The following is a 143,087-nucleotide window of genomic DNA, read 5'->3' as shown; positions in this document are numbered from 1 at the left end:
GGATCCTCCACCTGCCCTTTTTCCTGAGGAAAGTTGCATCCCACCCTCATCTCCTTTTTTACCTCTTCCACTGCTGGCAAGTCTTTCAAACTGAATGTGGGCTCGTGTTCCTAGAGCAGGTCTCCAGGGCCAGGGGGGCAGCACTCCTGGGCTCCTGCTCCGTCCCTGTTCCATTTCTCATTCTCCCGCCAGTAGGCTGGAGTGAGGGGAGACCTTGGGGCCCACTTGATGATGGCTTTGCTGCCTCACCCTTTTCTGTGTGGTCCTCTCTTCTTCCTCAGGTGTAGTGGGTCTGTTCTGCAGTCTTCAGGTCATTTTTATGTCATTTGTTTTTTAGAGAAGGTTTCTGTCTTGCTTTCCTATTCCGCCAACATTAATCCTTCCTCTACAGTTGAATATTTGTCAAGGGGGCGGCGCTCATGTTGTGTTGTTACCTCGGTATATTCTGTTCCCCCACTGCAAATTTCTAGATACAGATGGTGACACTAGATAATTCAAACATATCGATAATAATAGCAATTACATACAACGTCTTCCAGAATATACTAGAGAAAGGAATAGTTTTTGGCTCAATTTATGAGACCAGTATTACATAGTAAGAAAAATGGACAAAGGCATTAGAAGAAAAAAATGTTAACTACCAATTAAATCCCACATGAAAAAAAGATGCCAAGATGCTTAACAAAATGTTAAATGATACAGTAAAGAACACCCACAAAACCTACCTTACAGCAAACATACCTCATGGTGAAAGACTGAATGCCTCCTCCACAGAAGCTGGGGATAAGGAGGGATGGCTTCTCTCACTGCTGCTAGTCAGCACGCCGCCAGATGTCATAGTCACCGAAACACGGGGAAGAAAGGAAGCAGGAGCGACAGGACGAGGAAGTGCGATACGCACCCGTTAACAGAAGGCACTGCGGTGCTCACGGGCAGCCACGGTCTCGTCCTTGTAACCGGCAAGTGTTACATGTCAAAAGGCAGTGTGCAAATGTGATCCAGTTAAGGATCTTGACACGGGAGATTATTCCGGATGAACAGGTGAGCATGTGGTGATCACAAGGCTCTGAAGAAGAATGCAGGTGGAGTTACAGTCACAAGGATGGTTTTGCTGTGATGGGACCAGCATAGAGACAAAGAGAGATTAAGATGCATGTAAGCAGTCTCTAGGACTTGGAAAATGCAAGGAAAAGAATTCCTACCCTGGAGTATCCAGAAGGTTAACAACACTGTGGATTCATTTTAGACATCTTATCTTGAGAATTGAAAGATAATGAATTTATTGTCTCAATCCACTTGGTGTGTGTTAATTTCATACAGCCTCATTAAAACACCAAAGAAATAGCCTAGGGAATCCACAAAAAGCTCTAGTGCATGAGATCAGCAAATTCTGAGGATACAAAATCAACACTTAAAAGAACCTTTGCTTTTATGCATAGTAGCAATTGCAACATGGAAACTGATATTAAAAATATAATAAATGTAGGATTGCTCAAGAGAAAAATGTTAATCTAACAAAACACTGGCAGGATTTTGCTGCTGAAATCTATAATATGCGGGTGAAAGAAACCAGACCACTCAAAAAGTAGAGGTATACTACCGCCATTTATTAGAGGGCAACATAGAAATAAAGGCAAGTGATTGTGAATTCATAGGTTTAATGCATTTTCTCTCAAGATCTTTTACAGACACAAACAAGATTATCCTAAAACTTAGATGGAAAGGCAAAAAACTAGAATAGCCAAAGCATCCGAAAAAGAAGGACAGGTGGTTAGAATCACTCTCATTCATTCTAAGAGTCCTAATACAATAAAATGTAATGGAGATACGTATTTGTGGAGAGACATACCAACAGAATAGAAGAAAACCAAAAAAAGAGCCCCACATGAGTACTTCCAGCTGAGTTTTGAAAGGTACTGGAGACTTAGTTATTTCTCATATAAATTCTCTGATGTGGATTCTGTTGTGAAATGTCACGAAATTTAATTCACTACATTTCTTTCTATTATGAATCATTTGGTGAATTCTGAGGACACTGTTGCTTAAAGGCCTTTCCATGTTCAGTAAATTTCTCTCTAGTATAAATACTCTCATGACATCAAAGCTATGAATGTCTGACAAAAAGCGTTCTCACATTCATATTTGTAAAGTTGCGTTCCAACATGAGTCCTGTGATACCCTGCAGAACTGAACTATGGGTAAAAGCCTTCACACACACACACACATTATGCTCATGTGGCTTCATCAAGCATGTATGTCTTGATGTCTAGAAAAGCATGTATAAATCCTCTGCCATATTCATTACATTTATGTGATTCCTCAGTATGGACTCTCTGATATCAACTCATGGTTGAAATTATAACACTTATTCACACTCATTACATGTGTAAGGTTACATTCTAGGATGAATTCTCTGATGACTTACAATGCTTGCATTCTCCCTAAAGACTTTGCTATATTCAACATTCGTAAGGTTTCTCTCCAATAAGGGTTATCTGGTGTCTAGTGCGGTTTGAGTGTTGAATAAAGGATGTTTCACATTGACTACATTTGTAAGGTTTCTGTCCAGCCTTAGCTCTCCAATGACTAGGAATGCTTGAACTCTGATCAAAGGCTCTGCCCCATTCATCACGTTTGTAAGGTTTCTCCCCACTGTGGATCATCCCGTGACATGTAAGACTTGGAGACACACTAAAGGCTCTGCCCCATTCCTTGCGCTGGTACAGTTTCTCTACAGTAGAAATTCGCCTATGAAGTGCAAGGTGTGAACCATAACTGAAGACTTTACCACATCCATCACACTTGTAACATCTATTGTATAGGTTAGTCAGTGTCTACTGACATGAGCACTGATCGAAGGCTCTGCCACGCTTGTTACATTTGTAAGGTTTTGCACCAGTATGAATTCCTCGATGACTTGCAAGGGTTGAATCTGTGTGAAGACCTTACAACATTCATTACATTACTAAGGTTTCTCTGTCGTATGGATTCCATGATGGGTAGTAAGGCTTGGATACTCAGTAAAGGCTTGGCCACACTCATCACTTTGGTGAGGCTTCTCTCCAGGATGAATTCTGTGACGACCTACAAGGTGTGCATCACAACAACAGATCTTGACACATTGCATGCATTTGTAAGATTTCTCTCCACTCTGGATTCTTTGATGATTTGCAAGGTGGGAATGGTTCCTGAAGGCCTTGCCAAACACACTGTATTTATACAGCTGCTGTCCAGGATGGATTACCTGATGTATATATAGTGAGGTGTGAGCCCAGATAAACGCCTTTGTCACACTCATCACACTGGTAAGGGTTCCCCTGATGTGTGCTTCTGGTCTTGCGTGAGTAATGGAGGCAAGAAATCATTCCCATATTCATTGGAAACGTTGGTTGGGACGGTAGGAGGGATTCTTCGAAGCAGTGGAACTGCACTGCTGATGGACTTGTCAACGCGATTACATTCATAAATCTTTCCTTCCGTTCGAAATACCTGCAGTGCAGCCAGATCTGACTGGAAATGAAGGCCAGGCCTGTTTTCATCAGGCTTGTTTCCTGTATCTCTTATACCAGTGAAATCGTTTATACGGGTCTCAAACACTCGTTTGTCATTTCTTCTTCATCTCCTGACGCCAGAGTCATGCACATTTTTTCTGGATTTTCCTGGCGTCACAGTGCTCAATGTCACACCTTTCTTGTCGTTCCAACGTCCCTGTTGGTAATGCTTCCCTCCTATTGTTCTCTTTTTGTGGTAATTCCTTGATCAGACATGTGGGAGACATATCTATAAGATATAAGGAACCATATATTTCCTATTAATTACAGTTGGTAACTTAAGCATTTTATATTGAAAAATATAGTGTTACATCAAAACTACTACATATTTCAAACAGTTTTGAGCTGCTCCAACTGTGGTCTTCAATTTTGGGGAACACAGAGAAGTTTAGGATTCTTTAGTAAAGAAAGGGTAACTACAGGTAATTGAAATTAATTTCAGAGGAGCCTCCTTTAAACAGTCAACAGCCAGAACACTCACAGTGTGCAAATTTGTTTTTCCTGAAAAGGGATCTTTTTCCACCATGACCCAAAATCACACATCACTTCACAGAAAACATATGGCTATTTCATATTAAGAGGGATAAATTATTAGATATACTTAGTGCACACTTGTGTGCTAATAAACCCTAAAGCACAGCATGATAGCAAATAATCTGTAAAATGCTTATCTAATGAGTGATCTAAATAAGTGGCCATTTAGAATTGCCAAACCATTATAGGACTGGGCAAATGAGGAAGAATCAAATCAACCTTATAAAAATGAAATCTTTTCCTGAATACTGGAAATAAAACTATGTGCTCTCAGAATGGCCGTTTTGCAACATTCACAAGGGGTCTGAGCCAGTTCTGTTGCATAATGCATACTAGGAAACCACCATTTGTACATCCTCATGGAAATTCACAAATTAATACATTTTACTAACCCATGATACAACCAGCATTTAAATAAGTAACTGCACTCACACAAAATTATAGTTTGTGGAATTTTCAAACAAATCCTTCTTAAGAGGAAAGCGAAGCAAGGCTTCTGTTCCAGAACCAGCACAGCACACGAGAGTGGGTCATGTTGGGACTTTTGAATTATCAAGTAAATATAAAACAATGTCAAGAATGACAACTGGGGAAGAAGGCAGAAATCACAATTCGAATTTCATGCCTGCAGTTAGGTAACAATCAAGCAATGGAGAGATTCCCTGTCCATGCAGGAGACAATCAGGTCATGAGGGTCGAGTATCGTGAATAGGATTAGAGCCTTTGTAAGAGGAGATACGAATATCCAACCAAGTGGCAAATTGCTTCCTTTCATTCTTGCCATCCTGCGAGGACACAGCAAGGAGATGGCATAAGCCAATTACTCACCAGGGGTCAAAGTGGCCGGCACCGTGATCTCGGACTTGCTGGCCTCCAGAACCAGGACGAATCAATCTCCATGATTTAAGCCCCCAGTTGACAGTATGTGTTACTGGCAGCCGAGCTAAGACCCGGGCAAAGGAACGTCTGTAAGAACAGGACAGAAGGTTGCCATATCTTACTAAACCACGGAATTTTTGAGACCCTCCTGTTTTTTAAGTCCTCTAACTTGTTCAAAAGCCTTGAGGTAAATTATCACTACTTTGATACACAAACAGGCTTTGTGTATCTAACAATAATGTACAGAGAAGGTAAGTTAAAGAGACAGGATTTGACCTGGGCCCACAGGTTCAGACCATGTGTTCTTCAATAGGACTGTCTACCCCAAATCACAAGCCACAGCCAATATCAGGAGCTTAGAAATAAATTCTTTGATGGAGGCACCATAGCTGGGCTGTGCTGACAGCAGTGTCACTGAGCCACCCTGCACAGGTAATGGTATCTGAGTCCTCACCCCGTCCACACTGGTTTAAGCAGGGTTCGGGGAAAGCTATGCAGGGGATGAGGAGGGGGTCTTTCCTTACACAGTGGGAGCAGTATGGCAGGGGAGCCCCATGGAAACAAGGGTGTTCAAGTGTCCAAAATTCATCTGCTAGGAGGTAAAGCTCAGGAGTGGAGGGCTGGTGGTGATGGGCACACAGGAGAGGCATCTGTCCACGCCAGTGGGACATAAATGTATTGGGGCTGTTAAAATCATGATCTCGGAAGTAAGAGAGGAACTGACTTAGAATTATCACAAGACCGTCTCATTTTTAACCATATCAAATATAGCACGGGCATGGGGCAAAAGTGGCAGAGATTTAAAGTGTGACGATGAGGAAGGAAACCAGGCTCAGAAACACAGTAGGATGGTTACTGCCTGGGCTGGGCAGGGGAGATGCGGATAGGTTGCGGGGGGCACAGCAGTGACACAACACTGAAGGACCTGATGCACCCTAACACAGTGAGTGGAGCTGGCAGGAGTGTGCAGATGAGATCTGCTGAGAGAGTAGAATTTAAGTGTTCTCATCAAAAAGAAAAAGGTTAAACACATGAGTAAATGTATGTATGAACTGATTACAGGAATCCCTTCACAATGTTTATGTATATGAAATCATCAGCCTGTACACTTTAAATACATTAAAATTTTGTTTGCCAATTACACCTTCACAAAGCTGAAAAACAGTGTCAGAAATCCTCCCACTGATGGCCTCCTGACTGCTCAGGAACAGGACAACACAGAGGCGCCCAGCTCTCCTCTAAGGACTGCTGAATCCACAGGACAGGGGTAGAAAGAAGGGACTGGGTGCGTCAGCTCTGTCATGAGGTGCTGCGTGCATACTTGACTTTGGAACCAGCCCTGATGCGCCATGAAGCGGGCAGATTGCCTGAAGAAAGGACAGATCTCAAGTTCAGATGCCGCATCATGAAGGTTTTCCATGTCTGAGTCAACAGGGCTGTGATCTCAGTCAAGCACTGCAGGAAGCCAGGACGCAGACAACAGGAAGTGCAAAGGCACCCACGGCAGGTCCCCACAGGCATGTGCAGGGAAAGGACGCCATCCTCACCCAGGGACACCAGGTTCCCGTAGTTCTCCTGCATCCCGTCCTGGTACGAGGCCCGCTGAGCAGGGTCCAGGCATTCCCACTCCTGGGAGAATTCGATGGCCACGTCCCTGAAGGTCAACCATCCATGAAATGAAACCTCATTTCGCCAAGGGGGCCATGAGGAGAGAACCTCATACAAAACGAGAAGGAGAGCAAGGTGTAAGGACTGATTTGGTTGAAGTGAGCCCATGACATCCACCTGAGATATTCTTGGGGCAGGTTATATACATCCCTACTTTTGGCTTATTACATTTTTCTGTAAGAGGTTACGATGTTCTCAAAATCAATATGGTTTTCTAATTTTTGTGGCATTACAAGAAATATGAAAATAAATCAATACAGGGTTACTTACCTCTAGGAAGTGCTATTTAGTACACTGTGTACATGGAGTGATATTCAGTATCTATAGAGGAGTTCTGAGCAGGGCCTTCAGAGATGACAGTGTCCACAGTGGCTTTCAAGAAAGGTCAGAATCTAAAATGTGTGATAATAACAGCAGTAGCAATGCTGGGAAGTCCATCACTTCTCACGTGCTAGGTGTCACTCTGAATGATGAACGAGGTGACATGTCACACAGTCTCTCACTGGCTAAAGATCTGTGCCCATCTTACTAATGAGAAACTGTCACAGACATTCTCTGAAACTGGTCCAAGATCAAACTCCAGTAACTGGCAGAGCAGGCTCCTCAACCAAGGTGTGCAGACTTCAGAGTTGGACCTAAAGAATGAAAGGTGTGGAGCAGATCGGAGAACACGGACAGAGGATTCACAGAGAAGATCTGAGACAAGTTCAAGGCTGACAAGATGGAACCATATCAAAGGGCAGTATACACACACACACACACACACACACACACACATATGAATATAAACATTTTTATGACAACTCATCAATGTGATAGTGTAAAACAAACTTACGATCAAAAATATTTAAGGTAGAATTCCATCAATTAAGTAACTAATTTATGAAATCATGATTTGTCTTTTATAAAAACTGTGGCTTCCATGTCCATGTACTGATGTGCACACACATACACACACACACCTAAATTTACTGTGACAGGAGTTGTCTCTCCATGACACAATGGAGTGTCCTCAGATGTCCCATGTCACTAGGTCCTGGTGAGACAGAACCCAAGGGGAGGGGAGAGGCACTAAGGGAAGGCCTGGGTGAGCGTGAGCAAGCAGGGCTCAGGCTGGACACTTCCGAGCCCGAGAAGATCAGCGAGTCCCACCATGTGCCTTTCAAGAAGGGGAGAGGACGATCAGCCAAGAACAGGACTGTACCTGCTAAGGAGCCATTCCTGACTCCTCTTTCCTCTTCCTCCTTTTCTGGGCTTCTTCCTCAGGCAACATGAGTCTTTCTTAGAAGTCAATCTTGAATGTCAAGAATATGCCGCTGGATCCTTAGAATCAACACACACCACCATGCAGTGTGACAACCACACACTAAGGAAGACCTAGCTATGTGAATAGATCCCCGCTGCCCACTGCTCAGGAGGGACTCAGGGACGGTCAGCTCCCCACAGAGACCGGCTGAGGTTTCTGACCTCTTTCTGCAGAACTCGCTCCCCTCCTGGTGGAGCACTCACATCTGCTGCAGCAGTGGGGCACTGGGCTGGGCTATGCCTACCCTTCAGGTCACAGACTCTCCTTCCAGCGGAAGCTACAGCCACCGACCTGGGAAGCCCTAAGGCAGCGAGAGTGGGAGGGCCAAGATGGTGGGGCTCATCCCACTGCTAATGGATGTGTGGCTGGTTTGCAGTTTGTGGCTATTCCAAATAGTGCTGCTGTGGGAATTCTAGAACAGGTTTCAAAGTCACGCTTGCACTTTCTGTTGGCGATGCAGAGTAAAGGAACTGTTGGGTAGCACGTTACACCTCTGAGGACAGGGGACGGTGTCAAATAGGCTGGGGAGATGTCTGCTGTACCCGCTTCCCCACCTACGAGCAGCGTCTGAGATTCTCGGCTTCTCCACAACCTAGTAACACTGGGCTTTGGTCTCATCTTCATTTCGGCCTGCTGGTTGGCGCGTCCTGCACCGAGTAGTGATCTGAGCTCCGTCTGTCTGATAACTACGGGCCTGAGCGTATTTCCACACATTTACTAAGCACTGGGGAACTGCTTTGTGAGGCAGGTGTTAGTGCAGTTGGTCCGTTTGCCTATCGTGCTGTCTGCCTTCTCTGTCTTTTTGATGTGTGGGTTGATATCCCTGGAGACATTTTCTCTCCCTTCCCTCTTTCTGGCTGTTCCTTCCTCATTCTGTATAAGTATGTAGCCTTTGATGGAAAGTTCATTTTAATTTAACTGACTGGACATTTCCCTGCTGTGCATGATGATGATTATTCTGTTTAAGACATATTTACCAATTCGAAGACCACACAGAAGTCCTCCTTGGTTTTATTGTAAGTCATTATTTAGCTTTAAGATTTAGCCCAGCAAACCATACAGAATTTATTGATTCTCTATGCAGATATCAAACTATGTATTTTCCCCATCCACAACAAATTTCATTTTATTCGAAAAAGGGGATATTCCTCCTTTCCCTTTGCTCCCCCCCCTCACTGCTCTCCCAGGTGCATCTCCTCTTTCCCAAGGACCGTCTTTCCCTTGGGGGCTCCTCTAAATCTGTGTCTCTTCCAGCCTCCCGTCTTTACCAATCTCACAGCACCACACAACCTAGTTGCCACACCATGAATTATAAGAAATATGTATTTGCTGATTCAGGTGACCTGGTACATATTTCCAGATATATTTGGTCCTCACACAGAGTTGCTGTAAACACTGCGTCTTAAAGGTGAAATGGGTGAATCGTCATGTCACTGAGAGACATTTGGATCCTGGGCAGGGGCTGGAGACTCAATCAGCCAATGGCCAGGGATTTAGTCAGTCATGACCATGCAATGAAACCCTCACGAACAGCCCTGAGAAGAGGTTATCGCTCCCTGGAACCTGCTTCTCTGTCAGAGAGTTTCTGTGCTCGGGGAACCAGAACACCTCCACGTGCCACCAACCCAGACACCAAGCTCCAGGGGGAAAGAAGCTCCTCTATTTAGGACCTTGCCCTATGTATCTCTTCATCTGGCTGTTAACGTGTGTCCTTTATGGAATCCTGTATTAAACTGATAAATATTAAGTATTCTCCTGAGTTCTGTGAGCCACTCTAGCAAACTAATGCAACCTCAGGTTGATGTCGTGGGAACCTACAATCCATAGCTGGTGGGTCAGAAGCACAATTAACAGCCTGAGGCATGCAACTGGCATCTACAGTGACAGGTGGAGAGCGGTCTTGTAGGAGGGAGCCCTTCACCTGGGGAATCTGGTACTGTCTCCGGGCAGATAAAGTCAGAACTCAGTTGGGTTCACAGATACCCTGCTGGTCCTGTGTGTGTTGGAAGGCCCGCACCCACCATCTCCCTACACACACCCTGGAATAGGGTCCAGAAACCCAAAATGAGTTATGCTGTTATAATAGAAGAAAACAACACCAACACAGTAGGTCAGTGTTGAAGTGTTGATGTCTGTCTTGAAAATGGGTTTCAGTCCAGAGCAAGTTCACTGTGGATTCAGTGTGACCAAAGAAATGACAGTAGAATGTTTTGGGGGTGAAAAGGTTATACCTAACTTTATTTCCACAGTGGCAAGTCAGCCACTAAAATCTTTCATCCACTCAGAGCGAGTCTGCATGCAGCAAGCTGGTCTCTGCCTCTGGGACTCTCTGCCCACAAAAGACTTACAAACACTTGGAGGCTAAACAACATGCTTCCAAATAATCAATGGATCAATGAACAAAAACAGAAATCAAGCAATATACATGGAGACAAATGAAAACAAAAACACAAGAGCCCAAAATCTGTGGGATGCAGCAAAGGCAGTTCTCAGAGGAAAGCACATAGCAATACAGGCCTACGTCAAGAAACAACAACAATCCCAAATAGTCTAAAATCAAAATGAAAGAAACTGGAAAAAGAAGACCAAATGAAACCCAAAGTCAGTAAAAGAAGGGACATAATAAAGATCAGAGCAAAAATAAATAAACAAGAGTAAAACAATAGAAAAAAATTGGTGAAACCAGGAGCTGGTTATTTGAGAAAATAAACAAAATAGATAAACCTGTAGCCAAACTTAATCATGAAAAAAAGTGTACACACATAAACAGAATCAGAAACAAAGAAGGAATAATCACAATAGATACTGCAGAAATACAAAAAAATATTAGAGAATATTATGAAAAATCATATGCCAATAAATTGGACAACTAGAAGAAATAGACAACTTCCTAGATAAACACAACCTTCCAGGACTGACCCTGGAAGAAAAAGTTTGAACACACGAATTACCAGCAATAAAATAGACCACAAACCACAAAAGAGAAATTACAGACCAGTACCCCTGATAAACATAGATCAATACCACATCATGCATTTACCTTATATGTACTTTTTAACAGTTACTGCTTTTTTTAAAGCAAGGGCTGACTACCTAAATCGTCACATGCCTTCGCCCTCCTTGCCCTCCTCCTCTGGTCTCCTGCCTAGGAAGTCGTTGAAACACAGCAGAGGGTTGAGTTCTGAGTCCAGGGCGATAGGAGAATAGAAGTGGAGATGCGGTTCCTGGGGTATCAGTGTGAAGCTCCACATTCCACTCGGAGTCTTGCATTTCACATTCTAGTCTGCATAGCGCTCATACAGTTCCAGGTTTTGTTTGATTAAATTGCTTAAGTTACTTTTGTTGGAGGGGTCTTAGTTTATTTTCCTCGGTTCTTGTCCCCACTGTAACAAATAATTGAAGGGCAGAGACCCAGTAGTGAAGCAGAGTAAAAGTTTATTTAAAGGTACAAACGTAAAGAGAGAAAAAGTGCAGGCGTCCTCAGATCTGAGAGGCTTGATCAGCACCCTGAAAGGTTGAGGATTCCTACTTTTAAGGATTTTTCAGGAAGGTGACAAAGACTTGTTAAGTGGTCTCGAGATGTTTATCTTTGGTGAGTCTCCTCTCTTCTATTATCATTCCTCTAGGTAATTCTGCAAAATTAACACAAGAAATTTACTGATCTGGTTCCGTGCCAGGATAGCAAGCAGCTTCCCTGTGGGAACATACCAATCAAGACCGTCTTCCCTGTTTTCCAAAGAATATGTTAGGAATCTTGCTTCCTAACTTCCTGGCTTTTAAAATGCAATCTTAGCTTTCAGATGGTAACTTTCCTGTTCTTACTATACTGTTTGTATATGGGCTTTTTTGGAAAATGAATCATGACACTTGTCTACAGCCCAGATTGTAAATGACTTGATTAGGGGCTGGAAGAGGAAAAAGTAGCACATAGGTTAAGTTAAAGAATAAGATGGGCATTTCAGCAGGCTAAAGTAAATCTTACAATGGCATAATCTAATAGATACAATGAAGACATGGGCTGTGTGTTTGGATACTTTTCTTCATTTGGGAAATATCCAAACATTCCAAGTTACACCTGGACTTTGGAACTTCAACTGATTGACTCATTAACACAGTCTTTTCTGGCTCTCCGGGTTTACCTGGTTAACTCTTTTGAGTCCTTTTTAGTGGTCTTTACTGGCCTTATGCTCTCAGCCCCACTCTTAACCTATTTTTCTGCCTAACATTGCCCCCTCAAGCATTTGGGACCTAAATCATTGGGGTGAGGGGGTGACAACCATTCTGGCTGCTTCTTGCTCACAAGGAACAGTGTGCTTTGGGTCCTCCGGCTTGCTGACTGCTGGGATGGTGGAGATCAGGACAGTAAGGGTGCCTGTCTAGGGTCTCAGGAAGTTGGTTGATTCATCAACTGCTAAGGGCTTGAATCTCCATGACAACAGGACTTTAATCTCCAGGGACTGTAGTCTGGAATAAATGAATCTAAGCATGGTTCACGGAATAGGGCTAGTAAAATTATTAGTAGGAGACCAGCAAAGGGTAGTAGCCAAGATGCCCAGTTCTAAAAGTAGGACTGAATTCCTTATGATTCTGAGAACCGCTGGTGGATCTGAGAGGCTTGATCAGCTACTTTCTTTGCTGTGTGTCAGAGATAGAGGTTGAAATCCTTGTCTGAGCAACATCTGGGGTTGGATTTTCCATTCTGGAAGGAACAAACATGACAAGGAGATTAAGAATGCATGGCCAAATATGAGGACTAGGGATAGAAAGACTACAGTTGAAATGATGCGAGAAAATTGTAAACATTTGGAGAGTTACAGCCAGATATTTAGAGTAAAACAGAATGTAGGCTCTAGTCTATTTCCCAATGACTGGTATTAGAATTACTAGAGATAAGACAGCACTATTAAAACAATACTTTCTAAATTCACCCTTATTTTTATTACAGGTAACCATATTAGGAAAATAAGTTAAGCTTTAGAACACGTGGCTGGATTATTTACATAAGTGCAGCAAGAACAGCAATTGATCACATTATGTTCTTTTAAACGTGTTTGCTGGAACTTCTTTTAACGAATTTCAGATGAAGTTTTAAGGGCCTCTGGAGGCCAGGAAAGACAAGCCAGACTTGCCATCAGGTTTCGCCTGTTGTTCCTATAGCTTTGTGTGAATTCCTCTCTTCTTGAGGTCCCCAAGACATTCGGAGGTTCCTGTACTTGCCAGGACGTCAGCTTCCTTACTCACCTGGTAAGGCTGCTAGGAACCCTGGAAAAAGGTACCAGGCCAATTCCTTTAAGGGGCTTTCTTGGCTCCTTAAGTCAACGTTAGTTCCTTAAAGCTAACTGCTTCACGACTGAGTCGGCCCTTCAATTCTTGTGGCAACGAACAGAATGGAGGAAAATAAACTCAACCCCACTAACACTTTGATTGCAGGGACATTCCTGGATCAAACCACAACCCCACATTGATCTCCCACCCAAGGAGATCCCGGTTCCCAGATTCTCAACTGCTTTACCCTCAGTGGCAGAACGAGCGTCCATCTCCACGGGAAAAAACCTTTTCACTTGAACTGTTATCACTGTGAAGATGAAAACATCTTTCCCAACGTCGGTGGCACTCACAACTCTAGCCTTTTACCTTAACTTTCTGAACCATTAAGCTGGGCAAGAAGCTACCCTCTTCCACAGGATAAGAAATTCTTGCGAAAAAAGGAATCTCCAGCAGCGAGCGGACAGGACCCACGCCGCGCCCCGAGCCCCGCCGCGCGCTGCATCGGACATGCGCAGTCCAGCGGTGCCCACGCGCCGCCCCAGACCCGGAAGCGCATAGCGGAGCGACGGCCGCCGCGGGGAGCGTGAGTTCCGCTGCCCTTCCGCCCCCACACCCGGGTCTGGGGGTCGCTAAGGGCCTTTAAGTCTTGCCGCGACCCCCTGTGTGAATCGCTACGACGCCCCGAGGTCGGCGTGCAGCCCTCCCGGTTCATAATCCCCGTGAGGCTGGGCGCTGCCCTCGGCCTCTCCTGGCCTTTTCCTGCCTAAACCCCTTCACTGGAGTCCCGGGCCTCCCCGCGCCTGGTAAACCCTCCCCGACGGGCTTCGTGGTTCCCGAGGCGCAGCGCCGGCCGCGCTGCTCCAGAAGGAGCGGCGGCGAGTCCCGTCCGGGGATTCGGGTGAGCCCGGGCCGCCCTCGCCCCGCACCCCCGACTCCCCACCCCTCCCCTGGGCCCCTCTCCTCCTGCCTCCCCGGACACCCGGCCCGACACCCCCTCCCTGCGGCCCCGGGCCGGGCCCTCCGCTCCCCAGGCCGCCCCTGCGAGGCGCCTCCTCCCCGGACCGCGGTGCTGGAGGGGGACACCGGATTCCGCCGGCGGTGAACGTGCTCTCCCGGGAGGCCGGCGCCCGGTGCCTCCGCGCCCCTGGGCTCTCGGGCGACGGCGCTGGGGAGAGGCCGGGCCGGAGCGGCGGGGACAGAAGCGGGACGAGTGCGGAGGCCGGGAGGCTGCGGGAGAGCAGGCGCAGGGAGAGGACGGGCGAGCCCGGGAAGGAGCAGGCGGCGGAGCCGGGGAGGCTTAGAGGCCAGCGGGTCCCCCGGGCGGAGGTGAGCCCCCGGGGAGGCAGGCGCTTGGGGGGCGGCGGGGAGGCGCTCGGGGCGGGGGTCCGGGGAGGGTGCGCGCTGGGAGCCGTGGCCGCAGGGCGGCGTGGTGCTGGGCCCGAGAGGACCGGGGCGGCCCGGAGGGCGGAGGAGGGAGGCAGAGCCGCCGGGGTGCCGGAGAGGGGACGGGGGGGCGCGTGACCGGGCGGAGGGCAGGGGAGTGACTGCGCTGGAGAGTGTAAGAGGCGGGCGGAGGGCGGGAATGCGGGGAGAGCGGGGACCGTGAGGAAGGCCGGGGAGAAGGGGCAGCGGGAGGGGGACCAGTTGCAGTGGGCGGAGCAGGGGGGGGAGAGGAGGCCCCGAAGGGAGAGACGGCCGGAGAGGGGAGGGCACCTGAGTGAGCAGCAACCCAGCGGGAAAACACAAAATCAAAGAGAAAAAAATAGGGAGGTGGATATACAAAGTGAGAGATGGAAACACAGCGGTAGAGAGGCAGGGGTGGAGGCTGGCAGGGCGCTGGTGCTGAGGCTCTGGGTCCTGATGAGTGCTCCGTGATTCAGCTGTGATACATCGGTGGCTTTGAAAATACATCTAAAATTTGTTTCAGTGAGAGATGAGATTGAGAATTACAAAGCTTCTAATAGGCTGTGCATTTAAATTTACTGTATGTATCTGAAAATACCTTCCATTTGCAACTCATTTAGCCAGAGGGCAGTGACCTGACTTGGTCAGCCGTGGGTCACCCTCTTCCACTTTCCTGGCGTGGGCTAGAGGTTAGGAAGAGAGAAGCCAGACAAGAAAACTCACTACATGTTCCCCTTCCTAAAGATACATTAAAATGACTTTATTTTTAAGTTCTGTAATGGAATTTTATGTATGTGTATATGTATACACACACACTTAACATTTAATTCAGTTCATTTTGTAGTTTGAGATAAATCTTAGTTCATTCAACTTCTACTTCCCTGTAATTAACTTCTCAAGTTTTGGTGGCCTCCTCTAATTAACTCATGTCATTCTTTTCTAAATATGATATATTCACACATTTACCTTTGATACCAGAGTGACTTATATTTGATAAAAATTGGGTATCATTTCCTCTGTAAATTTGTTTCTGATTTAAGTGAGGCCTGTAGGCTTTGTCCTCTGTATCTTCTGTATTGGTCATGTTCATTGGTGATCAGTTAATAATTTTAGACTGTTTCGTTGGGTAGCTGGTAAGGATGTCAGTGATCTTTTAACAGTCAAAGCCTAACTTAACGAGTCTAATACTCAGTTTTCTTCCCTTTAATGTGATTTCTTAGCATAGTGAGCAGTGACCTAAGAGTAGTTGTTTCCCTCTGGTCTCTCTTGTCTTTTTTCTCCAAATGCTGAAGGTGGCCTGGATTGACTTGGAAGCTTTGTCCAACAGAGTCCAGCTATGTCTAATGAAAAGATTTGCTCAAAAAAAACCAACAAAAACAAAACCAAAAAAAGAAACCCAACCGTCAAAAAAAGGTGAACTTGAAGTTTGTTCAGAGCTTACGTCTGCAAGTGACTCTTTAAACATTTTGCACATCTATAGCTATGTTTTTACAATTTTGTGTTTTTAAAATATATCTAGAATGAGTTTCTAGAAATGGAGTGAAGTGTTGGTAGCAGTGTGAGAACCTGGATTTGTTTTTCTACCTGTGGCTGTTAATTTGGTCATCCGCAAATGGTGGATGTTCGTCTTAAACACCAAAACGATCCCCGCATACACACATGCCTTTTATGCACTGTAGTCTTCTGTCTTTAAAGGCAAACGTTCCCGATTAACTAACTACTACCCCCTCCATTCAGAGCCCCTTTTGTCGTATGCTTCAGGGCACAGTGCACTAGCTTGCCTACAGCCCTCTTCAAATCTTGCCGACAGTTGTTGCTTGATCCCCATCAGACGAGCTTTCACACCTGCTGTGCAGATACTTTTTCCAGTCACTGGTGTCCCCTTTTCCGAGTCCATCCTCTGGTTTCCTCTTCTCATCCACCTTGTCCTGGCAGCAGCAGGTTCCACAGCTGATGGCAGCTGCTTCCTTGAAAGACTGATTTTCTTGTCTCTGAGGACATGCCCTTCTTAATGTTTAAAAATCTGTTGACTTTAATTTTCTTCAACCCCTGTCCCCCAGATCACTTCTCAGATCCCCCTGACAGACTTTAGAGAACTCTCTGGTCTGTGAATGTGCAGTATCCCAAGGTGGAATCCTTGAACATCTCTGTCTTTACCCCCTACCTTGTCTCTTGCTCTCACCTGATGACTTCCACACCACCTTCATTTCTCCCAAATCCCCTGCTAAACCCACATCTCTCCCTTGAAATCCAGAATGCTGTTTCTCACTGTGTCTGCCACACTCTGCTAGGATGTCAAACAGAATACTGTACCTTATTTTGCCCAAAACTGCCATCATAAACTCCCCTAAATGTGTTCCCCCCGCTGTCCTCAGGCAACCCTGAACCGCCTGGGGCTCAGAGGAGGATCTCAGCAGGTATATAAAACAGGATGCTGCATTATTTGTAAGTGTTTTCTGTGTAAGATACAGAAAAAATTGTATGTTAACCTAAAAATGGAAATGCATGATTTGTAAAATTCTTTGGAGATGTTGGGGGAAAGGTTGGGGGACACGTCCCTCCCGGCCTGCTTCTGTCTGGATCCCCTCCTGTGTGTGTCCTCTCCCCGCTCCAGCCACACAGGCCTTTCCTGGGGCCAAGGTGGCTGCTGCCTCAGGGCCCTCGCAGGGCTGACCCTTTGCCTAGAGCCACCTAGCCCCTCAGAGCCGGTGGGCATGTCCTTCCTATCCCGGCCTTAGTTCTGATGCCACTTCCTCACAGATCCTTCTCTGTCCCCCTCCCATTTCCCATGCCAGCCACAGCCTCTGCCCACCTGCGTCATTGTGCCCGCTCTGCTCATTTCTGTCTGCTGCTCGCCCTTCCACTGTCGAGCCTCCTGACAAGGCCCAAGGAGAGCAAATGGGAGGGGCACGTTTGCTGGGATGCTCTGAACGAAAAGCTGAGTAACTAGTGTTGGAGAGCGTGTACAGAAAAGGGGACCCTTGTGCACTGTGTGTGGGAATGGAAATTGGTGCAGCCATTACATAAAATGGCATGTAAGTTCCTCAGACAAGTGAAAAGAGGAGTACCATAGACCCAGCAGTCCCACTTTGGGGTGTCTGTCCAAAGGAAACAAGATCAGTGTCTTGAAGAGACAGATGTCTGCACTGCCATGTGCATGACTGCATTATCAGGCACAGCCACGAGAGGGAAACAAGGTAAATGGGGACAGTTGAGCGGATGAAGAAAAAGCAGTGTGTGTGTGAATGCATGATGGAGTATTATTCAGCCGTGAAAGTGAAAGAAATCCTGCCATTTTCAGCAACATAGGTCGTCACCGTGGTTGAGCGTTATGCTACATGACGTAAGCCAGACAGGGAAGGACAAATACTGTGTGATTTGCTTCTTTGTGGGATGTGGAGAGTCAGGATAGAACCAGGGAGTAGAGTGTGGGTGCGAGAGGCTGGGAGCTGGGGACACGGGGACGTGTTGGTGGAGGGCACAGACTTGCAGTCGTCAAATGGCCGAGTCCTGGGGATCTGATACACGGCCTAGTGCGGGTAGGTAACAGTACCGTATTATTGTGTGTTTGAGGTTTGCTGAGAAATCTTAAGTGTTCTCACCACACCGGCACAGAAGATGGTAACGGGGAGTGAGGAGTGTGTCCGTTAGCGTGATGTGCTGGTTCTGTCACAGTGCGTAGCTGTTGCAAATTAAGACACGTCCACACTTTTGATTTGCCAGGTTTACCTCGGTCAGGCTGGGCAGGGCAGGGCGGTGAGGTGGGGGAGCGCTGGGCCTGCCTCCTAACGGTGCCCGCCACGCTGCCCAGTAGATTTCTGGGGCCTGTTGGAAACACGGGTCTTGTGTCCCCTGACCAGAGCTGCTCCTTCAAGTACCTGAGGTGGGACCAGCCGTGATACACGTCACCTGCGTGCAGCACTGAGCACCGGGGCGCTGAGCCGCCTCTGCTGGGGCCGGGGTCTGGGTGAGGGGAGGGATCAGGGCCGGGGCTGTGACCTGAGGGGAGGTGTGGGGACAGCCGGGATCCCCACTCCTGCAGAGTGTGTCAGGGTTTCCCAGCAGGGGCGGGATCTGAAGAAACGGGGGAGAGACGCGAGTGCCTCCTGAGCAGTGGGCAGCAGGGGACCGTCCTTTCTCGTGGTGAGGGGCCCACCCCCCGTCCCGTGTGGTGTGGCAAGCGAAGGGGATGCAGTGAGTCTCAGCGTTCAACAGCCTGTTTTCCACTTTCAAGATTGGCTTCTAAGAATGACTCCTGTTCCCTGCCGCCGCAGCACAGAAAAAGAGGAGGAGCGGGACGAAGGCACCCCGAATGGCTGTTCCTCAGGTAAATTCCCGTCCTTGGGTGACTTCTCTCTCTCTCCTTCCTGAAAGGCCCTTCCCGGGTTTGTTGTTTTCTGTCTGCTCTTTGTTTCTAGCTTCATTTCACTGTGGTTGTAGGAGACGTTACTATTACAGTTGTCTGAAATTTGTGATTTGTTTTGTATCCTTTCATGGGGTCTCTCATGCAGAATGTACCACGTATGCTTGTAAAGAAGGTGCCGTGCGGTTGCGCGGCGGAGGGCTCTCCCACCACTGTCCACTCGGGCTGTAGAGTTGTTCAAGTCCTGTTTCCTCACTGACCTTCTGTTCAGTGGTTCTGTCCATATTAAAACTGGGGTATTAAATCTCATACTATTTCTGTGATGCTGTTTCTCTGTCCTTTCCTTCGTTGTTTGCTTGTTATGTGTCAGAGTGCAGGTATTTTTATAATGGCCGTGTCTTCCTGGGGAATTGTCCTCCCTATCGTTATGACCTTTCGTCTGCTATAGTGTAGCTGTTGTCCTGAGGATCCGGGTTGCGTGGAATATCTTCTCCCTCCTTCCTTTTGAGCTTCTCCCTGTCCGGAGATTCGTGCGTCTGTAGTTTGCCTGGACAGGGGTGAATGGCAGGAGCCCTGGGCTGCAGCCTTTTCTCCACCATCATTTCAGAATAAATGTAACTCGTGTTGTAGTGATCATAATGTTTGTGGCATTTCTTGTTTAATAATATTTTTTTCCTCTAATAATCCTTTTTTTCATGATTTTTCAATTATCCAATACTTTTTTCAAGTTACTTCCTATTGTGATAAGTCTTTTATCTTAATCTGCTGTAATGTACTGTATAACACTAATAACTTTTCTAATCTTGAGTCATTACTAGTGGAGTGAACAATATATTTGGCTTTGGTTAATCCCTATGTATTTGAATTTGCGTGGTTAAAATTATATTTTTGTGTATGGGTATTTTATAGAGATTGCAGTTAAAGTGGTGTCAATTTTTTTTCCTGTTTCTACCTTTTTATTAGCCCCCTGTTGAATGTGATAGAGAACCTAAATTAAGTACAATTAATATTCTCTTGTTATCCCAAAGATGGTGACATATGCAGAAATAAAAATGATGTGAAAAAATGCAAAAATATGGGGAGAGGCACCTTTTCTCATGGTAGTTAATTTGTGTGTTCATATGTATAGGCACAAGTGCATGGATGTGTGAGCCGATGTCTGTTATAAAAGACATCATTTCATAAACAAGCTTTATATTTTTAACAATCAAAATTACATCTTAGATACATATCCCTTGGCCTTGTCCATATTTCTTAGACTCTCCTGTTAATGATTTACAAGTACTTTGTGCATGCGTGTGTGTGCATGCATAAATTGCTATTATGCAGTTTCATATAGTTAACCTTGAATTGTTTGAAGTTTCCTGGCAGAGGACCCTCTCTCAGTGTATTTAGTGCTCTGTTACTTAGCTATTTGATTCTTTACATTTAATTCTAAAGGTGGATCACCTGAGTTCAGGGGCTTGCTGTGTTGTTTCTTAGCTGTTGGACCAGAGGCCAGTTCCTTACAGTGTCTGTGACACAGTTTTACCTCTGTAACATAAGATGGGCAGAGAACTTCCTCAGATGAGCTATCATGCTGGAAACATGTTAGTACATATAAAGCATTGAGTAACTAACACCCAGCACGTTAGAAGTCTTAAAGCCTTTAAGCCACTGCTGTTACTATCATCACAATGTTTAGGTTCCTACTTTTCTTTAAAGCCTCTGTGGACACTGTCATCTCTGAGGCCACGTCTCCTGCCCTACTTCATCTACATATGGGACATCACACATTATGTAGAACGTAGTATCTGACACTTAGGTATAGAGCACACAGTGCTGAATTTGTATTTGTGTTTCATGTGTTGTCCACCACAGTGAGAAGTGCACAGATTTGGAGGACATTCTACCCTCTTTTGGAAAAGCATGAGATATTAATGCTAGAGACACATAACTTACTCAGATTCCGTTTATTCGGATCTGTCAGAACATGTACTTCACCCACATCACCCCCGACACCTCTCTCGGTCCTGATTTTGTGTGAGGATCTCTCCTCATGCCCCTTCATGAATGTGTTTTCATTTCAAGGACGGCTGACCTTCAGGGACGTGGTCATCAGGTTCTCCCAGGAGGAGTGGGAATGCCTGGACCCTGCTCAGCGGGCCTTGTACCGGGACGTGATGCTGGAGAACTACAGGAACCTGGTGTCCCTGGGTGAGGATGGCGTTCCTGCAGAAGTGGGGATAAATTTTCCATGCCCTTTCTCTTGTTTTACTCCTAGAAACCCTTGCACTGATTGACTGAAACCAAAGCCCCTTTCACTCAGGAATGGAGATCTTCGTAATGTGGCTCCGGACTTTCACTTTACTCCTTTCTCAGATGACACATCTGAGATGAGTGTGTGTGAAGCCCTGTGGTGTGCTTTCAAAATTGCCACTTTCCTGCTTTCTGCCTCTGCTTCTCATTAAGGAGTTCTTGGAAGGGACTAGATATCCCATTATTTTACTGTTCCCTCTGCATTCAGGAGGCTGGAGGAGTATGTGAATAGGTTTCTAGACCTCTCTGTCATGTCCTTTCTCTCCTCAAGTGGACACAGGCAGGATTCTAGACATGCCATAGGACACCCCATCCTTTCTCCTTTATAAACCAAAATTTGCTCTTTGGGGTCTGAATATTATGTCCAGGGAAGAGCCCTGAACAGCGGAGAAATTGCAGTAAAGCAAGTGGGTGGGATTGTATCAGGCTGTGAGACCGGTGAGGGTCAGGAAGGCAGAGGAAAGCCCACTGCTTGAGAGTGTGGGTTGCTCTCCCCGGGAGGAGGGTTTTATGGGAGAACAGACATGTCATCTTGTGAGCCATCAGAGGAAGCTGTGCTCCCCAGTGCATGATTGAAACCTCAACACGTGAACTTTCCCATCTCACCCCCCAGCAGTGTCGCAGTTATTCTAGAGACAGATGCAAAGTCTCCATCTCGATCTGTCATATGCCCTCGGGGTCCTGTGAGGTCCTTGGTCCTTCACCTTGATGTTGCAGGCCGAGGGGCTGGGGGTTTCAAAGGGGTCCCCTTCACCCTGGGTCTGTCATGGGTGGGGTTCCACCGGATGCCCAGACAGTTCTCTCTCGGCATGGATGAGAGCTGAGGCCTCTGGCTTCTCGCCCTGCGTCCTTCCCTCTCCAGCCCCGTCTGCTCTGCTTGGACGCCCTCATGGGGAGGTGGGAGGGCCGTGCCTGCGCCTCCATTCCATCCGGCGCCCAGAACCCAGTGGCACTGCCTCGGTCCCTGTCTGCCTGCTCAGGTCCCTCTGCCACGTCTGCCCTGCTTTAGCCCCGCTGCAGGGGGGTGTGCCGGGGACAGGCAGTCTGATCTCTGTGATTGTTTTGAGCACAACTGTGAACTCAGCAGACAGGGTGGGCCACGCTGGGGTCCCCAGCCCTTCGTGGGGAGCACCTCTGTCAGGCTCTAAGCTTGGTGTCTGTGGGAGAGCACACGGTCCCTCACAGGTCCTGGGACATCGAGCCCCTCAGCTGGCATCCTCTCTCTCCCACTGCTCTGCCTCGTGGGGGGATGTGGAATCTTCCTGATCTCAAGCATTCTTAACTTGGCGTGGTTTTGCCTCTGAACCATGCTTCGGAAGTACGCGTTCCTAGGGTCTGGAATTTCATCCTACTCGTTTTCTGGGGTAATTCACCTCTGCTGGGCCCTCACATGCTGTGGGTTGACCCGGTGGCAGAAGAGCCGTGGCAGGGGCCTCGGGCTGCAGTGTCACCCTGGTCCCTGCAGAAGCGCCCTGGAGGCTGGGCTGGAGGCTGGGGGCGTGTCCCGGATTCCAAGCTGGAAGTCCCAGGAGAGCCTGGCTGACAGGTGTACCCAGGGCTTTCCCAGGGTTTGCGGGGTGTCGCAGGAGGAGCCTGCGGGCTCTGTGATATGGGGTCACACAGGCCACTGGTCACCCTTAGTCCCCTTGAGCCACAATAAGAGGTGGGGAATGTGTCCCCCGGAGAACATGCCCAAGGCTGCGTGCCCCTCCTCCCACTGCTGACCGGGCCGTTGTACCTGTGACAGTTCCGTCCCATGTGCACCGCTGTGCCCTCCACGCAGGAAGCACGGCTGTGGGGCACCTGACGGTGGGAGCTTGCGAGGGGAGGGACGTGCTCTCTGAGGGCTTCTGTCACCCGTTCGGTGTCAGCCACTGCTCGCATAAGATTCATGGCTTTTCTCTGGTTTGTTTTCAGTTCTTTATACATGATTTGTAGGTTTTTTTCAGTTTTTATGTATAGATACAAGTTGGATATTCTAAAAGTTACTCTCCCTGCCTGGAATTACCACATCCATGCTGGTATATTGACTTAGTACTTCAGTATCTCATTGTATTTACAGGAACCTTAGCCCCTTGCTTGCACTTTATCAAGTTCTCCACTTCTGTTTATAGCACCTATGTTTTCTGTGAAATTTCTGAACTTCTCCTGTGCTTCTCCTGGGTGCTCGTGAAGCTGTTAGGTCGCCGTCTTTCCCTCTGAAGGTCGTTTCGGGGGCCCCAGGCCCCTGGTGCCGCAGCTCCTGGTGCTGCCCTGTTGTCCTCTGGCCCTTACTTGCTGTGCGTGTGGCTCACCTCATGTGTGCACATGAGCCTGCTGTGTGGGTCTCCAGGCCGCAGCCCCAACCTGCTCCTGCATGGGTGCTGCCCCGAGGAGCACCCTCAGTGAGCACCCTTCCCCGTGTGGGCCATTCACGTACTCTCTCTGCAGCTGGCTTTTCTCCTGATGATGTTTATAAACGCCAATTGAATAATATGGGGATGAGTGCACATTAGGTGTCTCAGATTTACAGTGGTGACTGCATCTACTAATGCACAGAGTCCGAGCACCCCTGGCGTCATGTCTCTTTTTTCACTCATATCAAATGACTTTTATCACCACTTACATTGTTGGAGCTAAGCAGTTAAAATATGCCATTGTTTTCTTCTTTTCAATACAGATTCCACTGATTACCACGAGTATTAAAGTGCATTTGCTTACTTCCCGTACTCTGTTCTCCCCAGCCCCTGGCAATCACTATACTACCATTTCTATTTCTATGAATTTGACTGTTCTAAATACCTCTCGTAAGTGGATTCATATTTTTTTTTGTGACTGGCTTATTTTACTGAGAATAACATTGTCAAGGTTTATCCTTGTAGCAAAAGACAGGATTTGTATCTTTTTTGAAGCCTGAATAGTATTTCGTCCTTTGTATACACACACACACACACACGCACACAGCCACACACGTATATCCATACATACTTTACACTTTGTCTGTGTGTCCACCCATGAGTGGACGGGTGGCTGCTTTTACCTCGTGACTAATGTGAACGTAGTGCTGTGAATTTGGGGGCCCAGAGAGCTCTGCAGTCCTGCTTCCGTTTCCGTGTCTGTGTGCCGAGAGGCAGAGCTGCTGGGTCCCACAGTGCCTTGGTCCCTCCAGGCTCCTATGACTCAGTAACAGGCTGGATGGCTTATTAACCATAGAAATTTATTCCTCACCGTCTGGGTGCTGGGCAGCTGAGATCAGGGTGCCGGACTTCAGGTTCTAGTAGGACATGTGCTCGGATGCAGATACCCACCCCTTGGCTCGTGTCCTCTCATGGCAGACGGGGCCTGGCTAGCTCCCTGTTCCCCCTCATGAGGGGCTGACCCTGCCCATGAGGACTCTGTCCCCCCAACCTGATTACATCCCGAGTCCCGCCAGTGTATTTTTGAAGGTTTAAATATACAAATTTTAAAGGGACACCAACCTTCAGTCCATAGTTTCGTGCCCCAGGCCTCCGAGATGTCATGTACTTTTCAGATGCCCAGTACGTGCATTCCATCCGGTATCCCTGCAGGGCAGCTCATTCTGGCATCGGCTCCACAGGCTAATTCCAAAGTTGGATGTAATCACCATCTGCATCAGGTAGACGTGCGACCCGACGGAGGATTCTTCCCGAGGCACAGTCCGTCCACTGTGAGCTTGTAAACTGGAACAAACTACCTGCTTTCCAAAGTCCAGGTGTGACAGAGGCATAGGATAGGTGTTCCTGTTGGACAGGGGAGAAGTAGGGAAGAAGGAAGTGTTGATGGACCCCAGACATGTCCAGAACCTGGCACGGCAAACTCCATGAGCTCTTAAGGCTAGAGAACAATCGTCTGTGTCTTCGTGCTCTGCCCTCCAGGCCTGCCCGACAGCAGACTTGCTCCCGGACCCAGTACGTCTGGGGTTTTGCCCCACCCTGAGTTCTCCTGGGCTGGGGCTGTGAGCCCACAGGTTTGGGGCAGGTTCTCTGGCTGTGCCCTGCACTTTGAAATGGACGAGGCAGCCCTGATGGCCTCTGAATTGCCTTTGGGGTCACTCTTTCTTTGTGTTGAAGAACAGCGAGTTTGCAGCCACGTAGCTCCATGGTCCTGTCTTGTAAAATCCGACTGTTCTTTCCTTCGTGTCTCCTTTCCTTTCAGTTCAACTGGCAGTTTTCCTGTGGGCACCGTACCTAAGTCTGCAGCTCACTTGGTACTCACGGAACCGTAGCTCGCCCACACCTCAGTGATCTCCCGCACGCGCTTCCTCATGTCTCTGCAATGTGGTCAGGCTGAGGATTTCCAGATCTTGATGTTCTACTTGCTTTTTACGTAATAACTCGATCTTCAGGTTATTTCTCTCATCACAGTTAACCATAAGGAGCCAGGAGAAACCACGCTGCTACTGAAACCCTTGGCTTAAAAAGCTCCTCAGCTAAATACGCTGTTTCATTGGTTGTAAAAACTGTTTTCTGTAGAACTCTAGAACATTAGCACGAGTCAGCCAAATCTTTTCCACCATCCAGCCAGGCTTGCCCTTTCCACGTTGTACAATAAAGTTCTTCTCATTTCCTTCTGAGACCTTGTCAGAATGGACTTTACCGTATTAGCGCCACCGTTTGATACAGGAATAGGTAAGTATTCTCTAAGAAGAGGGGAGCTTTCTCTACACCCGTCTTTCCTCTCTGAGCCATCACCAGATTTACATTTAACTTTTCCCTCACGGCAGTATCAGCTTAGAGCATGCACCTCAGAACTTCCAGCCTTTACCCATGACCCCGTTCAAAGCAGTGTCCATATTTTCAGTGTTTGTCACAGCAGCACCCCTCTTCTCAGTACCAATTCCCGCCTTAGTCATCAGCCCATTGTAACAAAATAGTGAAAACTGGGTGGCTAATGGTGTTCATTACATCATTTCTTTCTCAGCGTTCTGGAGATGGGAAGTCCAGACCGGGGCCACTGGGTCAGCTGGGGATCCCCCATCCTGGGGGGTGCAGCTGCTGAGGACTCGTGTCTTCTCTTGGCAGAAAGAGAGAGTATTTCTCTGTCCTCTTCCTGTAGTGGTACTACTCCCACCCATGAGGACCCCATCCTTACGCCTCATGGCCTCTCAAGTGGCCCACCTCCAAGTACATGGTTAGATTTCAACGAGTGTATTTTAGTGGGGTACAAATATACTTAGTTCAGGGCGTATTCCAATTCCATTTTTAGTTTCTAAGGAACTGCCCCACTGTTTCCCATTGCAGCTGCTGCCTTTTACTTTTCTACCAGTAGTAAATAAGAATTCCCATTTTTGACCTTCCTGTCAACATCTTTTTCTGCTTTTTGTTTTGATTTTAGTGTAGCCATTCTAATGGGTGTGAAGTGATGCTTCATTGTGGGTTAGATTTGCGTTTCTCTAGTGGCTAGAGATTTTGGACATCTTTTCCTATGTTTATTGGCCATCTGCATGTCAGCTCTAGAGAAATGCCTGTTGGGTCCTTTGTGTGTGTTTTGATTGGGATGTTTGGGGGTTTGGTTTTGATTGCGATGTAGGAGTCTTTGGTATTGTGATTTATAATAAGAAATATATATTCGGTCTCCATTGCTATTTCTGGCACAAAACTCCTCAATCCCTTGGAACTTTGCAGATGGTAAGAGTAGTGGAAATATCTATGCTTAACATATTTGGTCTCTTGTCCTCAGTTGCGAAAATTGTTTCAGGTCATAAAGCTGAAATGGCTCTCTAATCACTTATAACAAGACCCTCTCAAACACGCCTGCTCGTTAATGAGCTGAGTTTTTGGAAACAGCCTGAGGATGGGGGGCTGGTTGCCCGGCGAGCCAACCTACAATCAGAAGGAACTTCTGGTCTCACCCCTGACTTCCTAGAAGGAGAGAGAGGCTGGACATTGAATCTAATGAAGAATGATCAATTATTTTATCAGATATGCATACATTCCCCAAAAGACAGGCGTTTGGAGAGATTGTGGGTTGATGAAAACGTGATGGTTTGGGGAGAGCTGGGTGCTGGGAAAGGTCACGGATGCCCCACCCTCTTTGCCCCTCTCAGGACTTGCATCTCTTAGGTCTGGCCATTCTTGAGATACATCGTTTCCTAAGCAACTGGTAACATAGTAATTGAAATATTTCTCTGAATTCTAAAAATTCACTGAACCTAAGGAGGGGGGTTCATTGGAATGTCTAATGAATAGGTATTTGGTCAGAAATCCAGGAGTGACAACTCAGGTGTGACTGGCATTTGGAGGAGGCCTCGGGCAGGGTCAGTCTTTCACAACTAAGCCCTTAACCTGCAGCATCTGACACTGTCTGCAGGTAGAGTCAGAATTCAGTTTAATGGTCAGAATGTAGTTGAATTGTGGGATACCCAGGTGGTGTCAGAGCATTACCCATGGTGAAGAGAGCGTTTAGAGCTCTTTATGTATTCTCAACAGTAACCTATAGAGGATTTACAAATGTTTCTCTCATCCCACAGATTGCTGTTCACTGTATTGATTGTGCCCTCTGATGTTGAATAATTTCTCATTTTGTTGTAGTTTAATTTTGGTTGAACTTCTTTTGGCTGTGCTTCGGGTGTTGTATCTGACAAATCATTTTTGAGTCTAATATCATGAAGTTTTCCCATTTTCTTCCAGAAAATTTATGTTTGTGTGTCTTACATGTAGGTACTTGACCCATTGGAGTTGATGTCTGTATATAGTGTGAGGCAGCCGTCTGACTTCTTGTGCCTGTGGATACACTGTCTCAACTTGCTTTCTAGGCTAGACTGTTTTTCCCCCATTCAGTGGCCTTCACATCCTTGTGGGACGTCATTTCACCACATACAAGTGTTTATTTCTGATGAGTCTCTTCTGGTCCACTGGTCTCTATCTCTGGTCTTTATGCTAGTAGCAGATTGTTTTGATTACTTTAGCTTTTTAATAAGTTTGGAAAGAAGGAAGTATGAGGCCTCGAACTTTGTTCTTTTCAAGCTTGTTTTTTCTGTACAGTGTTGCTTGAAATTCCATATGAATCTAGATGGATGTGTGTATTTCTTCAAAAGATGCTATAGGGATTTTGTAGGAATTGCACTGAGTCTGTCATTTGCTTTAGGTAATATAATATCTTCGCTATATTAAGTCTTCTGTCCTTCAAATATCTTTATTTGTGTCTTCTCTATTTGCTTACAGTCGTTTCTCGTTCATAGTGTACAACTCTTCCCTTCCTAGGCCAACAATTATGTGAAAGTTATATGCAGATTTGGGAGTTTGGTTTTTTGTCATAGCTTCAGGGTTTTCTATGTACTGTCATGTCAGCTGTGAACAGACTTAATTTGCTTCTCATCTTTCTACTTGGATACCTTTTGTTTATTTTTCTTGATTATTCTGACTAAGACTTCTAGTACTGTGTTTTCTAGAAATAGAGCAGGCATCCTTGTCTTGTTCATGATCTTAGAGAAAAGTTTTCAGTCTGTCATTGTTTAGTATGATGTTAGCTGTGAACTCTTTATTTTCTTTTATCATGTTGAGGTATTTTTTTTCTGTTTTTAGTTGATTGAGTGTTTTTATTGTGAATAAATAGCTGTTGACTTTTTCATGAATTGAAGTGATCATGTGGGTTTTCTTGCTCATTCTATTCATATGGAGTATTATGTGGGATGATTTTCATATGCTGAACCATCTTTGCCTGTCAGGAATATATGCCTTCTGTTCATGGTATATAATCCTTTTTATGTGCAATTGAATAGGCTTTACAGTTGCTCTGTTGTTGATTTTTGCATCATTATTCATTAGATATATGATGTGTAATTTTCTTGCAGTGCTTTTGTCTGACTTTGGTAGTAGAGAACTTCTGGCCTCGTAGAGTGAGTTTGCACATGTTCCCTCGTCTTTACTGTTCTTGTGTGAGCTGGGGGAAGATTGGTGGTCAGTGTTGGCCAGAATTCTGCCGTGAAACTGTCTGGGTGTTCTTTCTTGAATGTTTCTTTATTAGTGATTCAATATCCTTACAAGTTATAGGTCTGTTTAGACTTTTTACATTTTCATGATTCAGTCCAAAGAGGTTCTATTTTTCCAGGAAGTTATCCATTTCTTCTAGGTTCTCCATTTTTTAGGTATAGAATTATTTATTCATAGTATTCTTTTACAATCCGTTTCATTATAAGATTATAATCAGTTGAGTATAATTCAGTTGTAAAGCACCACTGTCCTCTCTGATTTTAGTTATTTGAGTCTTCTGTTTGCATTTTCATATAGTCTTGCTATGGGTTTCCCAATTTTATCAGTCTTTTCAAGGTACCAATACTCTATTTCCTGTTAATTTTGAACTTTGATTCCTTTTTTTGGTTCATTGTTTTGCAGATAGGCATTTGAGTGCTGCAGCTTTTTAACTGGTTTCTAAGTATACGCCCAAAGAATATTTTTTCTGTATATTGTTGTTAATTTGGAGTCTCCATGGAGTAAGGAGACCTGGCGTTTACTGGTCTGCTTTCTTGATAACCATGCCTCTTTTACTGCAGAGATTGTGTTAAGAGATTGAGGGATATGAGTTTAAGTATTTAGAGAAGTATTTTAGAAACACTGTCAGAAACATCCTGTTACCTTTGTTTCCCTAAATAAACTCTGCGCATTAAGCCAAGAGATGATCATCCAGAACTCAGCGTCTCCCAACTTGTTTTACTAGTGATAAGATTTTACTGTTTCTGCATGTGTGTGTACAGAATAAACTCATCTGTCACTGCTCCATGGGCATTTCCTGTTTTTTCCTGTTGGCCCTGCTGAAAACATTGCCCATATCTCCTGGGATAGCTACACATTTCTCTTGAATACATTCCTGGAAATGGAACCCATGGGATATTCAACTTGATGAATTTCATAGCAGGTGTTGTAATAGGCATAACCTTTCTCCATATAACATCACATGCTTTGCCTCTTTATCTCTATTCCATTTTTATTCCAGACCCATAATATTATTTCCAACGTTAAAAATGGCACACTCCTTAGTTCATAATGTGTGATCAGAACCGAAAGTTTCTGTGACGACTGCCCTTGTACTGTTCACCATGTAAGAACTTATTCACTATGTAAGAATTTGTTCACCGTGTAAGAACTTGTTCGTTATGCTTCAGAAGATTGGAGACTGACGAGAATTAGGCTTGGGGTGGATTAATGATTGTACATTGAGCATTGAGTCCCCTATACAGAATTTTATTGTTGTTAACAACCATTTGATCAAAAAAAATAGGAGAGATGCCCTCACAAAAAAAAAAAAAAAAAAATCACAGCCTTAAATATGTTCCTTTGGGCTGTTTTCCAAAATATTTTCTTGGCAAATACATTTCAAAAATGCTAAAAAAAAAAAAAATGGCATACTCTTCCACTAGCTGCTAAAACACTTCTTTTTTACTCTACTTTTTTGAGTTGACCTTGTACAATCACATTCCCACAGGTGTGTAAGCAGAAGCTCTGCTCCCACATGTCCCTTGGCCTTGGTCTTGGCCTCCACTCATGCCATTTGCCTGTGTTGACCCTTCCTCACATGGAGCCTTGATCTGGGTGCAATACACTGTTCTTTCCTAGCATATTTGTATTCCTGAGTTCCCAGTTTCCACCGCACTGTTCACCCTTTCTTCCCTGCAGTGCACTAAACATGCTCTTAAAAAAAAATACCCTCTTTTTCAGGGTATTACCTAATTGGTATGTACAACTGTGATGGCTCAGAAACTATTTCTAGGAGGGACAGCTGAGCAGTACTATTATTGATTGACACAGCTTAACTCTTGTATCTCTTTCCTTCAGGTATTTCTAAACTGGTAATATTTGTTGTAACATTTTGTAGTCTATACTGACTGGGTGAGCAGTCATTTTTAAGAACATTTTTGATTTGGTAGGTCCAGGATCAAACCCCGTTTCTCTCACAATAGTATGTTTACTGCCAGGTGGTATGCCCTTTGGGGTCAGGGTGTTAAGAAAACCTTTCTTTGAGAGCTGAAATGTTTGCACAACATGAGTATTTGTGTTGTAGGGTGTTTGAATCTAGGTTGTCCTCTAAACATTACTTTGAAATTTAGGTGATCACTGTTTAGTGAAGCACTGTATTTTTCTAGGGTTCCCCCAGATTTGAAGATCCTGGTTGGGAAGTTTTACAATCTGTTTAGTATATTACTTTTGGTGTAATTATGCTTTCAGCATGAAAAAGTTATTTACAGACTAATTAATAGGATACCTGTGGTCCTTTATATCTTATAGATGCTTGTTCTTCAGATGTGAACAAGAAGTTACAACCAAAAGATGATGGTAATAGAGAAACATTCCAAACACTGATGTTGTGGAGACATATAAGCCATGAAGTCATAGACTTGTACTTTAGGGAAATCGAGGAAAATCCTCATGATATTGAGTGTCAATGGAAAGATGATAAAAGTAATTACAAAGAAGTGCCTGTAATCCATAAAAATCATCTCACTGTTAGAAAAAATCAACATAGTAGCAGGGATGCAAGAAACAAGCCCCTTGAAAATTGGCTTGGAGTAACCTGTCAGGATCAACTACCTGTATTTCAAAATGATGGGGAAAATCATGATTGTAATGAAGTTAAGAAGTCTCTCTGTAATATTTCATTTTCACAACTTCAAAGAATTCCTTCTAGCCTTGAAGCCAACAATTCTAAAAAATATCAGAATGGTTTTATGCATCCTTCAGTAGAGATTCAAGAACAGAAAACACACAGGGGAGAACATTACAAATGTCTAGACTGTAGCAAAACCTTTAGTCAGGTTTCACACCTGACTAGACATCAGATAATCCATAGGGACAGTAGTAGAGCTGTTAGTTTAGATTTGAGCCTTGATTCCCATGAGGCAGACGACAGTGGAAAGAAACCTTTCAAATGCAAAGACTGTGGAAAAATCTTCAGTCAACACTCAAAACTTAAAAATCACATTAGAACCCATACTGGAGAGAAACCTTTCAAATGTAATGAATGTGGCAAAGCCTTTACTGGGGCTTCAAACCTCAGTATACATCAGAAAATCCATACTGGAGAGAAGCCATATAAATGTGACATATGTGGGAAAGTCTTCAGTCAGCATTCATACCTTGGAAATCACCAGAGAACTCACACTGGTGAGAAACCATACAAATGTAAGGAGTGTGGCAGAGCCTTTAGTTTGAGTTCAAACCTAACTAAGCATCTGGTAATCCATACTGGAGAGAGACCTTACAAATGTATCGAGTGTGGCAAAGACTTCAATCAAAACTCACAGCTGAAAAAGCACAGTAGGATCCATACTGAAGAGAACCCTTTCAAATGTAATGAGTGTGGTAAAGTCTTTACTCACGGATCAAGCCTTAGCAACCATCAGTTAATCCATAGTGGAGAGAGACCTTACAAATGTAATGAGTGCGGCAGATCCTTTAGGTTGAGATCAGCCCTAACTAAGCATCAGGTAATCCATAGTGGAGAGAGACCTTACAAATGTAATGAGTGTGGCCGAGCCTTTAGTTTGAGTTCGAGCCTGACTTCCCATGAGGCAGACCACACTGTGGAGAAACCTTACAAATGCAAAGAGTGTGGCAAAGTCTTCAGTCAAAACTCAAAACTTAAAAATCACATGAGAATCCATACTGGAGAGAAACCTTTCAAATGTAATGAGTGTGGCAAAGCCTTTAGGTTGAGATCAACCCTAACTATGCATCAGTTGATCCATACAGGAGAGAGACCTTATAAATGTAATGAGTGTGGCAGAGCCTTTAGGTTGAGATCAGCCCTAACTAAACATCATGTAATCCATACTGGAGAGAGACCTTATAAATGTAGTGAATGTGGAAGAGCCTTTAGATTGAGGTCACTCCTAAATCTGCATCAAGTAATCCATACAGAAGAGAGACCTTACAAATGTAATGAGTGTGGCAGAGCCTTTCGTGGGAAATCAACCCTAACTAGCCATCAGTTAATTCATACTGGAGAGAGACCTTACAAATGTGATGATTGTGGCAAATTCTTCAGTCAAAACTCCAGACTTAAATACCACAGGAGAATCCATACTGGAGAAAAACCTTACAAATGCCCTGAGTGTGGCAAAGCCTTTACTCACAGCTCATGCCTCATTAGACATCAGATAATCCATTCTGGAGAGAGACCATATAAATGTAATGACTGTGGCAGAGCCTTTAGGTGGATTTCAATGTTAACTAGGCATCAGGTAATCCATACTGGAGAGAGGCCATACAAATGTAATGACTGTGGCAGAGACTTCAGGTGGAGATCCATCCTAACTAATCATAAACTAATCCATATTCGAGACATACCTTACAAATGTAAAGAGTGTGACAAAGTCTTCAGTCAAAATTCAAAACTTAAATATCACATGAGAATCCATACTGGAGAGAAACCTTTCAAGTGTAATGAGTGTGGCAGAGACTTTACATGGAAATCAGCCTTAACTGTGCACAAGTTAATCCATACGGGAGAGAGACCTTTCAAATGTAATGTGTGTGGCAAAGCCTTTAGGTGTAGATCAACTCTAGGTAAGCATCAGGTAATCCATTCTGGAGAGAGACCTTACAAATGTAATGAGTGTGGTAAAGGCTTCAGTCAAAATTCAAAACTTAAAAGTCACAAAAGAATCCATACTGGAGAGAAACCTTTCAAATGTAATGAGTGTGGCAAACTTTTCCGTCAAAAGTCAAAACTTAAAGGTCACATGAGAATCCATAGTGGAGAGAAACCTTTCACATGTAATGAGTGCGGCAAAACCTTTACTAGGGCCACAAACCTTACTACACATCAGAAAATCCATACTGGAGAGAAGCCATATAAATGTGACATATGTGGGAAAGTCTTCAGTCAAAATTCATACCTTGCAAATCATTGGAGAACTCATACTGGGGAGAAACCATACAAGTGTAAGGAGTGTGGCAGAGCCTTTAGTTTGAGGTCAACTCTTACTAACCATCAGGTAATCCATACTGGTGTGAGACCTTACAAATGTGTCGAGTGTGACAAAGTCTTTGGTCAAAACTCACAACTTAAAAATCACAGGAGAATCCATACTGGAGAGAAACCTTTCAAATGTAATGAGTGTGGCAAAGCCTTTACTCAAGGATCACACCTTACAAAACATCAGGTTATCCATACTAGAGGAAGACCTTACAAATGTAATGACTGTGGCAGAGCCTTTAGGTTGAGATCAGCCCTAACTAAGCATCAAGTAATCCATACTGGAGAGAGACCTTACAAATGTAACGAGTGTGGCAAAATGTTCAGTCAAAACTCAAAACTTAAAAATCACAGGAGAATCCATACTGGAGAAAAACCTTTCAAATGTAATGAGTGTGGTAAAGCCTTTACTCAAGACTCACACCTTACCAATCATCAGGAAATGCACAATGGAGAGACTTAAAAGATGTGCTGTGTGTGGCTGAGCCTTTAGTTTCAGATCAACCCAAAGAAAGCATCAGGTAATCCATACTGCAGATAAACCTTCCAAATATAATGAGAGTAGCAATGTCTTCAGTTAGAAATAATGCCTTGCGTGTCATTGGAGGATTCATAATGAAGGTAAGACTTGCAAATACGGTGAGTATACCAAAGCATTGGCTCAAGTCTCACCTCTACACATCAGATCACGCATTCTGGAGAGATCCCTTCAAATGCCACTAAATTTGGCAAGGCTTTTAGTATTGCCTTAGATGCTGGCTTCACCAAATAGTTACAAAATCCTATTAATGTTGGAAAGTTAAGTTTGTGCTCACTCTTCACTAGATGAAAGACCATCCAGGTGCTCACCTCTGGAGCAGGACGCCTGCATTCCCTCTTTGAGTGTGTACTTTGCTTTAACTTCTCTTCAGTTTTACCTACTCAGCTGGCTGGTGAATTCTCTCTCAATCTGAGAAACAAGTTCTCTTGTAGGATTGAGGTGTCACCTAGAGTGCAGGGAGATTACCCAAACTGGATTGCCTGAGAATATTTTGGCCTCCATAAAGGGATTCTTATCATGGTTCTAACAGTCTACTCACAGTCAAGTAATATCCTGGACCAAGAACTGTCCTCTGGAGCATACATGAACCAACATACTCTGATGGACAAAGAATATCGAGATACCACATGGTCACCTAGACATTCCTATCCTACAGAAAAATTTTCAGCCAAATATTAATCACCATATACACCATGTCACATGCCAAACCATTTCAAAAGGTCCTATAAAAACCCAAATCAAAGGCTTGAAAAGATGGCATTGTAGAAAGGTAAGGCAAAAACTTCACTAAAAAAAACACATGGAACATGAAAATACAGCAAATACAACACCTGAAATCAACCTGAAGACTGCAGAGCTGACCTCGAGAGAGAGAAGACCCTACAGAAAAGGGTAAGGTGGCAAAGCTGCAACCCAGTGGATCCCAGTCCCTCCACCCACCCCAGCCCGCAGGTAGGAGGAAGAGGAACTTGGAAGGAGTAGAAGCCCAGGACCTCTGTACAGCTGGCCCTGGAGATATCCAGGAACATGAGCCCCCGTTGCATGGTGTCCCGGTGATTGGTGGGTCTGGACAACAGATGGGCTGAACACTCAGGCTGAACATTACCAGCACCCCCTTCAAAGGCACAGCAGGCAGATAGAAAGACTTCCCAATAGTGAGGGGTGCCAGAGGGGCAAGGACTGCACAGTACTCTGTTTAGGGGAAAGGTCGCTGGACAATACACCCCCAGCCTTTCCTCAGCCCAAGAGGTTGGGAGGACTTGGGAGCTTCAGATGCTCCATCACCCACTGGCATCAGAGCCCGGAGACACTGCAGTGGTGTGTGGCCAGCTGGCTGGCATTGAAATCAGTCCTTACTTCCATGTGGGCAGGGGAGAACCACCAGCCTGCTCAGCACTATTTTGGGCCATTCTGGGAGCTCCATGCAAAAACCAGCCCAGGGACCTATATCTTATGGCAGGCGCCATTCCTGTTTGCCAGTTGCCCCCACCATTACAACAGGCCTGGTGGAGAGCAACCTGACCATGACAGCTGTCTCCCTGCAGTCCTGCACATGCTCAGCTGACAGCCAGCGCAGCTCACCTTAAATCAGAACACTATGAGCAAAGCAGGTGCCACACCCACTGCACACTAACCGCTGGGACTCCCACACAGGAAATGGAGCTTCTGGATGCTGCAAGGCACCTCCTACTCAAATCTATTATCCCATAAGAAACACTTTTAAAAAATGGAGACACGGGAATTTGGTCTAAACAAAAATTACAGAAAAAAACACCAGAAATAGGGCTTAGTGAAACTGAAATGACCAATCATCTCAAAAAGTATTTCAAAATAAAAGTCATAAACATGCTCATGGATTTACAGAAATGTATTCAAGATCTCAGGGAGGACTTCAACAAAGAGAAGTTCTGAAAACTACTTAGAGCTGAAGAATATAGCATCTGAAATGAAACATACAATGGAGGCATTTAGATAAGGTAGAAGAGACAGTAAATGAAATAGAAATTAGAGAACAGGACAAGTTGAGTAACAGAAAAAAGAATCTATAGGAATAAAAGAAGAATAAGCTGTGAACCATCCAAATGGAAAAACATTCATGTTATATGGGTACAAAAAGAAGAGACAAAGGGATAGAAAGTTTCTTATTAAAATCCCATCAGGTTATCAAGAGATGTCTTAGCACAAACCTTACAGGCCAGAGGGAGTGGCATGATGTATTTAACAAAACAGAGGGCCTCCAACCAAGAATAATCTACCAGGCAAGACTGTTTAAATTTGAAGCAGGGATAAAACAATTTTCAGGTAAGCACAAGTTGAGAGAATTCATCACCACCAAACCATTTCTACAAGATCTATGAAAGGGACTGCTGTAGATGGAAATACTCCTAGGGTACATAGCTGTCACCAGAGTAAATAAAACCACAGTAAAGGTAGTAGACCAATTAGTTTCTAAGCAAATACAAAATTAGTCAAGGGATTCGTGAAGAGTACGGAATATAACAGCTAATATATAAAGAGTGGAGGAGGAAGATAAAGGGGAGGAAAAAAAGGACTTTTAGATTGTGTTTGAAATAAAGCAATAAGCAATTTAAGATAGACTGTTAGATAGTAAGAAAGCCATCCTTGACCTTTTGGTAACACAAAACTAAAGCCTACGATGGCAGTAAGTATGTACCTACTGATAATCGCCCTAACTACAAATGGACTGATTGCACCAATCAAAAGACACTGAGTTGCAGAATGGCTGAAAAAAAACAAGACCGATCTATATGCTGCCCACAAGAGATTCACTCCAAACCCAAAAACACACACAGGCTAAAACTGAAGGGATGGAAAATGTACATCACACAAACAATAGGAAAAAGCAGGAGAATCAGTACTCAGACAAAATAGATTTCAAAACAAAGTAACGACAGAAAGAACATTACATGATGATAATTTGATCAGTCCAACCTGAAGAGAGAGCCAATATAAATATCTGTGCACCCAATATAGGAGCACCTACATATGTGAAAAAAAAATACAAAATGAAAAGGGAAAATAGAATGCAAAGCAATGGGCACCACAGAAATACAAAGAATTGTCGGAGAATACTATGAAAAGCTATATGCCAACAAATTGAACAACCTAGAAGAAATGGATGCCTTTGTAGAAAAATACAACCTTCCAAGATCCAGGAAGAAAAATTGAACAGACCAATAACCAGCAATGAAGTCAAACTAATAATCAAAGAACTACCTAAGAACAAAAGTCCTTGCCCACATGGCTTCACTGCGGAATTTTATCAAACATTTAGAGGAGACCTAATAGCCATCCTCCTTAAAGTTTTCCAAATACTAGAGAGGAGGGAATACTTACAAATTCATTCTATGAGGCCAGTATAGTACCAAAACCAAAGACACAACAACAAAAAGTTTACCGATATCCTTGGTGAATATATATGCAAAGATCCTCAACACAATATTAGCAGATCGAATTCAAAAATACATCAAAAAGATCAAGTGGGATTTATTCCAGGGATACAAGGATCATGCAATATTTGAAAATCAATCAACATCATATACCACATCAACAAAAAGGACAAAAGCCACATGATCATCCCAACAGATGCTGAAAAACTATTTGAAAAAATTTTAACATCCATTCATGATACACTCTCAACAAAATGGGTAGTATCGAGAGTGCATTTCTCAACATAATAAGGGCCATATGCAACAGGCCCAGAGTAAACACCACAGGGAACAGCAAAAAGCTGAAAGCTTTTCCTTGAAGATCAGTAACAAGAAGACAAGGAAACCCACCCACCGCTTTAGTCGGCGCACCGCTGGACGTCCTAGGCACAGCGGCGGACAGCGCATCGGAGATCGAAGACATCCGAATCGATAAGTTAAACTCGCTGTTTGTGACATGTTAGTATACATAGAATCCCCTAAAGACTCCTCCAAAAAGCTATTCGAACTGATAACTGGATTCAGCAGAGTTGCAGGATACAAAATTAATACTCAGAAATCTATTGCATTCTTATATTCTAACAATGAATTAATAGAGAAATCAGGAAAACAATTCCATTGAAAATTGCATCAAAAAGAATGAAATACCTAGGAATAGACCTAACCAAGAAGGTGAAAGAACCTATACTCTGAAAACTACAAGACACTCATGAGAGAAATTAAAGAGGACACTAACAAATGGAAATGGATAGGAAAAATTAATCTTGTCAAAATGGCTATCTAAAGCAATCTGCAGATTCACTGCAATCCCTGTCAAAATACCAACAGCACGCTTAAATGAAATAGAACGAATCATTCTAAAATTCATGTGGGGCCACAAAAGACCCCAAATAGCTCAAGCAATGTGGAGAAAGAAGAACAAAGCCTGGGGAATTATGCTCCATAACTTCAAGCTCAACTACAAAGTCACAGATGCAAAACTATTTGATACTGGCACAAAACCAGACACAGATTAATAGAACAGAATAGAGAGCCCAGATATAAACCCATACATATGTGGCCAATTAGTATATGATAAAGGAGCCATGGACATACAATGGGGAAATGATAGCCTCTTCATCAACTGGTGTTGGCAGAACTGGACAGCTACATGTAATAATGAAGCTGGATTATTGTCTAAATCCATACACAAAAGTAAACTTGAAATGAGTCAAAGACCTGAATGTAAGGAAACCATAAAACTTAGAAGAAAACATAGGCAAAAAAATCCTGAATATAAACATGAGCGACTTTTTCCTGAATGCATCTCCTCGGGCGAGGGAAAGAAAAATGAGTAATTGTGAAACTAAAAAGCTGTACAGCAAAGGACATCATCAGGGAAACAAAAAGGCAACAAGGGGTTAACATCCAAAATATATGAAGAACTCATGCCTCAACACCCAAAAATCCCAATTAAAAGGTGGGCAGAGGATCTGAACACATACCTCTGAAGAAGACATTCAGATGGCCAAAAAGCATGTGAGTTGTTCCACATCGCTAATCATCGGAAAGTGGAAATGGAACCACAGTGAGATATCGCCTCACACCAGTTAGGATGGCCAACATCCAAAAGACAAGAAAACAATGCTGGCAAGGCTGCAGAAAAAGGGGAACCATCCTACACTACGTGGGAATGTAAATCAGTTCAAATATGGAAAACAATATGGAGGTTCCTCAAAAAACTAAAAATGGAAATACCATTTGACCCAGTCATTCCACTCCTGGGAATTTACGTGAAGAAAATAAGCTCCCTGATTTGAAAAGACATATACAGCCCTATGATTATTGCTGCACTATGTACAATAGCCAAGATTTGGAAAAAACTATTGTTCATCCATAGATGACTGGATAAAGCACAGGTGGTACATATATACAATGGAATGTTATTCAGCCATAAGAAGAAAACAAATCCTACCACTTGCAACAACATGGATGGAGCAAGAGTATTCTGCTCAGTGAAATAAGCCAAGAGGAGAAAGACAAGCACCAAATGATGTCACTCATTTATGGAGCATAAAGACAAAGCAAAACTGAAGGGATCAACTAGAAGACACACAGGCACCGGGAAGGCACTAGTGGTTACTCAAGGGGAGGGACTGGGGACGGTGGGTGGGGTCAGAGAGGGCGATTAAGGAGCACTATGATCCACAGTCACCAGGTAGGTAGGTCACAGAGAAGGCTGTACAGCACGGAGAAGACAAGTAATGACGATGGCATCATACTATGCTGATGGACAGGGATTGCACTTCGGTGTGGGGGGGGGCAACATGGTAATATGGGTGAATGTTGAAACCACAGTGTTGCTCGTGTCAATCCTTTGTAAGGTTGTATATCAATGATACCTTAATTTAAAAATATGTATATGTCCTAGAGAGAAACCACAGAAATGCAGTGAATGTTATAAGAACTTTATCCAGTGCTGAAAATTTGAGGGACACAACGGGAGCAATACCTTACACATGCAATGAGTGAGGTAAAGCCATTTCTCTGAAATCAAAAATTATTCAGCAACATGGAAACCATATATATTTATGGGCAGACTGCCTCACCATGCAGTAGATGTTAATGCTTATCTTTGAGAGAAACCACAGAAAACTGCTTATTAAGGTTTTTACACAAAGTTCAAAACAGGATCATCAGGATTTATATTTTAGAGCAAACCTTGCAGATGTTGTGGATGGTGTAAGGCTTTTCCTCCAATGCCCACAGCTCTGGAGAAGTGGGACAGCTTGTAAAGGCCAGAAACTAAACAAACAGACTGATGGTGCAAGTGAGGGAAGTGTCTTTCAGAGACAGTCAAATAGAATTCACCAAAGAATACGTGGGAGAGTACTTGCAAATATAATGAATGTGGTTGTCTTTTCATCAGTTCTCAGAACAGACCACACATCAAAGAACCCATAGTAGGAATAACTCTATTATTCAGTTGTTCGAGACTAACCAGAGATAGTCCATACTGCAGGATAATTGTAAGTTAAAGCGTTAGAAGTCATAACATGTCTGTCAGGACAAGTGCATATGTGGAAATGGTCCAGTATCTTTAGTGTATAAAGCATTTGAGTTCTTGCAACTACATTACTAACAAGACTGTCAACCTGAAGTTTTTTAGTGAGTTGTTCTTAGGCCTTGCAGGCCTTTCCTATTGATTGATGGGAAGGAATTGTAAGATGAAAGGGTCTACTTCATTAGGTATAGTTCATTCATATCTATTCCCTGGGAAATACGGATATTGAGTTAAAAAATGTAGCATTCTATGAATGTGCTTTGGGGGGAGATAGAGAATGTAAAACTATACATTACCATGCTTTTTATGTTGGTGAACCCTTTTCTAGACCAGCCATGTAAGAAAGGCTTATAGCAAAGAATGCTGCACAAGTGGACCTTGAACAGAGGACATTAAGGACTGGGGTTGAACCGGGTGGAAACTGATAGGCAACTAGAGAGTTTTACGTGATAGAAATAATGCAGGGGAAATGGTGGTCACTTTCTCTATTGAATGGCACTGTTCTGTATCAATGATGAATGAAAATTTAACATTTTTCCAGAAGAGCAGTTACTTGGGAGGAGAGTTAGTTTGTAGAACTGGGATAGTGTGTGCATGTGTCTGATTCACATTTAACTGCTGGTATTACATTGCTACTGTTTTTATTCTCTTGCATTATAGGTGTCCTGCTTTCATTTATAACATTTAAAACATCTTTTAAAACCCCAAATGAATCATGTTCCTTCTACCAGCTCAGCTTTCTCCCACTCTGTAATTCCCCCCAGAAACTGACAGTGCACCTTAGCCTCTTAAAGTTCAAGGAATCTGTCACATTTTCCATGATTGAATCACAGAACATACAATTTGGGGATTATGTACTTAAAATTTTCACTTGAGTTACTCTCTTCACACTCAGCCACAAGATATTTATGGCTATAATGAGAATACCATAGTTTGATTTCACACTGATGCCCTAAAATTTGCCCCTCATTCATGAAAATGCACCATAATATTTCTTGATGTAGTTTTTTCTGCCTATATAAAATCTGTGGTATGTACCTTGGTTTCTATAAAAATGAAATAGGAATACAGTACCGATATTTAAAAATTTGGAAATAAAACTCAGAAGTAAGGATAAACAATAGTCTGTTTTTGTGCTGGGAACACTCCATGAAATAATTCAGGACAATGTACAGGAGGGATTTTCTGTTTGTTCGTTTGGTAGATAAACTGGGAGTTTCAAGTATTGAAGGCCTTACTCACTTTTTGTTAATTTGCACTTGTGACCATCCACCGGAACTGCATGGGATCCCATCCATAGTTTCATTTGGATGTCGACACTCATGATGCCAAAATTAAAGTGGTAGGAGAATACCTGGTACATAATAAAGGTTGCTGGGGAGAACAGGTTAGACCTCTGAGCTGGTCAATAAATGGCTTGAGTGAGCAGGAAGTGGTGACTGGCTACTGCAGTATGGTGGCTCCTTGGCCCGTCACTGGGGAGGGTAGCTGCTTGTTTGAGCTTCAGCGGGTATGGAATGAGACCACCGAGGGCCCGTTACCCAGATAGAACAGGGAAGGGCTGTAGCGAGGCTCTAAGGTGTCAGTTGTCTGTCAACTGTAAGTGAACTCAGACTCTCAATAAACACTGAATGTTTACTCTTGAAAGTCTTGATGTCTTTGTTTGAAACCAGATTTCTTGATGCTGATTTAGTACATTCCCTTTCCTGCTGCACATGTAGTTTCCATTGTACAATGCAGTCGTTGAAAGTGGTTGTAGAATAATACTTAAATTGCCTAAGATGTTTTAAAATCAGTTTAATGAAAATTAGTGCTTGGGAAGACATTAGATAATACTACTAGGAAATATTCCTAGAAGAGCATATTTCCAAAGGATATTAAAATGTTGATATCAGGGTAGGAAGTGACACATGATTTTTAACTATAGTAAAAATTTTTTTTAATATGATTCCTCCTTAACCACTATTTTCCCTTCCATACATGTGACCCAGGTTTTATGTTTAATGTACATTTTTTCCCTATTTACACCAAGGGATATTGGTGTATTGAGACTTCTGTGACAGGAAAGTGCACATAAGGGTACAAAATGGGAATTGATGTACGTGATGAAAATTCCTTTAAGACTTCAGCGAAAGAAGTGGAATGGCAAGATGGCGAACTTAAATCTCTAATATTTGATTGGCTTTGGTCAGGTGCTTGGAAATCAAATGTGTGAAGGATAACAAGCGTGCCGTGAAGTAAATGAAAATATGAGTAAGACAAAGCCCCCGGATCCCACCCATAGTTTGTGACAAGGGGAGCATCTCCATTGCAAATGTCTGGCGGCCGTGCTGTCTTTTCCCAGTAACTTCTCTTCATATTCACAGCCAGACGGTCTTGCAGGGAAAATCATTACCATGGCTGCTAACATGCAATATACTGCACTTAGAATTAGTTCCCATCCAAAAATAAGTAGATAATCCTTTCTTAAGTGATCTTAGTTGTGATACAGTACATTTTCTTTTCTATCATACTTCAAGTAAGAGTCACCTATTAATTTATATTTAATAACTGGTTGAGTATTGTCTCAAAAGTAATGATACACTCTTCCCCAGATGAAGGAACTTAGGACAAAGACATGTTTCAAGTCTTAATCACATCCCAGCAAGTGGTTCAATCAGGATTTGAGTCCATCTGTCTCATCTGCCTGCAAACCAAGTGTTAAATGTCTTTTCACATACAACAATAGTACACACAGCAGTAATAGTATATCTCTGTTTGTATTCTCAGACCTGAGTCTACTGTGCTTGTGTGGGAGGGGGTCTTCCCACACATAACCACAAGCAATTCCTGAACACCAGCAGGGTGTTGGAGAGCTCAGTCCAGGGGCGAAGGGCGCTGCCCTGCAAGGCTGCCCTCCACCCCGACTCCAGATGCTGATCACAAGCCCCAGGCAGTCACTCATGCCTCTGCTTTACAGCCTATAGATCAGAGGTTCCAGTAACTGACTCCTTAGATTTGATTAATTTGCTAGAGTGGCTCACATAACATAGGAAAGCACTTAGGTTTACTGCTTTAATAAAGGACACCATAAAGGATACAAGTTAACAGCCAGATGAAGACATACACAGGGCAAATTCCCGGATAAAGGGGCTTCTATCGTCATAGACCTTGAGGCGTGGCTGGGTGGCATGTGGGCGTGTCTTTGTTTCCCAAGCATAGAATGTGTCTTTCACAGACAAGCAGTATCTGAGAGTGATCATCTCTTTCTGTTTTTGTTGCTGTGAGGGCCTCGTTGTTCACTCATCACTGACTGGATTACCGGCCTTTGGATGACTCGGCCCCCAGCTCCTGCACTCGGATAGGGGTCTATAACAAGCCATTCATTTAAGACTGCAGTGATTTTAGGAACTGGATGAAAACCATATATACCATGGAAACACATATTTGGTCATTCAGATGACCAAATCTAAATGACCAAATATATATTATGACTCATTATATCACAGTCCACCCCCTGCTATTCAAGCAAAGATTGCTTCCAGTAAAAGGATCGTACCCATCCCAGTCAGTGATGGGTAAAATTGCAATATTTCCAGAATCAATCTCCAGGCTTTAGTGTATTTCTATGTCGGTGGGTGTTCCCAAGGGGTGGAGAGAAGTAGTCCATCTCCACATCAGTAGGTGATTACAAGGGTGGGTGGAGAGTGAGTGGGCACCTGGACTGGAGAGGTATTTTGTGGGTCTTTTTGCAGCCATGTTGTGAGAGGGGTGAGCAATAAATGGGTTTCACCCACTTTATTTTTCCCATTGACTGATTTCAGTTTCAAAGATTTGCCCCAGGCTGAGAATATATCTTCCTCCCGGAGTTACACCTGGCGGTAGTCCACAAGTGTAACTCCATGTGCCTTCATGGTTGTGCTGCTTGGGCGGGCTACCCTGAGAGATGGTGGGGAGATATGTGGAAATGCCCTGCAAATGGTGGGGAGGCCCCTGTGGCTGCTGCGGTGGGTGGTGTTGACTCGCCCTTACCTCCAGCAACAGTGGATGGTGGCTTCACCCTGGAGCCCCCATCCATGGGGCTTCCACTTGGGGAGCCCTAGTGGGAAATTTGTCTAGGGTGAAACACCTCCTAGATGGGAGGCTCTTCTCCAGAAGGGTGGAGGCGCCAGGAGCTGTGCAGTTAGCCCTCTGTGAGGTAGAAGACTGCGTAGACGCTCTGAGTGGCCATGTGGCAGCTGGGGTGTAGGTTGTTTGTTTCTCAAGATACTGGAAAGGGTTATCAAGGAGAGACACACTTCCAAGTGGCACTGGCTGATGACCTATGCGATGCCCATAAGAAAGAGACAGTTATTGAGAAGACAGGTCAAGCTCCTGGAAGACAGATCAGCAGCGAGGGAGGAGGCAGCGGGAGAATCCGCATTGCTTGAGGCCCCGGGGGTGGGAGAGAAAAGAGCAGGGCTTCAGCCCTGGAGATGGCGGATCAGGGGGTGGGGCCAGGGTGGAACTGTTGTAAGGCCACCACCTGAATCACTAGCCCCTCCTGTATTAAAGGCCTGCCTGTTTTCAATTACGAAAATAAAAACGCAACCACCTCTGGCTCCTAAGGGAGGGGAGCGGTGCTCTCCCCAGGATGTGGGGCACTCAACACTCTGCCCCTGCGCCCAGGATGGGCTGGTGGGTGTAAGCATCCGGTTTTGGCAGAAGCTGTCGGAACCTCTGCCTCGGGGTCTTTTGCGTCTCTGGGATATGGGGATGGAAAACATTGTTATCTTGGGATCTGAAATGGGTGGAGTGTCTTCCCTGAGGACTCACCCTTCCCTCCATCAATGTGCTGTCAGACCTCAGGGAATCAGGCACTTCTGGATTGGCTGACAGCAGCCATCAAGGCAGTTTGGCCTAATCAAGGTGATTTACCGTATTTACTCACTAGTTGGAAAACATAGGCAGAGCTCTATTAGGTGTTACAGGAGTTGGGCATGAAAAACATCTATAGTATGGACCCCCAGGGCCTCAATGAGGAGTTATTCACCATAGGAATGAGAAATCTGGTGCTGCACACAGCTCCCCCATCTCTCTTTAGGTCCCTAGTGACTATTCTTGCCCCCCACATAGGACAACCCATAAGTGAGGCTACTTGTACTTTAGCAGATCTGGGGGAGGTTGAAACAATGAGAGCCTGAAAGAAGTACAAGCTATGACCGGAAGAGGTGCAAAGGGCCCCATGAAGGTCTCTAGCATCCAGATGTGGGTTGATCTGGTAAAGGCAGGGGTGGTGAAAGAAAACACTGGATGGGCAGTGCACTAGGATCTTGATAGAACTGTGGCACCAATTAAAGCCAGAGCAGCGGTTTCATGGACCTTTGAGGTCCATGACACAAGCTGGCGGCAAAGCCCAATGTCCAGCCCGTGTCCCTGGAGGACTTCTTTGGGACAGTACTGAGGCTCTGCCTGGGCCCTCACCCCAACAGGAGGAAGACCGGGCATTGTGGTTTGACTGAGGGGGGTCACAGTCTCTACATTGTGGGATGTGGTGGGGACCAGAGGCCACATGTAGAATTAGGAATTCATTGGTCCCCCTTGAATGTACAACCTGACCGGGCCTGGTGGACATGGGCTGAATATTCTCTGATTCAGGGCAACCCTGAGCGTTTTCCTGCTGTGATAGATGGCTATGGGGGTAAGGCAATTAGAGTGAAGAAAGACAAAATCCCATTGCTGATGGGACATTTATGCCCAAGGGATTATACTGTGTACATTTCTCCCAACCCTGAATATATTTAGGGGTAGATGTCGTTCGGGGCCTGCGGTTACAGACCACTGCAGGTGAGTTCAGACTGAGGGTGCGTGTGGTAAAAGCAGTTTTGAGGGGACATGCTAAGCACATAGCTCTGCCTGTACCTTGGTAGGTGACAAATACTAAGAAATATAAATCGCCTGGGGGACACAAGGAAATTGGAGAAACTCTAGGAGTTGGAGAAGGTGGGCGTCATAAAGCCCACCAATAGTCTTTTCAATTCCCTGGCGTGGCCGGTGAAAAAGTGAGACGGCTCCTGGAGTATGACTGTGGATTGAAGGGAATTGAATAAAGTCACACCCCCTTTGCATGCTGCTGTCCCCTCTAGAGCAGCCCTTATGGACACCCTCTGTCATGATCTTGGAATGTATCATTATGTTGGGGACCTTGCTAATGCTTTCTACTCTACTGACATAACACTGAAAAGCCAGGAACAGTTTGCCTTCACGTGGAAAGACCAGCAGTGGACATTCACTGTCCTTCTACAGGGATACCTCCACAGTCCCACTATTTGTCATGGACCTATAGCCCAGGACTTGGCCACATGGAAGAAACCATAAACAGTGGGGCTGTATAACTACATTGATGTTATGCTTATGTCTGATTCTCTTGCAGGGTTAGCAGGGGCAGCTCCTAGGCTGCTGCAACATCTACAGGAGAAAGGATGGGCAGTGAAAAGCCCCAAGGTTCAGGGACCTGGTTTGTCAGTAAAGTTCTTGGGGTTGTCTGGTCAGGTAAAACTAATGTTCTCTCAGAAGCAGTAATAGACAAGGTCCAGGCTTTCCCTATGTCTACCTCTGTAGCAGTATTACAAAAGTGTTGGGTTCTTTTGGGCTACTGGAGAGTGTTTCTCCCACACTTGGCACAAATTCTGAAGCCCTTATACTGGTGGGCACAAAAGGGCATCAGGTGGGGCTGGGATGAGACATGTGCAGCTGCTTTTACTGCTGCTAAGCGGGCAGTGAAGGCCTTAAGGCCCTTAGTGTAATGGATTCATCAAGGCCCCGTGAGCTAGGTGTTCATGTAACCAAAGATGGTTGTGGACGTGGCCTTTGGCAGTGGCTTGAAAGGCGTCAATCTATTAGATTCTAGTCACAGCTATGGGAAGGAGCAGAGGTCCGGTACACCTTGACAGAGAAGCAGCTGGCTGCTGGGTACCATGCCTTGCTGGCTACATAGCCCATGGCCTGAAGAGCTCCAGCCAAGCTAATAACCATCATCCCATCACGGGGTGGGTGAGAGACTGGAGCCAAAGGCCACAGAGTAGCATGGCACAGACACCTACACAGGCCAAATGGGGCTCATTCAGCAGCACAGTGCCCTGTTTATTAGCCCCTTAAGTGGAGAACTCCAAAGCTTATTGGGGCCAGTGACCTATACCAGTGGAAAGCAGAAAGAACTTGCTTTTCGGCCATTGGTAGGCAAGACTCCTTATCAGGAGGGAAAAGCCCCTATACCTCAAGATGCTTGGTACACAGACGGCTCCAGTCATGGGCAGCCCCCGACGTGGAGGGCCATAGGTCCCCATCCTAAGACTGAGACAGTATGGATGGAGGATGGAGAGGGGAAGATCAGCCAGTGGGCAGAGCTGCGGGCAGTATGGCCCGTGATCACCCAGGAGCCCTCTCCTATAGTTGTCTGCACTGACAGCTGGGCCGTCTACCAGGGCTTGACCCTGTGGCTACCGACATAGTACCATGTCAACTGGATGGTTGGTCACCCAAGAGTTGTGGCAAGACTTACGGTCCTTTCCAGTGCACATACCTCCTGTGGCGACCTGTAACTCCCACAGGGAGGGTGGTAAAGGTCTGCTCTACTCTGTCCTGTCACAGAACCACTCTCTTGCATGCTTCCTACCTGATGGACACTATTTACCTCTGCTGGTGTCTTTAAAACATGTGTCTTATTGCACTTAAGGTTATTTTCTTCCACAGTCCCTGTGGCCTGGACCTGCCCCCTGGCTAAAGCTGCTGCGTGATGACTGGCCTGAATTCCCTACGCATTCAGCTACCGGATCTGTGGAATGGGCTTGCTATGGACTTGATAACCTCGCTGAATCCTCTGGCTTGAGGGTTATCATGATTTTTTTGCTGTTTTTCTTATGTGTTAGTCTGGTTATAGTGCTCCAGTTTCCTCTCACAGAAGCCATTGTGGAAGACGGGGAGCAAGTAGATTGTGAGGTGAGGTTTATGTAGAGCTGGGCTGTGGGTAAAATTGTGATATTTCCAGAATCTCTCATCTGACTTAGTACATCTCCATATCAAAAGTTGTTTCCAAGGGGTGGAGAGAAGTAGTCTATGGCCATATCAATAGGTGACTACAAGGGTTGGGGGAGCAAGGATGTATGTGGACCGGAGAGGGTTGGTGGGGTCCCTTTTTACAGCTGGGTTGCAAGAGACACGGGGGAGCAGAAGTGGATGACTGCTTGTAGGCAATAAATGGGTTTCTCCCACTTTATTTTCTCTTTGATTTTGGCTTCAAAGGTAATTTGCTTTGGGCTGGGAACTTATTTTCCCCCCAGTTACATTCAAAGAAGGACAAGTCTGGGGAACCTCAGAAAGGAGGAGTACTTTAAGAATCTTGGCTCTGTGGTTTTACAGGCTGTTAAGGATTTTTCTGGAATGTGACAAAGTGGTAGGAGTGTAAACTTGTCAAGTGGTCTAATGATACTTCTCTCTGGGAGAGTCGCCATGTCTCTTATCCTCTTATTTTCTGTCCTCCGGCTAATTCTGCTAAATAAAGTTAACACAAGAAATTTATTGATCTGTTTCCTCCCGAAGACAGGGGCTTATCTCTGGGGATATTTATCAGTTTAAGACTGTTTGTCTCATTGTAAGGTGGGTTGAGTTATTGTACTAGAGAAAATATTAGGAAGCTTACTTCTTAACTCCCTGGTTTTTTAAATGGAATCTTAGCCTAAAGGTGAAATCCCTCCTGTTCTTACTATGCTGTTTGTATCTGGGATTTTTTTGAAAATTAATTTTGGTGCTTATCTCTTGCATGGTTACAAAATTACTTGATTAGGGGTTGGAAGAGAAGGAAAAAATAGCATGTAGGTTAAGTTAAAGAATAACCTGGACCTTTTAGCATGTTAAAGTAAATCTCACAATGGCACGATCTAATTGAGCACAGCCTACGGCCTCATTTTGTCAGATACTTTTCTTTATCTGTGGAATATCCGGATATTCCAAGTTGCTCTTGGCCTTTAGAGCTTCAACTGATTAACTCAAACTGTTCGGCTCTCTGGTTTTATCTGTTTAGCTCTTTGAGTCCCTTCTAGTCAGCTTTACAGACTTTATTCTCCCTCCACTTGCTCATATCTAATTTTGTGCTTACCAATAGCATCCACCATAACCTGTGTAACAGGAATGTTCAGTGGGTGAAGAGCTCATTCATCATAAAGCCAAACCCCCATGGCTTGCAAATGAAGCACATCAGCGGCTTCATCTCAGGAATTCCGTTTGGCATTTATAAGGGGCATGGGGCAGCTCCCCTTTTCAGGATGAACAGACTTCCCAGGGGCTTTTCTCTAGTCCGCCAGGCCGGCTGTTCCCTCTGAAACAGCCTCCTATAGGTCTGGATCATGTACAGCCATCTTTGATTGTCCAGTAATGAGCTGTGAACCCAGACCTGGTTTCAGTCATGTCCTGGTTTCTGTCTCCCCTGCATTAACTATCTTCTTGGTGAGCAGAGGTCTGAGAGATACTACATGTTGTTCCGACATGAACTTTCCATTTCTAGGCAGTTTTGGGGCTAATGGCTGAAGCTCAGATTGACGCAAATCCGACCTTGGTTCACAATCAAGCCGTGACCCAGAGCTTTCTATGATTTTTCATTTGGCTCTTACAGGTGACAGTCGGCACAGTGCGGTGTATTTAGCTTCCCTCCTATTGGTCTGCATTTCCTACATATGCGACGAGCCAGCTGCCCAGGGGTTGGGTCCACTGCCGTTTCTGAATTCCACTGGTAACTTTTACCTTTAGTGACTGATGGCAGCGCAGGTGCTGTTCCGTACTGTGGATGACCGGTTAGCCATCCAGGCATCAAAGCTTCCTAATCTACTGCCCTCTAATTCTTTTTCTTCAAAAACCATATAAGCCTTGGCTGGTGTAGCAAATCCAACTCGTCTGACACCAAATGTGTTGGGGTTTTTTCTTCCCATATAACAATACTGTTACGCGGCACTATGACAGCATAACTCCCTTAGGACTCCCAGAACCAGTTCCAATGCATGTCAGGGAGAGAGGTCTACATACTACACCAAGGAATGTGCGGACACCGTCAGGGTGTCAAGGACGCACCTCCACTCTGATGCCATCTGCCCAGACACAGAGACAGAGTCCTACAGGTCTGCCCTCCGCCCCTTCTCCAGGCACCAGGCATAAACCCCCCGGCAGTTCCCTGGGCTTCTGACCCACTGGCTGCAGGTGCAGTTTCCCACCACCTCCCCCTTAGGTTCAATTAATTTGCTACAGAGGCTCACAGAACTCAGGAAGACACATGTTTACTAGTTTAATAAAGGAGACCATAAAGAGTTGGTGTTAACAGCCAGATGAAGAGAGACAGATGGCAGGGTCCCAAATAAAGGAGCTGCTCTCCTCGTGGAGCTTGGGGCCCGGCTCGGTGGCACGTGGAGGCGTTCAGGCTCCCCAAGCGTGGAAGCTCTCTGCACAGAGAAGCAGGATCCGAAAGGGTGATGAGCTCTTCTCTGGGCTTTTTGTGAGGGCCTCACTGTACAGTCGTGATTCACTAAACCACTGGCCGTTGGCCGATTCAGCCTCAGCCCCTGCCATTGCTGGAGTTTCTCACTGATTTGACCAGGCCCCCATTTCCCCTTTAAGATTCTGTGGTGTCTCCAGGGACTGTGGACAAAGACCACATATACCTGGGAAATATGTATTTGGTCATCTGACTGACCAAATAAGTATTTCAAATAACTTATTATATTGCACCTGCCCTAAAGAACTAGGGATACTTGGGAATTGCTATGATTGGAGAGGAGGAGACAATGGTGGCTTCCCTCAGGAGATCTGGGGTCTCTCTGACATCCTCACTGAACTTCATCCAGCCAATCTTTACCTGTGTTTAAACTTAATTGCTACTATATGTAAAAATATGATAGGTTCTTTTAAAATGTTGATCTCCTACCCTCAGAATTTATTAATTGCATTTGCTAGAGATTTTTGTAAATTCCCCAGGCTATTTCATTAGTTTTCTAGTGGGGCTCTTTGAAATTATCAGACACCAAGTAGACTGAAAAAGTAAACTTTATTACCTTACAGTCCTCAAGGTAAGATGTCTAAAATGCATCCACAGTGCTGCTCACCTTCTGGATACTCCAGGGAGGAATTCTTTTCCTTGCATTTTCCAGGTTCTGGCGACTGCTTACAGGCTTTGCCTCATGGTCCACTTCCATCTTCAAAGTCAGCAAAGTAGCATCTTAGTATCTCTTTGTCTCTATGCTGGTCCCATCACAGCAAAAACATCTTAGTGACTCTAACTCCAGCTGCATCCTTCTTCAACATCTTTATCAGTTAATCCAGAATAATCTCCCAGTCCATATCCTTAATTAGATCACATTTGCAAACTGCCTTTTGATATATAAAGTTAACACAAGTTATAGGGATAAGAGTGTGGCTGTCCCTGGTACCACAGTAACTTCAGTTAATGGGTACACTATGATACCCTTCTTTCTAGTTCTGTCACTTCTATTTCCTTTTCTTCCCTTATTTCATTGGCTATAACTTCTTATAATATGTTGACTAGCAGTAGTAAGAGAGGACATCCTTGCCTTATCCACAGTCTCTGTGAGGGAAGTATTCAATCTTTCACCATGAGGAATATGTGCTGAAAGATAAGGTTTTGTGGGTGTTCTTTATTGTAACACTAATCTTTTGGTAAGCATCTTGGCATCTTTTTTCATGTGGGATTTAATTGGTAGTTATTTTTTCTTCTAATGCCTTTGTCCATTTTTGTTACCATGTAATACTGGTCTCATAAATTGAGCCAAGAAGTATTCCTTTCTCTAGTATATTCTGGAAGACAATGTGTGTAATTGGCATTATTAACTATATGTTTGATTGAATTATCTAGTGTCACCATCTGTGTCTAGAAGCTTGCAGTGGGGGAAGATTATTGAGATAACAACATGAGCATTGCCCCCTTGACAAATATTCAAGTGTGGAGGAAGAATTAAAGATGGCAGAGTAGGAAGGCAACATGGAAACCTCCTCAGAAAAACGCATAAAGGAGGAAAATACAGCAAATGCAACCAGATGTGAAAACGAGATGAAGACTGAAGAACAGACCCCCTACACCTGAGGAAGAAGAGAGGACCACAAAGAAAAGGGTGAGGCAGCAAAGCCAAGAACGAGTGGTGCCCAAGCCCTCCTCCAAGCCCAGCCTGCAATTGGGAGAAAGAGGAACACGGTGGATAGGGGCCCGGAGCCCAGGAGCGCTGCCCCCCTGGCCCTGGAGACCTGCTCTAGGGCCTTGAGCCTACATTTAGTTTGACAGACTTGCCAGCAGTGAGGGGTTTCCAGAGGGGATGAGGGTGGGATGCAACTCTCTCTGCAGGAATGAAGGCAGGTGCAGGATCCCTCCCCAGCCCTTCCTCGGCCCCACAGATCAGGAACTCAAGAGCTCTGGACGCTCCGTCCGCAGGGCTAGCAACGCAGCCCTGAGGCTACTCCCGTGGAAGCTGCTAACAGACTACCGCTGTTCCCGAAGCCATGTCAGACTGCCGCCTGGCAGGTAGACCGAGACGCTCCCAGCTTGCTTGGCTCCATTTCAGCCCGGCCAGAGAGGTGCCTGGAGGAGCCAGCCACAGAGTTCTTCCTCTGTGAGGGTCCCAGCCTGGTGCTTCGTGTCCGATTGGGGCACACCAGTCTGCCCACCCCATTGACCCTGCAGCCCTGCCAGTGCTGCGGGCCAGGCAGAGGGCGGCTCCGTCCACGGCATGACAACAGCTGGGACCCCTGAAAAATAGAACCAGGTACTAGGGAGTAAGGAATCTTGAGATTCTGGGCACCATGGCACACCTTCTTCATAAAGCTGCTATTCTATAGGCTAGAAAGCATAGCAGAGACATCTAATAGAAAGGACGAAACACGGAATCCCTAACAAAATGAGCAGGCAGAGAAATTTCATCCATACAAAACTACAAGACAGAACACCTGAAAGAGGGTTAAATGAACAAAGATCACCATCTCCTTGATAACAATTTCAAAATAAAATGCTCATGGATTTGGAAAATGTATTCAGGATGTCAACAAAGAGACACAAAACCTGAAAAAGAGCCACTCAGAACTGAAGAATACAGTATCTGAAATGAAACACATGATGGAGGGACTTAAGTGTACATTAGATCATGTAGAGGAGACAGTAAATGAAATAGAAATTAAAGAACAAGAAAACAAAGAAGCTGAGGAACAGAAAAGGATCTCTAGGAATGAAAGAATGATATGAGAGCTAGGTGACCAATCCAAACTAAACAAAGGGAAAGAAAGTCTCTCTAAGGAATTAACTGTTGAAAACTTCCCCAACCTGGGAAAGGAAATACACATTCAGGTCATGCAAGCGTGGAGATCCCCTAACAAAAGGAAAGCTGGTAACACAACACCAAGAGATAATTAAAATGGTAAAGATTAAAGAAAAGGAGAGACTGTTGGAAGCAGCCAGAGAGAGAAAAGGGATAACTTATAAAGGAAACCCCATCAGGCTATCGATGGACTTCTCAGCAGAAATTTTACAGGCCAGATGAGAGTGGCATGATGTACTTAATGCACTGAAACAGAAGGACCTCCAACCAAGAATCCTCTACCTGGCAAGACTATCATTTAAATTTGAAGCAGGAATTAAACAATTTCCAGATAAACAAGTCACCACCAGTAAGCCAACCTTACAGGATACGTTAAAAAGACTGCTGGAGATGGAAATGTTCCTAAGGCTAAATAGCTTCCACCAGGGAAAATAAACCCACAGTGAGGGTAGAATACCAACTAAGTACCAAACAAGTACAAAAGTAAAACAAAAGAAGCAAAATCAACTATATACAAAAACAGTCAAGGGATTCACAAAAAATGCAGATTATGACATCTAATATGAAAAATGAGGAGGAGCAGGAAGAAGGAAAAATGATACCTTTAGATTGTGTTTGAAATTGAGTAATTAGCAATTTAAGATAGACTATTATGTAGTAATGAAGATATCCTTGAACCTTTGGCCACCACAAGATTAAAGCCTAGGACAAATACACACAAAAATAGATTTAAAAAATAAATACAACATTAAAGAAAACCATCAATAACAGTGGAACAGTATAAGAGAGGATGAAAGGAACAGAGAGGAGATATAAAAAACAGCCAGAAAACAATAAAATGGCAATAAGTACATGTCTATCAACAACCACCTTAAATGTAAATAGACTGAATTCACCAATCAAAAGAAATAGAGTGTCAGAATGGATAAGGAAACAAGACCCATCTGTATGCTGCCTACCAGAGACTCATTTCAGACCCAAAGACATACACAGATGTAAAGAAGGGATGGAAGAAATATTACATGCAAATAAGGGGGAGAAAAAGCAGGGGGAACAGTATTTATATGAGACAGAATTGATTTCATAACAAAGAAAATAATGAGATAAAAAATGACATTACATAAGGATAAAGGGATTGGTCCAACAAGAGGATATAACCATTATAAATACCTATGCCTCCAACATAGGAGCATGTAAATATATAAAATAAATACTAACAGAATGAAAGGGGGAAATAGACTGCAACACAGTCCTTTTAGGAGACTTTAACACTCCACTCACATCAACAGACAGATCAACCAGACAGAAAATAAATAAGGAAACAGAGGTACTGAACAATACATTAGATCAAATGGACTTAACAGATAGCTACAGAAGACTCCATCCAAAAGCAGCAGGATACACATTTTTCTCAAGGTTACATGGAACATTCTCCAGAATACATCACATACTAGGCCACAAAAAGAGCCTCAATAAATTAAGAGAGATTGTAATTGTACCAAGCAGCTTCTCAGAATACAATAGTATGAAACTAAAATAAATTACACTAAGAAAACAAAAAGACATACAAACACATGGAGGCTAAACAATTCTTAGTTTTTTGATTACCGTTTTGACTTCATTGCTGGTAATTGTTGTGTTCAGATTTTCTATTTCTTCCTGGGTCAGTCTTTGAAGGTTGTATTTTCTAGAAAGTTCATAGTATTCCCTAATAATCCTTCATATTTCTAAATAATCAATTCTAAATAATCAATGGATCAATGAACAAATTAAAACAGAAATCAAGCAATACACATGGAGACAAATAAAAGCAAAAACACAATAGCCCAAAATCTGTGGGAGGCAGCAAAGGCAGTTCTAAGAGGGACGTTCATAGCAATACAGGCCTACCTCAAGAAAGAACAACAATCCCAAGTGAACAGTCTAAACTCACAATTAATGAAACTAGAAAAAAAAACAACAAATGAGGCCCAAGGTAAGTAGAATGAGGGACATAATAAAGATCAGGGCAGAAATAAATAAATTGAGAAGAATAAAACAATAGAATCAGTGAAACCAGGAGCTGGTTATTTGAGAAAATAAACAAAATAGATAAACCCCTATCCTGACTTATCAAGAAAAAAAGATAGTGTACACATATAAACAGAATCAGAAATGAACTGAAAAATCACAATGGACACCAGAGAAATATGAAGGATTATTAGGGAATACTATGAACTTTCTAGAAAATACAACCTTCAAAGACTGACCCAGGAAGAAATAGAAAATCTGAACACAACAATTACCAGCAATGAAGTCAAAACAGTAATCAAAAAACTTAAGAACAAATTACCTGGCCCAGATGGCTTCTCGGCTGAAATTTATCAAACATTTAAAGACCTAATACCCATCCTCCTTAAAGTATTCCAAAAAGTAGAAGAGGAGAGAATACTTGCAAACTCATTCTATGAGGCCAGCATCACTCTAATACCAAAACCAGGCAAAGAGAGCACAAAAAAAGAAAATTATACACACCAATATTCCTGATGAACATAGATCAATATGGCATAATACAGGACCATTAACGTTATAGGTACTTTTTAACAGTTACAGCTTTTTTTAAACCATGGGTTGGTGACCTAAATAATCACATGCTTTCGCCCTTCATGCCCTTCACTCCAGGTCTCCTCCCTGGGAAAGTCTTTGGAATATAGCAGAGGGTTGAGTTCTGACTCCTGGGCGAATGGAGAATACAAGTGGGAATGTGGTTCCTGGGGAGTCAGCATTCCACTCAGGGAGTCTTTTTTTGTTTTGTTTTGTCTTGTTTTTGTTTTTGTTTTCCTTAATTTTTTTTTTTTGGTATCATTAATCTACAATTACACGAGCAACATTATGTTTACTAGACTTCCCCCATTGTCAAGTCCCCCCCACATACCCCGGTACAGTCACTGTCCGTCAGCATAGTAAGATGCTACAGAGTCACCATTTGTCTTCTCTGTGTTGCACAGCCCACCCGTGACCCTCCCCTGCATTATATCTGCTAATCGTAATACCCCCTTTTTCCCCTTGTCCCTCCCTTCCCAGCCATCCTCCCCAGTCCCTTTCCCTTTGGTAACTGTTAGTCCATTCTTGCATTCTGAGTCTGCTGCTGTTTTGTTCATTCAGTTTTGCTTTGTTCTTATACTCCACAGATGAGTGCAATCATTTGGTACTTGCTTTTCTCCATCTGGCTTATTTCAGTGAGCATAATACCCTCTAGCTCCATCCATGTTGTTGCAAATGGAAGGATTTGTTTTCCTCTTATGGTTGAATAGTGTTACATTGTGTGTATGTACCACATCTTTATCCATTCATCTACTGATGGACACTTAGGTTGCTTCCATATCTTGGCTATTGCAAATAGTGCTGCGATAAACATAGAGGTGCATGTCTTTTTCAAACGGCTGCTGCATTCTTAGGGTAAATTCCTAGGAGTGGAATTCATGGGACAAATGGTATTTCTGAGTTTTTTGAGGAACCTCCATACTGCTTTCCACAATGGTTGAACTAATTTACCAGGGAGTCTTTTGCATTTCACATTCTAGTTTGTTTGTCCCTCACACAGAATTCCAGGGTTTGTTTAATTAACTTGCTTAAGTGGCCTTGAGTGCAGGGACGTTCCTGGATCCAACCGCCAACCCACATCGATTTCCACCCAAAGAGATCCCATTTCCCAGTGTCAGTTGCTCCGGCCCCAGTGGCAGCACTTGCGTCCATCCCGCAAGAAAAGCTCTTGACTTGAACTGTTTTCACTGTGAGGAGAAAAACGTGTTCCTTCCCAACATCAGTGATCCTCACTCTCTACCTTTTATCTAACTGTGTGAACTATTAAACTAGGCAGGAACTTGCCCTTCTCCGAAAAAGAAGACAGGAATCTCTGCGAATAAAGCAACTGCGTGGAGGGAACAGAACAGACCCACGCCCCTCTGCCGCGCCGAGCCGAGCCGAGCAGAGCCGAGTCGAGCCGAGCGCGCCGCGACGAGCCGAGCCCCGCCTCGGTCATGCGCACTCCGGCCGCGCCCCCGCCCCGCCCCCAGGACGACGGCCTCCTCCGCAGGCGCATTTTCCTCCAGACCCGGAAGCGCGTAACGCCGAGTTGTGGTCACCTCGTTTAGCGTGAGTTTTCGCTGCCGTTCCGCCCCGACACACGGGACTGGGAGTCGCTAAGGGCCTTTAAGTCCTGCCCCGTCCCCTCGTGTTAATTCCTACGACGCCGCCGGCCCTTGAGGTTCCCAGGCTGGGCCCTGCCCTCGGCCTCTATAGTTTCCTAAAGGAAGCCTTTCCTGTCGTTTTTCATTCTAAAAACTTCAGTGGAGTCTCGGGCCTCCCCGCGCCTCCTATACCCTCCTCGAGGGCCTTCGCGGTTCCCGAAGCGCAGCGCCGGCCGCGCAGCTCCATGAGGAGTGGCGGCGAGTCCCGGCCGGCCCTCCCCTGAGACGCCCTCGCCCCGCACCCCCGCCTCCCCACCCCTCCCCTGGGCGCCTCTCCTCCTTCCTCCCTGGACACCCGGCCCGACGCCGCTTCCCCGCGGCCTCAGGCCGGGCCCTCTGCCCCCCAGGCCGCCGCTGCGAGGCGCCTCCTCCCCGGAGCCCTGGATTCCGCCGGCGGTGAACGTGCTCTCCCGGGAGGCCGCGCCTCTGGGCTCGCGGGCGACGGCGCTGGGGAGAGGCCGGGCCGGCGCGGCGGGGACAGAAGCGGGACGAGTGCGGAGGCCGGGAGGCTGCGGGAGAGCAGGCGCAGGGAGAGGACGGGCGAGCCCGGGAAGGAGCAGGCGGCGGAGCCGGGGAGGCTTAGAGGCCAGCGGGTCCCCCGGGCGGAGGTGAGCCCCCGGGGAGGCAGGCGCTTGGGGGGCGTGGAGGCGCTCGGGGCGGGGGTCCGGGGAGGGTGCGCGCTGGGAGCCGTGGCCGCAGGGCGGCGTGGTGCTGGGCCCGAGAGGACCGGGCGGCCCGGAGGGCGGAGGAGGGAGGCAGAGCCGCCGGGGTGCCGGAGAGGGGACGGGGGGCGCGTGACCGGGCGGAGGGCAGGGGAGTGACCGCGCTGGAGAGTGTAAGAGGCGGGCGGAGGGCGGGAATGCGGGGAGAGCGGGGACCGTGAGGAAGGCCGGGGAGAAGGGGCAGCGGGAGGGGGACCAGTTGCAGTGGGCGGAGCAGGGGGGGAGGAGGCCCCGAAGGGAGAGACGGCCGGAGAGGGGAGGGCACCTGAGTGAGCAGCAACCCAGCGGGAAAACACAAAATCAAAGAGAAAAAAATAGGGAGGTGGGTATACAAAGTGAGAGATGGAAACACAGCGTTAGAGAGGCAGGGGTGGAGTCGGCAGGGCGCTGGTGCTGAGGCTCTGGGTCCTGATGAGTGCTCCGTGATTCAGCTGTGATACATCGGTGGCTTTGAAAATACATCTAAAATTCGTTTCAGTGAGAGAGGAGACTGAGAATTTAAAAACGTATAAAAGGCTTGTGCATTTTATATTTATCGTATATGTCAAAAAATAGCTTCCATTTGCAACCTCATTTAGCCAGAGAGCAGTGTGACCTGACTTGGTCACTGGTGGGTCACTGTCTTGCCAGTGGGTTTCAGCCCCCAGCAAGTGCGCTATGGATTCAATGTGACCAAAGAAAATGACAGTAAAACGTTCTTGGGATGAAAGGGTTATACCCAACTTTATTCCCACCACGGCAGGTTAATCACTAAAATCCCGTTCACTCAGAGCGAGTCTGCATGCAGCAATCCCGTCTCTGCCTCTGGGCCTCTGCCCACACAGCCGTCCTGCACAGCCGTCTCAGTCTCTGTCCTCGGCACTCCCACCACCCCAGCCTCTGCTCTGCTCTCCTGCAGCCTTGCAGACCTGCCACCTTGTCACACCCAGAGTACTGGGTGGAGCTCTTTATATAATGTCAGTAGCAATGCATTGCTCACCCGTGTGCAGTCAGCCAGCCAGCCAGGGCCGGGTGAGAATCCTGGCCACAGGGACTCTCGTTTCGTCTACAGTCACCCTTCCCTTTTCCTGGCATGTGTTAGAGGCTGGGGATGGGAAGTGGGACGAGCCAGGACTATCACTACAGGGTGCCCTTTTTAAAAGTACATTAAAATGACTGCTTTGTTTTTATTTTTAGGTTTTTGTAATGGTATTTTATATGTGCGTGTATATACACACACTTAACATTTAATTGATAATTCATTTTGTAGTCTGACCTAAATCTTAGTTCATTCAGTTTCTACTTCCCTATAATTAACTTCTCAAATAAGTTTTGGTGGCCTTCTCTAATGAACTCTTGTCATTCTTTTCTAAATATACTCTCAAATGTACCTTTGACACTAAAATGATTTAAATTTGAAAAATTATGTATCATTTACTCTTTAAATTTGTTTCTGATTTAAGTGAGGCCTGTAAGCTTTGTCCTCTGTATCTTCTGTATTGGTCATGTTCATAGGTGATCAGTTAATAATCTTAGACTGTTTCGTTGGGTAGCTGGTAAGGATGTCAGTGATCTTTTAACAGTCAAAGCCTAACTTAACGAGTTTAATACTCAGTTTTCTTCCCTTTAATGTGATTTCTTAGCATAGTGAGCAGTGACCTAAGAGTAGTTGTTCCCCTCTGGTCTTTCTTGTTTTTTTTCTCCAAATGCTGAAGGTGGCCTGGATTGACTTGGAAGCTGTGTCCAGCAGAGCCCAGCTATGCCTGCTGAAGAAATTTGCTCAAAAAACCCAACAAAACTAAAAGAAAAAAAACCCAGCCATTGATAAAATTGACATTAAAAAGAAATTTGCTTAGAGCTTATTTCTACATCTGACTCAATATTTTGCACACCTATAGCTGTGTTTTGGTAATTTAGTATTTTTAAAATATTTTACAGTGATTTTGTAGAAATGCAGTTACATGTTGGTATCAGTGTGAGAACATTGATAGATATTTCTACTTAGTGGAAGTTATTCTGGTCAGCATACAGAGACGGTGGTATTGTCCATCTTACACAAAGGACACCCCCCCACACACACATGCCTTTTATGCACTCTATTCTTCCACCATTAAAACAGTTTCAACTCTACTCTCCCCCCTCCATTCAGAGCCCCTTTTGTCGTATGCTTCATTTCAGAGCACAGTGCACTAGTTTGCCTACAGCCCTCTTTAAATCTTGCCGACAGTTGTTGCTTGAACCCCGTCAGTCAAGCTTTCACACCCGCTGCGCCGGTACTTTTCTTTCCAGTCACCGGTGTCCTCCCTGTTTCCGAGTCCGTCCTCTGGTTTCCTCTTCTCATCCACCTTGTCCTGGCAGCAGCAGGTTCCACAGCTGATGGCAGCTGCTTCCTTGAAAGACTGATTTTCTTGTCTCTGAGGACATGCCCGTCTTATGTTTAAAAATCTGTTGTCTTTAATTTTCATCTAGCCGCCCCAATTCACTTGTCAGATCCCCCTGATGGACTTAAGTGGACGCTCTGGTCTCTGAATGTGGAGCGTCCCACAGCGGAGTCCTTCAACATCTTACCTTCTGTCTTGCTCGCACCTGATGACTTCCACAGCACTTCCCTGTCTCCCAAGTCCCTCTCAAACCCAGATCTCTCCCTTGAAATCCAGAATGCTGTTTCTTGCTGTGTTCTCCACATCTCTTGGATGTCTAACAGGATTCTCTACCTTAATTTATCCAAAACTGCTATCCTAACCTCCCCTAAATTTGTTTCCCCTCCATCCTTGGGCAGCCCTGTACCTCCTGGGGCTAAGGTGAACATAGCAGTATGTATATAAAACATAGGATACTGCATTATTTGTGTTTTTCTGTATGAGGTACAGAAAAAAATATGTTGGCTTTAAATAGCATATTCATGATTTCTAAAATTCTTTTGATGATAAGAGAAAGGTTAGAGGACACGTCCCTCCCAGCCTGCTTCTGTCTGGATCCCCTCCTGTGTGTATCCTCTCCCCGCTCCAGCCACACAGGCCTTTCCTGGGGCCAAGGTGGCTGCTGCCTCAGGGCCCTCGCGGGGCTGTCCCTCCGCCTAGAGCCGCCTAGCCCCTCAGAGCCAGTGGGCATGTCCTTCCTACCCCGGCCTTAGTTCTGATGCCACTTCCTCACAGATCCTTCTCTGTCCCCCTCCCATTTCCCATGCCAGCCACAGCCTCTGCCCACCTGCGTCATTGTGCCCGCTCTGCTCATTTCTGTCTGCTGCTCGCCCTTCCACTGTCGATCCTCCTGACAAGGCCCAAGGAAAGCAAATGGGAGGGGCACGTTTGCTGGGATGCTCTGAACGAAAAGCTGAGTAACCAGTGTTGGAGAGCGTGTGCAGAAAAGGGGACCCTTGTGCACTGTGTGTGGGAATGGAAATTGGTGCAGCCATTACATAAAACGGCATGTAAGTTCCTCAGACAAGTGAAAAGAGGAGTACCATAGACCCAGCAGTCCCACTTTGGGGTGTCTGTCCAAAGGAAACAAGATCAGTGTCTTGAAGAGACAGATGTCTGCACTGCCGTGTGCATGACTGCATTATCAGGCACAGCCACGAGAGGGAAACAAGGTAAATGGGGACAGTTGAGCGGATGAAGAAAAAGCAGTGTGTGTGTGAATGCATGATGGAGTATTATTCAGCCGTGAAAGTGAAAGAAATCCTGCCATTTTCAACAACATAGGTCGTCACCGTGGTTGACCGTTATGCTACATGACGTAAGCCAGACAGGGAAGGACAAATACTGTGTGATTTGCTTCTTTGTGGGATGTGGAGAGTCAGGATAGAACCAGGGAGTAGAGTGTGGGTGCGAGAGGCTGGGAGCTGGGGACACGGGGACGTGTTGGTGGAGGGCACAGACTTGCAGTCGTAAAATGACTGAGTCCTGGGGATCTGATACACGGCTTAGTGCGGGTAGGTAACAGTACCGTATTATTGTGTGTTTGAGGTTTGCTGAGAAATCTTAAGTGTTCTCACCACACCGGCACAGAAGATGGTAACGGGGAGTGAGGAGTGTGTCCGTTAGCGTGATGTGCTGGTTCTGTCACAGTGCGTACCTGTTGCAAATTAAGACACGTCCACACTTTTGGTTTGCCAGGTTTACCTCGGTCAGGCTGGGCAGGGCAGGGCGATGAGGTGGGGGAGCGCTGGGCCTGCCTCCTATCGGTGCCCGCCACGCTGCCCAGTAGATTTCTGGGGCCTGTTGGAAACACGGGTCTTGTGTCCCCTGACCAGAGCTGCTCCTTCAAGTACCTGAGGTGGGACCAGCCGTGATACACGTCACCTGCGTGCAGCACTGAGCACTGGGAAGCTGAGCCGCCTCTGCCGGGGCCGGGGTCTGGGTGAGGGGAGGGATCAGGGCCGGGGCTGTGACCTGAGGGGGGGTGCGGGGACAGCCGGGATCCCCACTCCTGCAGAGTGTGTCAGGGTTTCCCAGCAGGGGCGGGATCTGAAGAAATGGGGGAGAGACTCGCTTGTCTCTGTAGGGCGGTTTCTGTCCGCGAGTCCCTCCTGAGCAGTGGGCAGAGGTCCCCCCGTGTCGTTGTGGCAAGCGGCAGGATGCTATGACTGTCAGCATTAAGTGGCATGTTTTCCGCATTCAGGATTGGCTTCTAAGAAAGACTCCTGTTCCCTGAGGCCGAAGCCCTGAAAAAGAGGAGGAAGAGGATGGAGGAGCCGGGAACGGCTGTTCCTCAGGTAAAGTCCTACCCTTTGGGTGACCTTCTGTCTCTCCTTCCTGAAGGGCCCTTCCTGGGTCTCCCTGAGCCCCGAGCCTGTCTGTGTGACCCCTGGTCCCACACACTGCCCGCCCCACCCACCAGCGCCTCTCATCCCAACTTAGATTCCACATCAGGTTACCCAGTGCGCTATGGGGCGGGGCGGGGGTGGGTGTGGTCAGACAATAGGGTGGCTCCAGGGCTGCGCCTGGATGCACCCTCGGCTCTCCATAGGCCAGGGTGACAGAGAAGCCGCATAATGACACTCATAAATACCTGGTAAATTCTGGAAAAAAAGACCAAAAAAGTACACTATTTTCTGCCACTTTCTGCAGTATATTTGAAACTGGACAGGACAAGTGAGTCACTGGCTTCAAGATCTTAATGATTGGGAAACACCGTCAGAGAGAGAAGGTGTTTGATTTTTATCATGGTTTTTAAACTATGAATTCCACTTTTCCACTATGGATCGCTTTGTTTCGTGTTCATGGTAAAGACCTGGGTGGAACTTCCGGTACTTCAGCCCTTTGGGAGGCACTGGGGACAGGATGCGTCCTGGGCCGCTTCCTGACCTTGAAGGAAAAGCTTCCAGTCTCTCACCGTTGCATGTGCCGTTCTGTGTGTGCTTTTCATATAGGGCCCTTGTGTTTACTATACCTAGTTCGTTGAGTTCTTATCTTCAAAGGTTCTCAACCTTTGTCAATGACTTTTTCTGCCTTAACTGAGATTACTGTCTGTTTTTTTCCCTGGCTTTTAATGTGGTGTATTACACTGAGTGGTTTTGTATGTTGGATATTCCTAGCCGTACAGGAGTAATTCCACCTGTGGTGGTCTGTACTGGTTTGAATGTTGAGTTTCATTTGCTTGTATTTTAAGGATTGTTGCATCAAAGCACAGTTCACACGTCTTTTTCTGGGTTTGGTATCAGAATCATGCTGACTGCATAAAATGAATTTTCAAGTATTGCTGAAGATTTGTAGCAGGATTAATGTTGATTCTTCTGTAAATGTTTGGTAGGCTCCTGCGGTGAAGCCATCTGGTTTGGGGTGTGTGTTGGATGTTTTTGATGACTGCTTGACGCTAGTTGTAACTCTGTCCACATTTTTAAGTTTCTTCGTGATGAGGTCTGAGAGGTTGTATGGGTCTCTTGAATTTACCCATATACCTAGGTTATGTAATTTCTTGACATATAATTGTTCAAAGTATTTTCTTGTAGACCTTCTTCAAGATTTCTGTGACACCTGTTCTGTGACACCTTTTGCAATCCCCCTTTCTTTTTTATTTTACTTGAGCTTTCTATCGCAATTTCTTAATCTTTTCAAAAAATGAGTTCTTAATTTGTTAAATTTTATATAGTTTTCCATTCTTTATTACATTTCTCTCTGCTCTCATCTGTCTACTTCTGTGCAGTTTGGGTCCAGTCTGTTCTTTTTGTGATTCCTTGATGTATAAAATCAGATTTCTGGTTCAAGGCCATTCCTTTTCTGTAATGTAAGCATTTACCACTGCAGACATCCTTCTTAGTGCTGCCATCACTACGTCCCCCAAGGGTGCAGTGTAGTATTTCCATTTTTGTCCCCATAGTTTAAAAAATCCCATGTGATTTCTTCTTTGACCCATTTATTGTTTAAACATGAGGTGTATTATTTCCCCATGTTGCCGAGTTGTCTGTTTTCCCTCTGCTATTTGTTTCTAGCTTCACTGTGCATAGAGGAGATACATATTATTATTTTAATCTTTGGACATTTCTGGTTTGTTTTGTGTCACAACATGTGGCCTGTCCTGCAGAATGTCCCGCATGCGCTTGTGTAGAAGGTGCCCTGCAGCTGCGGAGGGGTGTCCTTCCCGGCTGTTGGGCCCGTTGGGCTGTGGCGCCGTGTGAGTCCTCGGGCTCCTCCTTGCCCGTCTGGCTGGTTGTTCTGTCCATGTGAACACTGGGGTGTTGGCCCTCATACTGTGTCTGCGATGCTGTCTGTCTCTCCGTCCCTTCCTTCCGTGTTTGCCTCATCGCTGTGAGAGTGCGGGCATGTTCGTAATGGCTGCGTCTTCCCGGGAATGGTCCCTCTTGCCATCATTCTACTGCCCTTTGTCTCTTGGGACATCTCCCGTCTGGCCTCTTTCCTGTGCCCTGATACGGCTGCTGCTGCTGTCTGGAGCGTCCCGGTGGCATCGAGGATCTTTCCCTCCTTCCTTTTGAGCCTCTCCCTGCCCTGAGATTTGTGTGTCTGTAGTTTGCCCGGACAGGGGTGAATGGCAGGAGCCCTGGGTTGTGGCCTTTCCTCCACCATCATTTCAGAGTAAATGCAGCCAATGTTGTACAGATCATGATGTTTGGTGGCATTTCCTGTTTAATAACAGTTTTTTCCCCTAATATCCTTTTTTCATGATTTTTCAATTATCCAACTCCTTTTTTCAAGTATTTGCTATTGTGATGTTTTTTCTCTTAATCTGCTGTAATGTACTGCATCACATTGATAACTTTTCTAATCCTGAGTCACTATTAGTGGAGTAAACAATATATTTGGCTTTGGTTAATGCCTACGTATTTGAATTTGCATGGATAAAATTATATTTTTGAATGTGGATTTTTTATAGGGACTGATGTTAAAATATTGTCAGCTTTTTTCCTGCTTATACTTCCTGTTAGCCTCCTATTGAATGAGATTGACAAACCAAATTAAGTACAGTTAATATATTTTCATTGTACCAAAGGTGGTGAAATATACAGAAGTAAAAATAATGTTGAAAAGCAATCCAAAAATATTTGGACAGGCGCCTTTTCACATGGCAGTTAATTTCTGTGTTTATATGTATAGGCACAAGTGCATGGATGTGTGAGCCTATGGCTGTTATAAAAGACATCATTTCATAAACAAGTTTTATATTTTTAGCAATCAAAATTACATCTAGATATGTTTCTAGGCCTTATACATTACTTTCATACTGTCCTCTTAATGATTTAAACGAACTTTGTGCATGTGTGTGTGTGCATGTATAATTTCCTTTTATGCAGTTCCATGAAGTTACCCTTGAAGTCGTTTCAGGTTTTCTGATAGAGGCCCCTCTGTCCGTGCGCTTTAGTGCTGTGCTGCTTAGCTGTTTGATTCTTTAGGTTCACTTCTAAGCTTGACCGCCTGAGTTCAGGCGCTTGCTGTGGTGTTTCTTAGCTGTTGGACCAGAGGCCAGTTGTCTGTGACACAGTTTTACCTCTGTAACATAAGATGGGCACAAAACTTCCTCAGATGACTGTCATGCTGGTAACATGTTAGTACATGTAAAGAAAGCATTGAGTAACACCCAGCATGTTAGAAGTGTTAAAGCCTTTAAGCCACTGCTGTTACTATCATCACAATGTTTAGGTTCTTAATTTTATTTAAAGCTTCTGTGGACACTGTCATCTCTGGGGACACGTCTCCTGCTCTACTTCGTCTACATATGGGACATCACTCATTATGAAGAATATAGTATCTGACACTTATGTATAGAGCACACAGTGCTGAATTTGTATTTGTGTGTTTCGTGTGTTGTCCCCCACAGTGAAAAGTGCACAGATTTGGAGCACATCCAGCCTGTTATGGAAAAGCATAATATATTAATGTTAAAGACACATAACTCACTCAGATTCCATTTATTTGGATCCATCAGAACATACACTTCACCCACATCTCCCCCAAGATCTCTGTCTCCTTATTTCATGTGAGGATCTCTCCTCATGCTCCTGCATGAAATGTGTTTTCATTTCAGGGATGGCTGACCTTCAGGGATGTGGTCATCAAATTCTCCCAGGAGGAGTGGGAATGCCTGGGCCCTGCTCAGCGGGCCTTGTACCGGGACGTGATGCTGGAGAACTACAGGAACCTGATGTACCTGGGTGAGGATGGCGTTCCTGCAGAAGTGGGGATCGGCTATCTTTGCACTTCTTCTTGTTTTCCTCCTAGAAACCCTTGCACTGCTTGACTGAAACCGAAGCCCCTTTGAGACATGGCGAGCTTTGTAATATGGCTCCGGACTTTCACTTTACTCCTTTTTCGGATGACACGTCTAAGATGAGTGTGTGTAAAGCCCTGTGGTGTGCTTTCAAAATAGCCACTTTCCTGCTTTCTGCCTCTGCTTTTCATTCAGTAGTTCTTGGAAGAGACTAGATATCCCATTATTCTACTGTTCCCTGTGCTTCAGGAGGCTGGAGGAGTTTGTGAAATAGGTTTCTAGACCTCTCTGTCATGTCCTTCCTCTCCTCAAGTGAACCCAGAGATAGGATTCTAGAAATGCCACAGCACATTGCATCCCTTTCTTCTTTATAAATCAGAATTTTCGCTTTCTGATCTGAATATGATCTCCAGGAAAGAGCCCTGGACTGTGGAGAGTGAAAATTGCAGAAAACCAAAAGGCTGGGATTGTATCAGGTTGTGAGCATAGGTGGCACTTGGAAGGACAGAGAGGAAGGCCCCCCACTGAGAGTTTGGGACGCTGTCCTCAGAGGGGAGGGTTCTGGGAGCCCTCAGAGGAAATGGCTCTCCCCAGCGCATCACTCTGAGGCCTCAGCATGTGAAGTCTCCCCTCTCATCCCTGGTAGTACTGGAGCTCCTGTGGACACAAACACAAAGTCCACGTCATGACGTGTTCCCCGTCCCAGGGCTCCTGTGCCATGTTTGGTCCTGACCTCGCCCTAGCAGGCCAAGGGCATGGCAAGTTCAAAGTGGTCCCCTTCCTCCCGGGCCTCCCATTCTGCCGTTGATTCCCCTGGATGCGCAGTAAGTTCTCGGGCCACAGGGACAGGGGCGGAGGCTTCTAGCTCCTCCGGCTTGGTCTTCCTACTTCCAGCCCAGTTTTCTGTACTCAGGAAGCCCTGGTCCGGAGGTGGGAGGACAGGGACTGCACTCCACTCCGTCCAGCGCCCAGAACCCGCACAGAGCCGCCTCAGGCGCTCTGGCACACAGGTCCCTCTGCCACCTCTGATGCCCTGCTTTAGCCCCCTTGGGGGTTGTGCGGGGGGCAGGCAGGTCTGATCTCTGTGATTGTTTTGAGCACAACTGTGAACTCAGCAGACAGGGTGGGCCTCTCTGGGGTCCCCGGGCCTACATGGGGAGCACCTCTGTCAGGCTCTGAGCTTGGTGTCTGTGGGAGAGCACACGGTCCCTCACAGGTCCGGGGTCATTGAGCCCCTCAGCTGGCGTCCTCTCTCTCCCACTGCTCTGCCTCGTGGGGGAATGTGGAATCTTCCTGATCTCAAGCATTCTTAACTTTGCATGGTTTTGCCTCTGAACCATGCTTCGGAAGTACGCGTTCCTAGGGTCTGGAATTTCATCCTACTCGTTTTCTGGGGTAATTCACCTCTGCTGGGCCCTCACGTGCCGTGGGTTGACCCGGTGGCAGAAGAGCCGTGGCGGGGGCCTCGGGCTGCAGTGTCATCCAGGTCCCTGGAGAAGCACCCTGGAGGCTGGGCTGGAGGCTGGGGGCGTGTCCCGGATTCCGAGCTGGAAGTCCCAGGAGAGCCTGGCTGACAGGTGTGCCCAGGGCTTTCCCAGGGTTTGTGGGGTGTCGCAGGAGGAGCCCGCAGGCTCTGCGATGTGCGGTCACACAGGCTAATGGTCACCCTTAGTCCCCTTGAGCCACAGTAAGAGGTGGGGAATGTGTCCCCGGGAGAACATGCCCAAGGCCGCATGCCCCTCCTCCCACTGCTGACCGGGCCGTTGTCCCTGTGACAGTTCCACCCCGTGTACACCGCTGTCCCCTCCACGCAGCAAGCACGGCTGTGGGGCACCTGACGGAGGGAGCTCGCGAGGGGAGGGACGTGCTCTCTGAGGGCCACTGTCACCCGTTCAGTGTAAGCCACTGCTCGCATAAGATGTGTGGCTTTTTCTCTGGTTTGTTTTCAGTTCTTTATACGTGATTTTTAGGGTTTTTTCCGTTTTTATTTATAAGTACAAGTTGAATATTCTAAAAGTTACTCTCTCTGCCTGGAATTACCACATCCATGCTGGTATATTGACTTAGTACTTCAGTATTTCATTGTATTTACAGGAAACTTAGCCCCTTGCTTGCACTTTATCAAGTTCTCTGCTTTTGTTCATAGCACCTATGTTTCCTGTGAAGTTTCTGAAGTCCTGGGTGCTCGTGAAGCTGTTAGGTCGCCGTCTTTCCCTCTGAAGGTCGTTTCAGGGGCCCCAGGGCCCTGGTGCTGCAGCCCCTGGTGCTGCCCTGTTGTCCTCTGGCCCTTACTTGCTGTGCGTGTGGCTCACCTCGTGTGTGCACATGAGCCTGCTGTGTGGGTCTCCAGGCCGCAGCCCCAACCTGCTCCTGCATGGGTGCTGCCCCGAGGAGCACCCTCAGTGAGCACCCTTCCCCGTGTGGGCCATTCACGTACTCTCTCTGCAGCTGGCTTTTCTCCTGATGATGTTTATAAACGCTAATTGAATAATATGGGGATGAGTGCACATTAGGTGTCTCAGATTTACAGTGGTGACTGCATCTACTAATGCACAGAGTCCGAGCACCCCTGGCATCATGTCTCGTTTTTCACTCATGTCAAATGACTTTTATCACCACTTACATTGTTGGAGCTGAGCAGTTAAAATATGCCATTATTTTCTTCTTTTCAATACAGATTCCACTGATTACCACAAGTATTAAAATTCATTTGCTTACTTCCCGTATTTTGTTCTCCCCAACCCCTGGCAATATCCTACTATTTCTATTTCTATGAATTTGACTGTTCTAAATACCTCTCGTAAGTGGATTCATATTTTTTTTTGTGACTGGCTTATTTCACTGAGCATAACATCCTCAAGGTTTATCCTTGTAGCGAATGACAGAATTTGTAAGCCTGTCATTCTTTGTGTGTGTGTATATATGTACAAATATATATACACGCACACACGCACACAGCCACACACGTATATCCATACATACTTTACACTTTGTCTGTGTGTCCACCCATGAGTGGACGGGTGGCTGCTTTTACCTCGTGACTAATGTGAACGTAGTGCTGTGAATTTGGGGGCCCAGAGAGCTCTGCAGTCCTGCTTCCGTTTCCGTGTCTGTGTGCCGAGAGGCAGAGCTGCTGGGTTCCACTGTGCCTTGGTCCCTCCAGGCTCCTATGACTCAGTATCATGCTGGATGGCTTATTAACCATAGAAATTTATTCCTCACCGTCTGGGTGCTGGGCAGCTGAGATCAGGGTGCCGGACTTCAGGTTCTAGTGGGACATGTGCTCGGGTGCAGGTGCCCACCCCTTGGCTCATGTCCTCTCATGGCAGACGGGGCCTGGCTAGCTCCCTGTTCCCCCTCATGAGGGGCTGACCCTGCCCATGAGGACTCTGTCCCCCCAACCTGATTACATCCCGAGTCCACCCACTGTATTTTTGAGTGTTTAAATATACAAATTTTAAAGGGACACCAACCTTCAGTCCATAGTTTTGTGCCCCAGGCCTCCGAGATGTCATGTACTTTTCAGATGCCCAGTACGTGCATTCCATCCGGTATCCCTGCAGGGCAGCTCATTCTGGCATCGGCTCCACAGGCTAATTCCAAAGTTGGATGTAATCACCATCTGCATCAGGTAGACGTGCGACCCGACGGAGGATTCTTCCCGAGACACAGTCCGTCCACTGTGAGCTTGTAAACTGGAGCAAAATACCTGCTTTCCAAAGTCCAGGTGTGACAGAGGCATAGGATAGGTGTTCCTGTTGGACAGGGGAGAAGTAGGGAAGAAGGAAGTGTTGATGGACCCCAGACATGTCCAGAACCTGGCACGGCAAACTCCATGAGCTCTTAAGGCTAGAGAACAATCATCTGTGTCTTCGTGCTCTGCCCTCCAGGCCTGCCCGACAGCAGACTTGCTCCCGGACCCAGTACGACTGGGGTTTTGCCCCACCCTGAGTTCTCCTGGGCCGGGACTGTGAGCCCACAGGTTTGGGGCAGGTTCTCTGGCTGTGCCCTGCACTTTGAAATGGACGAGGCAGCCCTGATGGCCTCTGAATTGCCTTTGGGGTCACTCTTTCTTTGTGTTGAAGAACAGCGAGTTTGCAGCCACGTAGCTCCATGGTCCTGTCTTGTAAAATCCGACCGTTCTTTCCTTCGTGTCTCCTTTCCTTTCAGTTCAACTGGCAGTTTTCCTGTGGGCACCGTACCTAAGTCTGCAGCTCACTTGGTACTAACGGAACCGTAGCTCGCCCACACCTCAGTGATCTCCCGCACGCGCTTCCTCATGTCTCTGCAATGTGGTCAGGCTGAGGATTTCCAGATCTTGATGTTCTACTTGCTTTTTACGTAATAACTCGATCTTCAGGTTATTTCTCTCATCACAGTTAACCATAAGGAGCCAGGAGAAACCACGCTGCTACTGAAACCCTTGGCTTAGAAAGCTCCTCAGCTAAATACGCTGTTTCATTGGTTGTAAAAACTGTTTTCTGTAGAACTCTAGGACATTAGCACTAGTCAGCCAAATCTTTTCCACCATCCAGCCAGGCTTGCCCTTTCCACGTTGTACAATAAAGTTCTTCTCATTTCCTTCTGAGACCTCGTCAGAATGGACTTTACCGTATTAGCACCACCGTTTGATACAGGAATAGGTAAGTATTCTCTAAGAAGAGGGGAGCTTTCTCTACACCCGTCTTTCCTCTCTGAGCCATCACCAGATTTACATTTAACTTTTCCCTCACGGCAGTATCAGCTTAGAGCATGCACCTCAGAACTTCCAGCCTTTACCCATGACCCCGTTCAAAGCAGTGTCCATATTTTCAGTGTTTGTCACAGCAGCACCCCTCTTCTCAGTACCAATTCCCGCCTTAGTCATCAGCCCATTGTAACAAAATAGTGAAAATGGGTGGCTAATGGTGTTCATTACATCATTTCTTTCTCAGCGTTCTGGAGATGGGAAGTCCAGACCGGGGCCACTGGGTCAGCTGGGGATCCCCCTTCCTGGGTGCAGCTGCTGAGGACTCGTGTCTTTTCTTGGCAGAAAGAGAGAGTATTTCTCTGTCCTCTTCCTGTAGTGGTACTACTCCCACCCATGAGGACCCCATCCTTACGCCTCATGGCCTCCCAAGTGGCCCACCTCCAAGTACATGGTTAGATTTCAATGAGTGTATTTTAGTGGGGTACAAATATACTTAGTTCAGGACGTATTCCAATTCCATTTTTAGTTTTTAAGGAACTGCCCCACTGTTTCCCATTGCAGCTGCTGCCTTTTACTTTTCTACCAGTAGTAAATAAGAATTCCCATTTTTGACCTTCCTGTCAACATCTTTTTCTGCTTTTTGTTTTGATTTTAGTGTAGCCATTCTAATGGGTGTGAAGTGATGCTTCATTGTGGGTTAGATTTGCGTTTCTCTAGTGGCTAGAGATTTTGGACATCTTTTCCTATGTTTATTGGCCATCTGCATGTCAGCTCTAGAGAAATGCCTGTTGGGTCCTTTGTGTGTGTTTTGATTGGGATGTTTGGGGGTTTGGTTTTGATTGATTTTTTACATCTTCATGATCCATTCCAAAGAGGTTCTATTTTTCCGGGAATTTATCCATTTCTCCTAGGTTCTCCATTTGTTAGGTATAGAATTATTCGTAGTATTCTTTTACAATCCTTTCCATTATAAGATTATAATCAGTTGAGTATAATTCAGTTGTAAAGGATGATGGCTCAGAAACCGTTTCTCGGAGGGACAGCTGAGCAGCACCACTGCTGACACAGCTGGGCTCTTGCATCTCGTCCCTTCCAGTATTTCTAAACTGTAGTCTGTACTGCCTGGATGGGCAGTTACTGTCAAGAACATTTCTGAATCGGTAGGTCCAGGATCAAACCCCGTTTCCCTCACAGTAGTATGCTTACTGTCAGGTGGTATGCCCTTTGCAGTCAGGGTGTAAAAAATATCCTTTCTTTGAGAGCTAAGATGTTTGCACAACATGAGTATTTGTGTTGTAGGGTGTTTGAATCTAGGTTGTTCTCTAACATTAATTGGAAATATAGGTGATCACTGTTTAGTGAAGCTCTGTATTCTTCTCGGGTTCCCCCAGATTGGAAGATCCTGGTTGGGAAGTTTCACAATCTGTTTAGTATATTACTTTTGGTGTAGTTATGCTTTCAGCCTGAAACATATATTTACAGAGTAATAGTATACCTGTGGTCCTTTATATCTTATAGATACTTGTTCTTCACATGTGAACAAGAAGTTACAACCAAAGGAGGATAGTAATACAGGAATATTCCAAACAGTGATGTTGGAGAGACATATAAGCCATGAAGTCAAGGATTTGCACTTTAGGGAAATTGAGGAGAATCCTCATGACATTGAGTGTCACTGGAAAGGTGATGAAAGAAAGTACAAAGGAATGCCTATAATCCATAAAAATCATCTCACTGTTACAAAACATCAACATAATGGAAGGGATGCAGAAAACAAGTCTATTGAAAATTGCCTAGGAGTCAACTGTCAGGATGAAGTGTCTATATTTCAAACTGAAGTCGAAAATCATGACTGTAATGAAGTTAAGTCTCTCAGCAGTATTTCTTCATTTTCACCACTTCTAAGAATTCCTTTTAGTGTCGAAACCAACAATTCTAAAAAATATCAGAAGGATTTTGCACATTCTTCAGTAGACACTCAAGAGCAAAAATCACACAAGGGAAAACCTTGCAAATGCCTTGACTGTGGCAAAACCTTTAATCAGGTCTCACACCTGACTGGACATCAGATAATCCATACTGAAGAAAAACCATGTAAACGTGACATATGTGCAGAAGTCTTCCATAAAAATTCATTCTTTGAAAATCACTGGAGAACTCATACTGAGAAGAAACCATACAAATGTCATCAGAGTGCCCAGGCCTTTAGTTTAAGGCTGAGTTTGAATTCCCATGAGGCAGACCACACTGGCAAGAAACTTTTCAAGTGCACAGAATGTGGCAAAGCCTTCGGTCAAAATGCAAAACTTAAAAATCACATGAGAATCCATACTGGAGAGAAACCTTTCAAATGTAATGAGTGTGGCAAAGCCTTTACCCGAGCCTCAAACCTCACTACACATCAGAAAATCCATACTAGAGAGAAACCATATAAATGTGACATATGTGGGAAAGTCTTCAGTAAAAATTCATACCTTGAAAATCACCAGAGAACTCATATTGGGGAGAAACCATACAAATGTAAGGAGTGTGGCAGAGCCTTTAGTTTGAGTTCAAACCTAACTAAGCATCAGCTAATCCATACTGGAGAGAGACCTTACAAATGTATCGAGTGTGGCAAAGACTTCAGTCAAAACTCACAACTGAAAAAGCACAGGAAGATCCATGCTGAAGAGAAACCTATCAAATGTAATGAGTGTGGCAAAGCCTTTTCTCGCCCCTCAAGCCTTAGCAACCATCAGTCAAGCCACAGTAGAGAGAGACCTTACAAATGTAATGAGTGTGGCCGAGCCTTTAGGTTGAGATCAGCTCTAACTAAGCATCAGGTAACCCATAGTGGAGAGAGACCTTACAAATGTAATGAGTGTGGCCGAGCCTTTAGATGGAGATCAACCCTAACTAAGCATCAGGTAACCCATACTGGAGAAAGACCGTACAAATGTAATGAGTGTGGCAAAGTTTTTTGTGATAACTCAACACTTAATTGTCACAGGAGAATCCATACTGGAGAGAAACCTTTCAAATGCAATGAGTGTGGCAAAGCTTTCCGTGGAAACTCAAAACTTAATTTTCACAAGAGAATCCATACTGGAGAGAAACCTTTCAAATGCAGTGAGTGTGGTAAAGTTTTCCGTCAATACTCACAACTTTATTATCACAGGAAGATCCATGTTGGAGAGAAACCTTTCAAATGTAATGAGTGTGGCAAAGTTTTCCGTGAAAACTCAAAACTTAATTTTCACAGGAGAGTCCATACTGGAGATAAACCTTTCAAATGCAATGAGTGTGGCAAAGTTTTCCGTCTATACTCACAACTTTATTATCACAGGAAGATCCATACTGGAGAGAAATCGTTCAAATGTAATGAGTGTGGCAAAGTTTTCCATCAAAATTCACAACTTAAATGCCACATGAGAATCCATACTGGGGAGAAACCTTTCAAATGTAATGAGTGTGGCAAGGTTTTCCGTCAAAATTCAAAACTTAAATGCCACATGAAAATACATAGTGGGGAGAAACCTTTCAAATGTAATGAGTGTGACAAAGTCTTCACTCAAAAGTCACAACTCAAAAACCACAGTAGAATCCATACTGAAGAGAGACCTTACAAATGTAATGAGTGTGGCAAAGCCTTTAGGTGGAGATCAATCCTAACTAATCATCAGGTTATCCATACTGGAGAGAGACCATACAAATGTAATGAGTGTGGCAGAGCCTTTAGGCGTAGATCAACTCTAACTAAGCATCAGCTAATCCATACAGGAGAGAGACCTTACAAATGTAATGTGTGTGGCAAAGCTTTTAGGTGGAAATCAATCCTAACTATGCATCAGTTAATTCATACAGGAGAGAGACCCTACAGATGTATTGAGTGTGGCAGAGCCTTTAGGCATAGATCCACCTTAATTAAGCATCAGGTAATCCATACTGGATATAGACCTTACAAATGCAATGAGTGTGGGAAAGTCTTCAGTCAAAACTCAAAACTTAAAAGTCACATGAGAATCCATTCTGGAGAGAAACCTTTCAAATGTTGTGAGTGTGGTAAAGCCTTTGCTCAAGGCTCATACCTTACCAATCATCAGAAAATCCACAGTGTAGAGAGACTTACAGATGTAATGAGTGTAGCAGAGCCTTTAGGTATAGATCCACCTTGGATAACCATCAAGTAATCCATACTGGGGAGAGACCTTACAAATGCCCTAACTGTAGCAAAGTCTTCAGTGGGAACTCAGAAGTCACAGGAGAATCTATTCTGTAGAGAAATTCAAATGTAACAACTGTGGTAAAGCATTTACTCAAGGCTCACTCCTTACTGATTATCAGAAAGTCCATAATGGAGAGACTTACAAATGTCATGATCGTGGCAGAGCCCTTAGTTTCAGATCAACCCTAACAAAGCATCTCCTAATCCATACTGTAGAGACACCTAAGAAACCTAATGAGTGTGGCAGAACCTTTATGTTGAAATCAACCCTAACTAATCAGATAAACCATACTGGAGAGAAACCTTCCAAATGTAATGATTGTCATGAAGTCTTCAGTCAGAGATAATACCTTGCATATTACAGGAGGATTCGCACGGGGGAGAAACCTTACAGGTGCGGCATAGGAATGCCTTCACTCAAGGCTCAAACCTCAGTACACATCAGATAATCCATTCTGGAGAGAACCTTACAAAAGCCACTGAAGTTGACAGGGCTTTTAGTGTTGCCTTAGACTCAGGCTTCACCAAATAGTTACTACTTAAAATCCAATTAATGTGGGAAAGTTGTTTGTGCTCACTCCTCTCTAGATGCAAGAATCTTTGTCCTGGTGCTCACCTCTGGAGCAGGACGCCTCACTCCCTCCACGAGTGTGCAATTTGCGTTATTAAAATAACTTTGGTTTTACCTGCTCCACCTGGCTGGTTAATTCTCTTGATCAGAGTCATGAACCCTCCTTCAGGGTTGAGGTTTCACCCAGAGTGCAGGGATATCTACCGAAACTGATTGCCCAAGAACAGTTTGGTGACTGCGAAGCGCTTCCAAACATGGCACTTACTAATAATGGTTTCTAACAATAATCAAGTAAGTACTGTATTCTGGACAAAGATCAGACTTCTGAATCATGAATGAGCCAATATAGAATGTTGGAATGCCACATGGTCACATAGACAAGCCTATCCTAAGGACAAATATTCAAAGAAATATATTAAGCAGCATATACACTGTGCCATACATCAACCTGTATTTAAAAGACCCTATCAAAACCCCAAACCCTAAAATCTTTAAATGCACCTCTATTTTCTCAGGTTTCCTGCATGCCTGAGTGTGTACTTTGCCTTTAAGCAAAATCTTGCTTTATTTTTTTTTTTTGCTTATAAAAAAAAAGTGTGTGTTCTGGAAAGATACCATAGAAATGTAATGCATGTCGTGAGGACTTTATCTAGTGTTCCAACTTTGAGTCACATCCTCGAGCAATAACTTACACATGAATTGAGTGAGGCAAAAGCCTTTTTCTGAGTTGAAGACTTCATTTCATCAACAGAGGAACTATAAATTTATGTGTCAGAGGCTTTAGATGGTCCTCACCATGTAGGAGAGGTCGTAGTGTACAACTTGAGAGAAACCATGGAAAACTGCATGCTAAAGCTTTTACACAAAGATCAAAACTGGATTGCCAGAGGATTTATACCAGAGCAAACCTTGCAAATGTTATGGATGATATGAGGCATTTCCTCAAATGTCCACAGCTTTGGAGGAATGAGACAACTTGTGAAGGACAGAAACTATACAAACTATACTGATCATGGAGGTATCTTTAAAAGATAGTCAAATAGGATTCACCAAAAAATACTGGGGAGAATACTTTCAAATAGAATGAATATGTTGAGTTTTTTTTTTTTTTTTTTTTTACCAGCTTTCCAAATAGAACACAGATCAGAGAACCCATAATAGGAATAACTGTTTTTAGTTCTTCAAGACTAACTGGTGGTGGTCCATTCTGCAGAATAATTGTAAGTCAAAGTGTGAGTGTTACGAGTCATAACATGGTTTCGGACACAGGAACAAGGGCATACATGCCAGTGGTCCATCATCTTTATAAAATATTATTTGAGTTCTTGAGAAGGCTACATTACTTCTAATGACGTTCAACCTGAAGTTTGAAGAGTGTTGATGTTGGGCTTTCCTTGAAGGCCTTTCCTATTAATCACTGGGAAGGAATCATAAGATGAAAGGTTCTACTTAATTAAATATGGTTCATTCATGTCGATGTTCCCTGGAAAATTAGGACACTGAATTTACAAATTCCTTGTATGAATTTGCTTGGGGTGAAAGAATAATGTAAAACTATGCTTTATTATGTCAGTAAACACTTCTCTAGACCAGCCATGTAAGAAAGGGTTAGAGCAAAGAATGCTGCACACGCGGACCTGGAGCACAGCAGGCCAGGGCAGTAAGGAGAGGGCTTGGACCCGTGGAGAGTGACAGGTAAGTAGAGAGTGGTTATGTGGTAGAAATAATGCAGGAGAAATGGTCACTTTTTCTATTGAAACGCGCTGGCTGTTCTGTGTCAAGTGATAAATGAAAACTTGTCTTTTTTCCAACAGAGCAGTTACTTGAGAGGAGAGTTAGTTTATAGAACCAGGATGGTGTGTGCATGTGTGTGATTCACATTTAACTGCTGGCATTACATTGCTACAGTTTTTATTCTCCTACCATAGGGGTCCTGCTTTCATTTATAAAATGTGAAACATTTTTACAACCCTGAATGAATCATGTTCCTTCTACGAACTCAGCTTTATCCAACTCTGTAGAGTAGTTCTCCCCAAAAACTGACAGTGCACCTTATAGCTTCAAGGAATCTGTCAATTTATTTTCCATGATGGAATCAAAGAACATATGATTTGGGGATTATGTACTTAAAATTTTCACTTGAGTTACTGTCTTCACACTCTGCCCCAGGATACTATGGCTATCCTGAGAACACCAAAGCACATCGATTTCACACTGACCCCCTAAACCCTGCCCCTCGTTCATAAATATGCACCACGGAGTTACATTTCTTCATGTAGTTTTTTTGTGTGTGCCTAAATAAAATTAGTTATATGTACCTTGTTTTATGTGAAATTAAAATAGGAATACAGTAACCATATCTAAAAATTTGGAAATAAAATTCAGAAGTAAGGATAAACATAATACAGTCTGTTTTTGTGCTGGGAACACTCTGTGAAATAATTCAGAACCATGTGCAACTGGAATTTTCTGTTCATTTGGTAGATAAACTGGGAGTTTCAAGTGTTCAAGGACCTACACACTCTTTGTTAACCTGCACTTGTGACCATCCACCGGAACTGCATAGGATCCCATCCATAGTTTCATTTGGATGTCGGCACTCATGATGCCAAAATTAAAGTGGTAGGAGAATACTTGTTACATTATAAAATGATTTCTAGGATTTGAACAACATGGGTGGAGCTAGAGGGTATTATGCGCAGTGAAATAAGGTGGAGAAACACAAGTACCAAATGATTTCACTCATTGTGGAGTATAACAGCAAAACTGAAGGAACAAAACAGCAGCAGACTCACAGACTCCCGAGAAGGGACTAGTGGTTACCAAAGGGTGGGAATTGAGGGCGGGTGGGGAAGGAGGGAGAAGGCGATCAAGGGGCATTATAATTGGCCCTCACAATATAGGTAGGTCACAGGGAAGGCAGTGTAGCACGGAGAAGAAAAGTGACGACTCTATAGCATCTTACGACCCTGATGGACAGTGAGTGCAATGCGGTCAGGGGAGAGACTTGATAATGCGGATGAATGGTACTGTAATTAAAAAAGAAGAAAAGGTGTCTACGGAGAAAAGGTTAGACTGCAAAGCTGGTCAGTAAATGGGTTGAGTGAACAGGGAGTGGTGACTGGCCCGTGTATTTCAGTGGCTCCTGGGTGGGTGTCTGGGCAGGGCGACCCCTGTGGTTTGAGCTTCAGCTGTTACTGAGGGAGCACCGAGGGCTTTTTGCCCAGATAGAAGAGGGAAGAGCTGTGTTGAGGCTTTGACGTGTCAGTAGTCAGTCACCTCTACATGGAGTCAGACTCTCAGTGAACACTGAGTGTTTACTCGTGAAGGTCTTTATTTCTTGGTTGGAAAGACCACAGTTTTCTTGATGCAGATTTTTTACATTTCTCTTCCTGCTACACACACATAGCTTTCATCGAATGCTGCAGTTGTTGAAAATCATTGTAAAGTAAATTGCCTAAGATGTTTTTACTTCAGTTTAATGAAAATTAATGTTTGGGAAAGGTTTTTAGATAACATTACTAGGGAATTTTACTAGAAGAGCACTTTCCCAGAGGATATTAAAATGTTGATATTAGGGTAGCAACTGATGCATCACATGATTCACTGTTAACTGTGGTAAAAATATATAATTTTTCCTTAACAATTTCTTTAATACATCGTGACTGTGTTTAATTTACATTTTTCCCCTATCTGCACCAAGGGATACATTAATCAGTGGGTTGTATTTAGACTTTGGCGACAGGAAAATGCACATAAGGCAGTGACGGGTACAAAGTGTGGGGGTTTGTGTCCTTGAACAAAGTTCCTTTATGACTTCAGTTGAGCAAAAGACTTTGAATGGCAGGATAGTGAATTTAAATCTCTTAATATGCGATTGGCTTTGGTCAGGTGCTTGGAAATAGAATGTGTGAAGGATAATAACAAGCATGCCATGAAATAAATGAGAACATGAGTAAGATAAAGCCCCCCAAATTCCATCTAGTTTGTGACAAAGGGAGAATCTCCATTGCAAATGTCTGGAGGCTGTGCTGCTTTTTCCCAGTAAATTCTCTTCATATTCAGAGCCAGACGGTCTTGCAGGGAAAATGAGGTTTGTCCTGTTACCATGGCTGCTAACATCCAATATGCTCCACTTAGAATTAGTTCCCATCCAAAAATGGGTAGATAATCCTCTCTTAAGTGATCTTAATTTTGATAGTACATTATCAATTCTGTTATATTTAAGTCACATTAATTTATGTATTGTAACCTATTTATTGTTCAACTGTCTCTGTTGTAATGATACACCTCCCCATATGTAGGAACTTAGAACAAAGATAGATTCGAACTCAGTCACATCGCAGCAAGTGGCTGAATTTGAGTCCATCCATCTCATCTGCCTGCAAACCATGTGTTACGTGTTTTTTTCATATGCAACAATAATAGTATACACTATTACTGCTATTACAATGCAGCAGTAATAGTGTGTCTCTTTCGGATTCTCAGGTCTGATTCCACTGCTTGTGTTCCAGCCCCTGGTCTGCAAGCACAGATTCCTTCCAGTAAAAGGATTGTACCCATCCCAGCACTCACACCTGGTATGACATTTACATAACAACATTAGGACCAATGCAAAAAGGCTTGACATTTGGGGACATCAGTGTGGGTGAGTACAGACTTTAAGAGACCACTCATTTGTCCTATAACGTCTTATGACCAGAGTTTCAGACCAATGTAAGTCCAGCTTGCAGGCTGTCATTCATCCTTGTCAGCTACCAGAACCAGAGGTGGTCGTGACAAACAGAGCCTTACCTTTCAGGGCATCTGGTATACTTCTGCGAAGAGATTATTCTCTCTCTCTGAGCCTCTCGAGGTATTCATAAAATGTTGGATTTCCCTCATTGCATAACCCACATTCATCCCACCACCATCAGCTGTAATTTCTCCTCTCCATTTGTCATTTATCTTTACCCAGACTCTCCCCCTGGGGAAAGGACATGAGAGTGGCTACTGTGGTGGTCCAGGCTGTTGGCAGCAATACTAGTCTAGAACGTGCCTCCCCCGCAGTCCGCCCCTGCTCATGTGAGGTCCGGTTACACAGGAGCAGAGCTAGCGGGCTGTCCTAGCCCCTGACAGCACAGCTGTGCTCACTGTCAGCCACCACCTGGCCAGATGGGGGGAAGGCACAACCCACCCCGTCAGGCCCTTAGGGATTCTGACGTAAAGGGTTTGCTTACAGTTTCTTGCTTAGTAATTTTCTCTGATTCTGGGACTCACAGTTGCAGCCCTAGTTCTGAGAACACTGCATCTAGGAGAAACACAGTAAGTTGCACCGAGGTGAGGAAGAACTGTGGTCATACTAGCATCCCAAGCCCACCCCCTTCAGATTCCCCAGAAAAGCAGAGGAATTCATCCAGCAGGGAGATCCCTCAGCCCCCTCATGTTAGGTGTGAGTGCACACTCGTAGGTATGTAAGCCAGTCCCTCCTGCCTTTATCTCCCCCCATTTTATACAGCACATGTCTCAGCTGCCCATTTCAGTTTCCTATTGAAGTACTGTTCTGAGGATGACACGCAGCACGGTCAAGTGAAGTCCCTGGGCCACTGTTGGACACCATGGACTGTGAAGTGCATCCCTTGGTCTGAAAGGATGTAACTTGCTAGTCCAGGTTTGCACAGTATCTTTTGTTTCAATCGTTTAATGTTATTTTGGCATTTGCATCTACCACTGGGTATGCAGTGCCCAGTCCAGAATAAATGTCTATTCCAGTGAGGACCTATTTGCAGGCACCCGGGGCTCCTGTCTTTGCTTCACTGTAATGCACCTGCCTGCTATGTGTGGAACCCTCTCCCCCGGGAATTTTCCCCATAGCTGGCTGCGGTCTTTGTCTCTCTTGTTTACACAGTTCTTGGTGACATTCTGTGTCTCACAGGGTGCAGGAGGACTGTCTAGGTCCAGCCCATGCGGTCACTGCTGCAGCTCACCCATGCCCCACTCACTTCACAGACCCAGGCGGCCGCCCCATGGGAGCACCCACAGGTCTGCTTGGTGGCTCCAGCCACCTTCTTATACTGAAAGGCAGTTTTTCTGATGGGCATCGAGACCTCCTACTCTAATGCATCCCTGTAATTCCCAGAGTGATTTCCATAGGGCTGCACCCCACACGGGCATTCCTTTAATAGTCCAGTTTTCTACTGCCCATCTCCCCACCCATACTGCCAGCCTATTGGCTGCAGCCCATGAGTCAGTAGACATCAAAACGGGGTTTTTTATTACTGTCGAATTCTTCCATTACTGCCAGGAACACAGCATGCAGCCCACTGAGCTGATTTGTTCTCTTTCTCAACCAGTCTTGCCATTTGCCGGTCTTAGGGCAGCAGCTTTCCAAATGATACTGTCCTTTCTTCTCGGAACTGCCATCTGTAAACCAAGCAGCCCAGCTGTTCCGCCGAGAGCTGTTCACGGCACGGCCCATGTACAGGTGGTTCTGGCAGCTCATCGGGGGGTCCAGGGTTGGTCGTGGAGGAAGAGGCTGCCTGCTCATGGAGACCTTGTGGGCCTCCTTGCACTCCCCCTGCAGCCTCCTCCTGTATGGGACTCCCGTAGGCACTGGCTGCCTTATAAGAGTGTTTCTCTGGTATCACCCAAGATAATATAAGTATCTCAAGTTTCATGATTATTTTGTGTCCTTCAGTCACTGACGCAGTCTCTATTAATTCCTAGTAGTGTGCTACTAATTGTGTCTCCAATGGTGTATACCAGGTACCAGCGTCTGGCAATTTTCTGGTCCAAAATCCCAACAGTCACTGCTGCTGGGAGGCACTCATGGGCTTTTGCCACAGCCCCCAGTCTGCATGGGGACAAGTGGCAGATTCTTCCAAAATCATATCTGAATGGGGGTCATTAGGGCCCAGAGATGTTGAGAGCACAGCTGCCTTTTACACCTCAGACGTGGCTTGCTCTTTTGTTCAGGTCCCCACTCAAATAGAGCTCTTTCATGCAGTGTTACAGGTAAGAGCTAACAGTATTCCCGGGTGTGGCATATGCGTCCTCCAATATGCAAAGAAGCCAGCCAATCTGGCTTCCCTGTTGGCGAGTAGTGACAGCAGTTTATTCTTTGTCACTTGTGGAATATCCCGGGTGGCTTCTGCCCATGTTATTCCTAAGAACTTCACTTTTTGAGCAGCCCCTTAGACCTTTCCTGGATTTACTAACCAGCCCCTGTTGGTCATGTGTGTCACTATCTCACCGAAATAAGCGCCAGCCTGCTCTCCCATTTCCGGTATTTTCATAATGTCATCAATATTGTGTATTATTACACTTGAGACCAAGTTGTGACCGTAAGCTGGTGAGGTCAGATACCCCTGCATCAGTAAAGTACATGTAGATTGGGATCCTTCCCACGTGATGGCAAACTGCTTGGCTCTTTTTGGAGATGGAGATGAAAGCGTTCTCATGGTCCATCACTGAGCGCCGGCCTCCTTTAGCCCAATGTGTTTTCTGTATGGTGGAGACCATATCTGGAACTGCTGAGGCTCTCAGTGGTAAAAGTTTATTTAAGCCTCAATACTCTACTGTTAGTCTCTGTGACTCACCCACCTGTTTCACAGGCCACACAGGATTATCGTACAGAGAATTTGTGGGCACCAGTGCTCCAGTTTGTAGCATGTCACTAATTAAAGTGGTGATCTCTTCTCGTGCACCCGGTGTCCTGTATTGCTTCAGGCTGACCATCTGTGCAGTCCCAGATAGTTCTCATAGTTCCCAGTTAGCATGTCCAATTAAAACTGGCCTGAGGCAGGCTTACATGCCTTCTGCTTTCTGCTACTAGATAGAGCAATCCCCAGTCAGACATGATATCCATCCCAAAAGTACTCTCAGGGAAAGGAGATGCAACCACCGCACACATCTGCTAGATGCCCCAATTTTCAATCAAACTTTCACCTTAATCCCACCAATCATTGCATCTTCCTATCCCCCTAATCTAACTTTACCCCTGGTAAGATTTCACCAATGGATTTTGGAATCACAATGCACTGGGCTCCCATATCAACGGGAAAGTTTCTCCTCCCCCGCCGCCCCGGCCACTTTACCCATACATGTGCTGATGTCCTCAGGTCCCAGACTGGGGGTGTATCCAGAAGACCCTGGCTCTCCAGTCAATCTTCAACTGCATTAACCTGCCTGACCACCCTAATGAGCTCCTGGTTAGTTTTCTTAACTTTCAGGTTTTTAAATTCCTCCAAAATGGGGTAAATAGAGTGGACTTGTTTGGGCCTCTGTAATGTTGGGGGAAAAAAACAAGGGTTCCCATTGTCCAATTCAGTCTCCAGTAGTGCTGCATTAACACCTTTTTTCCACCCCGTCAATGTCCACTTTATTCACCCCATTTTTCAATAACCTTCTGCAAACTTCCACTCTGTTGGCTTGAGTCTCTTGACTGTCCCTTTTGTGCCTTCCCATTTTCTTTATTACTTTAATGTTTTTGGTATCAGCAAGCCCCGAAGCAGGGAAGCTGAGATAACAAATCTGATAAGACTTCTCAAACTATTCAACTTTGTAGCAATAAAGTTAAATGGGGTGCCCAAGAAACAGGAGTCCCCTTAGGGATAGCATTCACCTAACCTGTAAAACAGGAATATTCTTTAAGAAAGGCGCGGTTCAGAGTCAAAGTAGATAAAGGCAGGTTTACTTGCTTATCTGTAGTAGAACAGAGAGAGGGAAGACGTGTGCTTAAACTCTGGAAAATGGAATGAAATAGCAAAGTTATGAAGACACCACTCAAAGAGCACAAAGTGTAATATGCTGAGCAGTAAAAAGTCTTTAGAAAATATACATTCCAGCCTGTATAACAGGAATATTCAGTGGGTGAATATCTCGTTCATCATAAAGTCAAACCCACATGGCTTAAATAAGCATATCAGCAGCTTCATCTCAGGAATTCCATTTGGCTTTTTTCAAATATATTTTGGAGATTATTTCAGTTTGGTACATGTAAAGCATCTTCATCTTTTCCTTTCTTTTTCTTTTTTTATTAAGGTATCATGAATAAACACTTAGGAAGGTTTCACGTGAAAAACATTGTGGTTACTACATTCACCTATATTACCAAGTCCCTCCCACACCTCATTGCAGTCACTGTCCATCAGCGTAGTGAGATGCCTCAGAGTCACTACTTGTCTTCTCTGTGCTACACTGGTCTCCCTGTGACCCCCCACACCATGTGTACTAATCATGATACCCCTCAATCCCCTTCTCACTCACTCCCCACCCACCCTCCCACACCCCTCGCCTTTGGTAACCACTAGTCCCTTCTTGGAGTCTGTGAGTCTGCTGCTGTTTTGTTCCTTCAGTTTTGCTTCACTGTTATACTCCACAAATGAGGGAAATCATGTGGTACTTGTCTTTCTCCACCTGGCTTATTTCACTGAGCATAACACCCTCCAGCTCCATCCATGTTGTTGCAACTGGTAGGATTTGTTTCTTTCTTATGGCTGAATAATATTCCATTGTGTATATGTACCACTTCTTTATCCATTCATCTACTGATGGACACTTAGGTTGCTTCCCTATCTTGGCTATTGTAAATAGTGCTGCAATAAACATAGGGGTGCATATGTCTTTTTGAATCTGAGAACTTCTACTCTTTAGGTAAATTCTTAGAAGTGGAATTCCCAGGTCAAATGGTATTTCTATTTTTAGTTTTTTGAGGAACCGCCATATTGTATTCCACAATGGTTGAACTAGCTTACATTCCCACCAGCAGTGTAGGAGGGTTCCCCTTTCTCTGCATCCTTGCCAACATTTGTTGTTCTTAGTCTTTCTGATGCTGACCATCCTAACTGGTGTGAGGTGATATCTCATTGTGGTTTTTATTTGCATTTCCCTGATCATTAGTGATGTGGAACATCCTGTCATGTGCCTGTTGGCCATCTGAATTTTTTCTTTGGAGAATTGTCTGTTCATATCATCCATCCATTTTTTAATAGGGTTACTTGCTTTTTGGTTGTTGAGGCATGTAAGTTCTTTATATATTTTGGATGTTAACCCCTTGTTGAATGTCTCATTTACAAATATATTCTCCCACACTGTAGGCTGCCTTTTTGTTCAGCTGATGGTGTCCTTTGCTGTACAGAAACTTTTTAGTTTGATGTAGTCCCATGAGTTCATTTTTGCTTTTCTTTCCCTTGCCCAAGGAGATGCGTTCAGGAAGAAGGTACTCATGCTTATATTCAGGAGGTTTCCCTATATTTTCTTCTATGAATTTTATGGTTTCATGACTTACATTCAGGTCTTTGATCCCTTTAGAGTTTACTTTTGTGTATGGGTCCATTTAGAGTTTACTTTTGTGTATGGGGTTAGACAATAATCCAGTTTCATTCTCTTGCATGTAGCTGTTCAGTTTTGCCAACACCAGCTGTTGAAGAGGCCATTATTTCCCCATTGTATGTCTATGGCTCCTTTATCATATATTAATTGACTGTATCTGCTAGGGTTTTTATCTGGGCTCTCTAGTCTGTTCCACTGGTCTGTGGCTCTGTTCTTGTGCCAATACCAAATTGTCTTGATTACTGTGGCTTTGTAGTAGAGCTTGAAGTTGGGAAGAGAGATCTCCCCCCACTTTATTCTTCCTTCTCAGGATTGCTTGGGCTATTCTGGGTCTTTTGTGGTTCCATATGAATTTTAGAACTATTTGTTCCTGTTTGATGAAGAATGCTGTTGGTATTTTGATAGGGATTGCATTGAATCTGTAGATTGCTTTAGGCCGGATGGCCATTTTGACAATATTAATTCTTCCTATCAATGAGCACGGGATGTGTTTCCATTTATTGGTATCTTCTTTAATTTCTCTCATGAGTGTCTTGTAGTTTTCAGAGTATAGGTCTTTCACTTCCTTTGTTAGTTGATTCCTAGGTATTTTATTCTTTTTGATGCAATTGTGAATGGAATTGTTTTCCTGATTTCTCTCTGCTAGTTCATTGTTAGTATATCAGAATGCCACAGTCCTGTGTATTAATTTTGTATCCCGCACCTTTGCTGAATTCAGATATTAGATCTAGTAGTTTTGGAGTGGAGTCTTTAGGGTTTTTTATCTGCAATGTCATGTCATCTGCAAACAGAATCAGTTTAACTTCTTCTTTACCAATGTGGATACCTTTTATTTCTTTGTGTTGTCTGGTTGCCGTGGCTAGGACCTCCAGTACTATGCTGAACAGAGGTGGGGAGAGTGGGCATCCTTGTCTTGTTCCCGATCTTAAAGGAAAGGCTTTCATCTTCTCGCTGTGAAGTATGATGTTGGCTGTGGGTTTATCATATATGGCCTTTATTATGTTGAGGTACTTGCCCTCTATACTCATTTTGTTGAGAGTTTTTATCATGAATGGATGTTGAATTTTGTCACATGCTTTTTCGGCACCTATGGAGATGATCATGTTTTTGTCCTTTTGATGTGGTGGATGATGTTGATGGATTTTCTAATATTCTGCCATCCTTTAAGCAACAGAGTGTTCTCCGAATCCACTGAATGATTCATAATAGAAGGAAATGTAATGAATAGATTTCTTAATGCATTTCACAACGGAATCCACATCAGAGAATTTATATGAGAACTAAGTCTCAAGTACTTTCAAAACTCAGCTGTAAGTACTCATGTGGCTCTCTCGCTGGGTTCTCTTCTATTCCGTTGGTATGTCTCTCACTCCACAAATACACATTTTGATTACACTTTAATCCAGTATTAGAAGTCCTAAAATGAATGAGTGTGAGTCCAACCATCTTATTCTTCTTTTTCAGATGTCTTGGTCATTCTACTTTGTTGCCTTTCCATATAACTTTTAGGATAATCTTGTGACTATAAAATACCTTGTTACAAAGTGCTTTAAACCTATCAATTCATGGTCATTTGACTTCACTTCTGTGTTGTCTTCCAATAAGTGGCTGTGGTGTACCTTTACTTATTGTGCGATCTGGGTTTCTTTCACCAGCATTTTATAGATTTCAGCAGCAAAATCCTGCCAATGTTTTTTGAGATTCACATTTTTCTCTTTTGAGCAATCCTGCATTAATTATATTTTCAATTTGTTTCCATTTCTTAATTGCTACTGTATATAGAAATATGGCAGATTCTTTTTAAATGTTGATCTCCTACCCTCAGAATTTATTAATCTCATTCACTAGAGATTGTAGGTTCCTGGCGCTATTTTGTTAATGTTCTAATGGGTCTGTATGAAATGACCACATAGCAAGTGGATTGAAACAATAAACTTTATTACCTTACAGTTCTCAAGGTAAGACGTCTAAAATGCATCCACAGTGCTGCTAACCTTCTGGATACTCCACGGAGGAATTCTTTTCCTTGCGTTTTCCAAGTTCTATCGACTGCTTACAGGCTTTGCTTCATGGTCCACTTCCGTCTTCAAATTCAGCAAAGTAGCGTCTTAGTATCTGTTTGTCTCTATGCTGTTCCCATCACAGCAAAAACATCCTTGCGACTAACTGCACCTGCATTCTTCAGAGCCTTGTGATCACAACATGCTCATCTCTTCATCCAGAATAATGTCCCATGTCAAGATGCATAACTAGATCACATTTACAAAGTGCCTTTTGACATGTAACACTTGGCACGTTGGAGGGATGAGAGTGTGGCTGTCCCTGGTGCCACAGTGTCTTCTGTTGATGGGCACAGTGTCACACATGCCTTCCTAGTCCTGTCACTTCTGTTTCCTTCTCTTCCCTTCTTTCACTGGCTGTGACTTCTTGTAGTACGTCTGTTAACACCAGGGAGAGAAGCCATCCTTCCTTATCCCCAGTCTCTGTGGGGGAAGCATTCAGTCTTTCACTGTGAGGAATGTCTGCTGAAAGGTGAGGCTGTGTGCGTGTTCTTTACTGTAACATGGATGTTTTATTCAGCATCTTGCCATTGTTTTTCATGTGGGATTTAGTTGGTAGTTATATATATGTTTTTGCTAATGCCTTTGTCTATTTTTGTCACCATGTACACTGGTCTCATAACTTGAGCCAAAAAATATTCCTTTCCTAGCATTTTCTGGAAGACACTGTATGCAATTGGTATTGTTCTCTGTATGTTTGATAGAATTGTCTAGTGTCACCATCTGTGTCTGCTGGCAGAGCCTGACTTCACCCTGGACACACTGGAACCCCCGTCATGTCCTGACTGCTGGTCACACGCTGCTGACTCTTCTGTCATTAGGGCCCAAAGCAATAGCTAAAGTCACCTCTTTGCTTATTTATTCCTGCTGCTCTCCTGCTCCTAAAATGTGAGCTCGCTGAGGTGAGCACCTGGGTCCCTCCTGTGTCGCTGTGGGCCCGCTGCATGGACCGGGCGCGGACACACACTGCGGCAGGCACCTCAGGGCCGGCTCCCGGCTTGCACGAGGACATGGCCCCTCCAGGGCGGAGACTCAGCTCACGCGTTTCTGGGGCGCTGGTGAGTGGCAGGAGCCCTAAAGCCTTTGCCGGCTCAACAGGCCAGAGAAGCCAGAAGACAGCTGCTTCAGAACAAAATTTAATAGGGTTTAGAGATTGACATGGACAAAAAAAAGTAATGAGCCAAGTCATTACAAGACTGTGATATGAAGGCACAGGGCACACGTAAAGGGGCCGGGGCCTCTGGCACCAGGTGACGAGGATGCCACAGTGTCCGCTGATGGCGCTTCTCATGCCTGTTGTTGGCTAATGCCAGCTATTCTGCAAGCTGGGCTGGTCAGTGGGGGCAGGGGAAGTGGGGCTGGAGGCAGAGGGATGCCCCGGACTCCTCGGGGAGGCGGAAGGGAGAGGAGATGGGGCCCGAGGTCCTCATCCCAATGATGGGCTGCCTGACCCCGGCTCACGGCCCAAATCCCCCTGCAAGGGGCCCATGTCAGCCCCTGTCCCCCCTTCCTCCTCCTTCTCCTCCTTCTCCTCCTCTTCCACCTTAAAGGCCTTCGCTGGCCTCTCCTCCCCGACAGTTGTTTCCACGGGGTCCTGAACTCGGTGCCGCTTCATGTGGGCATAGTGAGTGCACATCTTGTCAAACACCCTGCAGAGTCAGCAGAGGACACGGGTCAGAGCAGGGGAAGCTGGGCTGAGGGCCCACGGGGACAGGGCAGGCTGTGCGGGTGCATCCGGGGACAGGGCTGGTGCCCACCTCTCACACTCCCCACAGGGAGCGCCTTGGCCCTGGACGCACCCCGGAGGCTCAGGGGTCTGCTTGGGAGCAGCATTTGGGCTGGTGTTGGCCGCAGATTGTCCCCTGCAGCTCTCCGTCTCCGTCTTCAACTCAGGGGTTGGATGGTGGTTGCGTCTCTTCTCAGGGCTGGAAGTGGCCTGCAGAGGGGGCAGAAATGACATCAGGTGCCGACCTTCCACCCTTCTGAGGGAGATGCTTTCCCCTGTGGGGGCCCCTTCCCCACCCCGACTGGGTGGCCAGTAGCTGTCCAGACCAGCACTGAACTCCAGTGAGACCGCCTTGCCCCAGAAAAGCCTACCTTTGTTTCTGTGGGGTCTGCCTCGGCCAGCTTCCTTTTGACGCTCTTTTTCAGTCCCGGGGCCCGAGAAGATGTAGTAAACCGGACCCTCTTTTTCCAGGTGTAGTAATATTCTACACACTGGGCCACCGACTTTGTCTGGACCTGGTGAAAGAAAACAGCAGCGGGCTTTGGGCACTGCCCCACACGCCCCCTCGCCGTGGGGCTGGGCACTTCCTGAAAGCTCTCCTGGAATGTCTCTCCCCTTGGGCTTGGCACGCCCCTGGGCTACAAGGAGCACAGAAGCACAGAGTCCTGCTGCTGATGAGGGGCTCAGGGGGACGCCGCCGTAGCCAGCACCGTCCAAGCTCTGCACGCTCTCTGAGCCCCAAGTCAGTCCCGGGAGGCCTTCCCTATGAGAAGGTGTACACGAGGGCTCCCTACACAGGCATTCACTGTGACGTCAGGCCTAATGGCTGTGCATTTACCAGCTGGGACTCCCTGCAGCAGGCTTCCCTCAGCAGCAGAGACCACAAAGCCTTTGCAGCAGCCAGGCAGAGCCCTGCAGTGCAGAGATAGGAGGCCCAGGAGAGGAGGAGGGGGTTTTGAGGGCACAGTCAGATCCTTGGGCATTCAGACCCCACCATGTGCTCTCCCCCCACTTAGAATGGACCCCATTAATAACAACTTCTGTAAAAGCAAAGCAGAACAGGAAAGTTTAATTGCTCTAGGAAGACAATTTCTCAGGAAAATGAAATTGGCCGTTTAAGATGTGGAGCTCACTTCAGAAAATACTTTCTGCGTATGAAATTTTTTCAGTTCTGTATATCTTCAACCACTAGGAGCCAGAGTAGTAAATCCTCTGCCTAAGAAATATCACTACGTTAGAAAAAAAAAAAGTACTTGGACTTCTGCTTCCAAACAAGATGGAGCAGCAGGAGCTACATTGACCTTCCCATTCAAAACAATGAGAAGAAACAGTCAAAATGAGTGAAATGATGTTTGGGAAGACGCTAGGGAAGCCAAGAACAAGTCTTTCTGAGAGACGGAAAATAAGCTACCAGTCCCTACACACTACACCCTGAGAGAGTTTCCAGGCCACGGCCCAGGGAGAGGGGTCCGGGCAGAGCCAGGTGGGCTTCCTGAGCTGAGATGGAGGGAGGATTCTGGGGGAACAAGGCGGTGAGAGTTCACAGGACGAGGCAGGACAGGGAAGAGAGCTGCTCAGAGGAAACTTCCAGAGATCTGGGGGGCGCTCCCCTCGAGCGTTCAGCAACGTGCTGACCAGCATGTGCGTATGAGGTGGCCCAAAACTGGGTAAAGAACCGCCTGGAAGATGTAGATGAAAAAGTACTTTCTTGAAAAAGTTCAATGTATACCTATCATATGACCCACTCATTCCTTTCCTAAGTATGTACCACCCTCCCCGCCACCAACACTACTTGGTCACGTAGAGATTTGAATGTGAATGTTCACAGCAGCTTTATTTATAATTGCAGATACCTGGAAACCCCGCAGATGTCCCTCAATAGGGGAATGATTAAATGAACTGTGTTACATCCACACAATGGAATACTCCTCAGCAAGAAAAAGGGTCCACACAATAACATGGATGGACCTCAGAATAGTGATACTGAGTGTAAGAAGCCACACAAGGCAGACAAGCAGTGCACATGCTGCAGGATTGATAGAAAACACTGGAAAATGCAAACTAACTTATAGTGACAGAGAGAAGATGAGGTGATTAGGGACAAGGGTGGTAGGAAAAAGGGATTTAGCACAGGGACAGGAGGAACCTTTTGGGGGTCATGAATGTGTTTTTCATCTTGATCATGGTGATGGTTTTGCAGGTATAAATATGTCAAAACATCAAATCTTACATTCTGGTTACATGCAGTTTTGTGTGTATCAAGTTAAAAGAACAAAAAACATCAGCAGACATTAAGTGTAGTATGTTCACATCCTTTTCTAAATACATGTGTATATGGACGTAAGATCTGTATGGGCAAATGCCTGAGGTGCCCAACCAAAGTCAGAGGTCATCATTCAGAAGTAGGATGACGGCGATGGGTGCGGAGGGCTTTGAGCACGTGATGGCATTTCCGTACTGTCTGGAGGTATTCACATCAATGGCTTTATAAACCACAAGCAGTTTACAGTGTGAACAGCATGTCACCCCAATAGGCCCTCCAGCTCTGGCTCGGCTCAGCGGTGTGAGACGAGGCCTTGTCTACACCAGCCCACCCACGTACACCTTACCATCTTGTGTATCAAGGAAAAGTTGTTCTTATGAGCCTGGAATGCCTTATTAAACAGCTCCTTCTCTGTGGGGGTCCAGACGGCTGAACCTATCGGAGAAACAGGAGAGAAAAGGACAATTCTGCAGCCACAGCCATGGCGGAAATGCAGCCTGCCCTTTTTAAAGCTGTCATTACCGAGTACCAATTATGTGCCAAGAATTCTGTTTTATCTCATACAATCCTTAGAAAACCCTTAGCAGGTTGGGACCAATACTATCCCCACTTTACAGATGCAGTAACAAGGCTTCCATTGGTTAACAGACTTGCCAACGGGAGGCAGGGACTCCCAGTTGCCTGACTCCCAGGCTGGGGTGCTCAGCCACTGCATCTGAGCCTGCCTTCACCTCTCCCTGGCCAGGGGATCCCTTTCCTGGCTGGGAACAGCCCCTGAGGGAACCACTGCACTGGAAGGGGGAAGGGAGGACCCAGCCAGGGGAAAGAGGCACCCACTGAGGTCCCCCCAGGAGGAAAGGCCCTTCTGGAAAGGCAGGACAGGGAGGGCCCCAAGAGCACGCCCAGGGGCACAAGCAGAGCCTGCCGCCGAGACCGACCGGCTCCCGGGTACTAGCCGGGTACACCCACTCCCGCAGTCTCGCTCCAGTACCTGCATAGTGGTAGTCAGCCAGCGGGTGAGTCGGTGGCTTCTGGGGTCCGCTGAGTAGCAGGGTCTCTAGGGCCACCTGGAGCAGGAAGAAAAGCAGGGACTTTCTGAGGGACGGCAGGTGAGGCGGAGGCCTGCCTTCCACCTTTCATTCATTTGAAAAGCACTGACAGGCCCCCCTAAAGCCTCCCTCGCTCCAGGGCTACTCAGCACATAGTGGGGCCGTGTACTGGCCGCGGCTTGTGAGCTGCAGTGGACGTACCCACTCCGTCACTACGCATACTGCTGAGTGCAGCTGGAGTTTTTCTCAGTAGGGTTTTCTCAACGAAGGAAGCAGTGGCGGATTTATTCCGGCACCAGCTCCTTCCTTCGTCAAGGACTGGCATTTGTAGGGGCCCTGCCTGTGCCACACCCCATTGTATTTCCTTCATAGCACTAACCACTAACAATTTTTGAAAACAGATTTCCCTTTGTCCTAAAATTAAAATGTAAGCCCCACGGAGAAGGATTTTGACTTGCTCACCAGTGTAAACCCAATCGGGATGGGCCGTGGAACCTGCAGGGCCCAGCGCAGAATGAAAACGCAGGACCCGTTTAGAAAATTCATTGATTTCAAAACTGGTGGAGGCAGAGCATTAGACCGAGGGGGGCCCCAAAGCCAGCCCTGCCCCAGGACCACAACACTCAAGAGGGCCAACACACATGTGCTGGTTCCTCGGCTGAGCACCCACTCTGCGCCGCCCACTGCCTTGCAACCTGAGGAAAAGTACAGTTGCCAACACTGACTCCTGGGGCCCTAACTCGGGTGACATGACCTCCCTTCCCACTACTCAGAGTGGGACTTTTTATTTTCTAAACTGCAGGATTGTGAAGCGGTTCCTTGGAGGAAGCAGATATTTTTGTTGCATCAGGGGTTTTTGTACGTGGGTTTTTAATCAAAAAGATAAAGCTCCATCGATAAACCAGATCAGTGCAGGACCTGAGTCAGTCTACTCGGCTCCACTCCCCTGCCCCTGCAACCTCGGAGGAACCTGGTGCTCTGCCACTGCCCCAGGTAAATGACTGACTAACTGGGCCCCATCTGCACACTTGCCCTACAACTGACAAGGACATCAACCCCACAGCCCCTGGGGAAAAGGATGGGTGCCCTTTTTCAGTTTTCATGAGCCGCAAAGCCTGCAGATGGCACGTTACATGCACCAGATCCCCAGCCTCAGCACGGCAGGGGCATCCCAGGGACCCGCCAATCCCGCCCCTGCCTCTAGCTCACCGGGACTTCGCCCTGGGCCTCGTGCAGGCAGTGCAGAGCGAGCTCCAGGTTGGTGCCCCCTCCTGGCATCGTGCTGGAGCAGGCCAAGTTGCAGAGCTCAGTCACTGTTGCCAGCAAACGTCCCCAGCAGAGCATGAAAGACGGGAGACACAGGGAGTCAGTGAATGCCGGGGAGGAGACATCCCCAAAAGAACAGAGAGGGGCTCCTTGTCCCTGTGTCCCTCACAGCTCCCTGAAAAGCAGGCCAAGGGAAGGACAAGGAAGAAGGGCAGAAGCGCTTCTCCTGGCACCTGCTCAGGATGGCCTGGCTGGTTACCGCATGAGGAGAATGGGGGGCGGGAGGAGAAGCCCTGGTCCCACAGCCGGGTGCTGCACCCAGAGATACTGCTTCCTGGTCCCCGTGAGGCCTGGGAGGAGGATCTCCTTGGAGATGAGGGAAGGGGGGAAGCCTTGGGAATTTGGCCCCCATGTCTCAGCCACCTCTATCCTGTGTTTCTGGATTGGTCATCAGGTCATCCGATGGCTTCCAGACCAGAGAAGCTCCTTGTTCACCGGGCTCAGCTGGAGGGCGCTGCTGGAGCTCCGGGATCTCGGCCTGAAACTCGCTACCAATCCGGATGCGTCTGAAATGAGGCCACACACGAGACATACACATTGACTAAGATGGGAAATAAGATGGAGATGTGTGACGTGCCCTGCTCTCCGGCCAGAGCCCTGCTCTGTGGAAACCTCTGTCATCTCCCAGATGCATCTGCTGAGTATTCGCCACCCCTGACAGACATAAACAAGTGTTCTAGATACCGTCCGGCTACACTCCCTTCCTCCAATTTTCGTTATCACCAGGTTTCTCCCTCAGGTACCCCTCTGGGGTTCCAGGACAGGGGAGGTGTATGCTGATGGCTGGCATGCTTCTACACCCATGGACACATCCCTCTAGTCACATTCCATGGATACTCAAGCCTCACATGTGCCATCACCAATTCTACCTAGAACCCCAGGGTCCTGGGCATTTGTTCCCATGGGCCCAACTATGGGATGCCCAGAAAGAAGGAATATTGGAGAAACTTCCCACATACACCCAGAGAAATCAACCACAACTCTCCCAGAGAGTAGCTAACTCCCCTGGGAGGAAGGAGCTCTCGGGGAACACAAGGAGGGTAATAATATCCCCATTTTGGAAGGACCCCCAGGTTCTAAGTCTGTTCCAACTCACGGTTCAGTGCTGAGCTCCGTGTCATCCTCGATCGCACAGATGCCAGAACAGTCATTCACTTGATCTAGAAAACACACAACAGAAAGCTTCAAGAACACTGACTGGAAGTGATGCAGGGGCCCCTTCTGCCTGCCTTTGTAGAGCAGCTGAAAGCAGGGTTTCCAAGCTCGAAAGGTTCGGAGCTCCCTCAGAAAACTAACAATAGAACTACCGTATGATCCAGCAACATCACTTGTGGGTATTGACCCAGAAGGACTGAAATCAGGCTCCCAAAGAGACACCTGCACTCCCATGTTCACTGCAATGTGATTCGCAATAGCTAAAATGTGGAAACAACCAAGATGCCATCGACATATGAATGGGTAAAGAATATGTGGTTTATACATACAATGGAATCCTATTTAGCCTTAAAAAAAGGAAATTTGCAATAATAACATGGATGACCCCCTTGAGAACATTAAATGAAATAAGCCAGTCACAGAAAGGGAAATACTGCATGAATGCACTTAAAATGTAGTATCTAAAATAGTAAAATCCACATAACCAAACGGTGGAATGGTGGTGGCCAGGGTTAGGGTCATGGGAAGTGGGGAGTTACTAACAAAGAAATGTAAAGTCTCAGTTAAGCAAGATGAATAAACTCTAGAGATCTGCTGTATGGCACTGCCAACAATACCATATTGAACACTTAAAACATTTTTTAGCGGGTAGGTCTTATGTTGACTCTTCTTGACACAACAAAAATTGTTCAAAAGATCATGCGGAAGAGGACTAGGACTTCTGAAAACACAAAGAGTAAAACAACAAATTAACAGGTAAAAATTACTTTAGAAGAGGTTAAAGTCTCTATAAGTTATCCTAAAGGTATCCAGCATTTTAAGAAATATTCATTCAGGACAACTGAGTAAATGTCGGTAAGAATAGTGAGTTTGCGGCATCTGAGCCGTGACTTGTTCCCTTACCCACCAGCCCCATGCACTGTGTATCAGAAACTCCACTTGGAGGGCTCCACTCCAGGGAGGTGCAGCCAGGGACACAGGGGGTCCCTCTCCTCCCAGCTCTCATGCCTAAAGAGCTAAAGGAAGGTACAATGAAAAATGCTCATCAAAGAGAGAATACTAATAAGAGGAAGAAATTTTCTTCTTTAAGAACCAAATGGAAATCTTGGACTTAAGAACCATAACCAAAATATAGATTTGAGCTGACAGGAGTAACCAGCAGCCAACTTAAAGCTAGATCCATGGAGATTATGGATTTTGAAGAACAGAGAGAAAAATAAATGAATGAGGGAAAACAAAGAGCCACAGAGAAATGTGGGGCATCAGTAAGTGCAGTAATATGTGTAATGGGAATACAAGGAGAAGTGGAGAAAGGAACAGAAAAATATTTAAAGTATTTAATGGCAGAAAATGCCCAAAATTTGATGAAAAAATAATACATACATCCAAGAAACTCTATAAACTCCAAGTAGCATAAACACAAAGAACTCTCCATCTGGGCACATCATAGGCAAAATACTGAAAGCCAAAGATAAAGATCTTGAAAGCAAAAAGAGAAAAATAACGTGACATACATGTGCACTATAGTAAGATTAACAGCTGACTTCTCATCGGACATGATAGCAGTTGGAAGGCAGTGGGACAACATGATCTCATTGCTGGAAGTAAAAGCTCAACCAAGAATCTTATATCCAGCAAAATACCTTTCAAAAATGAAGGTGAAAAAAGACATCCTTAGGTAAATAAAAACTGAGGAAACTTGTTGCCAACAGACCTGTCTTACAAGGAACATTAAAGGGAGAGAATTATTCAGCCATGAAAAGAAATGAAGTTCTGATATGCACAACATGGGTGAAACCCTAAGTTTTCATGCCAACTGGAAGAAAACACAAAGAAGCACACATTGTATGATTCCCACTTATACGAAATGTCCAGAAGAGCAGAGCCTACAGGACAGAAAGTAGATTCGTGCTTACCTACAGCTGGGGACAGGGTCACGAGGGGAAGGAAAAGAGTGACTGCTGAGTACAGGGCTACCTTGGGACATGATGAAAATATCAGAAACTTGATGGTAGCAATGGTGGCACAGCTCTGAGAATATACCAAACACCACTGTATTGTGTATTTTAAGGGGATGAATTGTATGACATGTGAATTACACCTCCACAATGAAAAAAATACTACAGGAAGTTCTTCAGACTGAAAGAGAAAATGACAAGAGATTGTAATATGAATCCAAACAAACAAAAAACACTGGTAAATGTACGTATATAGGTAATTATAAAAGTCAGTACAATTGCATATTTTTTCTCTTTTCTTGACTTAAAAAGTAATTGCATAAAACACTACTGTTACAGGCCTGTAATTTACAAACATATATATGACAACAACAGCACAACAAAGGGGAGATGCATTGGCGTAAAGAAATAGCCCTCCATATAGTAACTCAAATCCACAGGAATAAATGAAGAGATGAGAAATGGTAACTAAAAATGTTATACAACAAACTGTGGAAATAATGCTTGCATTCCCTTATTCTCTCAGTTTTTGTTACATAAAACAAAATTGTATAATATCAGAATTGATGTATTGCTGGGTTTATACACACACACACTCAATGTACATATATAAATAACTAGAGCCAGAGGGTTCGGAGAAATAGAGCTGCATAGGAGTAATGTTCCCGTATTTCACTGTAAGTGACGGGAAGGACAGGGAGGAAGGGCTGAAACCCTGCTCCTGGCACCTGCTCAGGATGGCCTGGCTGGTTACTGCATGAGGAGAATGGGGGGCGGGAGGAGAAGCCCTGGTCCCACAGCTGGGTACCCCACCCAGGGATACTGCTTCCTGGTCCCCATGAGGCCTGGGAGGAGGATCTCCTTGGAGATGAGGGAAGGGGGGAAGCCTTGGGAATTCGGCCCCCATGTCTCAGCCACCTCTATCCTGTGTTTCTGGATTGGTCATCAGGTCATCCGATGGCTTCCAGACCAGAGAAGCTCCTTGTTCACCGGGCTCAGCTGGAGGGCGCTCCTGGAGCTCCGGGATCTCGGCCTGAAACTTCTTTCCTATCCTGATGCGCCTGAAATGAGGCCACACACGAGATATACACATGTGACTAAGATGGGAAATAAGACGGAGATGTGTGACGTGCCCTGCTCTCAGGTCACAGCCCTGCTCTGCGGAAACGTCTGTCATCTCCCAGATGCATCTGGGGAGTATTCGCCACCCCTGACAGACATGGACAAGTGTTCTAGATACTGTCCAGCTACACTCCCATCCTCCAATTTTCTTTCTCACCAGGTTTCTCCCTCAGGTGCCCCTCTGTGGTTCCAGGACAGGGAAGGTGTATGCTGATGCCTGGCATGCTTCTACACCCATGGCCACATCCCTCTAGTCACATTCCATGGATACTCAAGCCTCACATGTGCCATCACCAATTCTACTTTTAACCCCAAGGTCCTGGGCATTTGTCCCCGTGGGCCCAACTATGGGATGCCCAGATAGAAGGAATATTGGTTGAACTTCCCACATACACCCAGAGAAATATACCACTTCTCTCCCAGAGAGAAGCTAATGCCCCTGGGAGGAAGGAGCTCTGGGGGAACACAAGGAGGGTAAAAATATCCCCACGTTTGTAGGACCCCCAGGTTCCAAGTCTGTTCTAACTCACATTCGAATTCGGGGCTTGGTGTCATCCTTGATAACATGGCTGGCAGAAGAGTCATCCACTTGATCTAGAAAATACGCAACAGAAAGCTTCAGGAACACTGACTGCAAGTGATGCAGGGGCCCCTCTGCCTGCCTTTGTAGAGCAGCTGAAAGCAGGGTTTCCAAGATTGCAAGGTCGGGAGCTCCCTCAGAACACTAACAGTAGAACTACCATATGATCCAGCAGCCCCACTAGTGGGTATTGACCCAAAAGGATGGAAATCAGGCTCTCAAAGAGACACCTGCACTCCCATGTGCACTGCAATGTGATTCGCAATAGCTGAGATGTGGAAACAACGAAGATGCCCAATGACATATGAATGGGTAAAGAATGTGTGGTTTATACATACAATGGAACCCTACTTAGCATTTAAAAAAGGAGATTTTGCAATATGCAACAACATGGATGAACCCCTTGAGAACATTAAATGAAATGAGCCAGTCACAGAAAGAGAAATATTGCATGAATGCACTTAACATGTAGATCTAAACAGTCAAATCCATATAACCAAAGAGTGTAAAGGTGGTGGCCAGGGTTAGGGTTGTGGGAAATGGGGAGTTACTAACCAAGGAATGTAAAGTCTCAGTTAAGCAAGATGAATAAGCTGTGTATCAGAAGCTCTACTTGGAGGGCTCTACTCCAGGGAGGTGCAGCCAGGGACACAGGGGGTCCCTCTCCTCCCACCTCTCATGCCTAAAGAGCTAAAGGAAGTTACAATGAAAAATGCTCATCAAAGAGAGAATACTATTAAGAGGGAGAAGTTGTTTTTGTTCTTAAAGAACCAAATGGAAATCTTGGAGTTAAGAACAATAACCAAAATGTAGATTTGAGCTGGCAGAAGTAACCAGCAGCCAACTTAAAGCTAAATGCATGGAGATTATGGATTTTGGAGAACAGAGAGAAAAATAAATGATTGAAGGAAAATGAAGAGCCACAGCGAAATGTGGGGCACCAATAAGTACAGCAACACGTGTAATGGGAATACAAGGAGTGGAGAGAGGAACAGAAAATTATTTAAAGTATTTAATGGCAGAAAATGCCCAAAATGTAATGAAAAAACAAAACATACATCCAGGAAACTCTATAAACTCCAATTAGCATAAACACAAAGAGCTCTCCATCTGGGCACATCATAGGCAAAATATTGAAAGCCAAAGATAAAGATCTTGAAAGCAAAAAGAGAAAAATAACGTGACATACATGCACACTATAGTAAGATTAACAGCTGACTGCTCATCGGACATGATAGCAGTTGGAAGGCAATGGGACATGATCTCATTGCTGGAAGTAAAAACTCAACCAAGAATCTTATATCCAGCAAATTACTTTTCAAAATTGAAGGTGAAAAAAGACATCCTTAGGTAAATAAAAACTGAGGAAACTTGTTGCCAGCAGACCTGTCTTACAAGGAACATTAAAGGGAGAGAATTATTCAGCCATGAAAAGAAATGAAGTTCTGATATACACAACATGGGTGAAACCCTAAGCTTTCATGCTAACTGGAAGAAAACACAAAAAAGCACACATTGTATGATTCCCACTTATATGAAATGTCCAGAAGAGCAGAGCCTACAGGACAGAAAATTCATTCGTGGTTACCTACGGCTGGGGACAGGGTCATGAGGGGAAGGAAAAGAGTGACTGCTGAGTACAGGGCTCCCTTGGGACATGATGAAAATATACGAAAATTGATGGTAGCAATGGTGGCACAGCTCTGAGAATATACCAACCAGCACTGCATTGTGTATTTTAAGGGGATGAATTGTATGACATGTGAATTACACCTCCACAATGAAAAAAATACTACAGGAAAGAGAAAATGACATGAGATAGTAATCTGAATCCAAACAAACAAAAAACACTGGTAAATGTACGTATATAGGTAATTATAAAAGTCAATATAATTGCATATTTTTTCTCTTTTCTTGACTTAAAAAGTAAATTCATAAAACACTACTGTTACAGGCCTGTAATTTATAAACATATATATGACAACAACAGCACAACAAAGGGGAGATGCATTTGAGTAAAGAAATAGCCCTCCATACAGTAACTCAAATCCACAGGAATAATGAAGAGATGAGAAATGGTAACTAAAATTGTTATATAACAAACTGTATAAATAATGTTTGCTTTCCCTTATTCTCTCAGTTTTGTTTCATACTACAAAATCATATAATATGAGAATTGATGAATTCCTGAGTTTATACACACACACACTCACATACACATGCATATATAAAGTACATATATGAATAACTAGGGCCAGAGGGTTCAGAGAAATAGAGCTGCAGAGGAGTAATGTTCCCGTATTTCACTGCAAGTGACGGGAAGGACAGGGAGGAAGGGCAGAAGCGCTGCTCCTGGCACCTGCTCAGGATGGCCTGGCTGGTTACCGCATGAGGAGAATGGGGGGCGGGAGGAGAAGCCCTGGTCCCACAGCTGGGTGCCCCACCCAGGGATACTGCTTCTTGGTCGAGGTGAGAACTGGGAGGTGGATCTCCTTGGAGATGAGGGAAGGGGTGAAACCCATGGGAATGAGGCCCCCATGTCTCATCCACCTCTATCCTGTGTTTGTGGATGGCTCAACACATCATCCGATGACTTCCAGACCAGAGAAGCTCCGTGTTCACCGGGCGTGGTCGTAGGGCGCTCCTGGAGCTCCGGGATCTCAGCCTGGAACTTCTTTCCTATCCTGATGCGCCTGAAATGAGGCCACACATGAGACTTACACATGTGACTAAGATGGGAAATAAGACGGAGATGTGTGAGGTGCCCTGCTCTCAGGTCACAGCCCTGCTCTGCGGAAATGTCTGTCATCTCCCGGATGCATCTGGGGAGTATTCGCCACCCCTGACAGACATGGACAAGTGTTCTAGATACCGTCCAACTACACTCCCTTCCTCCAATTTTCTTTACCACCAGGTTTCTCCCTCAGGTACCCCTCTGGGGTTCCAGGACAGGGGAGGTGTATGCTGACGCCTGGCATGCTTCTACACCCATGGCCACATCCCTCTAGTCACATTCCATGGATACTCAAGCCTCACATGTGCCATCACCAATTCTACCTATAACTCCAGGAACCTAGGCATTTGTCCCAATGGGCCCAACTATGGGATGCCCAGAAAGAAGGAATATTGGTTGAACTTTCCACATACACCCAGAGAAATATACCACTTCTCTCCCAGAGAGAAGCTAATGCCCCTGGGAGGAAGGAGCTCTGGGGGAACACAAGGAGGGTAAAAATATCCCCACGTTTGTAGGACCCCCAGGTTCCAAGTCTGTTCTAACTCACATTCGAATGCGGGGCTTGGTGTCATCCTTGATAACATGGCTGGCAGAAGAGTCATCTACTTGATCTAGAAAACACAAAACAGAAAGCTTCAGGAACACTGACTGGAAGTGATGCAGGGGCCCCTTCTGCCTGCCTTTTGTAGAGCAGCTGAAAGTAGGGTTTCCACGCTGGCAAGGTCGGGAGCTCCCTCAGCACACTAAGAATAGAACTACCATATGATCCAGCAGCCCCACTAGTGGGTATTGACCCAATAGGATGGAAATCAGGCTCTCAAAGAGACACCTGCACTCCCATGTGCACTGCAACGTGATTCGCAATAGCTGAGATGTGGAAACAACCAAGATGCCCATCGACATATGATTGGCTAAAGAATGTGTGGTTTATACATACAATGGAACCCTACTTAGCATTGAAGAAAGGAAATTTTGCAATATGCAACAGCATGGATGAACCCCTTGAGAACATTAAATGAAATAAGCCAGTCACAGAAAGAGAAATACTGCATGTATGCATTTAACATGTAGTATCTAAAATAGTCAAATCCATATAACCAAACGGTGTAATGGTGGTGGCCAGGGTTAGCATCGCGGGAAATGGGGAGTTACTAACCAAGGAATGTAAAGTCTCAGTTAAGCAAGATGAATATACTCTAGAGATCTGCTATACAGCCCAACAATAGTATATTGAACATTTAAAAGATTTGTTAGCGGGTAGGTCTTATGTTCACTCTTCTTGACACAACAAAAATTGTTCAAAAGATCATGTGGAAAAGGACTAGGACTTCTGAAAACACAAAGAGTAAAACAACAAATTAACAGGTAAAAATTATTTTAAAAGAAGTTAAAGTCTCTAGAAGTTATCCTAAAGGTATCCAGCATTTTAAGAAATATTCATTCAGGACAACTGAGTAAATGTCGGTAAGAATAGTGAGTTTGCGGCATCTGAGCCGTGACTTGTTCCCTTACTTACCAGCCCCATGCACAGTGTATCAGAAGCTCTACTTGGAGGGCTCCACTCCAGGGAGGTGCAGCCAGGGACACAGCTGGTCCCTCTCCTCCCAGCTCTCAAGCCTAAAGAGCTAAAGGAAGGTACAATGAAAAATGCTCATCATAGAGAAAATACTATTCAGAGGTAGAAAAGTTTTTTTTTTAGAACCAAATGGAAACCTTGGATTGAAGAACAATAACCAAAATGTAGATTTGAGCTGGCAGAAGTAACCAGCAGCCAACTTAAAGCTAAATGCATGGAGATTATGGATTTTGGAGAACAGAGAGAAAAATAAATGATTGAAGGAAAACGAAGAGCCTCAGAGGAATGTGGGGACCAATAAGTACAGCAACACGTGTAATGGGAATACAAGGAGTGGAGAAAGGAACAGAAAAATATTTAAAGTATTTAATGGCAGAAAATGCCCAAAATGTGATGAAAAAACAAAACATACATCCAGGAAACTCTATAAACTCCAAGTAGCATAAACACAAAGAGCTCTCCATCTGGGCACATCATAGGCAAAATACTGAAAGCCAAAGATAAAGATCTTGAAAGCAAAAAGAGAAAAATAACGTGACATACATGCGCACTATAGTAAGATTAACAGCTGACTGCTCATCGGACATGATAGCAGTTGGAAGGCAGTGGGACAACATGATCTCATTGCTGGAAGTAAAAGCTCAACCAAGAATCTTATATCCAGCAAATTACCTTTCAAAAATGAAGGTGGGAAAAGGCATCCTTAGGTAAATAAAAGCTGAGGAAACTTGTTGCCAGCAGACCTGTCTTAGAAGGAACATTAAAGGGAGAGAATTATTCAGCCATGAAAAGATACGAACTTCTGATATACACAACATGGGTGAAACCCTAAGCTTTCACACTAACTGGAAGAAAACACAAAGAAACACACATTGTATGATTCCCACTTATACAAAATGTCCAGAAGAGCCGAGCCTGGAGGACAGAAAATTCATTCGTGGTTACCTACGGCTGGGGCAGGGTCGGGAGGGGGGGAACAAGAGCGACTCCTGAGCACAGGGCTTCCTTGGGACATGATGGAAATATCAGAAAGTTGATGATAGCAACGGTGGCACAGCTCTGTGAATATACCAACCACCACTGTGTTGTGTATTTTAAAGGGATGAATTGTATGACATGTGAATTGCACCTCCACAATGAAAATAAATACTGCAGGAAGTTCTTCAGACTGAAAGAGAAAATGACGTGAGATAGTAATCTGACTCCAAACAAACAAACAAAAACACTGGTAAATGTACTTATATAGGTAATTATAAGAGTATAATTGCATATTTTTTCTCTTTTCTTGATTTAAAAAGTAAATGCATAGAACACTACTGTTATAGGCCTGTAGTTTATATACATGTATATGACAACAACAGCACAACAAAGGGGAGATGCATTGGAGTAAAGAAATAACACTCCATACAGTACCTCAAATCCACAGGAATAAATGAAGAGATGAGAAATGGTAACCAAAAATGTTATATAACAAACTGTAGAAAGAATGCTTGCTTTCCTTTATTCTCTCAGTTTTGGTTCCATAATACAAATCCATATAATATAAGATTTAATGTATTGCTGGGTTTATACACCCACACACATACATATATTATGTAGATATATAAATAATAAAAGCAAAAGGGTTAGGAGAAATGGAGCTCTGTAGGAGTAGCATTTCTGTATTTCACTGTAAGTTATATACATCTGAACAGATTCTGATGATATTAAGATGTAATTTTACGTCATAGAGGAACCACTAAGAAAGGACTAAGAAAAACATGAAAAGCTAAAGGAATTAAAATGTTACAATAGAAAATGCTTAGTACATAAGTAAGCCTGAATAGAGGAACAGAAGGAGGAAAAGGCGAGGGACATACAGAGAATGAAATGCATGATGGCAAATGTAAACCTCCCCATATCAATGTAACATCAAATGACACTGGATTGAATAAACCAATCAAAATGCAAAGTTTGTCACATTAGATAAAAAATGTATGATCCCACTAATATTATCTATAGGAAACATGGTTTATTTTAAAAAACACAAGCAGTTTGAAAATACAAGGACAGAAAATATATACCAAGTAAACAACCTTAAAAGAGGCAGAATGGTGCTGTTAGGCCACTTAGACTTTAAAGCAGAAAAACCTAGAGATTATGATAAAACTATTGCAGTGATGATAAATAACATTGTAGTCATATCATGAGAAAAACAATCACACCATCCGGAAGTTATGACAATTACAAGCATATATGCCCCTAAAAACAGAGTCCAAAAATACATGAAGCAGAAACTGACACAATTGAGGATGAAATACACAATTCAAAACAATAGTTGGAGATTTCAGTATTTGCAGTAGTGGACAGGACAACCACACGGAATAAAACAAGACACAGGAACATTTTTGGTGTGTTCCACCCAACATCAGTAGAATATATTCTTCTCAAGTGCACATGGGACATTCTTCAGGACAGAACATATTCTAGCTCATAAAACATGTCCCAATAAATTTGAAAGGACCAACTTAATACAAAGCATGTTCTGTGACTACAGTAGAATTACATTAGAAATCAATAAAAGGAGACAATTTGGAAAATTCACAAATATGTGGAAATAAAACAACACACTCATCAATAATGAGTGTATTTAAGAAGAAATCAAAAGAGAAATAAGGAAATATTTTGAGATAAAGGAAAGAAGAACATAACATACTAAAACTTATGGAATGTGGCTAATGCACTGCTCCAAGGGAACTTATAGCAGTAACTGTCCGTATTAAAAAAGAAGAAAAATCTAAAATCACTATGGTCAGTTGATTTCCACAAAGGTGCCACAGCAGCTCAATGGGGGAAAGAATAATCTCTTTAACACACGGTGCTGCAACAACTGATATCCCCATGAAAAGAATGAATTTAGACTCCTACCTCACGTAATATAGAAAAGGTAACTTAACATTGATCCAAGACCTAAATGTAAGAGTTAAAATCATAAAGCTCTTAGAAGAAAAAGGAGGAAAAGTCAGCATAATTGCATATTTCTTCTCTTTTCTTAACTGACTTAAAGTGACTTTTGGTCAGGGAAAACCGTAGATACAACACCAAAAGCACAAGTGATGAAAAATAAAAACTCTTGTACTACAAATGCCATAAATAAAATGAAAATACAAGACATGATACAGGAGAGAATTCCCAAATCACATATGTAATAAGGGACTTGCATACAGAATATAAAGGGAGGTCTTATAACTCAGTAAAACAAAAATAATAACTCGATTTTAAAAAGGGGCAAAGGCTCTGAATAGTCATTTCTGAGAAAATACACAAATGGACAATAAGCACATGGGAAGATATCAACATAATTAGCCATTGGAGAAATGCACATCAAAACCACAGTGAGATTCCTTATGCCCACTAGGAGAGTTATAATTGAAAAAGCTAAGAATCGTTGATAAGGATGTGGAAAATTGGAACTTGCGTGCAATGTGCATGGAAATTTATTCCCATGGCTCAGCCATTTTGGGAAACAGTCTGGTAGTTCCTTCAACTGTTAAATATAGTTACCCGGTGAGCCAGCAATTCCACTCCTAGGCATAAACTCAAGAGAAATGAAAACCTTTGTCCAACAAAAACTTGTATGTGAATGTTCATAACAGCATTATTCACAATAATGAAAAGATGGAAACAGCCCAAATACCCATCAGCTATAAATGGATAAAATATTGTGTATCCACACAACAGAATATTATTCAGCCATAAAAAAGGATCGAAGCACTGTATATGCTGTAACATGGATGAACTTTGAAAACATTATGCTAAATGAAGAAACTAAACACCAAATGTCACATACTGTATGATTCCAATTATATGCAATGTCCAGAGTAGGTGCGTCCATGACGATTTGAGATGATTAGTGGTTGCCCAGGTCTGGGGAGACGGGGGCTGTGGGGGGGGGGGTGACTGCTAATGGATACAGTGCTGCTTCTGGGGTGATGAAATTGCTCTAAAATTACATAGTGCAATGGATGCACAACTCTGAATTTACTAAAACACACTGTATACTTTAAATGAGTGATTCATATGGTATGTGAATTATGTACCAATAAAGCTGCTAACAAAATTTTTCGAAAGGACAGGCAGAAGGGGGGTCAGGCTAAATGGCCTCTATATTTTCCTTCTGCCTGTAAAATTCTCAGCACTAGAAGGCTGCTGGTTCCACATGGCCTGGGATACCTCTGAGCAGCCACGGGTCGCCCAGGCCAGACACAGCCGCAGGCCAGAGAGAACGCCTGGACCAAATGCTACACGTCGAGGTGGATCTGGCCCATCGCAGGCCTGCCGTGTGATGGTCAGAGGTGACGGGCCCCAGCCTCACTCACCAAGCTCAGTGCTGATGAGTTTGTCGGGACCAGCCTGAGTGGACATGGAACAGAGAGTGCTGGAATCCAGCCCAGACCCCTCCCGGATGGGGCTGAGCACCGGGGATGGTGTATCGGGAGAGCGCGGGCACAGTCCCTGCAGGGAGTGGTCCACCAGGAGCACCGGAGACCGCAGGCAGCTCTGGTGGCCTTCTTCAGGGCCCGGCCCCCCAGAGGCAGAAGGGGCGGGAGGCAGGAACGATGCCTTGGTCTGCGGGCGCTTTCTCCGCTTTCTGGGCTGGCTGGTCTCCTCTGCATCTCTCTCCTTCTGGTCTCCGTCCTGTCCCTGGAGAAGAGAATTCAAAGCCACAGGGGGGTGACTTGGGGTCACATGTGCACAGCTCAGTCTTCAAGGGGGTGCGAGCACCGGCAAGGGCACTGCCCACGGAGCTGGAGGGAAACGTAACACCCAACTCCCCTGTCCGAGCCGGGCTCAGCAAGGGAGCCGAGCGCGGCCACCACGCCCGAGCCAGACCCCGGATTCTAGGCCTGGATGGATGATGCCGGAAGCTTCCTCATGTGCCCACCCCGCAGGGAGAGGCCCGGATACAAAGGGTTTTGGAGATGTATGAGGCCAGCGTCAAGTTGGTACAATGACTGGCACTTAGAGATGGGGCCGGAGATGGAGTGCAACAGTACGACAAAATGAAAAATGACCGCAGCTCCATGAGATGGACAAGTGGATCTATGCACCCCGTCGCCCGCTGGAGGGGGCTTCTCCAGGTGGGACCCTCCAGTCCAGGCTGCAATGGCTGATCCCGTGAACTTATATCTCTTACCCACCTCCACACAATCTCCCCTTTTTCTGCCAATCTTACGGCTCCTCATTCCCCAGGTCTCAGCTCTGACCCCCTCCTCCAGGAAGTCCTCCTTGACCTCCTCACGTGGGGTCTCTGGTGTCCCCTCAGTCCCTCTGCTCCCCGTCCCAGCCCAGTCTGAGTCCTCACTGCCTAGCATGGGTTCATCTACTCGTGTGGACTGGGAGCCCCAGGAGGCCAGGCTGGGGCCATCCCTGTCACCACGGTGTCCCCAGTACTGCCCCCACAGGGCCGGCCCAGAAGGTGAATGAATGAATGTGCAAGCCAAGCTGTTGTAGAGAGAAGATTTTTTATGGTGCTTGGTTTGGGCTCTGCCCATGGCTTCCACTGGCAGGTTGTGCAGGAAGCAGTGGGAAGAAATTGGACCAACCAGCACCCAGCTTGGCTGTGCTCCCCGGGGGCCGGCTCACTGGGCCCAGAGGCATCCCCAGAGGAGCTGTGCTCATGCCGTCTGGGGGCCTCATGGCTCCTGGGAGGGTCTGCGCCTCCACCTCCACCCTCAGCGCCTGACTCAGAGGCTTGAAAAACTCTGTGCCTGACACCTAAACACAGGAAGAGATGGCAAAGTAAGAGTAACCGTAGGCAGGCGGCAGAGAGGCTGCTCCAGGCTCAAGCGCCGGCCTGCCCCCCAGAGCAGCGCAGCCTGACCCCTGGTCCCTGCCCAGGCTTCCCCGGGAGGGTGCCTCCATCCTGAGACCATGACACCCAGCCACTGACCCTCTCCCCCAAAGCCTGTGAGCGCCCTACGAGCACAGAACCTACTGCGTGCGCCCCTTCACCTGCTGGTCCTGGTTCCCTCGAGGTGGCAGCCACTGGTCGTTGGGAAAACACGTGTGGCTGGTCAGCCCCTCCTGTGTGTGAAACATCGGGCTGCAGTTCCTGCAGACACACGTGCTCCTTGGCTCTGCCCAGTCTGCAGGGCCTCCGTTTTGCTGGTTACTGTGGAGAGACACGGCAGGGGGAAGAACTGGGGAAGGGGACTCCACCCCTGGATTCTCTGTTTTCTTCTAAGTCTGATCCACTGACAACTCTCGATGAATCCCCAGAAATGGAGACGATACCCCCTTCCCCCATGGCCTGGCGGGCACCTCTTCAGGGCTGAAGCATCCAGAGCTCACTCGCCCAAGGCCAGCACATAAAAGCCCCCGAGGACTCCCGAGGGGTTGAGCCCCCAGGCCCGGCAGGGAGGGGCTTCTGAACTTACCATCCGCCTGCCGTGCTCTCCTCCTTCACTGGATCGGGGAGCTGGTAGGTATTTCCACCCTGAGGATGAAAACACATCTGAGCCAACATATCAAAAATGAGGCAGATGCAAGGACTAAAACTACAAAGTGCTGAGAAGACAACACAGGTGTGGCTCCTTGACCTTGGATTAGGCAGTGCTTTCTTGGACGACACAGAAAGAGAACAAATTGGACTCATCAAAACTTAAAACTTCCCTGCATCAAGGGACACCATCAAGAAAGTAAGAACCCACAGAATGGGCAAAAATCATTACACGTTATGCATCTCATAAGGGCCTTGTATGTACAAAACAGAAAGAACTCTTACAGCTCAACAAAAGTCAAATAATCCAGTTGAAAAATGGGCAAAGGATATGAACAGACACCAAATCGAAGAAGACATGAATGGCCGATAAGCACATGAGAAGATGCTCAGCACCACCAGCCGTTAGAGCCTCGTGAGTCCGACCGTGATGGGGCAGCACCTCACACCCACTAGAACGGCCATGGTAAAAAAAAAATTGGACAATAGCAAGTGCTGATGGGGCTGTGGAGAAACCGGAGCCCTCGTCCCCCGAGGATGGGGATGTGAAAGGGCGCAACTGCTTCGGAAAAGCCTGGCAGCTTGTGAGATGGTTGAGCACAGAGCTACCCCATGAACTAATTATCCCACCCCTAGGTCATTCCCAAGAGAAATGAAAATGTATGTCCCCACAAAAACTTGTACAAATGTTCACAGAAGCACTATTCACGATGGCCAAGAAGTGGAAACAAGCCAAATGGCCATCAACCGATGAATAAATGAACAAAATGCGATGTATCCACACAATGGAGTATTACTCAGCCATAAAAAGGAGCGAAGCCTGGCATCTGCTTCAACATGAGTGAACTTTGCAAACATTATGCTGAGTGGAAGAAGGCAGACCCAAAAGGCCACAGTGCATGATTTCAACTATATGAATATACTAAAAATCACCAGATGGTATGATTTAAAATGGTCAATTAGATGGCACGTGAATATTAAAGCTATTAAAAAAAAATAGGATGTAGCTGTCGGGTGCTAGACCTGAGCACATCACAAAGAGAAGTGGCTGACCACCTGGGGCCCAGGTCCTCGTGGCCACCACCTGGGCAGGAACCAGGCTAATGCTGCACAAGTGCTGACACATGTAGGCACCCCTGCCCCACAGCCAGAGATGGCATCTCATGCAGGAATACTGAGGGGGAAGGAACTCTACCTTTATATCCTCTGAAGAGTTTGAGGGGCAAACCCAGAAGGAAGAGAAGGGCAAGAGGAAAGCAAGCAGAGAAAACTCAGCGAGGAAAGGCGACACAGGGCGTCCCTGCGACTCTGCAAAGCCTTCATCCTGGCGTTTTTGCGGGGAAGGTTGGTTGGGGGGGGGAACGATCTCTTTGAACCTTCACTTCCCCTCTGCAAAACTGGGTCTGAGGATGCACAGGCACTAAATAAAATGGCCGGATGACTCCTTCCACAGGGGGAGATACTCCTCGGGAACATCACTGCCCAGGGTCCCTGGGGCCGCTGGGGTGCCGGGGTAGGGCCCCAGTGAGGGTGGGCAGGGGCAGGCTGTGTTTTTCCCTCCCCACCCCTTCCCCGTCATCTGAGGGCCTGGCCAGGACCGGGCCGGAAGAAGAGATCTCCTGGTGGACCATGCTGCTTACAATAGAGCGCAGGGGGTCTCGGTTGGGCAAAAGAGAGCCTGGGGACCTGGCTTCTGGAGGCACCAGGGACCGCAGGCCATCCGCAGCAGGCTGGCCGGCCACCTCGTGGGCAGGAGAGGAGTCCCCACAGGCTTCTTCCTCAGCGGGGGCCTCCTTCAGGATGCACAAGCCATGCTCGACCTCGTAGTGCCGGCGTAGGGAGAGGTCATGACAGCAGCTCGTGCTGCAGCCCTGCTCCATGCACACGAAGGGCTTGGTCTTCTGGTGGGTGAGCATGTGCCCAGTCCTGCGGTCACACATAAGAAGGGAGTCAGAGGGCACTGGGACTCAGCCTCCCACTGCAGGGTCCCGAGCCTGACTCACCCCACAGTGCTCCCAAGGGGCAGTGGAGCTCAGAACCACAGTTCAGAGCCTGCACTCAGCCCCCGGCTACAGTCAAAGCATCTGGAAGGGGTGCCCCTCTCCCTCACTGTTAAACAAACCCCTTATCTGAGAGAAAAATCACCAGAAGCCAGGCCTGGATTCTGGGGAGAGTTCCCCAGAATGGGTTCCCAAGGAACACCAGCCCTCCAGAGTGGCTCCCCGAGGATGTGGGCTCAACTGGCAAGTCAGTCCCGACAGAGCACCATGTGCTTCTTGGAGGTTCAGGGGAGCAAATGTAAAAGCCACATAGCAGGTAGATCGATAGAGGGTCATCTGCTTAACCTGCCCTGTCTCTGAAACATAGTTGCCCACAGAACTGTTTTTTGAAATAGTCCCTCTTAGCGCCCTCAAGAACCAAGTTTTGCAGAATACATTTGAGGAAAAGCTCATTTGGGGAGCATCCTGCCTTTGACAAAGGAGTCTTTCCCCTACCATAGAATTCCTATAAGGAGACAGCTGCCTGAAACCCCCCACAGGAAAAAATGCAATTTACAGATGCCCAATCAGAACTTTCTAGAAAACAGTCAAATGTGCCTCCTATAAAATAAATGAATACAAATATGTTCTATGTTTATGTCATACTTATATCTACATTAATAACATAAACAGATGAGTAAATCACCCTCCGCCTTCCCAACACCCTACTCTGGACAGTCCTAATAATGCGGCACATGGGGCATGTCTGATAAATGACAGAGCCCTTCCCCAAAGGGCGGCCGTGGCCTCCATCGGAGGAGAGTGGCAGAGACCCAATCTCCAGCTCCCCTGTTAATCGGTCTGTGACATGAGCAAATAGCTGCCTTTCCTGTGGGGGTGGGGGGCTTGGCGAGAGGATGAGTGGGATCGGGGGTCAGTCAAAGCCCCGTGGGAAGGCCAGGAGCATATAAAACGCAATGGACTGCCTTCTCCCACTTGCCAGTCTCTTGGTTTGAGGAAGTCTGTCTGTCCTTCCTCACTAGCAAGAAAAGATTATCATTTACCAGACATTAGGAACAAAAGGAATTCTGCTCCAGACTCCTAATGGGCTTTCTTTTAAAACCAAGAGTTAAAAAAAAAAAAAAGGAGTTAAAAAAGACAAACAAGAGTTAATGCTCCGTTGCCCCATTCTAGACACAGGTATTTTGGAATCTCTCATGCCCTGTGGAGTCCCGGTACATATAAACACGGCTCATATAAACACGGGTTGGTTCTCCTCAGGCACCTACCACTGTCTCCAAATATTTCTCTATAAAGTTAACCCGATTCCCTCCATGACAAAATTACCTCGGGACGTCCCGTCTGCAAGTCAAGGCTGTGATTTTCTCATTGGTGTGACTTTGGGAGCTCAGAAGGGTGACCTGTTCAGGGCAGTGGCAGACCTGTCCCTGGACACGGAGTCCGCGTCTAAGCACGGGTCACAGGGACCCAACAGGGACAGGGTGTGTCGGGCTCATCTGGGAGGTGATGAGAAACACCTAGGAACACGTCCCCTCCCTCCCAGGCCCCTGCACAGACGTTGGTGACCAGACTCCTACATACAGTTGGTTGTGGTGCTTCAAGGCCTTGCTGCAGATTCCACAAACGTGTTTCTGTTCCTGGCTGTGCGTCAGGTAGTGCTTGCTCCAGGAGCTGGAGCAGCTGAACACCTTCCCTGGAGGCTGCAGTCCAGAAGCGGGCTCTCAGGTGATGTGGGGGTGCCGCTGTCCTTTCCTCGGGCACCCGGAGGTGACCCTGCCTCCTTCGTCAGCCTCTCTAGGCACCTGAAGCTTGCCCAGGCTCAGATCTAAACAAACAGAAGGTGAAAACCCAGGTTAGAGACACCTGGGGACATGGAAGAGCTGGGCTGAAGTGCCCCCGCCTCTTAGAACCGCAGGAGGCTTGGGTGAGAGGCCCGGGAGCCCTTTCTGCACCTCCAGCACCTCCTGCACCTTAACTCGCAGAGAAAACAAGACGTAGACCGGGGAGTGGGGAGAGAAAGGAGCCTAGTCTGGCCACGCTGCAGGACAGTGTCCAGTCAGTGGCCCAACTGTGGTCAGTTGTGGCCTGGAAGGATTCTAAGGACCAGGTTGCCGTGGCTGCAGGGGCCTTATGACATCATGGCTCTCTCACAAGGGCAATCCAGAAATACATCATCCAAAACTTACAGAAGTATAAATCCTTTCTCCCAGCCACTTTTACCTTTGGGTTTTTAAAGGAGATAACGTACACTTATATGGGGAGTTAACTGCAGGGGAATTACCCGCAGCATTGCCTTTCCTGTTAGAAACAGCCTGCTACCTGATCAGAGAGCATGTAGGTGACACCGTTATGGTTTAAATGGTGTAGGACATACGCATTTAAGGTAAAACTGTGGAAAACTATATGATGACATGAAAGGACATTCATGCCTTAATACTGAGAAAAGAGCAGCCTGTTACAAAACAAAATTATCCTAGTCTTTAAAAAAGAAAAATAAATGTTAACAGAGAACAGAGAGAATTGAATAGACTGATAGGGTTATGAGCCAATTTTACTTTATTCTTCTTTGGTACTGGAATATGTCTCCATGCTTTCTGTGTCCCTTGGTAAAGTGAGAAAAGGTATTTTAACAAGTGATGTCACCTGAGGACCAGACTGGGGGTGTGCAGGTGGCAGAGCGGACGTCTTCAAACATCCCGAGGGCCAGCTTGGGAAGGATGGAGCAGATTGCTTCTGTCTCGCAGAGGAATGGGTCCCTGCAGAAGCTCCCATCTGGGACAGAGACAGCTTGGGGACCAGGAAGCACGGGAACCTGACCTCAAATCTCCAAAACCTGAGGCCCTGGGTGCCAGGACTCTGCAGGCTCCCTGCTGGGCTCACAGACACTCAGCAACTGTCCCCGGTGTGCGTGAATCATGGGAGATTTTTCTACCCCTCAGATTGGTCTTCCAGGCGGAGCACACTGCCTCCTGAGAGGGCAAGTTAGGAAATCACCCTTTATCTGGGACTCTGCAGAGGTGGGGGCCAAGCATCCAACAGGCCAGGTTGTGGGGAGCGGAGGGGGCTCAGCTTTAGGAGCCAGAGTGCTCCGCCTCTGAGCCTGAGACCCAGCGGAGAGTCCCAGCAGCACGGAGCCCGGATGCGGCCTCCAGGCCCGGCCTCTCATCCCGATCTGCCTCTGGCCACTGCCTCCTGTTACTTCACTGTAAGGGGGTTTGTGGTGGGGACTCGATCATGGGAGGAACCTAGTAACCACAGTGTTGCTCATGTGAGTGCAGATTAATACCAAAATAATAAAAAAGGTGGAGCATAACTCCTGCCTCCTTCAGTGACTTCCTGCACAGTATGGGGAGGAAGACTGAGCTGAGGGTGGAAAAACCCGACAAGCGTTGCCAGCCAGGTGGCGGGGGCTGACACCAACAGGGTGAAATCATCACATTGACACATGCACCCTTGATAACACGTGATGACAGTGACCCTTCACCTCTATGGCCTTCCAGCGTAATCAGGACAAAAACACACAACTGAGGCACAATCTCCAAAACACCTGACTAGGACATCTCAAAGCTGTCAAGGCAGCCGAAAAAAGGAAAGTCTGAGAAACTGTCAGAGCTCTCAGAAAACAGCATAAAACCTAAATGTGACTTATTCCCACCAGGAGGTTTAAAACATTTTAACAGTAAAGTATTAACAAAGGGCCACGTGGTGGAAGCTGCTCAGGCTGAGAGTTGGGGTGGGAACTGATGAGGGCCTGTTGCTACCTGGCTGAGTTTTTTAAACCTACCAATAAGTTAAGACAAGTGTAAGGAAAAGATGTAACTGGGTTAGACGCCGTCCGGGACACAATGTGAACCTGCAGTACTCAGCCAGTGAGGGGGCAGGGCAGGGGCTCACGTGCCAGGGGATAAATCATTTGCCCCCACTGCCCCAGGGGTGCCCGCTCACCAGCCTCCCAGTCCTGGTCCTGCAAGACCGTCACTGAAGCCTCGCTCTGCTGTCCTCTTTGTCTCCGTGTCCACTTACTGGGTTTGGACCAGGGAGTGTGTTTCTCACAGGATTCATGTGAGAGAGTAAACCTCCTGGGGCTCAAGGCTGAAAGGGGTTCCCTGCCAGGCGTAAGTTCTCTGTGAATCTGCTGAGACTGAAGAAAAACAGGGGTTGAAGATTCGGGAGGAGGTCTTTATTCCTCACTGTCCAGTCTCCGTGCCCACTCATCTTTATCTCCCAGTGCTTGCGCCCCCTCTCGCTGTGCTGTGCTCCCCAGCTCTCTCCCCGTGTGCCCCCAAATCCTCCGTTTCCCTGTTGCCAGTTCTGCTTGCCCCTCCCCCTCCCTGCAGGAGCAGCTTCGCGGGTGGGTCCCTGCTGACCGGAGGGCGCCTGACCAATTCTGTACCAGAAAAGGAGCGGTGGAGAGAATTACCGTTTCCCGTCCACCCCATGCCCTGATCAGCAGTGCAATTACTGGTGGCCGTGCTGTGCTGATTATCGCACTGGTGTGCAAACAGGCCCTTATATGCATCCAGGTGGGGATTCTAGTTGAAGACTCCCATTTACCCAACACACCCCATCACATTGTTGGGGGAGCGTTGTGTATGTCCTCTGTCCTTGTCCCTGCTCAGACAAAGAATTGAAGGGCAGAGACAGTAGTGATGCAGAATAAAAGTTTTATTTAAAGTAAGTTAAAGAGAGAAGTGCAGCAGGCAACCTCAGCAAGGAGAGGCGCCCCGAAGGGTTTGGAGAGAGAAAGCTTAAACTGAAAAGGCTACACACTTAGCAAGTGCAGGCAACCTCAGAGAAAGGAGCGCGCCCCGAATGGTTGGGGTTTTCCCCCTTTAAGAATTCTTTAGGAACTTGTCTAAGGGCTGGGGTGCGGAGTTCTTAAGTGTTCTTTAGATACTTAGAGTTAACTCAACACAAGGAAGTTCCTGCTCTGATTTCTCCCTGGGATCCCAGCGTCTGGGGCTGGGAGCACATCAAACAGCTTCTTTCCGAGCCCGCGAGGTGGGATGAGCTGTTCTCTGTTTGCTAAAGAGCAAGTTAAGGATCTTATATTTTTAGCTTCCTGGGTATTATACAGAACTACATAATTAGGGACGGATGGAGAAAAAAAACAGCATATAGGTAAGGGTAAAGATAAAGTAAGCTGGGCCTGGAACAATGTGGACTGGATCACTGATGGAGGAGCCAAGTGGCTGTGGGAAGTTTTGGACTGTTGAAGGTTTATTTTACACCGGCGGGCTCAGACACCGGCGGGCTCAGAGCCGAGATATCTCCCACGGTCTGAGCCCCGAACAAAGGCAAGGGGAGCAATATGTATCTTTCTGCTTTGCATCTGCAACATTTCTACCTGCAGAGCAAATGAGCAGCAGAAGGGAGCCACCTGGGCCAGACTGCTTGCTGTCCTTGCGAGGTGTTCCCTGTGAGTCACACTGCTCTGACTGCACACATCCTGCCTTGCTTTCCCCGGAGGCCCTCCCCCTACTCTGACCACACCCACGCTCCCCGTCTCACAAGGACTGGCGATCTGCATTAGCACGAGCCTCCGCCCTCCACGCCCTCCTGGCCAGGTCTCCCTGGGCAAGTCTTTGAACACAGCGGAGGGTTGAGCTCTGACTCCAGGACGAATGGCGAAGTGCAAGAGCGGTTACTGGGGTGTCAGTGTGAAGAACCCCATTCCCCCCAGGTAGACTTTTCGTTTCACATTCTAGTTTCCATGTCCCTCTCAGTTCCAGGATTCAATTAAATTGCTTCAATTGACTTTAATTGCACGGAGGTTCCTGGATCCAACCACGGCTCCACGGCCACTTCCAACGCCCCACCAAGGTCCTTGTTCCCAGCTTCTCAGTTGCTTCAGCCTCACTGGCAGAACTTGGGTTCATCCCGCTGGAAAAAGAGCTTTTCACTTGAACTGTTTGTTCTCACTGAGGGATTGTATCTTGAACTGTCTGAAGCAGAGATAGGCAGGATGCAGCCCTTCGCGGAAAAAAGAGGAAGAGCTAGTGAACTAGGGACCTGCCAGCAGGGGGCGCGTGTGATCCCGCCCAGCTCAAGGGCTGGGCCTCACCCGCCCGCAGTCATGCGCAGACCGGCCCGCGCACGCCCCGCCCCCAGGCCGCCCGCCTCTTCCTGCCCCGCGCGCAGGTCCTCGCAGACCCGGAAGCGCCCAGCGGGATGCGGTGGAGACCTCGAAAAGCGTTAAGTCCCGCCGCCCTCCGTCCCCCTCACGCGGTCCGGGGTCCCTCCGGCCTGTTCCCCGCCCACCACCGTGTTACGTCCGACGTCGCTGCGGGCGCCCGCGCGCACCCCTCGCGGTTCCCAGTCCCCGTGAGGCTGGGCCCCGCCCCTGGCCTGGCCTCCACGCCCCTTTCCCGTCGTTTTCCTGCCTGAAGCCCTTCCCTGGCGTCTCGGGCCTCCCGCGCCTAGTGACCCTCCACCAGGGGCTGTGTGGCCCCCGAAGCGCGGCGCCGGCCGCCCAGCTCCAGGACGAGGCCCACCGCGCCCGCCGGTCCCCTGCTGGCCCTTCCCGCCGCCCCTAACCGCCTCCCCGCGGCCCCGGGCCGGGCCCTGTGCCCCCCAGGCCGCCCCTGCGAGGCGCCTCCTCCCCGGACTGCGGTGCGGGAGGGGGACACCGGGGCTCGAGCCCCGGATTCCGCCGGCGGTGAACGTGCTCTCCCGGGAGGCCGGTGCCCGGTGCCGCCGCGCCCCTGGGCTCGCGGGCGACGGCGCTGGGTCGAGGCCGGGCCCGCGCGGCGGGGACAGAAGCGGGACGAGTGCGGAGGCCGGGAGGCTGCGGGAGAGCAGGCGCAGGGAGAGGACGGGCGAGCCCGGGAAGGAGCAGGCGGCGGAGCCGGGGAGGCTTAGAGGCCAGCGGGTCCCCCGGGCGGAGGTGAGCCCCCGGGGAGGCAGGCCCTTGGGGGGCGTGGAGGCGCTCGGGGCGGGGGTCCGGGGAGGGTGCGCGCTGGGAGCCGTGGCCGCAGGGCGGCGTGGTGCTGGGCCCGAGAGGACCGGGGCGGCCCGGAGGGCGGAGGAGGGAGGCAGAGCCGCTGGGGGTGCCGGAGAGGGGACGGGGGGCGCGTGACCGGGCGGAGGGCAGGGGAGTGACTGCGCTGGAGAGGGTAAGAGGGCGGGTGGAGGGCGGGAATGCGGGGAGAGCGGGGACCGTGAGGAAGGCCGGGGAGAAGGGGCAGCGGGAGGGGGACCAGTTGCAGTGGGCGGAGCAGGGGGGGAGGAGGCCCCGAAGGGAGAGACGGCCGGAGAGGGGAGGGCACCTGAGTGAGCAGCAACCCAGCGGGAAAACACAAAATCAAAGAGAAAAAAATAGGGAGGTGGATATACAAAGTGAGAGATGGAAACACAGCGTTAGAGAGGCAGGGGTGGAGTCGGCAGGGCGCTGGTGCTGAGGCTCTGGGTCCTGATGAGTGCTCCGTGATTCAGCTGTGATACATCGGTGGCTTTGAAAATACATCTAAAATTCGTTTCAGCGAGAGATGAGACTGAGAATTGCAAAATTTCTAATAGGCGTGGGCAATTTATATTGTATGTCAGAAAATAGCTTACATTTGAAACTTTTAGCCTGAGGGCAGTGACCTCACTTGGTCAGTGGTGGGTCACCCCCTTCCGTTTTCCTGGTGTGGGTTAGAGGTTGGGAAAGACAAGGGTGGACGAAACGACTGTCACTGTACGGTGCTCTTTTTAAGGGTACAGTAAAATGACTGCTTTGCTTTGTAGTTTCTTTATAATGGAATTTTATATATGTACATATATGATATATATATATAGACACTTAACATTTCATAATTTTGTAGTTTGAGATACATGTTGGTTCTTTCATTTTCTACTTCCTTATTCTCAAATAAGTTTTGGTGGCCTTTAATAAACTCATGTCATTCTTTTATCAGTATGATATATTCTAACATTTACTTTTGACATCAAAATGACTTAGACTTGAAAAACTTAGACATTGTTTCCTTTTTTAACTTGTTTGTGGTTTAAGTCAGGCCTGCAGGCATTCTCCCTGTATCTTCTGTCTTGGATGGACGTGTTCTTTGGTGACCCATTAATAATTTTAGACTGTTTGATTGGTAGTTCGTAGGGATGTCAGTGATGTTTTAAGAGTCAAAGACTAATTTAACCACTTTTGTAGTACTCAGTTTTCTTCCCTTTTATGTGATTTCTTAGCATAGTGAGCTGTGACCTCAGAGTAGTTGTTCCCCTCTGGTCTCTCTGGTCTTTTTTCTGCCGTGTTGAAGATGTGCCAGATTGACTTGGAAGTTCTGTGCAACAGAGCCCAACTATGTCTGGTGCAGCAATATTCTCAAAACAAATCAAACCAAAACAAAACCTCACCCATCTGTAAAGCTGAAATAAAAAGGAAATATGCTCAGCACTTATTTCTATAACTTACTTGTTCCGTGTTGTGCACACCTGTAGTCGCTTTTTCACAATTCTGCATTTTAAAAGCATTTCACAATGACTTTCTGGAAAGGAATTAAGTGTTGGTATCAGGGTGAGAACCTGGATGTGTAATCCTGAGTCGTGGATGTTACTTCGGCGGCATCCACAAATGGTGGTATATGCATCCGAAGCCCACAGAGGACCCCCGCACACAAGCACAGGCTTTCTATGCACTCCATTCTCCCATCTTTAAAAGCAAACGTTGTTGTACACACTGCAGCAGTACGTTGTTGTACACACTGCAGCAGTGGGGATCCTGGCTCTCCCCACACTCCTCTTCGGGTCACAGACCTGGCCTTGATCACACCCCATGAGGCCTGACACCCCTCCCTGCAGCCACCGCCAGCCTCAGGAGGCCTGACACTCCTCCCTGCAGCCATCCCCAGCCTCAGGAGAGAGGCTCAGCGCCCTGGTGCTCACTGCTGCACACAGATGACGTACATTAAGGCTGGTCCCGTCTCACCTCCTGGAAGGGGAACCTCTGGTCAGGTGACACTATATAAAGGTTTTCACGCTGATAGTAACCCATAACTCCGTTTCCAGGAGATAATTGTTAAATATTTTAAAAATACAGAATTGCAAAAACATAGCTGTATGTGTGCAAAATATTGAAAGAGAGTCAGTTGTAAGCTCTGAGCAGATTTCTTTTTAATTTTGCCTTCATTGATGCGTAGGTTTTTGGTGCAGAGAGTGCGAGGGCTTCCCAGGAAGGCGGGATCTGAAGAGATGGTGGGGAAACTCACTGGGTGGCCTAAGGAGGCTTCTGCCCGCGAGTCCCTCCTGAGCAGTGGGCAGCAGGGGACTGTCCTTTCCACACCGGGAGGTCCCCCATGTGGTTGTGGCAAAGGAAGGGAATGCAATGACTCTAGGCATTAAACTGCATGTTTTCCACATTCAGGATTGGCTTCTAAGAAAGACTCACGTTCCCTGAGGCCAAAGTCTGGAAAAAGAGGAGGAGGACGGCAGAGAAGGAGCCGGGAATGGCTGTTCCTCAGGTAAAGTCCCTACCCTTTGGGTGACCTTCTGTCTGTCCTTCCTGAAGGGCCCTTCCTGGGTCTCCCTGAGCTCTGACCCCTGACTGCGTGACCCCTGGTCACTCCACTCAGCCCTCAGCACCTCTCATCCCCACTTCGGTTCCATGTCAGCTGACCCAGTGACATGGGGCTTGTGCGGGGGACGGGGCGTCGGGGTGGGTGGGCAGCAGGGACGCGTCTGGGGCTGTGCCTGGATGCACCGTCAGCTCTCTGTAGCCCGGATGAAAGAGGCTGCAGGGGGAAGCCACATACTAATGTTCATAAATATGTGGTAAGTTGTGGGAAAGGAGACCAGAAAGGGACAATCTTTTCTGCCTGATTTTGAATATATTTGAAGCTGGACACATGCGTCACTGGCTCAAAATCTTAATGATTGGGAAACACCATCAGAGACAGAGGGTGTGGGATTCTATCATGCATTTTAACCTATGGCGACCACCTTTCCAGCACGGATGGCTCCTGTTTCGTGTGCATGGTAATGACCTGGCTGGGACTTCCGGTACTTCAGCACTTTGCACGGCACTCCGGGCCGGGTGCATCCTGAGCCGCTCCCTGGGCTTGAAGGAAAGCTTCCGGTCTCACTGTTCTATGTGTGCCTTTCATATAGGGTCCTCGTGTTTACTATTCCTGGTTCCTTCAGTGTTTATCTTCAGAGTTTGTCAAACGTTGTCAACGACGTTTTTCCCATTAACTGAGATGATTGTGTGTTTCTTTTCCCTTCCTTCCTATAATGGAGCGCAGTAACATTGAGTGGTTTTGTATGTTGAATATTCTCAGTCGTGCAGGAATAATTCCACTTGTGGTCTATACTGGTTTGAATGTGCTGTTGAGTTTCATTTGCTTGTATGTTAACTTTTTCCATCGATGTTCTTCAGGAATATCGGTCTCTACTTTTCTTCCTGTCTCTTTTTCTGGATTTGATGTCAGAATCATGCGATTCCATACAAGTGTTTCTGAAGATTTATAGCAGGATTCGTGTTTATTCTTCTGTAAGTATTTGGTAGGCTCCTGGGGAAGCCTTCTGGCCCTGGGTGTGTGTTGGAGGTTTCTGAGGACTGCTTGACTCTCTCTAGTTGTAACTGTTCCCATTTTCTTTATTACTTGGTGATGTCTGCGAGGTTGTATGTTTCTCTGAATGTTAGGCATGTGTAATTTCTTGGCATATAATTGTTCATAGTACTTACTTGTAGACCATTTTCCACATTTCTGGGACACCTGTTGCAGTGTCCCCCTTTCATTTCTGATTTTACTTGAGGGCTCATTCTCTTTGTCTCTCTCAGCCTAGCTAAATGTTTGTCAATTTCTAAATCTTTCAGAAAACCTGTTGTTGGTCTCTTGATTTTTAGGTTTTCCTATTCTCTGCTTCATTTCTCCCTGCTCTGATCTTACTCCTTCTGCTAAATTTTGGTGCAGTTTTTGTTTTTCTGATTTCTTGAGGTATAAGATCCTATTTCTGATTGGAGACCACTCCTTTTCTGTAATGTAAGACTTAACACTGCAGGCATGCATCCTCCTCAGTGCTGCCGCCACTACGTCCCCCGAGTTTGCTCTGCTGTATTTCCATTTTTTGTCGTGATAGTTCTGAAAATCCATGTGACTTCTTGGACCTTTTCATTGTTTAAACATGAGGTGTATTCCATATTTTGTGGAGTTGTCTGTTTTACCTCTGCTATTTGTTTCTAGGTTCACTGTGGATAGAGAAGATACATAGTATTACTTCAATCTTCTGAAATTTCTGCTTTGCTTTGTGTCACAACATGTGGCCTGTCCTGCAGAATGTCCCGCGTGCGCTTGCGTAGAAGGTGCCCTGCAGCTGCGGGGGGGTGTCCTTCCCGGCTGTCGGGCCCGTTGGGCAGTGGCGCCATGTGAGTCCTTGGGCTCCTCCTTGCCCGTCTAGCTGGTTGTTCTGTCCATGTGAACACTGGGGTGTTGGCCCTCATACTGTGTCTGCGATGCTGTCTGTCTCTCCGTCCCTTCCTTCCGTGTTTGCCTCATCGCTGTGAGAGTGCGGGCATGTTCGTAATGGCTGCATCTTCCCGGGAATGCTCCCTCTTGCCATTCTACTGCCCTTTGTCTCTTGGGACATCTCCCGTCTGGCCTCTTTCCTGTGCCCTGATACGGCTGCTGCTGCTGTCTGGAGCGTCCCGGTGGCATCCAGGATCTTTCCCTCCTTCCTTTTGAGCCTCTCCCTGTCCTGAGATTCGTGTGTGTGTAGTTTGCCTGGACGGGGGTGAATGGCAGGAGCCCTGGGCAGTGCCCTTTTCTGCACCATCATTTCAGAAGAAAAGCACACACTGTTGTAGTGATCATGGTGTTTGTTGAAATCTCTAGTGTAATAACAGTTTTTTTCCCCAATATCCTTTCTTCATGATTTTTCAATTATTCAATAGTTGCTTCTAGTGTTCATTTTTGTGGTCTTTTATTTTTCTTAATGAACTGTAATGTAATGTGTAAAGCTGATAACTTCCTAAGCTCGAGTCATTATTAGTGTCGATTTTTTTCCTTGTACTTTTCCCTTGTCCTCCTATTGAATGATGTTGACAAACTGAAATAAGTACCATTGATTTATTTTTATTGTCCCAAAGATGGTGAAATACATACACATAAAAATGATGAAAAAAGAACAATCCAAAAATTTGTCAAGAGACACCTTTTCCCACGGCAGGTAATTGGTGTATTTGTAGGTACATGTTACAAGTACATAGATGTGTAAGACCATTGTTGTTTTAAAAGACATCTTATGGTAAGCAAGTTTATATTTTTAGGAATGGAAATTATATCTTCAGTATGTTCCTTGACCTTCTACCTATTTCTACCACTGTCCTGTTAATTATTTAAATGTACATTTTGCATGCGTATGTGTACATGTTTAATTTCCTTTTCTGCAGTCCCATGTAGTTAACCTTGGCGTTATTTCCAGCGTCCTGGTGGAGGACCCTCTGTCCGGGTACTTTAGTGCTCTGCTACTTAGCGGTTGGATTCTTTCCGTTTAATTCTAAAGGTGGACCCCCTGAGTTCAGGTGCTTGCTGTGTTGTTTCTTAGCTGGTGGACCAGAGGCCAGTTCCTTACAGTGTCTGTGACACAGTTTTACCTCTGTAACATGAGATGGGCAGAGAACTTCCTCAGATGAACTATTAATGCTGGTAACGTGTTAGTATATGTAAAGCATTGAGTAGCGCCCAGCATGATGGAAGCGTTAAAGCCTTAAGCCACTGCTCTTGCTGTCCTCACAGTGTTTAGTTTAGGTTCCTTCTTTTCTTTAAACGTCTCCTGCTTTAATATGTCTGCATATGGGACGTCACTCATTATGTGGAACATGCCCTTACACTTCTCTGTAGAGCATCCAGTGCTTCATTTGTGTTTCTGTGTTCAGTGTGTGGTCCACCCGATTGAGAAGTGCACAGATTTAGAGCACATCGTGGCCTCTTATGGAAAAGCATAAGATAGTCATGTTAGAGGCACATAACTTACTCAGAATTCCTATATGCGCATCTGTCAGAACGTACAGTTCATCCACGTCTCCCCCAACACCTCTGTCTCCTCATTTCGTGTGAGGATCTCTCCTCATGCTCCTTCATGAACTGTTTTCATTTCAGGGACGGTTGACCTTCAGGGATGTGGCCGTCAGATCTCCCAGGAGGAGTCAGATCTCCCAGGAGGAGTGGGAATGCCTGGACCCTGCTCAGCGGGCCTTATACTGGGACGTGATGCAGGAGAACTACAGGAACCTGGTGTCCCTGGGTGAGGATGGCGTTCCTGCAGAAGTGGGGATTGGGTGTGTCTGCCTTTTCTCTGGTTTGCCCCAAGGAACCCTCGCCGTGTGCTACTGAGGCCAAAGCCCCTTCAGTCAGACATGGAGAGCTTCGTGATGTGGCGTCTGCAGTTTCACTTTACTCCTTTTCCAGATGACACGGCTGAGATAAATCCGTGTAAAGCCCTGTGCTGTGCTTTCCAGTAGCCGCTGTCCTGTTTGCCGCCTCTCTGCTTTCCATTCAGCAGTTCTTGGAAGAGACCAGATGTCTCACCGTTGTGTTCCCTGTGCGTTCAGGAGGCAGGCGGTTGAAGGAGTTTGTGCAGGAGGTTTCTAGACGTATCTGAAGTGTCCTTCTCTCCTCACCTGAGCCCGGAGCTAGGATTCCAGAAATGCCACAGCACGTCCCATTCCTTTCCTCATAAACTGATTCATCCTGCGGCAAAGCCCATGGAAGGTGTGAACTTGGGAAATGAGGAAATTATCTGCTTGCCCAAACCCAGGGGTAGAAGAGGCAGAGGGTCGGTATTCCTGCTGGACGAGGGGGAAGCGGAGATGAAGGACGCGTTCATGGCCCCCAGGCAGGTCCGAACCCCAGCAAGGAAAAGTCCGTGAGGTTTAAGGCTAGAGAACAATCCTTTTTACTTCGTGTTCTGCCGTCCAGACCTGCTGGACAGCAGACCTGCTTCCGGACCCAGTGTGTCTGGGGTCCTGCCCCACCCTGGGTTCCCCTGGGCTGGGGTTGATGGCCCACAGTTCTTGGGGAGGCATCTGGCGTGTTGAGGGTGAGGCAGTGCCCTGCACTTTGAAACTGGCCAGGAAGCCCTGATGGCCGCTGACTTGCCTTTCGGGTCATTCTTTGTGCCGACGAAGAGAGCAAGTTTGCGGGCAAGTATCTCAGTGGTCCCTTCTTGTGAAGTTCAGTCTTTCTTTTCTCTCCCCTTTCCCTTCAGTTCCAACTGACAGTTTTCCTTCTGGTGCAGCTTACTGAGGCCTGTAGTTCACACCCCTAGTGACCCAGCGGTACCTCGGCCCCCGCCTTAGTGCCCTCCTGCGCATGGGCCTCATGTTTCTGCAATACGCTAGGCTGAGGGTTTCCAAATCCTGATGTTGCTGTTTGCTTCAGAACTGTCTTCAGGTTATTTTCCTCATCACATTTAAGCACTAGCAGTTGGAGAAACCAACCTGTACTAAAACCCTTGGCTTGGAAATCTCCTCAGCTAAACATGCCATTTCAGTGCTTATAACCTCTGTCGTCTGCAGAACTCTGGAGCATGAACACGAGTCAGCCGGGTTCCTTGCCGCTGTGCAGCGAGGCTTGCCTTTTCTGCCTTGTACAATAAAGTACTTCTCACTTCCTTCCGTGAGTGCATCAGAGTGGCCTTTACCGGATTACCACCATTTGATCCATGATGAGATACATTCTGTCTAAGAAGAGGGCTGCTTTGCTTTCTCCACACCGCTCTCCTTTCCTCTCTGAGCCATCTCCTGAATCACATTTGACTTTGCCTTGGCCTTCGTAGGCCTCACCGGAAAGCATGCACCTCAAAACGTCCAGTCTTGGCCGATGACCCCCTTTAAAGCCGCTTGCACATTTTCAGTATTTCTTAGAGCAGCACCCACTCCTCGGTACCAATGTCTGTCTGAGTTCATAATGTTACAGCAAAATACCGAAAACTGGGTGGCTTAGGACATTTGTCACATTTGTTTCTCACCATTCTGGGGATGGGAAATCCAAGATAGGGTGCCAGCAGGGTCAGAGGAGGATCCACCTCCTCCTGACTGGGGCTGCTGACTCCTCGTGTCTTCTCGGGGGACAGAGAGAGAGAGAGAGACAGAGAGAGAGAGCGCGAGAGTGAGAGAGGGAGGGCTGGTGCTCCGCCCCCTCGCTGTGGGGGCACTGCTGCCATCTGTGGGGCCTCCATCCTCACCCTCCTCACCTCCCAGATGGCCCACCTCCAGACTGGACGTTTGATCACAGCATGTGAATTTAGGGGGATCCACAGGTACTTCCTTAATTGCATATGCAAATTCCATTTTTGGTTTTCAAGGAACTGCTCTACTGCTTCCCATTGCAGCTGCATTTTACTTTTCTTTCCAGATTAAAGAATTGCTGTTTTTTGACATCCTTTTCTTTTTTTCTTCCTGTTTTTTTTTTTAATTTTGATATTAATCTACAATTACATGAAGAACATTATGTTTACTAGGCTCCACCCCCTTTCACCAAGTCCCCCCCACATACCCCTTCACAGTCACTGTCCATCAGCGTAGTAAGATGCTGTGAAATCACTACTTGTCACTAAGTTCACAGTCACTGTCCTTCAACATAGTAAGATGCTGTGAAATCACTACTTGTCTGCTCTGTGTTGCACAGCCCTCCCAGTGCCTCCCCAACACTATACATGCTAATCGTAATGCCCCTTTCTTTTCTTCCCACCCTTATCCCTCCCTTCCCACCCGTCCTCCCCAGTCCCTTTCCCTTTGGTAACTATTAGTCCATTCTTGGGTTCTGTGCTTCTGCTGCTGTTCTGTTCCTTCAGTTTTCATTTGTTCTTATACTCCACATATGAGTGAAATCATTTGGTACTTGTCTTTCTCCACCTGGCTTATTTCACTAAGCATAATATCCTCTAGCTCCATCCATGTTGCTGCAAATGGTAGGATGTGTTTTCTTCTTATGGCTGAATAATATTCCATTGTGTATATGTACCACATCTTCTTTATCCATTCATCTCCTGATGGACAGTTAGGTTGCTTCCATTTCTTGGCTGTTATAAATAGTGCTGCGATAAACATGGAGGTCCATCTGTGTTTTTCAAACTGGGCTGCTGTGATGTTATTTTGATAGGAATTGCATTGATTGCTTTAGGCAGGATGGCCATTTTGACCATGTTAATTCTTTCTATCCATTAGGATAGGATGTGTTTCCATTTATTGGTATCTTCTTTAATTTCTCTCATGAGTGTCTTGTAGTTTTCAGAGTATAGGTCTTTCACTTCCTTTGTTAGGTTGATTCCTAGGTATTTTATTCTTTTTGTTGCAATTGTGAATGGAATTGTTTTCCTGATTTCGATTTCTCTCTCGGTTAGTTCATTGTTAGTGTATAGGAATGCCACAGGTTCTGTGTATTAATTGTGTATCCTGCACCTTTGCTGAATTCAGATATTAGATCTTGTAGTTTTGGAGTGGAATCTTTAGGGTTTTTTATGTACAATATCATGTCATCTGCAAACGGGAATGGTTTAACTTCTTCTTGACCAGTGTAGATGCCTTTTATTTCTTTGTGTTGTCTGGTTGCCGTGGCTGGGACCTCCAGCACTATGCTGAACAGAAGTGGGGAGAGTGGGCATCCTTGTCTTGTTCCTGATCTTGAAAGGCTTTCAGCTTCTCGCTGTTCAGTATAATGTTGGCTGTGGTTTGTCATATATGGCCTTTGTTATGTTGAGGTACTTGCCCTCTGTACCCATTTTACTGAGAGTTTTTATCATGAACGGATGTTGAATTTTGTCGAATGCTTTTTTGGCACCTAGGGAGATGATCATGCGGTTTTTGTCCTTTTTGTTGATGTGGTGGATGATGTTGATGGATTTTCTAATATTGTACCATCCTTTAAGCAACAGAGTGTTCTCAGAATCCACTAAATGATTCATAATCGAAGGCAATGTAATGAATTAATTTCTTAATGACATTTCACAACAGAATCCACATCAGAATTTATATGAGAACTAAGTCTCAGGTACTTTGAAAACTCAGCTGTAAGTACTCATGTGGCTCTCTCGCTGGGTTCTCTTCTATTCCGTTGGTATGTCTCTCACTCCACAAATATATATCTTGATTACATTTTAATCCAGTATTAGAACTCCTAAAATGAATGAGTGTGAGTCCAACCATCTGATCTTCTTTCTGAGATGTCTTGGTCATTCTGCTGTGTTGCCTTTCCATATAACTTTTAGGATAATCTTGTATGTGACTATAAAATACCTTGTTGCAAAGTGCTTTGAACCTATCAGTTCATGGTCATTGGACTTCACTTCTGTGTTGCCTTCCACTAAGTGGCTGTGGTGTACTTTTAGTTATTGTGCGATCCGGTTTCTTTCACCAGCATTTCACAGATTTCACTGGCAGAATCCTGCCAATGTTTTGGGACATTAACATTTTTCTCTTTTGAGCAATGCTATGTTTATTATATTTTTAATTTGTTTCCATTTCTTAATAGCTACTGTGTATAGAAATATGGCAGATTCTTTTTAAATGTTGATCTCCTACCCTCAGAATTTCCTAATCTCATTCACTAGAGATTGTAGGTTCCTGGGGCTATTTCATTAATGTTCTAATGGGTCTGTATGAAATGACCACATAGCAAGTGGATTGAAACAATAAACTTTATTATCTTACAGTTCTCAAGGTAAGATGTCTAAAATGCATCCACAGTGCTGCTAACCTTCTGGATACTCCACGGAGGAATTCTTTTCCTTGCGTTTTCCAAGTTGTAGCGACTGCTTACAGGCTTTGCTTCATGGTCCACTTCCGTCTTCAAAGTCAGCAGAGTAGCGTCTTAGTATCTGTTTGTCTCTATGCTGTTCCCATCACAGCAAAAACATCTTTGTGACTAACTGCACCTGCATTCTTCAGAGCCTTGTGATCACAACATGCTCATCTCTTCATCCAGAATAATGTCCCATGTCAAGATGCATAACTAGATCACATTTACAAAGTGCCTTTTGACGTGTAACACTTGGCAGGTTGTAGGGATGAGAGTGTGGCTGTCCCTGGTGCCACAGTGTCTTCTGTTGATGGGCACACTATCACACATGCCTTCCTAGTCCTGTCACTTCTGTTTCCTTCTCTTCCCTTATTTCACTGGCTGTGACTTCTTGTAGTACGTCTGTTAACACCAGGGAGAGAAGCCATCCTTCCTTATCCCCAGTCTCTGTGGGGGAAGCATTCAGTCTTTCACTGTGAGGAATGTCTGCTGAAAGGTGAGGCTGTGTGCGTGTTCTTTACTGTAATGGATATTTTCTTCATCTTGGCATCGTTTTTCATGTGGGATTTAGTTGGTGGTTACATATATATTTTTGCTAATGCCTTTGTCTATTTTTGTCACCGTGTACGCTGGTCTCGTAAGTTGAGCCAAAAAGTATTCCTTCCCTAGCATTTTCTGGAAGACACTGTATGCAATTGGTACTGTTCTCTGTATGTTTGATAGAATTGTCTAGTGTCACCATCTGTGTCCAGAAATTTACAGTGGAGAGAGGTTATTGTGGTAAGAACAGGAACACTGCCCCCTTGACAAATTTTAAAGTGTGGAATACAGTATTTTTCATTATAGACGTGCTTGTACAGCCGATCCCTAGAAGTCAATCATATTGCTTAACGGAAACTTTATAAATGAGCCCCTAAATAGCAACTCCCCTCTTCTCCCTTTGGGTCCAACCGTTCTACAGTTTCTATGTGCTTGAGTATTTTAGATGCCTCATACAAGAGGTATCGTGCATCATTGTCCTGTGACTGGCTTATTCCACGTAACAATGTCCCCAGGGTTCATTCATGTTGGCATACATGGCAGGATTTCTTTTATGATGCTGAATAAAATTCCACTGTATGTATATACTGCATATTGTTTCTGTTCTTCCATCAGTGAACATTTATGTTGCTTTCACATCGTGGGTGTTGTGAATAATGCTGCAATGAACATTGAGCTGTGTTTCTTTGCAATCTTCATTTCATTTCTTTTGCATACATACCCGAAACTGGGATCACTGGGTTAGAAAGGTATTTCTATTATTGATTTTATGAGGAGATGCCATACCTTTTTATAGTAGTTGCACCATTTTACATTCACACCCGCAGGTGTACAAGGGTTCTAGCTGCCCATTGGTCCACATATTTGACAATCCTACTTGTATTACTTTTTGATATTGCCACTGTCACAGGGATGAGGTGATATTTCATCATGTCTTTATTTTCAATTTGTCTGCGTGATCAGAGATGTTGAGCACCTTTTCATACACTTTTTGGCCATTTGTATGTCTTTGAGAGACTACTCAAGTCCTTTGCCCATTTATTCAATCAGTTTTCCTTGTTTCTTTTTTATTTAACTACCTTATTGAGGTATGTTTGACATATAAATAACTGTATATGTTTAATGTATACTACTTAATGAATTTGTGTTTATGTACACATCACAATGAAATCACTATCAAGGCCATAAACAGACCTGTAACCTCCCAAAGTTAACCTCCCAACCCCTTTTTTTATTATTACTATGGTTATGTTTATTGAATGTTAAGATTACAACATAAAATCTACACTTTCAAGTAATTTTAAGTATATACTGTAGTGTGCCAGCTATATTGTAGATCTCCAGAACTTATTTCTCTTGGATAACTAAAAGTTTGTACTTTTTGATTTTTGAATGGCATCTCCCCATTTCCTGCTTCCCCCTCCCCTGGCCAACAGTGTTGTACCCTCTGATTCCCTAATTTAGACCATTTTAGATTCCACATACAAGTGTAATTATACGGTATTTCTCTTTCAGTATCTGGCTTGTTTTCATTAGCATAGTTTTCTCCAGGGCTCTGCATATTGTCAAATAATGACAGGGTTTCCCTCTTTGTGAAGGTGAGTAGGATTATATTGTACATATATATAGCATTCTCTTTATCCATTCTTGTGTCACTATTCATTTAAGTTTCCACACATGGGCTATTGTGAACAGTCTTTCGGGGAAAATTCATAAAGTATTGGTATGTCTTTGAGGTCCTGATTTGATTTTCCATGGATGTAAACCCAGTACTGGGATTGATGGATCACATGGTAGTTCTGTTTTTTAATTTTTTGAGAACCCTCCGTTATGTTTCCCATAGTGATCGTACCCATTTCCATTCCCACCAACACTGTGACGATGTTCCCTTTTGTTCCACATCCTTGCCAGTTTTCGTTATCATTTGGGTTTTAATAATAGCCATTTTAACAAGTGTGAAATGATATGTCATCGTAGTTTTGCTTTGCTTTTCCCTGATGATGAGTGATGTTGCGTAACTTTTCACATACGCGTTGACCATTTGTACGTCTTCTTTGAGAAATGTCTGTTTAGGTCTTTTGCTGATTACTTGTTATTGAGGTGTCTCTGCTATACAGTGTTATGTTGGCTTCAGATGTACAGTACAGGGGTGCAGCAGTTACCCATATTATTATGATTGTTATCTGCCAATGTAGAAAGATGTTCCAGAAACACTGACTGTATTCTCCATGCTGTGCTGCTGTCCCACGACCAGCTTACACTGTGACTGTGAATTACTGGGCCTCTGCATCCCTCTCGCCCTTCCCCCCACCATCCCCAGTTCCTCTCCCTTGGTAACCACGAGTCACTTCTCAGTATGTTTGAGTCTAATGCTCTTTTGGTCCTTCTGTTTTGCTTTCTTTTATATTCCATAAATGACTGAAATCATACGGTGTTTGTCTTCCTCCTCCTGGCTTATTTCACTGAGTATAAGTCCCTCTAGCTCCATCCATGGTGTTGCAAATGGCAGGATTTCTTTTCTTTTCATGGCCGAATAATATTCCACTGTGTTTATGTCCCACATTTTCTTTCTGTACTCAGCTACTGATGGACACTTAGGTTGCTTCCATATCTTGTCTATTGCAAATAGTGCAGCGATAAACATAGGGGTGCGTACATCTTTTTTTAAACTTTATTTTGGTATCATTAATCTACAGTTACATGAAGAACATGTTTACTAGGCTCCCCCGTTCACCAAGTCCCCCACACAAATCCCATTACAGTCACTGTCTGTGAGCGTAGTAAGATGCTGCAGAATCACCAACTTGTCTTCTCTGTGTTGCACAGCCCTCCCCATGCCGCCCCCCACACACATTAAACATGCTAATTGTAATGCCCCCTTTCTTTTTCCGCACCCTTATCTTCTCACAGTCTTAAAAAGGTCTACAGAGGAGACCCAAGAAATAGCGGCACGAGAACACGAGCTGCAGACTTCTGTGGATGCCCTGAGGCGGGAGCACGAGAGCGCCGGCAGCAAGGGGCCCTTGGAGACCAGACGGCAGCGCTGACAGGTGTTCTGAAGGAGGAAGAGGCCGTCAAGGAAAAGGACGAACTCCTGAGGGAGGCACAGGCGGAGGCTGCACGAGAACGTCAGCTGCGCAGCATTGAGCTGAAGGTAAGAGAGCTTCTGAAGACAGAGGTAGCCTTGCTGCGAGGCACAGTAGAAAAGGTAAAGGTTGTAGCAGAGGAGGCACGTGGGGGAGCGGAGGGAAAGGTGCCATCAGCCCCGGAAATGGAGGAGCTGGGGGAGGATGAAGGGGGTGGTGCGGGAGGCCCTGGCGCCTCCTGTATTGAAAGCAGGCCCAGTGGTTATAAAGAAAACAAAGACCCAGCAGCTGAAAGTCCCCCAGGAGAGGAGCAGGCCCCTCCCAGGTTGGGGGGCACTCTGTGGTCTCCACCTGTGCTCAGGCTGAGCCGGTGGCTTTGGGCTCCCAGTTTAGGCAGAAGCCCTCGGAGTCAGTGTCAGATTGGCTCCTGCGTCTGTGGGACTTGGGGGTGAATGGAATTGTTCTGTCGGGATCAGCGGTGGGAAAGCTGTCTTCCCTGACGGTGCAGCGTGCCTTGAGGCAGCGATTACAAAATGCGAGGTGACACGTACAGTAGCTGAGTCAGCGAGAACCCGGAAAGAAATAAGACCTGTTACTCATAGGAGGAATTTGAGGGGCCTTGTGAGGGTTACAAGGACCCAGATGTGGGTTGATTTGATACAGGCAGGAGTAGATGGAAGGAAATTAGACGGGAAGCCACATAGGATCTCACTGGAGCTATAGCAACAGCTGAAACCAGAGCAGCAGTTCCAGCCATCAAGACCAGAGAGGCAGAGGTCAGAGACAGAGCCACGAGTCCGGCCTGTGTGTCTGCAGGACTTCCTGCTGGAGAGGCTGGAGAACAATTTTCCAGCTTCCTTGCACAGGTACCGAGAGGAGAGAATCCTGGAGGGGTGGAGGGTGGATAAATGAGAGTTCCTGTGGCCAGGATTCTCACTTGGCCCTGGCTGACTAGCCCACTGCACACCTGTGGGCAGTTTGAGTCTATAAAAAGAGCTCCTCCCAGTGCTCCGCGCACCACACAGTGGCGGGGCTGCAAGGCTGCAGGAGAGCAGAGCAGAGGCTGGAGTGGTGGCAGCACCAAGGACAGAGGCCCAGAGGACGGCTGTGCAGGATGACTGTGCAAACAGAGGGGCCCAGAGGCAGAGACGGGCTTCTAGTGACTGACCTGCCACCTGGAAATAAAGTTGGGTATAACCCTTTCACCCCAAGAACGTTTTGCTGTTGATTTCTTTGGTCACACTGAATCCACAGTGAACTTGCGCAGGGCTGAAAACCATTGGCAAGGCAGTCCGCTTCTGAGAATCTTCAGCTGTAGTTCATCTGTGATTTTAATGACATTGTAATCTTTTCATATTGACCATTCCTGAAATATAATTTTCAGAAACCCCTTCATCTGTGAGAGATTGATCAATAGGAACTGTTTAGGTTTCGTAGAAGCAATAATATTTTCTCAAGGGATGCTGATAAAAATCATGTAAAAGTACAAAAAAAAAAAAATCCCACAGTCTGAAATACTATGGATCCAACTCACACAATCAGATTTAGAACACATTTTTTACCAAAACACAAAAAGCTTTTGAAGCAGGTGGTGCGTTTTTCCCCTGATACCAGCACATTTTTATAAGGTTCCACTAGATTTTCAGTCTGGTTAAATTGGAACTGACATTTATGCTAATTTAGCTAGGATTCTGAACATGGAACAGGTAAAATAGAATTACAAAGGGCTCCAAATTATGTTTATTTGCAAAATGATGGCTCTGAACAATATTTGGTTCCATTTGTCGGTTATTTCTCATCTGGCTACTTCTATGATTCTTTCCCCGCCTGGTGTGTTAATGTGATCAACTGCAATCTTTTCGTCTGCCTGGAATACGATAGGCTGTTTTCCTGTTGTCCATCTGTCTCCTATAGGAGGTGAAAGTACTTTTCAGAAATGGTTTGCATAGATACTATCAGTCTTTATATGCAGAGAAATTCCTTGAATAATTTAATGGCCAAATGCATTGAGAGAGACTTGGTATGAAAATGAATTTTCCTGTCAACTTTAAAAACAACAGCATGACTGCTTTCCATGCAATTCAAATATCAAACACTGGTTTTCTTCTTTTTTTTAATGGAGTTTTTTTCTATTTTGCAACACCTAAGGTGCTGAAGGAACATCTAGAAAATTTGTGTTTACTTTTGTTTTAATTTTATTTTATTAAGAAAACCCCACAACAAACTAACCAGCAAAGAAAAAGCCCTTTTCTCTGAAACAGCAGATGCTGCCTTTGACCTTGAGATTTAAGAGCAAATCTATTCCCGTCTACAGTGTCTTGAATTTCTTGGATTTGCCAGTATGGAGACAGCAGTTGGGAATGAGTGCTTTTGAAAGTACATGCATGATTAAAAAAAAAATTAGACTGCACAGCTGTTACTAAATAAATTGTTTTTCTCCTCCCTCCTTCCAGTTCATACAGGGTCTTAAAAATTATGATTGTTATTTTGGTTTCTTTTCTACTTTTAATTAGAATTATCTAAGTCCCAGTTGCCACAGCCTCTAGGTGTCTGGTGTTCCGGCTAATACACTGCTTCCTTGTGGTGGTGCCTGTGGCAGGAAGAGGACACATTTGATTGGTGGGGTCCCACTGTTTCTCTGTCGGGATAACGAAATACAGCCAGTCCGGTGTCAGGCCGGCAAGCAGGAGCAGGATTATTAATACCAAATACTTTATCATTTTCCTGACACAGTGTCTTGCCAATGGGTTTCGGCCCCAAACAAGTTCACTACGGATTCAGTGTGACCAAAGAAATGACAGTAGAACGTTCTTGGGGTCAAAGGGTTATACCCAACTTTATTCCCATGGTGGCAGGTCAAGTACAAGAATCCCATCCACCTTAGAGCAAGTCTGCACGCAGCCAGCTGGTCTCTCCTGTGGGCCTCTCTGCGCCTCAGCCGTCTCAGGCTCTGTCCTGGGAGTGCCACCACTCCAGTCTCTGCTGCCCTGGGGCCATGCAGCCCTGCAGCCTTGTGCATGTCGCCCAGAGCTAGGTCTCTCTCCACCTAAAACCTATGCTAAAACCAGAGCTAGGTCTCTCTCCACCTAAAAACTGCACGGAGCTTCATATACAGTCAGTAGCAACGTTTTGCCCACACGTGTGGAGGAGCCAGCCAACCAGGGCCAGATGAGAATCCTGGCTACGGGAACCTTCACTTTATCCACTGTGCTTAACTTATAATTTCCTAACTGGAGAGTTTATAAAAGAAGGTTTAAGCCCAGTGTGTTTTGTAAGTTGTTTTTTTTTTCAATTAAAAAAATTTTTTTTTGGTCTTCGGGCAAAAGGATAAACTCGTTTTTCTCTGTGGGGAGCTGAAGTTTAAAAATAATTTGTTTTTGAAGATTTATTCTTTGCTGTGTTTCCTTGAGTAAGAACATGGATAGGAGTTTTAGGAGAAGAGGTTTGAGCAGGAGATTTACAATAGTTCCTAATGAGAGCTAGATGATACATAAAATAGGAACTGGCCTTTTAAAAATTTTCTTTAAAAAATTTTTATGTCCACCTAAGCTTACCCCATTTAAATAGAAATTTAGGATCATTAGGACCCAAATCTCCCTGTATTTCAGAAAATGATTACTGACACCCACCATTGGGAATGGACATGCTTCCGCATATGTGTAAATGACGTCACTGTGTTTTGACTAGGCATTAAATAATTGAAACGCACTAAATAATCATGCACGTTGTGTGTCATCCAAGGCTGGGGCACAGGCTGTCCCTAAAGACACTGTAACCCTCCCACAAGGCCCGGTGCATCCAAGCCGTGTCATAGGATCTGCTTTTACCGTCTGGTATATAGGAAAAGCATAGGTTTTGGGTGGAGAGAGACCTAGCTCCAACCTAAGCCTCCTTTTAATTAGCTATTTAACTTCACGCAAGTTACTTGAGCTTCCTGAGACTCAAGAATTGTGTTTCTAATGTCAAGCAATCTACTAGGAATAAGTAAATATTATTCCTTTTCTTAGGGAGGTCACTGTTCAGTGGGGGAGGTAGTAGAATCATAGGCAGAATTTTCACTTATGTTTATCTGTGTATCTGCTGTGTACTATTTGTCTAAGGAATTTAGAAGTATACTTAAGTGATTACATTAAAATATATATATATATATATAAAGTATATAAATAAATACATGTTATATGCATGGTTATGCTCAAGGTCAGAGAACTATGCTCCAGTGCAGCAGGGTAGGAGCTGTCCTGTCTGGCACTCCGTGCTTTTTAGTACACATTTTTTGGACATCTGTGTGCTTGGCATAGTGATAGGAATTGGCAGCTAGTATGAAACAAGATAAGCACAGTCCTAAACCTTCCAGTGTCTTCCAGTCTAAATAACAAAGAGATGACCATAAACTAGAAATTCTGGGGCCCACGTCCTGGGGCCTGTGAAGATGAGACGAGGTTTCTTTGTCCTTCATGCCGTCTCCGTTCTGCTCTCTCGGGCCCTTTCCGTGCGCACAGCCTGCCGTTTGCCTACGCAGAACCTGTTGGCTGGGCAAGTTGTCTTTAGGTTAACTGTTCCGTACAGGGAGCCTCTTTTTAGGGGAGTGGCAGAATACTTCTTCCTAAGAGTGTTCGCATCGTTACCGAAAACATTTGGAGGCATTGAGACCGTACTAAGGAGCTCTCCCTTTGCAGGGTCCCAGCTTCCGAACACACTTCCATGGGTGACAGGGCTGCCTTCTCAGCCCCGCTGTGATGGTGCTCGCCTGCTCTGCAGATGTCCGTGGGGAGTGGTGGGGTCTGGCGCTTCATGGAGGGAACAGCAGATGGGAGTCCCCGCCGCCTCCTTGTGCGTGTTATTGGTCGGTGTGCTTCCCAGACTCAAGTTGAAACCAACGCATCAGGCTTAGCCCAGAACCCGGAAGGTTTCGCTGCAGGTGGAAGTCCTTCCTGCTGCTGTGGTAGAAAATCCATCTTCCCCTGGGCTTTAGTATTCTGAGAAGAGGTTTAGGACCTGGGACATCTTCCTATTTAAGTACTCCTCAGATACGATCTTTTAATTGTAAAAGCATGTAATTATATAATGTATACAGTAATTAATACATACATATCAAATTAATAATTTGAAAATGTTACCATTTAAGTACAGTTCTTAGTTCCTTAGGCAAGCAAGTACATCGCGGATGCACAGGTGAATTTAAAGTACTCCTCATAGTAATACAAGAACTATACTCAGGCAGGAGGGTGATGCAGGGACACTGGCACGCGTCATTTCTATGTACTTGTTTCGTCTGAAGCGCCGGCAGGACCCTGTCATCTCCCTTCTCAGCAAAGCTCAGTGGCACCCGACTGCGCTCAGGGCACCTGTGCTCGGAGCCCTGCCAGCTGCCTTCCCTCCTCCTTCATTCCGCGGTGTTCCTCGTCCTTCACGTACCCTTGGCTGCAGCTCGTCTGGCCTCTTTGCTGTTCCCCCCGAGGTCATGCTTTGTGTCTGTAGCCTTTGGTCGGTGAGGGATACATTTTAACTCCTTATTTGCTTATAAGAGCCTATTAACCCCACAAGCCTGAGTTCAAATGCCTTCTCTTTCATGAAACCTTCCTCAGTCCTACTAATCAGAATCAATCATTTTTTCCTCTCTCTTCCTCATTGCTGGCCTACTGTGTGTACCACTTTACCCATGTGGGCCTCTCTCATTTATATCTGGCTGGTTTGTTCATCTCTCCATACCTTTACCCAACAATACTTTCCTGAAAGCCTGTGTGTCACTGGCACTATGCAAGGATATGGGGATGTAATGGGGAGCAGAAAGCAGACATGGTGCCTGTGCTCCCGGAGCTCACGGTCTTCGGGTGGAGGGGTCAGTAAGAGCACAATGAAACCCGCCAGCTAAACCCGCAGCTGTGACCAGAGCAAGGGAGATGGGCAGATGGGTGTGTGTGTGTGTGTGTGTGACTGCAGTCTCCTTAATGTCAGTGACAGCCTCTGGCTTGGTGGAGCAGGCAGTAGGATAAGTCAGCTATGGCATGTAATGACGTACATGTTCTCTGTCGTGGGTTGATCTGTGTACCCCCAAAAGATATGTGGAAGTCTTAGGCCCAGTAGCTGTGAACATGACTGGAGTAGGGTTTTTGCAAGTGCGACCAAGTGAAGATGAGGTCACCCTCGATTCGGTGGGCCCTAATCCAGGACGACTGCTGTCCAGTAAGGGGAGGAGACAAGACACAGACAGACACGGGGGAGATGGCCGTGGGAAGACAGGCCGAGACTGGAGTGGTGAGTTCACGAGCCGAGGAGTGCCAGGGGGAGGCGGCACCACCTCAAGCTAGAGGAGACAGACTGGAGCGGATTCTCCTTCCAGCCTGCGGAAGAAACCCTCTCTGACGACACCTGGACTTCAGACTTCCAGCCTCCGGAACAGTGCAGGAATAGGTGCGTATTGTGTCAGGCCATCCGGTTTCTGGTAATTCGCTGCAGCAACCCTAGGAAACTAACGTCGCCTCTGGAGGGCAGCGCATGCCAACTAGGGCACAACACAGCAGCGCACCGAGGTGTGGGTAAATGAGTGAACTGGAGGAATGGTGGTTGAATAAATAAAAACAGTGCTGTCCGCTTTCTTCAATGTTAAGAGGCCAGAGTCAGTTCAGGATATTTTTTTTCGGTTCCAGCTCTTTTAAGAGGAAAAGAAACTGTGTATTCACAGTGAACAACACCATCATCAGTTGAGCAGGCGGGACTGAATTACTTAATTGCCCCCGGGGCTCTGTCTTAGAAATGAAGCTGTGTTTTTGTCAGTGTGGCTAGTGAGGAGTATAAAATACCAGAATTATTAAATATCAAAACAGCAGCAGGTCTTTCCTCTCCTCCCTCCGAGGCAGCATCCGGGCCCTTCGGTCTGCAGCCCCTGCGTCCTCGGGCGTTTTGTGCTTGTCTCTCTGGTTGAGATGGTTCACTTCCAGATGGAGCGGCAACGACACCTTTTCCCCTTTGCTTGTTGTGAACAGTGGTTAGTATTTGTGTTCCATTTTATATTTTCAGAGCATTTATGGTTGTTGGGTTCCATAGCATGCAGGAATTTGTGACGTTTCCATGTTTTTTTGTTTGTCAAGGGTAGAGAAGGAGAGGACCAAGATGTTCCAGGGACACCTGTAAGCGACACAAGTCAGTTACTTACTCATCTGGGGTGCTGCCCCCTTTCGTCCCGGAGTCCCTTCCCCTCCTGTTTGCCTCCCGAATCCTCGCGCGCGGCCATCATAACGCCACTTGTGTGGCACCTCCTCAAGTCTCCCAAATCTCCATTGCATCATTTTCCTATATGACGTTTCATGTCGGTGGGTTTTCCCAAGCAGGTTGTGAGTCCCTGGAGGACAGGGAACCACACTCCCCCAGTGAGTACCAAGGATCTGCCTCTTAAGTGTTGCAATAAATGAGTGAATGAGCAAATGAAGTATTTCAGGGAAGTGCCCCGTGCGGGGGCTGCTGGATTCCGGCCAGAAACCGGCGCTCAGATACATGTCTCCTGTCCTGTGAGAGCCGAGGTAGTCACGGTTGTCAGAGGCGCACAGGTGATGCCACTGCAGCAATGAACTGGGCCTTGCGCCATTCCTGCTAGAAAGGGGGGGCAATTTGTTAAGTTTCAACACAGTTGACAAAGGAAACTGGTGAATTTACTGGATGTATTTTAGAAATTTGAAAATTGATGATGAAACGAGAAAGAGACCCCAGTTACAGGAAGAGTCCTGGCACAAAAGGTTGAAAGCTTATAGTGACATAGGTCTTCTGGCCTGCTGGCCTCCCACCAGGAACAGGGCGACCCGGGCA

At 45.9% G+C, this 143,087-nt stretch overlaps 5 protein-coding genes and 1 long non-coding RNA gene across 11 annotated transcripts; 4 read left to right on the top strand and 2 right to left on the bottom strand.

Moving 5' to 3' along the window:
• The first annotated feature begins 15,902 nt into the window (after positions 1-15,902).
• LOC108389325 (uncharacterized) lies at positions 15,903-33,451 on the top strand. Its single transcript, XM_073226434.1, is given in 5 exon segments — positions 15,903-18,284; positions 18,845-18,937; positions 21,044-21,169; positions 31,492-33,266; positions 33,269-33,451. Coding segments are annotated over 5 exon segments (2,061 nt in total). The 5' UTR covers positions 15,903-18,265; the 3' UTR covers positions 33,317-33,451.
• LOC140847161 (uncharacterized) lies at positions 24,951-31,483 on the top strand. Its single transcript, XR_012126847.1, has 3 exons — positions 24,951-25,179; positions 25,427-25,899; positions 26,192-31,483. It is a non-coding gene; the product is annotated as an uncharacterized lncRNA (long non-coding RNA).
• A 25,012-nt stretch (positions 33,452-58,463) lies between the features above and the next one.
• Positions 58,464-77,714, top strand: LOC108400563 (uncharacterized). The gene is made up of 4 exons (XM_073226412.1): positions 58,464-58,666; positions 64,086-64,179; positions 67,944-68,070; positions 74,335-77,714. Exons 2-4 carry the CDS (start codon positions 64,150-64,152, stop codon positions 76,986-76,988), a joined length of 2,811 nt encoding a protein of 936 aa, XP_073082513.1. The 5' UTR covers positions 58,464-58,666; positions 64,086-64,149; the 3' UTR covers positions 76,989-77,714.
• A 13,088-nt stretch (positions 77,715-90,802) lies between these two features.
• LOC140847156 (zinc finger protein 541-like) lies at positions 90,803-96,866 on the bottom strand. Of its 2 annotated transcripts, none has more exons than XM_073226440.1 (7): positions 96,693-96,866; positions 96,213-96,316; positions 94,946-95,021; positions 94,301-94,389; positions 92,063-92,206; positions 91,723-91,901; positions 90,803-91,614 (listed from the first exon to the last, which is right to left on the bottom strand). In XM_073226440.1, exons 1-7 carry the CDS (start codon positions 96,859-96,861, stop codon positions 91,392-91,394), a joined length of 984 nt encoding a protein of 327 aa, XP_073082541.1. In that variant the 5' UTR covers positions 96,862-96,866; the 3' UTR covers positions 90,803-91,391. The 2 variants fall into 2 exon arrangements, with proteins under 2 accessions (XP_073082541.1, XP_073082542.1); XM_073226441.1 differs by having other exon boundaries at positions 91,765-91,901.
• A 12,617-nt stretch (positions 96,867-109,483) lies between these two features.
• LOC140847158 (zinc finger protein 541-like) lies at positions 109,484-114,625 on the bottom strand. The gene is made up of 4 exons (XM_073226446.1): positions 113,579-114,625; positions 111,877-111,935; positions 111,452-111,611; positions 109,484-110,140 (listed from the first exon to the last, which is right to left on the bottom strand). The coding sequence occupies exons 1-4, from the start codon at positions 113,876-113,878 to the stop codon at positions 109,808-109,810; spliced, it is 852 nt and encodes a 283-aa protein (XP_073082547.1). The 5' UTR covers positions 113,879-114,625; the 3' UTR covers positions 109,484-109,807.
• Positions 114,626-118,594: 3,969 nt separating this feature from the next.
• LOC140847157 (uncharacterized) lies at positions 118,595-142,709 on the top strand. 5 transcript variants are annotated; one of them, XM_073226444.1, is made up of 7 exons: positions 118,595-120,132; positions 123,291-123,387; positions 135,112-135,355; positions 141,456-141,542; positions 141,628-141,698; positions 142,145-142,272; positions 142,376-142,709. In XM_073226444.1, exons 1-7 carry the CDS (start codon positions 119,904-119,906, stop codon positions 142,378-142,380), a joined length of 861 nt encoding a protein of 286 aa, XP_073082545.1. In that variant the 5' UTR covers positions 118,595-119,903; the 3' UTR covers positions 142,381-142,709. The 5 variants fall into 5 exon arrangements, 4 of the variants coding, with proteins under 4 accessions (XP_073082545.1, XP_073082544.1, XP_073082546.1 ...); XM_073226443.1 differs by having other exon boundaries at positions 142,141-142,272; XM_073226445.1 differs by lacking the exon at positions 141,456-141,542.
• The last annotated feature ends 378 nt before the right edge of the window (positions 142,710-143,087 follow it).

This window comes from Manis javanica, chromosome 17 (genome assembly GCF_040802235.1).
Source record: "Manis javanica isolate MJ-LG chromosome 17, MJ_LKY, whole genome shotgun sequence".
NCBI lineage: Eukaryota > Metazoa > Chordata > Mammalia > Pholidota > Manidae > Manis > Manis javanica.
The sequence above is the reverse complement of the archived record's forward strand: the minus strand, read 5'-3'. Positions and strand labels throughout refer to the sequence as shown.

Coding starts and splice junctions, on each gene's coding strand:
- LOC108400563 (XM_073226412.1), top strand. CDS start 64,150: ATGGAGGAGCCGGGAACGGCTGTTCCTCAG. Junction 64,180..67,943: donor CGGGAACGGCTGTTCCTCAG/GTAAAGTCCTAC, acceptor TTTTCATTTCAG/GGATGGCTGACCTTCAGGGA. Junction 68,071..74,334: donor CAGGAACCTGATGTACCTGG/GTGAGGATGGCG, acceptor TATATCTTATAG/ATACTTGTTCTTCACATGTG.
- LOC140847156 (XM_073226440.1), bottom strand. CDS start 96,861: ATGTCTCGTGTGTGGCCTCATTTCAGACGCATCCGGATTGGTAGCGAG. Junction 91,902..92,062: donor CAGACCCCACAGAAACAAAG/GTAGGCTTTTCT, acceptor CCCCCTCTGCAG/GCCACTTCCAGCCCTGAGAA. Junction 91,615..91,722: donor CCCTGTGGGGAGTGTGAGAG/GTGGGCACCAGC, acceptor CTGACTCTGCAG/GGTGTTTGACAAGATGTGCA.
- LOC140847158 (XM_073226446.1), bottom strand. CDS start 113,878: ATGTGTGACCGCAGGACTGGGCACATGCTCACCCACCAGAAGACCAAG. Junction 111,936..113,578: donor GAGACCCCCTGCGCTCTATT/GTAAGCAGCATG, acceptor TTTCATCCTCAG/GGTGGAAATACCTACCAGCT. Junction 110,141..111,451: donor GAGGGAACCAGGACCAGCAG/GTGAAGGGGCGC, acceptor TCTCTTCTCCAG/GGACAGGACGGAGACCAGAA.
- LOC140847157 (XM_073226442.1), top strand. CDS start 119,904: ATGCAGCCCTTCGCGGAAAAAAGAGGAAGAGCTAGTGAACTAGGGACC. Junction 141,543..141,627: donor GACAGGCCGAGACTGGAGTG/GTGAGTTCACGA, acceptor TTCTCCTTCCAG/CCTGCGGAAGAAACCCTCTC. Junction 141,699..142,140: donor CCGGAACAGTGCAGGAATAG/GTGCGTATTGTG, acceptor CCTCCCTCCGAG/GCAGCATCCGGGCCCTTCGG.